Source organism: Neovison vison, chromosome 6 (assembly GCF_020171115.1).
Source record: "Neovison vison isolate M4711 chromosome 6, ASM_NN_V1, whole genome shotgun sequence".
Taxonomy (NCBI): domain Eukaryota; kingdom Metazoa; phylum Chordata; class Mammalia; order Carnivora; family Mustelidae; genus Neogale; species Neogale vison.
This window is the reverse complement of record NC_058096.1, coordinates 94688619-94832797: the sequence shown is the minus strand read 5'-3', so window position 1 is coordinate 94832797 and position 144179 is coordinate 94688619. Positions and strand designations below refer to the sequence as shown.

The 144179-nt window shown below is 41.6% G+C and overlaps 1 protein-coding gene across 1 annotated transcript; it reads left to right on the top strand.

Moving 5' to 3' along the window:
• The first annotated feature begins 24852 nt into the window (after positions 1-24852).
• Positions 24853-141534, top strand: SLC7A14 (solute carrier family 7 member 14). Its single transcript, XM_044251777.1, has 8 exons — positions 24853-25098; positions 84987-85443; positions 106183-106419; positions 108121-108338; positions 116666-116812; positions 119449-119657; positions 121935-122812; positions 134748-141534. Exons 2-8 carry the CDS (start codon positions 85140-85142, stop codon positions 135068-135070), a joined length of 2316 nt encoding a protein of 771 aa, XP_044107712.1. The 5' UTR covers positions 24853-25098; positions 84987-85139; the 3' UTR covers positions 135071-141534.
• Positions 141535-144179: the final 2645 nt, after the last annotated feature.

The following is a 144179-nucleotide window of genomic DNA, read 5'->3' as shown; positions in this document are numbered from 1 at the left end:
AATAAACTTAACAAAAGATGCACAGAACCTCTACCAGAAAACTCTAAAGAATTACTGAGATAAATAAAAGAAACCTGAGTAAGTGAAAACTTCCAGTTGAAATCCTAAGTAGGTTTTTCTATGGAAATGGACAAGATGATTCCAAAATTAATAAAGAAATGCAAAGGGTTATGAATGGGCAAAAATCTTAAGTAATAAGGAAAAATGGAAGTACATGAATAAATTCAAGACATATGAAGATATAACTTTAATAGAGAGCAGAGTTGATTGGGAATAGACAAATAGATCAATGAAATGAACAGTGTAGAAACAGAACAGCAACCACAAGGATCTGTGAAGTGTTTACACAGGTGGTACTGCAGAGTAGTGGGAAAAGGCCATCTTTCAATGCTGACTCGATTGGTTATTTGAATGACATTAATTGATCTCTACTTCACCTTATACAACAATTAATGCCACGTGAATTGAGAACCTATCTGTAGAAGATAAAATATTTCAACTTAACGAAGGTAATAGACTCATGTCTTCATATTAGAGATAGAGAAAGATTAAACAGGTACAAAAACATTAATAACAGAGGAAAAGATTGATAAATTGAAGTAAAGTCAAAAACTTCTGTTCATCAAAAGATGCCATTAAAAGACTGAAAAAGGAAGTATAAAGTAGAAAAAGGTATTTGTAATTCATGAAATGAAATTTATAAAGATTTCCCATAAATCAATAAGAAATAAGAAAACGCAATAGGAAAATGAACAAAATACCTGAAGAGACAATATATAAGAAGAGTAATCCAAATGGTCAATGAAATGAAAAGGAGTTCAATCTCATTAGAAATCAGATAAGTACAAATTAAAATTAAAATGAGATATTGCTATACATTTCTGAGAACAGTTAAAATAAAAAAGACTGATAATACCTAGTGCTAACAAAAATGTAGAGTAACTGGAACTCTCATACACTGCTGGTGAGAATGTAAATTGATAAAACCACTTAAAAAAACTCTGGCATCATTTCCCAAAGTTGCATATATGCATACTCTATGACCCAGCTGTTCACTCCAAGGTACATATCCATCAGGAATGCATGCACATGTGTACCAAAAGTTATGTACAAGAATATTTATGCAATATTATTTGTAATAGTCCCAAACTGAAATCAACCCCTGCCTACAAATATATCAACTGTGAGATATTGGACTGCTATCCAGAAATTAAAATGAATAGCATACTGCTATGCTCAGAAATGAATCCTACAAATGTAATTCTGAGTGAAAGAAGCCAGATACCAAAGAATATACTCTATTTCTTTAAAGTTTTCAAAGATGTTAGAAGTAAAGGTAACTATACTGATGATCTAAAAAGTGTATCTACAAATGTTTTGATATTGCTCGCTTTAGGAAGTGGAGTCTAATTATTTTTCTTGAAGTGTGAGCTGGACTTAGAGTCCAGCCTCCAACAAATAGGTTAAAGTGAAAATGACAGTGTGTGACTTCAGACAGTAGGTCAGAAAAAGGCACTGTAGATCGTCTTCCCACTCTCTCTTCTTCCCTCTACCACCTCCATTCTGGCAAAGGAGGCTAACACATTCTGAGGAGCTTGAAGGGTTCACATGGTGAGAGAATGAGGCCTCTTACAATAGCCAAGAGAACTAAGGACTCCAGTCAAGTCATATGAATGAGTCTTCTTGGAAGAAGATCCTCCAGTTTTAATAAAGCCTTTAGATGACTATAGCCCTTGACCACATCTTGACTTCAATCTCATGACAGTCTGAGTTCAAATCTAGAGTTCTGACATTCAAAACCTGTGGGATAATAAATGTTTATTATTTTAACTCACTAAGTTTGGGGTAATCTGTTCTGCAGAAATAGATGACTAAGACAGAAAGAAAGGGTAGTAAAGAGAAGAGAGCAAAAGGGAGACATATATTCTTAATGTTCTATTTCTTGTCTTGAAAGTGAACAGAGAAGAGTGTTCATTTAGTAGTAAACCATTAAGCTGTACACTTAGGTTGTGCAAAATTTGCATCTGTCTTATTCCAGATAGAGCCCAACCTGAAAATTTTGCTAAATTCAACTACCTCATCCAAAAGGCTTTTGCTCTTTATAAGCTATAAACAAAATTTACAGTTATATAACTATCTAAGAAAAAATGTTTTATAATGTCCATGACTTACAAGATCTAAAATATGCAAAGAATTTTGTAATGCAAAGAAGGTAAGCAAACACTAAAGTGGCCAAATAATAAAACCAATTCACAAGAAACACAATTACTTAACAACCACGTAAAGAAATGTTCAACTTCACCAGTAAAGCAGAGAAATTCAAATAACACAATAGAAACATACCTCTTTGTATGCATCATGTTGGCAAAAAAAACAGATAATTTCAAGTGCTGATGAGGATGTATGAAAACAGAATCTCTCTTACACTGCTGGTGGAAAGGCAAATTAGAATAGCCATTCCATAAAGCAATCGAGCCTACAAAGCCTACTTGACAGCTCTGTAATTCTACTCCTGGATGTATAACCACAGAAACAAATGCACAGAGAAGCATATAAATTAATATTAATTGGAGTGTGGTTTGAAACAGTAAGGAATAAGATTCAACACCAGGGGAGTCCATAAGTAAAATGCAATTGGATATACAAGAAGAAAACCTAGGCAGGTGTCTGACAGAATGAACTAGGTCTGCATATTGAAATGACAACAAAGCTCAAAACATAGTTCTGAATTTTAAATTAAAGAACAAAATGATATTTCTGACAAAATGCCATTTCTGTACACTTAAAACACCAATACTATGTATTTTATTTATACACCTATGTGTGCATAGGCATATGCATAGTAAAATGGGCCATCATAAAATAAGCAAGAATGGGTCCTTTGAGTGAAGGAGGAAAGACAGATGGATTTTACAGGGATATGGGAGTTAATATTGAAATAAAGTATAAATAAAGGAAGGGTTTTCTATGAACCAATGTTGAGAGTGAGGCATGAATTTAGGAGACAGTGAGGCATGAACTTGGGAGTATATATGATAAACTAATTCTGTACTCCAGAGTAAAGAGAAGAAAAGGAAATTCATGAACAGTGGATAATCCATTCGACTCCCCTGGATAGGAAATTGAGCTTCAAAGCTCTCAAAGCCTCATTCTTCACTGCCCTAGCCTGTGCCATACACTTTACCATACAGCTTCTTCCTCAGCGAGAATAAGGGGGAAATGAATGTGCTCTGGGCCTACCTGAAGTGAGACTGCATTGGCTCCTATTGAAAGATAATATCTTCTTCTTCTCTGCCCATACACCCACCTCCAAGAGAAAAAAAATCCTTACTGTAAATAGTAATATTTAAGTTTAATAACCACCATTTATGAGGCACCTACTATCTGTCTTGAACTGTGCTTGTACTTTACATGTAAAGCCTCACCACAATTTTGTAAGTTAAGTTTCTTACCCCATTTTATAGATTAGCAAGCCAATGTTTACAGAATTAATTTCCCCAAGTCATATATCTGACACATTAATAAACTGAGTTTCTGGGCCTCTCTGGCTTTCTACCACACTGTGCTGCCTCCACACTGGTTTTTGAAAAAGAAACAGATACAAACTCTTTGGGACAGAAAAATCTAGACATCATATGACTAAGGTATAGAAAAAAGTCCCATGTTTAAACATGTTTTAAGTGGGTCCCTGGAAGTGGTACATTTGTAAATACAGTCTCAGCCACAACCCTGACAATAACTGCTGGGAAAAGTGGTCCAGGAGCAGCTGTTGAACTATGTGTCCAGACACCCACAGCCTGGCTGCCTACACATACCAATGGCATTTGCTGCATCAGGACATGGGGGCAGAGAGCACCTACACTCACTCTGCTTCCCCCACACTAGTGTACTGAGCCTTTCTTGGAGTCAATGAATCACATAAGGAATTAAACAATGCACGACCCGTGCTGTCCTCAGTGATGACTGCTCATAAACACTTCGTTCTCTTAGTCCAAAAGGAGTCCGCCTACCCTTTGCTCAGCTTTTCCTCTAGATAAAAGTCTTCATTTCTATCTCCCTCCCCCAATTTTAGAAGCCAGTGCCATTTTTACAATCTGTTTTACCCACACAGAAATATCTGTTCCAGCACCAAGGACGGCGACCCTTGGCATCTTGCCTCTGTGAATGGTAGACCCTGCCACTCTAAGAACCCCAGGAAGTTTAAGGCAAAGGTCCTCAGCAGGTGAAAGGGGCTTATAAATACTGTCTGATCATTACTGTCTAGCTGATCAACCCCTACTTTATTTCCAGGCCAGCTCATGAAATGAAAGCCATAACCACTATGATTGTTTTAGGCAATCCCTGATTATCTTAGGGCTTTTCAGTAGCATCCACCAGAGTGTACTGTAATTTTCAGTGTACTTCTCTGCCTCCTCAGTTAGAAAGTAAGCTCCTGGAAGCCTGAGATTTTATCCACTTATTCCTAAAAACTAGCATGTCACAGAGTACATGCAGGCTTTATAAATGATTGCTAAAATAATGAGATAAAGACCCTGATGATGTGTCTAAATAAAAACCTAAAGGATATACAATGTTTTAAAACTAAAACCAAGGGCTAAATTTTACTATCACTTTCTCAGTCCTTCCTTGGCTTCCTCCACAGCCCCAAGCCTTCCCTACCCCATTTACTCAGGTCACCATCTTAAATCAAAAGAAGAATTATTAAACAATTTATTTATCCATTCAAAAATATGGTCTAGGAATTAATTAGGTGTGGCTGGAAGGATGGTGGAAGGGAAATTCAATGGAGCTAAAGGGTGATGATTTCACTTAAGGTAATATCAACTCCCAAAATCAAAAGAGAAATTATAAAAAGAAAACGAAGAATACAAGAGTGCTCAGCCAAAAGTGAAAGGAGATTGTCCAAAGCCAAAGGAACTACAGGCAGGTACTGACATCATTGTATGGAGTACAGATTAAAAGTTGGAAGCAAGAGCAAGCATCAGGGAATGCCATTATCTCTGAACATGGAGACACGAAGGAAAGTATAAGTCATATTCCATTGAGATACTATCTATTTAGATGTTTAAGAAAAGATGTTTTAAGAAAAACTGAATGCAAATATCTCTTAATGTAATTTTTCCAGAAAAAAAAATTCCACAAATAACCCCTGGCATAAACACAGACAACTTCTAATCAAAGCGTTTAGTCATTTCTGCCATCACTGAGTAGTTCCAGACATACTTTCACAGCAGTTCAAATTTAATATGACTTAAGATATTTTAAGAACTGTTCACTTAGTTTTACACTTAGTTCACAGAAGTACTCACAGAAGTATCTCCAAAATGATGCAATTTTCCATGAAAAATTGGTGCTGAAGTATAAATCATGAATTCTGATGCAGATTGTTGCAGACTGAAGCAATATGGAAAAGAAATTCTACTCATTTTTTCTATAAATTCACAGTCTTTTGTGCATGCTCTGATTTTCAACTACTCATCTGTGAAATGAATACAAAGCATGATAATTTAATTTGATTATAAATTTATTCCATTGGAAGAGAACAATTTTTTTTGCACAGACATATGGAAGCTTTGACAGATCATCCATCTGAGTAGCCATGACTTACCAAAGTGATGTCTACAAAAATTATTATACACTGATTATTGGAGATGATCATTTGAGTAATGTATTCTACACCAACAACAAATATTTCAAATAAGAGTGGCTTTAAAATTTTTAAGTGAATTTTTCTCACACATAAAAGAAAACTCCTTTGTAGGAAGTCCAGGACCCAGCATTCTTCTATCTTTCTGCTCTTCTGCCCCTGCACACGGTCTCCATTCTCAAATCCCCTCCTGATCCAAAATAGCTGCCTGGGCTCTAATGATTACAACCTGCTTCAAGGTAGGGAGTGAGATAAAACAGAGAAAGTCAAGAAAGTCACACATCACTTGTCAGTTCAACTTTTAAGATTTCCCAAAAGCCTCAGAGACAGAGTAGACCAAAAAACATAGACATTAGCTGGCAATTTTCCAATCAGAACAGAAAGGCACTATTATTACTAAGGAAAGAGAAAATGGATATCAAGTAGGTGAGCAGCTCCTGTTATTCAGATAAGGAAAATAAAGCTTGAACTGGCTAGCTGGCTTGCCCAATCTCATACAGTTAGTGAAGAAAGATCCTAGACTAGTGTCTGGGCATTCATTCTTCTTTTTCTGCTGCTTCCCTAATGGAACCCTGATTTTACTCAGATATCCACTCCTCACACACACACAGTGCCCTTGTATTGACAGAAGCTGTGCACACATCTAGCCCCAAAGGTGGGCTTAATTCACTTAAGACCATCCCACCTTTCTTGCAATAATTGACTCCAGACAGGTTATCAATTAGATCAATTAGGAAAAAAATGTTTTCTCATGGCTTCTGAAAAAGTTATTCCTTGATCTTCTAGAAGGAAGTCCCTGGAAGCAATACTTTATCAGTCTACCTTTATGCTCCCTCATTGGTAGATAGGAGGTTTAATTCTAGGGCAATACCTCAATACCAGCATGAAGCTACCATGCAGGGGGAGAGAAGAACCAAGAAAAGAGCAGAAAAATAAAGATGGAGTAAATGAATTTAGTTGGCATAGATAGTACCTACCTCTGGGTTATTGATAAATTTCCTTATTCTTTACGATGATTTCAGTTTGGTAGTTCTTGTTGTTGTCAGGTTATCAGACAGTCAGACACACCTGGTTTGACATTGGTCCCTACTTGTTTGCCTGAACCATCTTGAAAGAATGTTTTTCTTTCTATAATGAGAGCCATAGTATTAACATGTTAGTGCCTAAGAGCACTTTTATATTAACATACAAAAGGCCATGTGAGTAATAATAAGTGCTTTCTTCAATTTAGACTAACCCCAAGGATATTTCTGTATTTAGCTATTCACCGCAGTAAGTATAATTAAAGCTTCCCTTTTTTCTGCTTTCACATAAATCCACATTTTCTTTCTCTAACAAAGCCTCATGTTATAGTATGGGTCACAGCATGTCTTCTTTACCTCAACAATCATGTCAGTTTTGTGGCTTGACATAGATTGAGCATCACCTGACTTCCCATTGCTTCCCATTGTTTAATACATTCTTCACTGTGTCTGATCTCTAGCTCCTCTAGCATGTCAGCTGTCTCCTTAAATTGTTATTTGCTGATGCATATACAAGGCAGCAATCTAATCAGCTGAAATTGATGCTGCTACATCTACTCCTGGGGGAGTTTCCATCACAAATACTACTGTAGCTTGAGTGAACATGCCATGACCAAAGTCCACCAACAGGTTAACCTCTATCAACACTGGCTTTTCAGAATTGTACACAAGCTGTCTTTACTGACAGCTGTTTACACATCCAACAATGTTTGTTGATCCCAGTGATTATCATAATTGGACATTTTAAATATTTTTATTGTGCTAAGTATTTTTATGATTAATTGTTAAATAAGGAACAGTCCATTAGAGGATGTAAGCAGATTGTCAACAAATGCACAAATACTGATTAGAGGATTATTAATGAATTTTAGCCAGTTGATGGACATTTGCTGTAATAGCATATAAAATAGATAACAGTGTTTATAACTGAAGTTATTCACTTATATCCAGGTTGAAAAAGATAAGTTATTCACTTATATTGAGATTACATTTTATGTAATATGTATTAATAATGGAAGGTTATTAGCAAATTAGCTCAAAACTGGCCTATTTATATATCGATTGTCAAGTTAGTTTGTTATAGTATACTCAATAGTGTACTTATTGAGTATAAGTACTCAATAATGTACTTCAATCTCAGAAGTAATAATGAATTACACACTTGCAATTTACTCCCTGAGATCGGTCCTTAATCAAGTTTTTAAATAATTTTTATATTTTATTTATTTTTTTAAAGAAAGTTCTATGCCCAGTATGGGGTTTGAACTCATGACCCTGAGATCAAGAGTTATATGCTCTACCAGCTGAGCCAGCCAAGTGCCCCAGTCCTTACTCAAGTTTTAAACAGTGATTCTTTTTACAATGTCTTACTTAAGATTAAAAATAATGACTTTGGGGCAGTAACTGTTAATAAATTTGCTATAGACTACTCCCAGTTTTCCAAATGTAATCTAATTTGGTTCTTTAATAAGTACAGGTGCCTGAGTGGTGCAGTTGGTTAAGTGTCTGACTCTTGGCTTCAGCTCAGGTCACGATCTCTAGGTCATGAGATCAAGCCCTGCACATTGGCCTGTTTTTCTCTCCCTCCTGGTCAAGCTTTCTTGTTCTCTCTCTAAAATAAATAAACCTTTAAAAAAAAAGTACATATTACATATTAGAAGAGAAATATAAAATGGTAAGAGCTAAAGGCATCTCAGCAATCATCTAGTACACCTCACTTATTTTCTAGGTAACAAAGTTGAAGGCAGGGAGGTCAAGTGATTTCCCCAAAGTTATGAAGATGCTTAGTGTTTAGAACCTAGACCTTCTAATTCTTAGTCTGTGATCTTTCTACTAGCCCACAATATTTGGTTATTATTACTATTGATGAATGTTTAATCATTCTTAAACATGAACTTCCATTCATTTGCACAATAGCTACAGCTTTTATTAGAGTACAAAGTCTACTTAGAATTCCCAATTAGATTGCTATTTCTCTATTATTTCCAGTCCAGAAACAAAGTTCTCAAGTTCAACCTATAAATATGTTTAGTGATAAGAAAGAATTTGTGCCATAAATACAGATTTCAAAGAGTTTAAAATGGAACAAATGCATTTACCCCTAAGGCTGTTCTGAATGTTACTCTGCCTATGTTTGATAATTCAGAGATACTAACAATATCTTGAGAGTCACAATTACAAATATTAACCAACACTGAACTATTAATTCACATGTATACTGATCAGCATGAATTTCCAGTATGTAAAGATGAAAATTGATTTTCCAAATTTCAAAAGGTGAGAAGTAGATCTATAAATTGACATATTGATAATTAATGGATGGCTATCTGTATTTTATACCCAAATCCCTCTGGTAAGGGGTTTGGTAAGAAATCAACTTGGAAACATTAAGCCAAGAATGCCAAGACACTTTAAGAAATGTGGAGATTACATTTTTAAATGTCTTAATGTCATCTCCTAATCGTTTTTTAGGATGAAGAATATAAGGAATTTTATCCAAAATACTTATGGACTTCTGAGATTTAACAAAAAAGCTTCAGAGGTAAGGTCCTCCCATTATTACCTACTTGTAAATTTACCAATTACAGACAGCCTGAGGAATTACCACTTAGTAAGCAGCTACTATGTGCGAGGCACCATTTGGCACTATATAGTCACCAACTTACATAACGTCTCTCAAATATAATGAGGCCAGTGTCATTATCTCCTTTGTCATATGAGAAACCTAAGGATCGAAGAGGTTAACGATTGTTCCTGGTTGTATCACAATACTGTGTCTATCTGTTCCAAAATTCATGTTTTTTACCTCTGGATATTCCAAGGGGAATAACTGGTACAGTACTTTACACTGCAGAGCATAATTTCTCCCCACATGACACTGTCCTAGGATACTGAACGTGTTTCTAAAAATAACTCATTTGATCATAGAGGCATCCATCTGGTCTTTCTCCAGCTATTCCAAAGTCATTGTTTCCGTGCTCAGCACCATATATCTAAAAGCCACTGCTGCTGCTTTTTTCGGCAACTGGAGGTTTAGGATAGAACATTTTCCAAAGCAAATATGCTGCTGAGTGATTGCTCTGAAATCTCTATTCCTCATTAAATGATGACAGCCGTAAAAAAAATTAACAACTTTCATTTGCATTGTAAACTAGAAAATGCTACTAAATTTGTAATCTTTTCTTTGATCACAACAACCTTGTGAGGTAAATAGGATAAATATTATTCTCATTTAACCAATGAGAGAGACCGAATTTCAGATATAAGATATGGGACTTGCCCAAGGTCACAGAGGTGGGATGTGTCATCAATGAATTCCAAATCCTATTCTCTCTCTGTTATCTTCAACCCCTTCCTATAGATGACCCACGTCAGCTTGAAATGCTTTGTAGAATGAAGATAAATAGATAATATCTCAAAGGTAAGAAAGATTGGGTAGGGGGAGAGTATACAATAATATAATCCTACCCTAATGGGCTTTGTTTGAAGTTTCATCTCCTATATCTGACTCTCATTCCTTGATAACAACCCAGTTCACTCAGCCCACATATGATTCAGAGTAAGTGAACCCCATGTCTGACTGCAGGGACAGAATATCGATTGGCATAATCCAAATATCTGGTTAGAGCTTTTGATCAGGAAGAGGTATATGATCTATTCCAGGCCAATGAAACTGGAGAGTATATTTTCTAGGGTCTCATCGGATAGAAAGACATGCTCTCCCCTTCTTGATGGCATATGGAGCAGATGTAAAGCCTTTTTGATGCCATGTTAAGCTCTTTTTGATGACTGTGGTAAGCCACTGAGTCAAAGAAATGCTGAACTCTACCCTACATATTATATATCTATCTACCTATACCTCTATCTATCCAGTCATCCATTCTTGTCCTAAGACTTTAAGGCAGACATAAGGTTATATGAGTCAATAAATTCCCTTTATTTTTAAGTCAATTTGAGTTGGACTTTCCTTTACTTACAACCAAATACATCCTCACTCATTCATCCCCACTCATTCAAATACATTTATACATTCTTGGTTAAAAATGAATTGCCCCAAGCTCAGTGACAACTCCAACTAGGCCATGTCAATGCCACTGCTCTTAAACCTAAATACCTTGGGGCCTGGACCATTGCCTTCTGTCACTTTTCAAATTGAAAAGTGGGTGCTATTTGCCAGTCTTCTCCCTCCGAGCAGCCTTTTCTTCTGTTAATTTCTTATGGCACTAAAATGAAAGATATTTTCACTAAGGCAAAGTTAATTAGCATACCTAACATCTTCATTAAGAGTTTTTGAGTCCCGCAAGGTGACAGGTAGAGTTAAAGGGAGCTGGGAATTGGGTGTGATATTTTGACAACTAATAACAAGAAGACTGATGTCTGGTAGCTGTGGTCATTGAGTAATTAATTACATTTAATAACATCTAAGCGTTAATGAGATGGTATGTGGGGGTAAAATTTGATAAAATGTACAGTACTGAACAAATGCAGAGTGTTTCTTTTAAGAAGAAATTTAATCACAACTATCACTGTCAATACGGCCGGCCTCGGGGGTATAAAAACCATGCAATGCATTTGTCACCTTTATTTCCAGACAACTTTAATGGGGTCAGTTAAGAATTTCTAGGCATAAGACCATGATTGTTATGAGACATTTTTTAGGGATCAGATCACTTGAGACTGCATTTACCCAAGTATGTTCTACTGAATAGTATTCTCAAGAAAAAAGGATTCTATAGGCAATAAAGTGTGGAAAATTCTCCAATGTTCTCATCTACCTATAATCTGTTACTTTCTCCTGATAACTGTCTTTTCCCCACTCCAAGCCCAAGTGGTTTATATGGTTCTTTTTTTTAAATTTTATTTATTTGTTTTGATAGATTATAAGTAGGCAGAGAGAGAGAGAGGAGGAAGCAGCTCCCCGCTGAGCAGGGAGCCCGATGCGGGGCTTGATCCCAGGACCCTGGGACCATGACCCGAGCTGAAGGCAGCGGCCTTAACCCACTGAGCCACCCAGGTGCCCCAGTTTATATGGTTCTAATCTCTTCTCCTCGAACTATAGTGGACCCTGGGCATAAATCAGCCAATTAGCACATTCTACTTCCCTGCATTTACTGATTAGTAAAGGAATGAGCAAATGACATCAGTCAGTCCAATGAGAATCAGCCCTGGGACTTGTGCTGGAACTATTAAAAATAGTTACTCTCAGGGCACCTGGGTGTCTCAGTTTCTTGAGCAACTGCCTTCAGCTCAAGTCATGATCTGGAGTCCCTGGATAGAGTTCCGCATCGGGCTCCCTGCTCTGCAGGGGGTCTGCTTCTTCCTCTGACCTTCCCCTCACATGCTCGCTCTCTCTCATTCTCTCTCTCAAATAAATAAATAAATAAAATATTTTTTTAAAAAATAGATACTTTCCTTCCACTGGAGTTGTTAGCCTTTTTGCAAAAAAGAAAAGAAAAGAAAAAAATAAGTGAGCCTGGGGCCAGTGGTGGTCATTTGCCACCTTTGAGGAGAGCTTGGCTGAGGCAGAAGCTAACTCAGAAACAAGCAGACAAACACTTTGTGATGGTCTTTCAGCACCTGAACCTGGCTGTATCTTTAGTCCCAAAATTTTCAGTTACTTGAGCCTTCTATTTAGAAAACCATTTACAAGAAAGATTGCAGAGGCCAAATCACAGCCACCTTCTCCTTACTGCTCACTCTATTTCAGATCACAGCAAGGTGAACTAAATTGCTGGATACCAACTGATCCTCACTTCTACCTACTCTTAATTCACATATGTCATTCTAGGGTCTATATTAAAAAAAAAAATCTCAGTTCTACTAAGCAATTCAATTTTAGGAATTCTGTTTTTCCTCTTTTTCTTTTATCACAAAGGCCCATGTTAGTCCCAAATGACATCTGTCTTTCTCAAATCCCATCAAGTCAGCACCCAATATGTGTTAGCCTTTATAACTTTTTTTAAGGATTTTTATTTAATTATCTGAGAGAGAGAGAGACAGAGAGCGTGAGCATGAGCAGGGGATGGGGGGAAGCAGAGGGAGAAGCGGACTCCATGCTGGGCAGGGAACAGGGTGCCTGACTCAGGGGCTCGATCCTAGGACCCTGGGATCATGACCTGAGCCAAAGACAGACGCTTAAACAACTGAGCCACCCAGGTATCCCTTTCATTTTTAAAAATCTTCTAGTTTTCTCGACAACCTGAATAGACCGATATCTAATAACGAGATTGAATCAGTGATCAAAAACCTCCCAAAAAACAAGAGCCCAGGACCTGACGGATTCCCTGGGGAATTCTACCAAACCTTCAAAGAAGAAATAACACCTATTCTCCTGAAGCTGTTTCAAAAAATTGAAGCAGAAGGAAAACTTCCAGACTCTTTCTATGAAGCCAGCATTACCCTGATCCCCAAACCAAGCAAGGACCCTACCAAAAAGGAGAATTTCAGACCAATATCACTGATGAATATGGACGCTAAGATTCTCAACAAGATCTTAGCCAACAGGATCCAACAGCACATTAAAAAGATTATTCACCATGATCAGGTGGGATTCATCCCTGGGCTACAAGGATGGTTCAACATTCGCAAATCAATCAATGTGATACAACAAATTAATATGAGAAGAGAGAAGAACCACATGGTCCTCTCAATTGATGCAGAAAAAGCATTTGACAAAATCCAGCATCCGTTCCTGATTAAAACGCTTCAAAGTATAGGGATAGAGGGAACATTCCTGAACCTCATCAAATCTATCTATGAAAGACCCACAGCAAATATCATCCTCAATGGGAATAAGCTTGCAGCCTTCCCATTGAGATCAGGAACAAGACAAGGATGCCCACTTTCACCCCTCTTGTTCAACATAGTATTAGAAGTCCTAGCAACAGCAATCAGACAACAGAGAGAAATAAAAGGTATCCAAATTGGTAATGAAGAAGTCAAACTCTCTCTCTTTGCAGATGACATGATTCTTTATATGGAAAACCCAAAAGACTCCATCCCCAAACTACTAGAACTCATACAGCAATTCAGCAACGTGGCAGGATACAAAGTCAATGTGCAGAAATCAGTGGCTTTCTTATACACTAACAATGAAAATACAGAAAGGGAAATTAGAGAATCGATTCCATTTACTATAGCACCAAGAACCATAAGATACCTGGGAATAAACCTAACCAAAGAGGTAAAGGATCTGTACTTGAGGAACTACAGAACACTCATGAAAGAAATTGAAGAAGACACAAAAAGATGGAAGACCATTCCATGCTCTTGGATCGGAAGAAAAAACATTGTTAAAATGTCTATACTGCCTAGAGCAATCTATACTTTTAATGCCATCCTGATCAAAATTCCACCGGCATTCTTCAAAGAGCTGGAGCAAATAATCCTAAAATTTGTATGGAATCAGAAGAGACCCCGAATCGCTAAGGAAATGTTGAAAAACAAAAATAAATCTGGCGGCATCACCTTACCTGATTTCAAGCTTTATTACAAAGCTGTGATCACCAAGACAGCATGGTACTGGCATAAAAACAGACACATAGACCAGTGGAACAGAGTAGAGAGCCCAGATATGGACCCTCGACTCTATGGTCAATTAATCTTTGACAAAACAGGAAAAAATATACAGTGGAAAAAAGACAGTCTCTTCAATAAATGGTGCTGGGAAAACTGGACAGCTATATGTAGAAGAATGAAACTCGACCATTCTCTTACACCGTACACAAAGATCAACTCAAAATGGATAAAAGACCTCAACGTGAGACAGGAATCCATCAGAATCTTAGAGGAGAACATAGGCAGAAATCTCTTTGATATCAGCCACAGCAACTTCTTTCAAGATACATCTCCAAAGGCAAAGGAAACAAAAGCGAAAATAAACTTCTGGGACTTCATCAAAATAAGTGACTCTTAATCTCACGAAACAAACTGTGGGTTGCTGGGGGGAGGGGGGTTGGGAGAAGGGGGGTAGGGTTATGGACATTGGGGAGGGTATGTGCTTTTGGGTAAATTGGAAGGGGTGGTGAACCATGAGAGACTATGGACTCTGAAAAACAATCTGAGGGGTTTGAAGTGGCGGAGGGGTGGGAGGTTGGGGTACCAGGTGGTGGGTATTATAGAGGGCACAGCTTGCATAGAGCACTGGGTGTGGTGAAAAAATAATGAATACTGTTTTTCTGAAAATAAATAAATTGAAAAAAAAATCTTCTAGTTTTCTCAACCAGGCTGAAATCACCCAAAAAGATGCATTTTTACTTGTTTCTTCCCATTTTGCCCCAATAAACATCTCTTCCAATAACTGCGTTAAACCAGCCCAAGTCTTATCAGAGAAGGCTTCAGGTCATAGCAGTCATTTCCATATCTCATATCACTGAAGATTATTTTACTCCCAATATAAACACAATACATAAAATTTAGGATTTCTTTATCTTGTAATTCACTTACCCAACACAGGGAAAGGATATGAGTCTCACAATCCTTAGTGCTATTCCCTTAACTAGACACATACCTGTCTCAAATCCCAGAGGTCATGTGCCTTTCTTGACCTCTCTTTCATGTTGACCATTTTTCTCTTGTTTTATGAGAACTTCACACCAGCCAAAACACTGGCATGTGTGACATTGGCCCATGTTTAATACAGAGCAAAGAATTTGGGATATTAAACTACTTACAGAATTCAGAAGAGATGGGCACTTGCTGGTTAAACCAGCCAATATCAGCAACTTTTCTGGACAAAACAATTACAATCTTTAAGCTTTTATAAGATGGGATTAATTTTGTCTCAGTTCCCACAATAGCTGAAAGAACCTCTTCTGATGATACATTAATTTGTATAAATGTTTTCAAGACTAAACATAGTGAAAAGGACAGCAACTGGTTCAGCCTGGGTAGGGGGCTTGGGGTACTGGCGAGTGGGAGGAAAGGTATCAACACTGTTACTGCACTACCATCATGATCATCTTCATCACCATGTCTTCATAGCAGAAGGTGGAGATTCCGAGAATAAGAAGAAAAGACCAAGACTGGAAACAAACCTCCTGGATGAAAGAAACCTTTGCAATTACTTATCAGGACAAGGTAGGGGTAAAGGGAGCAAACCTTATTTCTCACCATTTCAATAGAGATTCAAGCCTCTATTGAACATGGACATATAAACATAGATCAAAACAAGGAACAATTCAGTATATCTCCTATACAATAATACAAGGCTTGGCTAGATCATTAAAAGGGAGGCCTGTAGGGTCAGAACCTAGAAAGCAGTGAACTTGAGTCTGGTTTAAGACTTGGTCCCAAAAAGAGATGAATAGAGCACAGAAAATTTTTAGAGCTGTAAAAATACTCTGTATGCTATTACAGTGATGGATATATGTCATCATACATTTATCCAAATCCACAGAATGTATACCAGGAGTGAATCCCATGGTAAACTATGGACTTTAGGTGATAATGATATGTAGTGTAGCTTCATCCTTGATTAAAAAAAGAAAAAGTACCACTCTGGTGAGTGAGGAAGGCTATGCATATGTAGGGGCAGAGGTTATAAGGGAAATCTTTGTATTTCCTTCTCAATTTTGTTGTAAATCTAAAATTGTTCTAAAAGAATTCAGTCAAAAAATAAAAATAAAAAAGACTTTGTCCAAGGGCTAAGTCATATTTCAGGATCTGAAAGTTCATCAGTAGTTCCCCCAAGCCACATGGAGAAGGTGTCCCAAATGGATCTGAACACAGAATGAAGGGCCAGTGCCTAGGGGGCTCACCCAGTCTGAAGACAGAGGGCTGCAGTCCTCCAACCACTTGAACATACTGACTCTTGCTTGAATCAACTTATAGGCACCCCTATACCTGATATGATGGACATAGAAAGCCTTAATGCCAGGATAACTGAATACTATAACATTTTATGGAAGGAGAAGGAGTGGGGCAGCCAGGCTACAAATTCTCCCTCCCTGGGGATTCTGAAAACAGGTATCTGTGGTCATTGACTTAGGCCTTCCTCCACTAGGACCTGGAGGAGATGAAGACTGGAGCTTCATTGCCTTTTCTAAATTATCTCATAGCTTTCATCTACTGTGCTTGAATGCTTTACAGAGTCTTTGGTCTTCTTAAGAGCTTTAAGGAATGAGTAAATGGAATAAAATATTCTCATTTTCTAAAAGTCATTGAATTAAACAGGAGAAAGCTCTTACATAGCAGGTGAATACATATCTTTAAAAGGCTGACAATAAAATAATCACTGTTTTACACGATGGATGTTTACTCAGAGCGTAGTGGTCTGCCTGCCCATTTCACGAAGGGAATGTGCTGTGGACATTCTTGACCCACTACCGATAAAATGCATCCTTTGCATGGTGGCAATAGCAAGGTTTGCAGAGACTGGAGCAAGGTTACAAACCCATTAGTGTGAGCTTCATTCTTCTTCCTGTATTTCTCTCTGGTGTTTATTGATTGTTTTGCATTCAAATCTGCTGCTGAGGCTGCTGTCTCTGTTAATAATGTGACTTTCTTACATGCAAAGATGGCTAAAAAGAGCGCCCCTTGCCCCATAATCATTTTTACATTGCCTGTTGTAATGGGTCATTGGTTGATGGCAATAGCAATAAAATCGCAGCAGTTTATTGCTGTCTGGGGCTCAGGAACGCTGACGATGGGCCCAGGGACTCCTTCATTCAGCACAAAATTTTCCCCTTCTCACTGCTGCACTAGGTGTGACTGGTCACCTGGACTATTCCCTAGCTTTCCACAGGAGAACTCCATGACTCCAGGTTCATTGACTTGAGTCTGAAGTCAATGAAGACTCAATGAAGACTGAGATGAAGACTCAGAACAGGAAGCTGCCATAGTTAAACCTACTCAAATAACTGGAGGTTGAGTCTCTTCAGTCTCTTTCACATTCATCTTCTTTTTACTAATAACATTAACGATAGCCATTGATGTTGAGCAACTGTATGCAGTGGGGAGTTTACGTATATTATTTTCATTCTTCATCATAACTCTGAAGTTGGGCATTATGACCCCTTTTTACATATTGGAATACTGAACCTCAGAGAACTTCAATGATTTGCCACATGCCAAATGCCACCTCTGTAACAACGGCTCTGACTCCCATGTCCCTGCTCCTTCCCATGATGACCTCAGCAGCACATGGGACAGTTCTAGACCACATCATTCTCAGGCTCCAGAGAAAGACCCCTCGAGCGGTGCCTTTGGCTCGGGTCATGATTCCAGGGTCTTGGGATGGAGCCCTGCATTGGGATCCTTGCTCTGTGGGAAGCCTGCTTCTCCCTCTCCCACTCCCGCTGCTTCTGTTCCCTCTCTCGCTGTGTCTCTCTCTGTCAAATAAATAAGTAAATAAAATCTTTAAAAAGAAAGAAAGAAAGAGAAAGACTCCCCAATATCCATGCTAGCCCTAACTATTACATCCCCCACCCTGGCCCACTTAGTGGTCTCCCCTCAGAAGAAGCTTGGCCTCCGGGGAGGACTGTATAATCCCACATAGTAACTACAATGACATCAGGATGTTTCAGCTGTATGTCTGCAAATGCCTACTGCAACAGTGTCAAGTCTCAGGAATTCGAATGTCACTGTGACCAAGTAATCTATTCTCCAGGACCAATCTTGCCTTGTTCTGTAAGAGTGACTTTCTTAGACTTCCTGGGAGACATTCTAGGTTTACAGCCTGGCATTGATTCTGATTTACTCTCTGTGTTGACCTTGACAAGTTATATAAACCCTCTGGGCCTCTGTTTCCTTGAGTGTAAAACAGGCTAATAACAGCTTGATGGGAATTTTTTGAGGACAAAATCCGTAAATGTCCTAATAAAGGGTCTAAAATTTTCCAAGCCCTATAGAAATGATCATTTCCTTTCCTTTCCTTTCTCTTTTTCTCTGTCCCTTCCCCCTCTTACACCATAACTTCTCTCCCTGACTGACCTCTTTCTTTTGATGCCCCTGCTATCACTGAAGTTTTCTGGCATCAATACATTCTCTACAATTAAACTTTCTTTTCTTTCTATGTGATACAGAAGGACCCGGGAGAGAAATGGACTAATGGTAGCCCTGTTAGCTTGGGGAGATCATGAGAAGAAGAGATCTCATCACAATCAAAAGATCGACATGAGAGAATCATGGATTGTTAGTGATAGGAAAACTATATTATTTGGTAGAGACTGTGAATGTTCACTGTTTCTGATTCTACTCTCATTCTAGGCAGATGGAAGTGTTATTCCTCTCCAGCCACTCCTTGTAATTGCAGGTGAGTTCTAGCCAATGGGCTGTGGGCAATGAGGATGTGCATCACTTCTGAGCCAGGGCATTCAGTTGCTGGTACAAGATCCTCCAGCTTTGGTCCTGTGAACTCTGAAGTATCACGTCGGTTGGAATGGGGCAACATAAAATGGAATAGAGTGACAACTGGAACAGAGCCCATGGTGACCACAGTGGAAACAGAATGTCAACAATAAGTAAACTAATTTTAGGCTACTGCCAGTTTGGGCATGTTTGCTACCACAGCATCACCTACAGAATACTGCAATTCAAATTGGCTTTCCTGTCACTGCCCATTGAAAAACGTGGGTTTTTTGTCCTGAGTATCAGGTCAGGGACTTTACAAGTCTTTCAGGAAAAAGCACTAGGCTAAAAGACAGGAAGCCCATGAAGTGAGTTTTAGCCCTGCCTTATCTACCAACTATAGGACCTTAGGTTACTCATAAACTCCAAGTCCTCACTTTCTTGTCTGTAAGCTAAGAGTTAGCATATCCCCAAACATGAGACACATAACACCACTGGTACTTTAGGTCCTTGCTACTCAAAGAGTGGTCGAAGAACCAACAAAACTAGCATTCCTAGTTGTATTATTAGTTGTATTACACAACTAGTTGTATTCCTAGTTGAAATTGTATTAGAAATGCAAGTCCTGGGACATCTGGGTGGCTCAATTAGTTAAGCCTCTGTCTTTGGCTCAGGTCATGATCCCAGGATCCTGGGATCAAGTCCCGCATGGGGCTCCCAGCTTAGCAGGGAGTCTGCTTCTTCCATGCTTGCTGCTCCCCTTGCTTGTGCGCTCTCTCTCGCTCTCTCTCTCTCTTTCTTACAAATAAATAAGTCTTTTTAAAAATAAAAGAAAGAAAAGAAAAGAAATGGAAGTCCTTGGGTGGACCCAAGGATAATAAGTCCAATTCTACATTTTTAACAAAATCCCCACATAATTCCTATGCACATCAAAGTTAGGAGAAATATAGGGGCACCTGGGTGGCTCAGTCAGTTAAGCCTCTGACTCTTATTTTGGCTCAGTCCATGATCTCTGGTGGAGAGATCACACACCTCCCTCTCACCCCGGGGACTCTGAGCCCAAGGGGACTCTGCACCCGAAGTGTGGAGTCTGCTTAAGATTTTCTCCCCTCCCCCTCTGCCCCTCCCCATTTTGAGTGCCTGTGTGCTTCGGCTCTCTAAATAAATACATACATAAATAAATAAAGTTAGGAGAAATGCAGATTTAGATGGTACTAGGACTCAACACTAAATGGCGTATAATCACAGAGCGAGAAGTTACTCATGTTCCATTTGTTTTTCAATCTTTCTGATTACTTCATGGAGAAAGTCTCAGTTTGATGTCAATATGTCTTTAATACTTCTCTACAGTTGCTAATTTCCTTCTTTAATAAGGAGAAAACAAGCCTCAGGTTTCTAGCCAGGCAACAGTATTTAGCTTGACTATAATAGCATTGTTTTATTTTCATTGTGTTTATTTAAGTGGTTATCTTGTATTTATGGCAATGGATACCAGCTTTCTATTTAAAGTAGTAATAGAAACCTCTTCAAAATAAATTAATTTAAGTAGAAAAGTGAATGCATTTAAGGAAAACATAACAAATGGAAAGAAGTGTTTGCTCTAATGTTTCCCCCATGTCAGGGAACTCCATTGTTTTGACTCTCCTAACTCCTCTCCACAGCTTCATCATTAGAGGACTTTATTCACTCCACATGGTTGGGAGTGGAAAAAGTGATGTATGTCATTGTAAATTTGGGAAGAATGAAATGAACATGCTTAGGACAGAATCCCCCTTCTTCCTCTTAGAATTTAAATACCCAGAGTATAATTACTCATAGATAATTAACTTACAAACTCCCAGTCCAATTGGTAGAACCCTAGCAGCAGGTTATTTATCCAATATACCTTTATTGTGTGCCTATGACATACTGGGCTCTTCTCTTCTCCTCCGACTACCCAGAAATACCTCTCCCTTTGAAGGGTTTGGACCAGCCTCTGACCAGGCTGTTGTGGTGCTTTTGATTTCTCAGCTTCTAAATATGCTCAGAGGAAAATGTCAGTAGCATTGAGGGACTTGGAACACTTTCAGAAGAAAGAATCAGGTATTCATTATCATAAGTCATGAGACAAAAACCAGGGAATTGTTCTTAAGGCATCTAGCCAATTCCTTCAGAGCCTAACCATAATCTACCGAAGCAGGTCTATCATGAAGGATTTTCATGATTACCCTGCTAATGACACAGAATTTTGGCAAAAAGCCCTTATATAAAAGGGTATTACCCCTTTCTTGCAGAGTAATCACTTTCACGTCTGGACCCCTGCATTTTCCTTTGTCAGTTCCCCACCATTCAATACAGCAGTGCCCCTTTACTCCTGTTTATAACACTCCATTTTGTTTTTATCATGGTACTTATCTCTACTTCTTTGTTTTCTTGCTTAGAGTCTGACTCTCTCCCTTAGATTGTAAGCTAAAGGAGAGCAGGAGTCATCTCTGTATCGTTTGTGGCCATATCTCAAGTGTCTAGAACATGTTGAATAAATGATTCAACCCTCCCATATTCCAACTGGAATAAATAAGCAAGGATGTATATTTTCAAGGTCTAGTTAGCAGTCACTCTGTAGTATCATTACTGAACCCTAGAACTGAGATATGTATCAAGTTCTCCTACTATGTGTGACTCTACACATTTTTATCTACTGCCTTTCTATTCATTGGCTCATTTATGCTCTGTCAACAGCTGAAAAGTATCTCCACTGACTTATAAAGGCAACAGTCAAGAGGCAAAAGATAAGAGCTTATAAGTAAAGGAGTAGGACCCAAGGGAAATTTTATCAAGAAATCATTGTTAAGGTATAACCTTTCTATTGCAACCAATCCAACACCTGTCCCCCAACCTCCTTTTTCTGCCCTTAGCTGGGTAAAGTTGATTTGAGTATTCAAAACTGGTTTAAAAAAATTATTCAGAGTGCCAGAGAAATTTCTGGTGAAACTATGCAAAATTCTCTAAAATTTATACTCATCAGAGTAACTGCTTATAAAAGCACCATTTTTGAGGCAAATTATTTCATACTTATTCTTCCATGTCTCATGTTCTGTCATGACAACACAGAAGTGGGTAGGATCCAGAGGCTGCATTTTACCTAGCCTGGACAATATTTTTTAAATGGTAGGTTTAGAAGCATGAGTAGGCACCTTCCGGTCTTTTGATCTCTCTAAATTTAAAGAGGCCTAGATTGATACTTTATAAGGAATATTAAAAGGAAATAAACCAGATAACTGGACTAAAGTCTGCTTAAAGGTAGGGGAGCTTCCTCAGAGGTTTCTGGTTTGTGTGAGGATTTCATTGGATTTTTTGGCAGTGGATTGGAGATTCATATCACCATTTAGGTGCTGATGAATAACCGGAAATAGCTCCTGGATGCTGAATTTTTTTTAAGATTTTATTTATTTATTTGAGAGAGAGACAGTGAGAGAGAACATGAGCGAGGAGAAGGTCAGAGGGAGAAGCAGACTTCCCATGGAGCTGGGAGCCCGATGTGGGACTCGATCCTGGGACTCCAGGATCATGACCTGAGCCGAAGGCAGTCGTCCAACCAACTGAGCCACTCAGGCGCCCCATGGATTCTGAATATTTTTTATTTTGAAATCAAACCCATTTTGAATTTCTAACTCAAATCAATTTTACCTAGCAAAAACAGAAAAATCTCAACTCTACTGTCCTGAAATACAAGCACTAACTTATCTCAGATATTAAATACTCAAAACCCCTGTGACTGTGGCTGGTGGTGTTTTAAAAATGAAAGGCCGGGGGGGGGGGGAAATGGGATTTAATCCAGCAATCCATCACAGAAGAATGAAAAGGAAAAAACACAATGCTCAAAACACCACAGCCCCTGAGTTGCATACACACACACAGATTTACAGAAATACATTGACATCTTAGTAGGTGCCCATCTTGTGACAGATCCTATCTTCCCATCATGCCTATAATGCATCTAGACAAATTCAGGGTTTTTTCAGTCCATATTCAGTCCATAATATTTTCATATTCAGTCCATAATATTAACAGCTTGCATTTGTTTACCTTTTTTACCTTTCACAGTGTGTCTTCTTACACATTATCCCATTTTAGTATTATAACTATCTCACGGAGAAGGCAGATAAACATTCCATTCCCATTTTTTGGAACGATTTTATTTATTTATTTGAGAGAGAGAAAGAATGAACAGGGATGGACAGTGGGAGAGAAAGAGAAGCAGACTCCCTGCTGAGCAAGGAGCCTTATGCAGGGCTCCACCCCGGGACATGAAGATGGTGACCTGAGCCAAAGGCAGATGTTTAACCAACTGGGTCACCAAGGAACCCCTCTATTCCCATTTTAAAGGTGACACTCTGAAAGCTTGAGTGATTTGCCAAAGACCATGCAATAAGTAACAGGCAGAACATGCACCAAGACTCCAAACTTCTGATTATTTAACTGTATGACTTTCCTGCAATATTTCAGAGCTTCTTGGGTATCCCAGGAGGTCTGACATATCCTGCAGGACTCTCATAATCTTTAATTATGGGGATGTCTCAAGACTTCAGATCTGGATCCAAGATAGTAATGAGCTTGAGCTAGGTGTACTTACCAAGACTGTCCTGGCATCATTCAGTCAGTTTTCTGGGGAGAACCAGAGCCTCTAAACTAAAATCCGCAAACTAAAGGTAGATTTGAACTGCTCTATCCTAGGGAGAGGGTATCAGTCAGCCAGTATTCTTCTGAAACACAAGTGCAGTGAATTTATTTCCAAGGGTAGAGAGTTACATTTCATCAGTATCCATGTATTTTTGAGGGCTTGGACCAAAAATGCAAGAATTCATGTGGGTAGTTTCCATCTATATCAGTCTACTCAGTGCATGTTAAATAATTCTTTCTCTGATGAGACCAAACATGCCTGGATTAGTACAATGTAGTCCTCATCCTTTTGAGTCGTAACATAGTTCTGGGATACTTACTATAATGGAACCAATGAAAAATATAAGTCTGTGTCTCTCCTGCCCCATTTCAGACTGGTTATCTCTCTAGTTAACCTCACAGATGCCCATCCCAATTTCATAGAAAATACTTGCATTCTGCTGGCACAAATCACAGTGTTATTGTTTTCTAAAATTTATTTTAATAGAGGCAAGGGAAGAACTCTCATTTATTGAGTTACAAGTATGTGTCCAGGACTGTGCTAGGCAATTTCAAGAACATCATCGTTTACAATTCTCATAACAGTCCTGTGAGGTGATCATTTCACAGATGAGAGAAGAAAGCATAGGAGTTAAATAACCCAAGCTCACACCGACTAGAATTCCTGGTGGGTCTTCAAATCTCAAACCCACAGTCTTTCCATTCATAAGATGCTGAGAACCCAAAGATGAATTTGACCTACTTGAGTTTTGGAGAAGGAGGAGGGTCTTATCTTTTTTAGGAAGAGAGATGAAATCAATCTCTCCCATCCCTTCTCTCCAGTAATGCTGGGGAAGTGGAATAAATTTAAGAGCAGCAAGGCTCAGCAAAGGAGGAGGGAAGATTTCAGAGGGTAGGAAGCAGGTCTGGAGAACCTGCGTAGTTCAGCGCCAAGTCCAGCAAAGGTGGAGCTGCTGGAGGATGTCTTCTCAATACACACACTGCAGACTTCTGCCTGGCCCTGCTTTCTCAGGGCAGGGAACAGGCAAGGGGCCCCATAAGCCTTAGGACAGCCTGAGATATTGGAAACGGCACCCGGAGGCTCAGTAGACCACAGAGTGGCATAAAGCTGGGGTGTGTGTGTGTGTGTGTGTGTGTGTGTGTGTGTGTGTACGCGCGCTCCCGCGCGCGTGTGCGTGTGTGCGCGCTGGGAGGCGGGGGCGTCTGGAGAGAGGCCTCAGCTCAATAATGTAATGGGCCGCCCACGTGACTCCAGGAAGGCGGAGACAGGCGAGCTGGAAAGAAGACTGACAGGCTGCCTGGAGGGAGGTGAGGAGGGGGTCGAACTGAATAATTGAGGAGCTGTTCAGCAGCAGCGGCTACCTCCTGCCTTCCTTTGCCACCACCACTCCGCATCACAGTGGGAGAGACAGACTCTGGCGCTGTAAGTGCAGACGACTAGCCACCAGTCCCCGCAGCCTGTTAATCGCCTCCAGCCCTCTGGTGAGTTAACGTAACCCTTCGCCGCAGTCTGCTCCCCTCCACAAACCCTGCACCCAAATTAGACCCCCACTAATAGGATGGTCGCTTCTTGTTGAATGAACGAGGGAGCCGGAGCCAGAGGGAGGGGGGAAACAGGAACATGGCGCGGAGGCTGAGGGCGCCCTCCGGGAAGGGGTCCGTTGGAAGAAGGAAGGAACTGGGTTGGGGTCTCTCTGTATCTGGCCAGGAATGGACAGTGTCCGGGGTCTGGGGACGCCAGGTTCCGATTCAGGGGAGGCGGGGTTGGGGCAAATGCAGCCCTGGCGCGACTGGAGTGACACAGAGGAGGGAGCTTCGAGCAGTGTCCGGGTCGCCTGGGTCTCCACAGATGCCGGGCCTGTCCTTTTCTCCCTGCCTTGTCATACACCCAGCTCCCGCAGCTAGATTATGGGCCTCGGACTGAGCCCACGGAAAGGAAGGACGTTTTTCCGGCCGTAGCCCGAGGGGAGAGCGGGGACAACGTCTGTCCTTTTACCTGGGAGCAAAACTCTTCAAAAGGACTCCAGCTGAGCCTGATACCCAGACTAGGCTGGTGCGCTACACAAGGGGTATCTGTCCCCAGAGAGTGGTGATACGTGGCGGGGCAGCGAGAAGGACGTGATGGGAGAAATGTCCAGGGAAGATCTCTGGCCAGAGAGGGCAGCCCTGGGGAGAGGATTCTCGCCCGCACTTATTCACCCCGTCTGAGCTTTCTTTCTTCCCCCATCCCAAATACATTCGTTTCTTACAAATCCAGAGGACCAGAGTAAGGCAGTGCGGCCTCGCGTGATGGAGCCCCAAACCTTCTTCCCTCTCGAGAGTCACCCCCCACACGTGTATTTTAGATTGTGATAGAAAAGTAAGATAGAAGTCGCCAAATGACTAGAAGCAAAGGGAAAACAGAGGAAAGACAGAAGAAAACTAGAACAGCAGGGGTCTCTCCTCTGCTCCTAGCACTCCTCACCGCACTGTCTGTGCGAGACTCCATTCAGAGTCCTGCCTGAACTGAGAGTCTTGAACTGGATGCAAATTCAGAGGAAAAACTTGGGAGGGGGAGCAGATGGAATGTTCGGAGTGATGAGGCCAGCCCCTGGAAGGAGTTGGCCAAGGACCACAGAGTGTAAACTCGCCTATCCCCCCGGGTAAGGGGTCCTGAAGAACATCCTAGGCAGCAAAGCAGCACGAGGGTGGAGCGTGGGCCTGAGAGCGAGCGGACAGCAGTGATGGGCGCTGTCCGCGGTGCTGAAAGTTCGGCGAGGCCGAGAGCTAACAGCGCGGGAGAACTGGCGGCTCACCGCTTCCCAGCACTTCCCGCAGGCAGAAACTGCGTTAGAACCATGTAAGGAGGATCAGATGGAATAAGCCAACTGGAGAGACAGGTATAGGTGTTCTGCGTTCCGCGGTTCTGTGCCTTCCCCCGGACTCCTCTTGGAAGGAGGTACTCCGGACTTGGGTCGAGGAGCAAGGAGTGGGAATCCATATTTGCTAACTTCAGGTGGGAAAAGGATGGGTGGCTCCGCTTTCTATGTCTTCTGTCTGTGCGGTGAATCTTCCTACTGGCAAAGTGTTGGAAAAGCAGGTTGTTATTCTGATGAACATTTTTGTGGCTTTCAGGAACCAGAGAACTGTGAGGCTTCACTTCATTAATGGCGAGCCTGGGCTATCTATTCCTGGCTATGATTTTTTCCTCTCTTTAGTACCCTTCCTTCCCTCCCCTCCCCAGATTATTTACATCCTCTAGATATAGATCTCTAAGCAGCCCTGCATGGCTGTTTCTTTGGTTAGTCTTTTATATTATGGGTAAATGGGAAAGAATTGAACTAATTTGAGGAGGCCAAGTTAAGAAAATATTTACTGAACATCTACTATCTGCTGGGTAATATTATCTCATTTAATCTTCATAATATCTGCTAACTGCAAATATCACAAAGATAAGAAAAATGAAGTTAGATGTTCAGGTCTGCTTAACTCCAAACTCCAAGCAATTCTCTTGCCCTCATTTTGGCATTTGACTTTGGATAGCTGTTATTGGAGAATTAGCAAAAGAATGCTAAAAGAGGAAGGTCTACTTTCTTTTTCACACATGCTACTCTCTTCTAACCTCTTTCTATTCCTCTATAATCTGTTCACCCACCCACTGTCACTCACTCCCACCATACCAACTGCTTTTGTGCATGCTGATTGAGATACCACTCTTCACACAACTTGATATTTAGGATTACAGAAACAAGTTAGAGGACTAAAACAATAGGCTTTCCTGATAGAGCAGCAAAGCTTCCTGGGATCTGGAGGACTAGAACCCACAAGTGGTTTCATATTTAGAATTATGCTTTTGAGTTTTAGGGCTGGAATAACCATAAAGATCATTCAGCATCATGCAGATCATTGTTTTCCAAGAAGGGGAATTTGGGGACCAAAAGATGATGATTAGTCTAAGTCTCATGACTGAGAAGTTAGAATTGGAATCCCAATAACTCAGTTCCAAGGTCAGTGTCCTTTTCACTTGAATATTCACTCGAATATTCTTCCCTGCTTCTTTTCTTGGGTTATTTTTGACAAGAACATTAGCATCAGTAAAGTACATTCAATAAAAGCCACAGATACAAATACCTAAAATACAAACACTTGTGTTACCTACATTTTCTTCCTCTTCTTCTTCCCTCTGATCTCACTGTTTCATTGTTGTCTGACCCAACGTTCTTCATGGTTCTTCATTGTTGTCTGACCCAACGTACCTGACCCACCTTCTTCAGCAACAGTTCTCCCTATGGTAGTAATTTGAAAATGGGGATGTGGCTATGACATTTCTCTACTTGCCTTCGTGTTGCCTGTACTTCCTCTTCTATGGTCTATTCCCAAAAAATAATTTTTCAAATAAATTATCCTAAGCATTTTCCTATGTTCTCACAGGTACTTGGAAGAGGCCTTAAAAAGATCCAGGCAGAATTAAATGATCATTATAAGTGCTAATATAAATCAACTGTGAGGCACTATGCTAGGTCCTTTCATAACTAATTTCATTGAATCTTCACTAGTCTTTCAAGTAGATAATTTCATTAGAGATGGTCCTACAGTTCTAGTCCACTCTAACATGCAGCAAATCTGATGTTCTATGTGTTTCTTCTTGCTTCTCTTAAAGTCCCTAAGAAAATCTCAACTTTATTAATTGGATTCTTGTAACCCTAATAATTGTATTGGCAAGAAGAAAAATTTTATATTGAATTGAATTGTTCTGTTCTGTTCCAATGTGTAAAGTTTAGAAACTCAAATTCAGCTCAAATGGTAATGTTCTGTTCTTTTATCTCAATATTTACCACAACATATTTTCCCTTCATTTGTTATCTTTTAGTTAAAGATCCCTATATACCTTCTTAATTCTAATATTAAAGATTTGCTTCAGACCCCATCTAGAACCAACTAAGGCACAATTCATAACTAAATACATAACTTCTATTATGCCCTCACAGAGTGATCCTGCAAGGATGTTGTTGCTGGGATGCTCTGGGCCCTGTAAACCATAATCTTAAACTGTCTAGAACCATTCTGCCCAATATGGTATCATTAGCCACATGTACCTATTTAGATTTTAATTAATCAACATTAGTGTTTAATTAACTTTAAATCTTTAATTTTTTAATCACACTAGCCATATTTCAAGTGCCCAATAGCCATATGTGGCTAATGGCTACTTAATTGAACAATGTAGATATAGAACATTTCCAGCATTGCACAAAGTTCTATTGGACAATGCTGCTTTGGAAATTGCTGAAAACATCCTCATGGGAAACGAGAACTTGAAGAACCGTGAAGAAGAAATAGGGACCGTGCTTTAAAACTTCTTCCAACAAAGGAGGAAAAGGCACTTGTAGCCTAGGACACCCCCAAAAGCCCAAATAGACTCAAGACAATAAGTCTAGCAAGGACAGTACATGTCTCACTAAAGGAGCTGGCAACCATGGGATTTGCTTCATACAGATTCCATTTTACCATGAAGTGAAACCAGGAATGGGTCTTGCTAGTTTCCTGGGTTCCAGCTTAGAAATAACCTGGAAGTTCTTATTCAAAATTCAGGTTTTATACACACACATACACACACACATATATACACACATGCATATTAAATATACATGTAACAACATGTATATATGTATGTGTTTATGTGTTTATGTCTTTGTAAGTATGGTATGATAAATATAGAAAGAATACAGGACTTAGCAATAGTAGTAAGTGAGCCACTTTCTACTTGGTAACATTATATGGCCCTCTGGAGCTCCACTCCTTCATTTGTAAAATGGTGATGAGAATTGCTATACCCATTTCAAAGGGTTATTGTGAGACTCAAAATATAGGTAAATGAAAGTCCTTTTCAGAGAGCATGATTGATATGTAATGGTTGATAATTCTTATAGATATTGTATAGTATATAAACAAATAGGGTAGTTTAAACTGAATGCATTTCTGAACACTTTTAATCCCAGATAAATATATTTTGTTTTTTCCTCATGTAAGTGAAGTTTATTTTCAGTGAGTTAGATGACTAACACTATCCAGTTATGAGTGGTAGGAAAACTATGATGTGCAGATTTCTAAATATGTTAAAATATGGTGGTATATCAAGGAATAAAATAAATTATACTTCACATTGAATTTGAAAAAATATATTTTGCTTTTGTTGTAATTTTTTTCCCTGAAAAGTAGAATGCTGAAGAAAAAATCTTCTTGGTTAATTCCTATGAACTGAAATACTGTTTATTGCTCATGGTTTACTTTATTTTGCCCTGAATATTTTCCTTTTTCCAGAAAAAAAAAAAAAAAACCTAGAAAGTCTCAGTGGTTCTGAAACAGCTTTTACCCTTTAACTAACAGTTTTTTAAAAACGATTTGCTTATTTATTTGAGAGCAAGAGGGCATGAGCTAGTGCATGAGCAGGGGGAGGGACAGAGGGAGAGGGAGAAGTGGACTCCCTGCTGAGTGGGAAACCTGATGCAGGTTCAATCCTAAAACCCTGAGATCGTGACCTGAGCCAAAATCAAGAGTCAACCTGAGCCACCAGGAGCCCTTCTTTAACTAAAAGCTCTAAGTCAATTGCCAGCCTTAACCAATCATGACAATAGTGGTTCAGATAACAGAAAAAAGTATTATTGACATTCTTCAGCATGGATGGATGAAGGAGATAATTTAATGAGCTTCTACCCATTTCATGAATTGATGAAAACAAAAATAATTCTATTTCATGAATTGATTAACCCAAAATAAAAGTAAAGACTATCAGTTTGACTGAATTCTTAAAGGTACATTAGGAATTCTGACCTTACATAAAGGGTCTCTACACCATCCCTTCTCTAAAGTAAAATCTGTTGGGGGTCATAAGTGGAAGCTTAGCTTACTGACAGGGGAAATTGAGAGGCCAGAAGATCCAGGGCATGATGCAGTTATTCTCTACCCCCTCTGAACCTTTATCCACATCTTTTATAGAACAAAGGGCATTGTGGTGAGGTCAAGGGGTAGTTACCTAAAGTGGCACACATGTGTGCCAGTCCATCTCTATTGTCATCTGAAGTGGAGACCTCTGTGTGCCACTTTAGGGAAGGTCAGAGCAAGCCTTCCCGTATTCTGATCAAGACACACGTTAACTTCTAAGGGGCCTGGAACACGGAGCCCTGAGGAAGTTCACTGCATGGGCACGAATGGGATAAAAGGCCAAAGATGGAGACAATGCTATCAGCACTCCTACAACTTAGCTAACATTTACTGCCAAACCTGGCATCTATTGCCTATTCCTAAACCCTGATCTACAGTGTTTATAACTCAGGTAGGAGTGCTTTCTTATACCCCTGACTAGGTCAGGAAATTGCAGACAAAAACACAATCATGCCTTCTTTAATAGATCGTCATTTTGATACTTAAATATTTTTCTCTCATAACACAAAATTAACACAATGCTCAGGCATTATAGAAAATAAGCCTGCAAAGGAAGCTATTCCATTAGCTGAGTCTTAACTGTATTATGTTTGCTATTAATCCTGAAAACTCAATGAAGTAATAATTTTGTTTATGGGGGGATGGGCAGAAGCACCTGAGAAATCAAGCTGAGTATAGCTAAGGGCTCTAGATTCTATCTCTAGTTCCAGGAGCTCCGGCAAGTTATTTCCTTTTCTGGAACCTAGTTTACCTTTATTCAGACTTTGTTAAGGCACGAGTGGTAATTTATAAGATTCTATGCCAAAGAAATAGCTGAAATAACTCTCAGTCCCAAGTAACAGTCAATTGTGCCATTCTCAGGCCTTTGTTGCATATGAAATTATATTACTAAAGGGAAAATTAGTTAGATTGTCAACTCTGGTCTCTAGTAGCTCATGCTGGCTTTAAAAATAGACACCTTTTGTTGGGAATCATGGTTTATTCATTTCATTGTAATTGTTTGTCTCTCGGAAGGACTTGGATTTTTGAAGGAGGAAAATACACTACCTTGGAGCTGAAAAGAGTTTACTTTTCACTGTCTTTAGCTTGGGAGATTTCAATAATTTTATATCTCAGAAAAGGGAGAGAATTAACAATGTAGCTTTGAAATTTGTGCTGCTAACAAGCAATCATTTGCTTGATAAAGTAACTGAGGCTTGCCCTATACTGGTAATCATGGGTGTTTGGAACTCCTATAGCATGGCACATGAATGCTCAATAAGCATGTTGAATTAAGGCCATGGTTCAGGTCAGTTCATGTCATACACTCATCTAGCCAAGAAATGAGTATATGCTGTGGCATTTTCCTTTAGCAAATAAAACAGGAGATAAGCACAGAACATCAAATCTTACCCTGAAAACCACACTTATAACCCTTTTGGGAGTGTAGGTTGTGGTGGGCCAAGACAGACTGTTCCTGCGAATTGGGTCTTGCTGCCTTCCTCCAGGAAACAAGGGACACATTAGCCGATGGTCTCACATTTCACTGCAATGAGGCAACTCCATAAAGTCAAAGCTTAAATAGAGTTGTATGTTATTTTCCACTTTTACTTTAAAAAGATATTTATTATTTCCTTGAGAAAGTATTTGACTGGTAATTACTATTGTTCCTAAATTCAGAAGGATCTTAGCTTAGAATTAAAGCACATGCATTAATTAGAGAGCTTTGACATCACAGTCTGGAAGATCACAGAATATTATCCTTTTCCGGGAATAATTGGGCCTTCCTCTAAGAGTTTTAACTGGTTGTTACTGACAAAAATGAAAGAAAAATCGATCATTCTATTCTAGCAAATCAATAACCAAATGCCTAGAATTAACTGACTCTCACTTGCTGAAGGCAAAATATTCCAATCCGATAAACTGTCCTACAAATGAGCAAGCTAGCTTCCATGGCCTGTTCTTGTATTAAAATGTTATTTTTCTTTGTTTCTTAAATAATTAGCAAATTTAAAAAAAAAATTGCATTCAGGTGTTGGAACATTCTGATGACAAAATAGTCTTCATAATTATAAAGACTTAATGGTTCATTTGAGACTATATTTGCACAATATATTATCACATCAGTGGTTTGTAATAATCACATAACCCAACTCTCTCATTTGACAGAGAAGAGCCTGAGAACAGTCACCCAAGTTAACAGCAAAGGCAGAAGTAAGATTTGAGCCTCCTCTCTCTTCATCCACTGCTCTTTGCAACTTTCAACCTCAGGCATATTTTCATTAGTCATAAAAACCTATTTGATCAATGAGGTTAGCCACCAAAATTTACCAGGGCGATTAGGAGTAGGAAAGTATATGTATTTGGATTTCATAGTGTCTCCATTTGCCCCTTCAGGTGAAAGAACTTCTGAGTCAAGGATAGTCAAGAAGTAGAAATTTCATGGACAATGAGCCAGAAGAAAAACATCAATACCCCAGATCCTTGTGAGAACCTGGGCTAGGATTTAAGGGGCACATTAGCCCTTAAACCATTATCTTCATCATTTTCATCTCTAAAAGATTTGAATTAAATAATTTCAGATCCTATGAGCCCTAACATTCTATGGTTCTATGAAATGAGGCCAGGATTTGAATTATCCATATTCTGCCTCATTCAGCCTGCATAAAAAAAAACAAATCAAGATTCTTATTTTTATACCATTACTTATTGGAGGCTCTCATTTCATGATAATAATTTACTCAGTAACAACAATAATAACAACAGCTCTAATGATCATAGCTAACAATTATTGACTTACTTACACTTACTATAACCCTATAATGTTGGTAATACTAGTATCCCCATTTTACAGTTAAGAAACCTGGGTCCCAAAGTAGTTAAATAATCTGCCTAAATTGATAAAACTTTGTGCTTTGTGCACACTGCCTCTTTGAAAAGCACTGGTCTCTCAAATAACTGATGGGCATCATTTATAAGCCACTTAACACACAGGTCCCTTTTCTGGGGGAATTAACTGTTTTAGCTATATTTTCTGGCTAGAACAGCAATCAAGAGAGTAAATAGAACTTCAGGTCTCTGGAGCTGATGAAGCTGTAGAGTGATCTGCATTGTCTTTCTGCAAGACAGCTCTTGCCCTTTTGCCATTCATGCCATTGATCAATTTTTTCATAGGTTTCATATTGAATATTGGTGCTTTGCCAGCCGCTATGTGTATTGAAGACCATTCCGCTGTGTTTTTCCCAGAACATGTGGACTGCTTGCATTGCCACAAATGCATGGATGCTGGTGCAGGATTCAGCACCTTCTAAGGCCACAGAAGTCACCCTACCACATCTTCATTATTCAATGGCATCTTCTGGCTTTTGTCTGTAACTTTTTTTTTTTTAAGATTTTTTTTTCCCAATTTATTAATTTTCAGAAAAACAGTATTCATTATTTTTTCACCACACCCAGTGCTCCATGCAAGCTGTGCCCTCTATAATACCCACCACCTGGTACCCCAACCTCCCACCCCCCTCTAACTTTTTTTTTTTAAGATTTTATTTATTTATTTGACACGAAGAGAGAGTTCACAAGTAGGCAGAGAGGCAGGCAGAGAGAGAAGGGGAAGGAGAGCAGAGAGCCTGATGCAGGGCTCGATCCACCCTGAGATCATAACCTGAGCTGAAGGCAGAGGAGGCTTAACCCACTGAGCCACCCGGGCGCCCCTTGTCTCTAACTTTTTGACTCAAAGTAACAATCTAGACAGTTTTTAAGGTAGAGGAAGAGAGAGTTTCCAGAGTGTCACTTCCTGGTGGTGGGATTCAGTCCCCCCAAAAAAGACTAAAGCTTTCAAAATCGTGTGTGAAACTCATTTTCTTCTAAGTAAGCCTACCTTACCAAATTAGTCATAAACACAGTACACCACAGTTCCCATCTATTTCACTGTAGATTTCAACAGGTACTAAATCTGTTCATGGACATCCTGCACTTAAAATATCATATCTAATAAGCCAAGAATGCTCTGACAACAGCCTAGTATGTACATATATTTTATTCCAGAAATACAGGATTACATAATAATTTATAAATATATAAATATTTGTTTATGTATTTTATATGTATTGTTTTATTCTTTATAAATTTAAAAAAAATTTTTGAAGTTTTCATTTAAATTTGAGCTAGTTAACATACAGTGTAATATTAGTCTCAGATGTTCAATATAGTGATTCAACACTTCCATAAAATACCCAATGTTCATCACAACAAGTGCACTCCTTAATCCCCATCACCCATTTCACCCATCCCCTCTCCACCTCCCCTCTGGTAACCATCAGTTGGTTCCCTATAGGTAAGAGTGTATTTCTTGATTTGCCTCTCTCTTTCCCTCTCTCTCTCTTCCCTTTGCTCATTTTTTTAGTTTTTTGAATTTCACATATGAGTAAAATCATATGGGATTTATCTTTCTCTGACTGACTTATTTCACTTGGCATGATATTCTCTATCTGCATCCATGTTGTTGCAAATGGTAAGATTTTGTTCCTTTTTATGGCTGAGTAATATTCCATTGTATTTATATATACCATCTCTTCTTTACCCATTCATCAGTTGATGGACGCTTGAGCTCTTTCCATAATTTGGCTTCTGTAGATAATTCTGCTCTCATTAGGGTGTGTGTATCCCTTTGAATTAGTATTTTTGTATTCTTTGGGTAAATATCTAGTACTGTGATTGCTAGATTATAGGGGAATTGTCTTTTTACCTTTGAGGAAACTTTGTACTGTTTTCTGGAAAAGACTGCACTGGTTTGCATTCCTACCAACAGTGCAAGTGGGGGGTCCCCTTTCTCCACATCCTTGCCAACACCTGTTATTTCTTGTGTCATTGATTTTAGCCATTCTGACAGGTGTGCAATTATATAATAATAATTTATATAATACAGTAATATATATTATGTACTTAATATATGTATTATTTTACATATTTTATATATTCTTTTATTCTTTAGCTCTAGTTCTGACTTGCTAAACTAGCTACATATCCCACCAATACCAAAACCAACTATAGAATGCATAAGTTTACTTCTACCTCTGTTTTTTTCTAGATACTTTATAGAGAGTGGGATGGTTTAGGAGTCAGCTGAGACCTGGTTTCCAGTCTCCACTTTGAAATGGCCGTGAAACTTGAGCCAGCACCATTCACCTTCTTTTTTTTTTTTAATAAGATTTTATTTACTTATTTGTCAGAGAGAAAGAGAGAGAGAGCACACAAGGAGGCAGAGAGGCAGGCAGAGGTTGAGAGAGAAGCAGGCTCCCTGCCGAGCAAGGAGCCCACGCGGTACTCGATCCCAGAACCCTGGGATCATGACCCAAGCCAAAGGCAGCGGCTTAACCCACTAAGCCACCCAGATGTCCCATTCTTTAAGACTCAATTCTATACCTATAAAATTGAAGTAAAAGAATATGCTTCTCATATCACAAGAAGGGCCAATAAGATAGCATTTGTTAAAACTCCTTACAAACTATAAAGTCTATATAAAATAAAGAAATGGGGTTTCCATCCTTTCAGTCTTTCTCAGTCAAAAATAACTCTCAAACAGAACAGAACTCTCAAGTTGCTGATACCCAGTCTTAAAGTTCACAGTTAAACCAAAATCTTATGGGTTAAGAAGACCTTGGATTGAAACATGCATGTCAAGAAAGTGGTATTTATAATGTGGGAGTCCTTCTTCTTCTAAATCAATGGTTCTCAACCTGGAGCAGTGCCACCTCATTAAGGGGTATTTTCTATTGTCCCAATCACAGGGGATCGTAGGATGCTAAATATCTTGCACTAGGCAGGACAATCTTGCAAAATAAAAATAATATGACTCCAAAATTCCAATAGCTCTTCTTGCAATGAGAAAGAGTGCTCAAAGTAATGTGCTGTTTGACGTCCCTAAATCCCTAATTGATATGGAGAGAATTTACTTTTGATAACCTCCCCCAGGTAAAATCCAGCCAGTCACACTCATGTGAAGTCTGCAGTAGCTCAGAAGCAGCACTGAGCTTTCTATAATTTTATTAAGAAGGAAAATATGAGGTCAGAAATCAATAGTTTTCAAACTCACCCTCAGAACCTTCCACAAGAATCCCCCTCTAACATCAGCAGAGGCAAGGTGTCCCAAGAGGTTAACATGCCATATTGCAGGGCTCAGACTAAAGGCTGGCATACAAGGACCCAAGATGGGTGAGTCATGGTTCTGAAAATCTTTGCAGTTCATTGGTGAAACACTGTGACTTACTTTGTGACGGGCGTGGGTCTAGCTGAGCACTGGATACAATCCCTCCCCTCAGCAACAATCTGACAGTCAGACAGATATAATCTCCACTAAACCTGTGTGCAACATATCAATATATGTTATGACATGTTATGAGGAAGTCTCAAGGACAGACCAGGGAACGATTTATGTCCATAGAAGAAGTACAATGGAATTGTACTTTGAATGATATGAAGTATTTCCTCATGCGGGTAAATAAGAGGGAAAGCCATTATAGAAATGGGAACATCATAAGCAAATGCTAGAAATGTGCATGTAAATGACATTATGTGCTGGCTGATGTCTTAGTTAAAGACCTGGCGGGGAATAGTGGAAGGTCATACCGGAAAGACTGACGAAACTTGAATGCAGCTGGGTGGATGTATTAATTCAACCTGAAGTTTATCCTTCGAATAGAGTTTTTTATGAGTATTTTAAAAATACCACTGAATTCAGGGCTGATTCTGGCCAACACCAGAATCATCAAAGTCTAACTTCATGCCTAGAAAGAACCTCAGAAATCATCCTAGCCTTCCCCTTTCTCTATATTTTACAGTTGAAGTAATAAAACCCAGAGGTATCAAGTGACTTGCCCAAGTTCAGCAGCAAATTAGTAACAGGACAAAAACTAGAGTCTTGTCTGTCCTCTTAGTCCATAGCATTTTGTCCTGCTCTGTGCTGCCTTCGGGAATTTTATTCATCATCTGAACATAATCCAATGTAACACATAATGTGATTATTAAGTATTTATGAACTCCAAGTTTTCCGTTGCTCGCTATTAAGATATAGTTCCCTCATTACAGCCAGATGATAGATCAGATCCTGAGCTGCTTCTACATGAGTGCATTCTCTCAGAAACACAGACAAACGTCATACCAAACACACGGGCATGACATTCTTCCCCCGCCTCACACGCCCTCCCCTGCCTCCTCATTTCAAACTGCCAGAGATTACAGAGGCACAGCCTGAACAGAAGCCATCTTAATCTCCGGTGGTTCTGTAAATAATATGCTATTCATGCTTGCATATAAATAATCACAGCCTCTCTATTTTCTACATGAGGGATCCTTCAGAAAAATGAAGTTGCTTGCACGCATAGCACATCAGAGAGGATTTCAGATCCGAGAGCATCAGACCTCTTTGTAACAGGTTTAAATTTTTTACCCATCTGCACACTCCTAATAATTTATCAGGCTTGTTGTCTTAAATTTATTTCATAGTGTACTTAGTCTTAAATTTTATTTCATAGTCTACTTAGTATGTGCATATTTAAGTTCTGAGATTGGTTATTCCCCACTTCTTCTTCTCTGGCCACCTTTCCTCCACCTCTTATTCAATATACATCCAATAGAAATCATCTAAATTAATCCATTCATTTTACACAGTGGAAACTGAGAACCAAAGAAGTGAAGCCACTTCTTCAAGGTTGCACAGTCAAAAGCAACATTGTGGCTAGACTCCCTGACTCCCAGGCTCATGCTATTCCCTCCACACGGCTGATCCTTTCTGATGGTTTATTTCTAATGCTTTCTAATACAGCATTTTCCCACTCTCCACCACCCCGTCCCCCAATTCATTGTAAAATTCCCTAAGGATGGATGGAAATGACTAATTACACTGCCCAGGAGTTCATTCCAAAACCTTATTTAGAATATCCACAACTTACCACCTCCCATACTATACTGGCCCATCTATCATATTAAGAAGCTGGTTATGGAAGAGCTTGGCACAGTTTCTAGTCTAGAGGATATATATACAATCATGGCCATTGCTCAAGTACAGATTATCACAGAGAACAGAGAACAGTGTGCCCCAGAGGAAAGAGGACAGGGTCCATGACTCCCATCATTTGATAATAGACCAAAGTTCATCCAAAATTCATTGTAAGTAGCAGGTTATTAGATTCATAATCCCAGAAACCAGACAATTGGGTGGAGTTAAGAAAAATTGGTAGCACCCAAGAAAATGAAAAAAGACAAATCCCACACCATTTCTTCCTTAGGAGTGAAGTGTTTTGCATGAATTAATCAGCATGGTGTGCTTAGTTTAGTGTACATAAAGTTTACAATGATAGGTTTTTTGTTTTAAGAAAATCAATGGAATTCACACTTTCTGTTTAAATTCCTTCTGGTGAGTCATTTTAAGACAATAAAAAAAAAAAAACAGGTGGTGTTTGAGTAAAGAGCATATTGGAAATAGAAGTAGGGAAGAGGGCAGAGAAATCCAAGAACTGGCTTCTCAGGGAGACTGTCTCACAGTCTGACCAGGCACATTAGGTAAAGAAACCCAATTTTGTCAGTTCTATCAAAAGCTCTCTAGCTCTGCAGAATCAAGCTATGCCCCCCAAACCCCAAAAGGCTGATTTGCAAATAAATGCAATATGGTCAAGTGCGATGGCAGGAAGCTGTAGAGCGTTTCCCAGGTCATTCCCTTCCTGGTATTAGGACAGGAAGAAAACTAAATGTGATCACAGATAAGCTGTATGCATCAAATAAGGATCAACAGCATTAGACAGACAGTCTCCTGAAACGTCCTACCCAGGCTGCAACAGACAAAATTCTTTCAGATTCCACCCAAGAACACCTTTCAGAACACTGGAACAGTTGTGTCCTTCAAGTGGACCCTCACAAGAGGGCCTTGTTTCCACATTTCCTAGTGCGGGAGAAACTTCAGTGAATACTTTCAGAAGGAGACAGAGACCATCTAGTCTCTGTGCAGTCCTCATCCTCTGTTAGGAGATGCCTTCAGACATGTGAGGGCTTGTTAATTCATAGCCTATCTCCTATTAGTTACATGCTAGTCTCCTTTAGGGAGTTACGGTAGATGTCCCAGTTTAACCACCAATCATGAATAAACCGCCCTAGGATTTTTCTGTAAGGTTAGGTTAGGTTATTTCTGTAAGGGGCACATCTCTTGTACTTTGTGCTGGTTCTGTTTATTCTGCTTCAGAGAGTACCATGATCTGACCTTGCTCTGAGAGCATGGGGGTCTGGTTTATCCTTGTCAGTAATCTCCATGTATGGACTCTGACATTTGAAACTCGATCCGTTAGTCACTCTCAATACAGAAAACATTCATAGGTGACTATGACTCATCCACAAAATGCCAAGGAATCAACTTTTAAAGGGTTTAAAAAAAAATCAGACAATTACCGCTGAAAGAGGCCAAATAACCATTTTAACTATTTTTATTCTCCCTTTGACCTGACTGGTTATCCTGGTGCCACGCAGGCACAAACTACACAGACAGTTTGGGATTCATTTTAAATTCATTTCTAGTCACACAGACTTTTGACACACTTTCTATTCCAGTATCAGAATACAGAGGAAAAAAATATCTGAATGAGTATAAACTATTGTGCCAGAAATAAATTCCTAATATAGACAACTAAAATATGCCTCTATAGAACTTCACTGTCAAAATAGAAACAAAACTTCCCTGTTTCAATACTACCTTAGTGACTAGTCTGTGTTCTTCCTTTCTGCCCCCGAGTTATACTTATAAATAAATACTATAGTGCCATTGCACAGTACGTGAAGAAGCTGGTGAGAACTTGTTCATTGAGCATTATGATGTTATCTCTTCACATATGTGATTCCAATACGGCCAATTATTGAGTATTCTTCTTTAAGTCAAGAATAACAAGATAACTACATCATAATACTTCTAAATAGAATAGCTCACATTTACTCATTTAATCTTATGAAGTAGGTGGGATTATCCCAATTCTACATATAATGACTATCACATTTAAATGACTTTCCCAAGGCTTTACAGCTAAAGAGCTTTAGGGTTGAGATTCAAATGCTACGCCTCCTGACACCAAAATCCTCCCCACTCATGCTGTCCAACCACAATTTGAAAATTCTCTCTGAAAGAGACCAACCTCAATGTGTCTCATATGAGCAGATGGTTAATAAGAATGATCTTGCAGGTCTACCTTCATGGTCTTTCAGAGGATTAAACTTGGGGGTCCAAAGATTTAGTATGGGACTTTGGGCAACTCATACCTTTTTTTGGCCTCAGTCATTCTAAGAAATGACAATTTTCTCTTTCTCTAAGAAAGAGAAAAATAGTGGCTCTTTATCTAGTTAATTTTTCATGCATTCAACAAATATGCTTAACACTGAAGCTACAATGGGAAAAAACACAGACCAGGAGCTGTTAGTAAAAATAAGAACCACTGTTTAGAATATTGTTACTAAAATAAAAAACAATACCAAGTTCCCAGTGCTCATGATATGGGAATCCTAGGATTGCATTCAAGACTGATTGTTTAAAAAGGGGGGGGTTGTTTGTTTGTTTGTTTGTTTAAAATTTAATTTATTTATTTGACAGCAAGAAAGAGAACAAGGGGAGTGGCAGAGGGGGAGGGAGAAGCAAGTTCCCCACTGAGTAGGGAGCCTGATGTGCTGCTCAATCCCAAGACCCTGCCATCAGGACTTGAGTGAAGGCAGATGCTTAACCAACTGAGCCACACAGGCACCCAAGAATTGGTTGTTTTGCTTTAGTTTTCACAGTCAGTGAAGTGATTTGAATTCTTCTCATGTAATTGTCAAATAAATAATATTTTGGGCCAAACTAACCAATTAATGCAAGCTATTACTTATAACAACAGAAGCCTGGATCCTGAAGATTCTTGTGGATGGTCTCTGGAAGACAGATTTGCCCTAAAAGTATCAGTAATATAAATTGCATCTAAAGACTTAGTAAATTCGTATTCTAGAAATTCAAAGTTTATTTTCACTGCCCAAGGAACGCATTCCTTTCAGCAACAGCTAAGAGTATTTGATTGTCCCAAAGCAAGAACATAGTATAGGAAGACTAATAAGCTGTAATGGGAGACTGACAGCAGAGAGATATTTTTTAAGCAAAACAAAACAGGGGATTTGAAAGAAAGAAAACTAATTTGAAAGGCAATTTTCAGATTAAGTTTAATATTGTTGATGGACTAGAGTATATTAAGGAAATGTTGAATGAGAGAGGAAAAAAGAAAATGAAGTCAATGAAAAAAGGAGAGGGAAAGAAATTACATTCATTCTAAGGCACATTTCCTTAAAATTAAGTTCTTTTGGGGGCACCTGGGTGGCTCAGTGGATTAAACCTCTGCCTTTGGCTCAGGTCATGATCCCAGGGTCCTGGGATCGAGCCCCACATTGGGCTCTCTGCTCGGCAGGGAGCCTGCTTCCCCTTCTCTCTCTGCCTGCCTCTCTGCCTACTTGTGATCTTTCTCTCTCTGTCAAATAAATAAATAAAATCTTAAAAAAAAATTCCGTTCTTTCTGAGTACTTCCTCTTTAAAAGTCATGTGGGAGATAATTTGCTGGGCAGTGAGAAGGGAAGAGACATTTCATTCCACCTAATCAAAACCTTTGCCAATATCCCAGACTTGAAAGTAAAAGATACACCTCACACATAAACAGATAGTTGGCTCTTTGTCAGTTCTGCATTATTCAATTTGTCACCAATTTTGTGAAAGGCATCATCACAAAGCCATTATCTAATGACCCCAAATGTACCAAGCCGAGAGGCCTAATTTATACACAGGGAACTATTTGGACTTTCAAGGTGATTTTCCCCTTAAAACATGGAACATTAAGTCTTTCCTAGCATAAGAAGAAAAAAAAGTGGTGGGGGGACCAAAAAAAAAAAAAATCAAGGAGAAACCACTGTCAGAAAATGAGGTAAATTTGCCAGCCTAGTGTTACAGCTGAGCTTACGTGCAGGGCCAGTTTCTACCAAGAAGTAGGATAATATCCACTGTAAATGTGGATATTACTACATCACATCTCTCAGGGTTGTCCATTTTAACTCCATTTTTAATATTAAAGCAAAGGTTTCAGTGCTGTTTTGGATTTTCTTTTTTTGAATAAACTATATAGTGATCCTCACCAACATTTGTTTGGGGCTCAGCTTTTTGGGGTTTTTTAGAGAAGCGTTTCATTACAAATTCTGTGGCTCCAAGATGAGTAAAACTCATCTCTCCTGGATCTCGAACACAACACAAAAGAAATTAGGCTCTAAGCCACAATCAGTGGGAGGTTACCATGCAGAGGCATTGTGACCAGAAGAGTGACGGAAGTTTCCAACAACAGTGAGAAGGATAGATTGGGGAAACACAGAGAAAGGGTGGAAACAGAAAAGCAAGTCAGGACATGAAACTGCAAAAAAATGTGCAAGAGAGGGACACCTGGGTGTCTCAGTGGGTGAAAGCCTCTGCCTTCAGCTCGGGTCATGATCTCAGGGTTCTGGAATGGAGCCCCGAGTCAGGCTCTCTGCTTAGTGGGGAGCCTGCTTCCCTTCCTCTCTGTCTGCCTGCCTCTCTGCCTACTTGTGATCTCTGTCTGTCAAATAAATAAATAAAATCTTTAAAAAAAAATGTGCAAAAGGAAAAAAAAAATTCATAGCTACAGAATCAGAGGCCATTGTTGCTGTTTCTAGGCTGGTATTGAACCCTGTAACCCAAATCTTGTTTGAGATGAGCATAGCACTGAGGGGACTAGGGAGAGAGCACTCCTCTCTTCTTGGCTTCTCACCTGACATTAGTGGTCCCACTTTCTCTCCGCAGACAGAGCCACTCTCTGCTGGTGGTGAGAGGGTTGGTAGGGGTGGCAGCAGTGCAGAGAAAGGGGAAACCAGATAAGATTTGCATGCCGAGAACCAAAACAAAGCCAAGTGAAGTGGAGCTGGGGAGTGATTTCGTAGCCTCTCCAGTTGTGGGTGCCTCAGCTCACAGGTCCTTTTGCTTTTGGGGGCCCAGAGATGTCTCATCTATAAGACAGAAAGTCTGCCATAGATGATTGCCATGGTTCTTAACAGCTGGAAAATTTTTAACTTCAGCAGCACATTATTAATTTAAAGATGCATTTCATGGATCATTTTCAATTCAATTCAATTCCAGGGTAGATCATTGCACAGAAGTCCAAAGCCCCTAAGGGCTTGATTTCCTCACTTTATTTTTCTGCCTTCCATTTCTTGTTTTTTTCCATTACTTCTCTAAGGCAGTACTCTTCCCCTCTTCCATTTTTTTTTTCCTTCATTCTCGGGTGACAGCAGGGAAGGGGCTGTTTGAGTAAGACAAGAAGCTGAGGTCATTTGTTTATCCACAGGACAAGGAGGACCCAGTGCTGAGGCAGCCCACCATTCTGCTGCTGAACCTCAGTCCTCCCCAGCAAGAAGAGAAAGTCTTACTCAGCCTCCCTTCTGACTGATTTTTTTTTTTTTTTATCATTGCTTTTTCTGCCAAACTGCAGGCTCGCAGATGTTCTAAGCAACTCTCTCTCACTGCTGGCAGGCCAAGCCAGGTGATTGCTGTCACCCCGTTCTTGTAGGAAAAGTATTTCAGAGGGAGGTGATTTGCACAAGTCTTGGTGTGGTTTTAGCTTGGTATTAACCATGTGAGATGCCATGCACGCAAGCACACCCAGGGCCAGTATCCCTTCTGCAGCTGCCTCTATTTAAACTTGGCCTGCTCAAATCCAGCAAGTCCGTAGAGCCGTGGAGGTCACACTTCCCAAGAAAGAACTGGACCTTGAATTAGTCATCCTCTAGTCTCCCAAGCTACATGTGCATTTCAGAATCATCACCTCCTTGCCTTGCTCATCCCAGTGGAGGCTGAGCTCAGGTAGGTTCTCCTCTACCTTATCACCTTTCTTCATCCCCACCCCCAGCCCAGAGCTTCTGCTTGAGTGACTCATTTCCTGCACTAGCCTGGTTTTCTCTGGAGACAACTGAATATGCCCTTGAAAGATGGGGAAGAACACAGAATTTCTTTCTGCTAGTCCTCAGAACCAGGGGAGGATGGAGATTTCCTCCTAATGACACAAGAACTAGATTATTGATTGCCAGAGTCCTTTAAAAAAAAATTGATTCCCAAGAGAGGCAATAATCCTACAAGGTGGGCGTGATCATCTCCATTTTTTAGATGAAGAAACCAAGACTCGGACAGACTATAAAACCATAATAGGCAGGGTGGGGACTCTAACACATGTTAGATAATTCAGATAATAATTCTGTTCTCCAGAGAGAACCTATCATTTATATGACTTCGGTTACCCATGGGTCAGGGCTGGCTGAGGTCACATTCACAGCTGTTTATTCTGTGGCAGGAACGCCTCATGGCATTCTCTGCTGACGTTGGAGAGAGGATCTGGGCTCAATAGTTGTTATCCCCAGTTTAAAGATTCAAAAGTAATGATTCAAAAGTGAAACGGAGGAAAAAAATATATTACACACTGACTCATACTTTTTTTTTAAAGATTTATTTATTTATTTTTAGAGAGCAAGAGCGTGCACGTGCAACCATGGGGAGGAGGAGAGGGGCAGAGGGAGGGAGAGAATCCCAAGCACACTCTCCACTGAGTGGGGGGTCTGATGGACCCCGTGCTCTGTACCCCAAGATCATGACCTGAGTTGAAACCAAGACTCTGACACTCAACCAACAGCCACCCAGACATCCGCACTCCTACTTCTTATGTGAAAACCTATTACAAGAACGTGGTACAGGTAGGTAGAATTACTTAGCAGCAAAGATTCTTCACTTAAAAAAAGGAATCACCAGGATTCCTCAATAGTGTATATTTAGTCTGAATATTAGAGACTGAATTTGATGGAGAAATATATAATAAATCCAATGCTGACTGAATACAGATCATAATCAAAGGGGGGAAATGTATTGTTTAAAGTGAGAAAATGATATCCTATTTGCAACAGTTTGCTTTACACACAACTATTAGGAACCAGTGTTTGTTAAACTGAGGTGAATGTATCTTTTGTGAGGCAGGAGGTCCGCTGGTGTAAATCTACACAGGGGATGTGGGTGTACACTGGTAAGGGAAAAGAAAAGGAGGTAAAGACCAGATGTGAGTGAACCCCATTTCTGCCTAGAAAAGCATCATGGTGGCAAATGTTCTACTGACTTTAAAAAAAAAAATGGAATGATGTTATTAAAAGGGATGATGATATTGGTGCAATTCTTTCATTAAACAGCTAAAAATGAAGCTTTTTCTAAGCCATCTAGAATAACAGTAAGACTCCTTTGGTCATCATATTAACCATTAAAGAAATTTTGACAAGTGAAAATAGTATTTCTATAGCATAGCCTATAATAATGCCAGAATAAGTAATATTTCCCAGGAGGAATCAGGAAATCTTATTACTGCCTCTGTGGTTTACAATGTCCTGACCCACAAACAATAACACAATATCAACAACACCCATGGATCAACTTTTAATACCAATTTTGCACATGGCATTTCTTATTTAATCTATGTCTCAGTCCTGTGGGGGTAAACAGAGCAGATATACTATCTTCATGTCAGAGACAGAAAACATGAGATCCAGGAAGGTAGAATTATTTGTCTGAAGAAACACAACTTTGCTATAATAGATTAATCTAAAATCCTGGCCTTCTGACTCCTTGTCCAGTGATCTCTTTATAACACCCCAATAGGATCTGAGGCTTAGAACACTCCCAACTTTATCAGCTTAATTGGAAAACAGCTTATATATTTTTTGTGAAGATACACACACAGCAATTACCCAGACTGGTGAATCTGTAGATCAGAGAACAAATATTTGTTGCAGGAATGTTGCTAGGTTTTACATTGCCCTGAAAAAGCCTAAAACATGGATGATATGCTCAGCAAGCTAACAGTTGTGAGGTCTAGACTGTGAAGGGACTTGAAGCCATAAGATGTATTATCAGAAGAAATATTAGTAAAAATTAAGGCTCAGAAAATGAAGAGACAGAAGAGTCAGAGGAAAGAAATGGGAGCATGTTCTTACAGGTAAGGATGAGAAAAGGAAGAGTTATAATACCCAGGAAAGGGTACTGATGCGTAAGGACTTGGATTTGAAGGCCCATGTAGGAAAGACATGGAAGAAGGGAGTTGGAACTGAGACCCCTACATGAAGCTAGGACCGTCAAAGGACTTCATTCTCAGTGAAAAGAGGGGCTAGAGAAACACTCCCTGCATCACTGATCGTCATGGAATCGTGTCCCTGCCCAAGTTCTGAGTAAAGGACATACAATGCCCTGCACGAGAAATAAAAATCTTAAGCCTTTCCATGTAAGGGTTTAGAGTCCAGGTTCATACTACTCACATGATATGAGACTCTCAAGGCTGAGAATTTAACATAAAAATCGAGCATGGGTATTTGTGAAGCACCCAGCAGAGGGAAAACGCAGAACAACCTGGAGGGATGTACTTCCACAAGGATACCCCAGAGAAAACAAACCCTGCTGAAGTTAGCTCACACACAAAAAGTCAAGAAACATAGAAAATTCAGAATGAGTAAAAACAAAGAACTGAAGGTTCGCATTCCAAGAGCCTTATATAAAAGAAAACCTGAAGGGGACTATGAAATAAATGAGTTTGAAGTTATTAAAGAGCTAAAAGAAAGGGGGCAGGGAACCACAAAGTAAAAATAAGATGTCATGAGAAAAGTAAACTGTTTTGAAAAGGAACCAATTGAATATTTAGAAATAAAAAATACGGTCCTGAAATTTAAAGCTTAAGCAGATTATACCTAATTAGAAAGAGACTTGGTGAGCTGAAAGATTTTAAGGCAATTGCACAAGATGCATTAGAGAAAGATTAAAAAGCTAAATATATGAAAATACCATTAAGAGACAAGAAGAATAAAATGAGAAGGCCAAGCATTTATCAAATAGGCATTTCAGAAAAAGGGATCAGAGAAAATTTATAGGCAGCTATGTCTGAAAACATAATGTCTGAGAATTTTCCAGAATTTTCCAGAATGCTTAATGAAAGTACAATTAAAGAGTATTCTTAGGGAAGAAGGAGATTGAACCCAAAGGAATAATGAGCAAAGAAAGAAATTGGGAAACTTGCCACAAATCTAGGAAAGCAGCTACCTGTTAAAAATAAATAAACAAATGAATGAAAAATAAAGGATGATTATCAAGGCAGTGAAGTCTTGAAAACAAGGTGGGAATAAAATAGTAGACAATAATGATACTGAAGGATAGGGGAAATTAGTAACAGTGAAAGGAGTTAAAGCACTTGCTTTATGCAGGAAGTAGGCAAAGACACCGACCAGCTTCAGATTTTTAGTCAGTACTTACTCAAATGTTTAGTCAATATTTACTCAACATACTTATGAATATTTAAGTTAATATTTGTAACTTACAAAAATAATATATTCTGTAGCAATAAAATAAGTAGAAGGGAGAATTTATTCAGTCTATAGAAACATCAAGGGAAGGGGGCAGAGGATGCAGTGAAGAAAAGGCACAATAAATACACAACACAGTACAATGGATATAATTCTAATTATTCCAGCAATCCAATAAATATAAATAGATTAAATGAACAATTTTAAGGTTCTAAGTTATTTTTAATATTTTAGTTATGAGATATACTTGAAAAACATAAAAGCACAATAAGTGGTAGAAGGGGTAGAAGGGGTAGAAGAATATAATCAACATTTTTCAAATTTTGATTAAAAGAAGCTATTGGGGGGCACCTGGGTGGCTCCGTCAGTTAAGCATCTGCCATCAGCTCAGGTCATGATCTCAGGGTCTTGGGACCAAGCCCCATATTGGGCTCCCAGCTCAGTGGGGAGCCTGTTTCTCCTTCTCCCTGTCTCCCACTCCCCCTGCTTGTGCTCTCTTTCTTTCTCCAATCAGATAAATTTTAAAAAATCTTTAAAAAAAAGAGGCTATTGTAGCTCCATTAATATAAGACAAAATAATTATAGGATAAAAACGTGATTATTATAAATAAAAAATGGTAATAACATAATAATAAAATGAAGAACTTACCAGGAATATATATTAATTCTGAAACTCTATGTCACTAACAACACAGACTCAAAATATATAAAGCAAAAATTGTCAAATGAATAAAGTTCCCAAATGTAAAAGAGTAAATTTTAAAACTTCTAGATCAATAGATAAGATAAAATCCTTATGACATCAGAAGAAAAAAGGATTTCTTAAACAAATCACAGACATACATACAAAACAGTAAATCATAAGGTAAAATGGTTAATGACTACATTAAAATCAAAGACTTCTATATAAGATGCTATTTAAAAAAAAGAGAGAGATAAGCCACAGACTCATTATAGCTGTGTATTATGAACCACACATAAAATAATAGAATGCAGAGTAAATGTTAAAGTAGAAAATAAGACTAGCTCCCACAGCTCCTCATATATGTAAGAATTAAAAAAAAAAAAAAATGGAGGCAACTGGCCAGCACTGTTTTTTACAGGTCAACACTGGAGTTAAATGTGTGTGTATATGTGTGTGTGTGATGGTGGTTATATATCTGACTGAGGCAATTTCAATGTATAGGCTAAAATAAAATAAGTCAAACAGATTGGCTGAATATAATTGTTTTTGAAAATTAAAAACAATGTCCAATAATGCTCAGGATTTTCCTGAAAAAACCGTATTGCTATTTTTGAGAAAAAAAAATATTGTTATTGAGAAGAGTTACAAATGCTAAGTGTCTCCCCCCCCCTTTTTTTTTGCTGAGCCACTTTTTGATCATACTATTTTCTTCCATGAACCAAAATCTTGCTCCATTATGTGCAGATTATGTGGGGCTCTGTAGAGAGACAGTGCTTGCTTTGTCTGTCACGGAAGAGACTCATCTCCCAGTTAAATTATTTCTTTTGGCTTTAGAACATAGGTGTCATTTTAACCAAAAACATTTTTGCAGGACTCGAGCTGTTTTGAATAAAGAAAATCCAATCCCCATCCCCATAATTCCTTTTTTTTTTTTTTGTAAAATTTCTCTCAATGGCTTGAAGAAGTATGTGACTAAAGCATTACCTCAACTAAATTCTCTTTTAAAGCAAGCTTTACATTAGCTATCACAAGTGGTAGGAAACTGTACAGGAGGTCTACAAGTCTTAATTAATTTTATCATCTTTTGTTTTAGTTTCTGAAAGAGAAACTTCATCAGAAAGAAAACTCTCTTTAATTTTTAGGATTCTGCCACCAAAATAAGTGCTTTAGTTGTAAGTCTCCTTGACACCATGATAAAAATATACTTTAAAAAAAAAGAAAAAGAAAGAAAAACCACAGACCTGGGGAAGATATATTCAATGTCTATAACTAAGAAAAGATTAGTAGAAATCATATGCATCTTTAAATTCCTACAGATATACAAGAAACAATGTAGAAGAAAATGAACAATGATGTGAACAGGCAGTTCACAGAAAAGGAAACTCAAATGGTCAAAAGTTCGTGAAAAGACCCACTTGACTAAAGGAAGAATTAGAGAAATACAAATGAGACCGTGGAAGCCATTTCAAACCTATCATATAAGCAACAGTTTGAAAGTCCAGTAACAAGAGGTGTTGGTGAAGTTACACATTGCTGGTGAAAGTATAATTTCTGCCCCCACTTTTTTTTAAGACCTTTTTTTTTTTTTTTTTGTCAGAGAAAAAGAAAGAGAGCATAAGCAGGGAGAGCAGGAGGCAGAGGGAGAAGCAAGCTCCCTGCTGAGCAAGGAGCCTGATGTGGGAGTAGGTCCCAGGACCGTGGGATCATGACCTGAGCTGAAGGCAGACACTTAATCAACTGAGCCACCCAGGTGTCCCATTGCCCCATTTTAAAGAACAACTTGGCAAAATCTAGTCAAGTTAAAGTTCCCCCCAGCTTAAAGCCCAGCAGCAACCCCAACCACACATGTCAGGAGACATGTACCACAAAGATATTCACTGCAGCTCTGTGGCTATTCATGGTGAAAAGAGAAGCAACCAAATTCGCAGCACTAAGAGAATGAATCAATAAACTAGTATATTCACACAGTGAGATACTGTACCTGAATTAAGATAGATTATTTAGACCAAGAGACAGGTAAATCTCAAAAATTAAAATTTGAGTGAAAAAGCTAGTATATACTACCTAGTATAAATATTCTGGACATTTGCAAAACAATAATCTATATGGATACAACTTGTGATTTTTTTAAAAAAAAAGTGTTAAATATCCATGGGAATGGTGCATAGGGTCTCTAGGATAGTAGCTCCCTCTATGGAGGGAAGAGATGAAATGGCTGGGCCTTAGTTATTTACTTTTTGCCTTTTCTTTCTTTTCAGAAAGAGTGTTCTAAACCAAGAATGTTAAATAGGACTGGCTATGACATTGCTCGCTATACTTTCATATATGTGTTAAATACTCACCATTTTAATAATTTTATTTTCATGTATTTGGGTTTCAATATTTCTTTTCTCAAGGAGAGGCACCGTGCTTGGTCCCATATCAGAATAGGATGGTGTTGGTGAGCTTGCGGGGATTATAGAAAAGTCTTCCTGACAATTCATGAGAGGGTGGAGTTTTGGAGGGCACAGTCCCATGAAGAGAGACAGGGATGGTCAGATCCTCAGGCACCCCAGGCAGGGCTCTTGCACACTTCAACCAGCCCTATCCTAATCGTGCTTGTTTCTTCGAAGACTTGGGATCCTGGCAGCATCAGCCACAGATGCTTCATACTGAAGTTCTTCCTCCTGGTTACTGCTGATGCGGATGGATGACTTAGCCAGGCTAAAGGGGAAACACAAACTGACCAGTCCTTCTCACCTCTGAAATGCCAGGGGACCAAAAGGGTGCAGTGGACCAATTGGTTGTTAATTACACATTGTGTGAGACTGGAATCTGAGGACAGAATCAACCCCCAGGGAGGCCTCCCAAATTCAGGAAAGAGAGAGCTAAAGAGGAAGGGAGAGGGTGATGGAGAGAGAGAGAGATGTATGATGCCAGTTTAATCTATTTGCTTTTCTAACTCAGGTATTAGAATTTGTAATTTTTTTCAGAATCTGTGACATTTAGTTAGAACATGGAGTAATCAGTGTTAATGAGTGGATTAATCCCTTTCTTGAATAATGCAAACTAGTGAGTATTCAGGGATTTAAAAAAAAAAAAAAAAGATTTGCCAGAGAAAATGAGAGGAACAAAAAATGACTCTGTGAATGCTGCATGTCTTACATAAAAATAATTTAAAAGCTGTTAACAGTAGGCACATTAAAGTGATAGAGAATAGGTTTTTTCCCTACTTTCTAAATTTTCCATAGTGATAGTTAATTATTACTTTTATAGTAACAATTTTTTTTAAGAAAAAGGGGTGACATTGCATTTCTGACACCAATTACTTCTACTGATTAAAAGAAACATCTTTTCAGGGCACCTGGGTGGCTCAGTGGGTTAAAGCCTCTGCCTTTGGTTCAGATCATGATCCCAGGGTCCTGGGATTGAGCCCCGCATCGGGCTCTCTGCTCAGCAGGGAGCCTGCTTCCTCCTCTCTCTCTCTGCCTGCCTCTCTGCCTACTCCTGCCATGATCTCTGTCTGTCAAATAAATAAATGAATAAATCTAAAAACAAAAATTTTTTTTAAAGAAACATCTTTTCTGCTATCCAGAAGACAATTTTATTTTTCCTTTTTTTATTAATTATTTTTATGAACATATAATGTATTATTTGCCCCAGGGTTACAATTTTATAATCTCTTTAGGAGTTGGTTTTAATTTGGCAACAATCTAGTCCAAAAGAGACTAGAATCACATTCTGTATTCTCCCCCTGGACTAATTTAAAATTCAAAACAACCCTTTGAAACTACTAACCTGCTGTTTAAATAGGTCCTTTATCAGTATTAATACTCGCAATTGGTAAGAATGTATTAATTAGTAGTTTTGAGAGGTACAACTTTAGAAAGCCCTGCCTGTCGTTTGTGGGTTGTGTGAACAGACTTGCATGCCGTTGAACTCCTATATAAGCCTCCTAAAACAGTCACTTGGCCTGGCAGCTACTAATGTGAAAATCAACAACTCACATCCTTCAGCTCAGCAGGGCCACACACAGGGAAAACTATTTATAACAGGAAGGAATTGTCACCCCTCTGTTTGAGGTGTAAGGAGAAGCTGAAACCGGCCATTCTCATACTATAACCTTATACTTACAGCCAATGAAAAAGCCCCGTCATGGAAACCCAACTTTGTAATTCTCCATTCAGAATGACACTGTAGGAAAAACATCATGTTTAACTCTGTCATTTGACATTTTTCATATGCAGTGGGTGTGTTTCCTATTTGAATTTCAGCCATGCAGCCTTATTACTGAGCTACTCACATCTACCATAATGATCTGAAAATAAAACTGGCTAGTTGCCCAGATACCTCCATGTACAAAACACAGTAAATTAGAAGTAGCCTGGGGATTTAGAACTTAAGAATTGTAAATCTGAAAGTGAATTTAAGTAGTTAACCCCTCCCACCAGGCTTTTTCCTAAATTGAGAATATTAAGGCTCAGCGAACTCTTGCCTGAATCTGGTTGTCACGGTTTCCCATTGACACTGACCACAGGACAGGGGACACTGAAGTACCCTGGGGGAGCTCCTGTATTCCCAATATGCCCTTCCTAGCCACAGTGTGTTTTAAACCCAGTTTCTCCTTGACAGTCAGGATCAATCAGCCCAACCAAGATAGTAACCCCCTTCTTTCCCTTTTGATTCAGAGGCATGAGTCTTGCCTGAGATTTTACAAGACTATTCAGTGGGAAAGAAGGACTAGAATTCAGGGCTCTTGCCTCTCAATCATTGGTAATAAACAATATTTCTTGATACCCTGCATTTTCTAAGCAAGTTCCATGGAGCATCTAATTTAATACTTACGGTAATACTTTTGGGGAAGATACTATTATTACCTCTATTTTACAAAAGGAAGATATCAAACTCAGATGTGATGAGTTCAGGTTACAAGCGCACACAGCTGGTCATGGACAGAGCTGGGATGTGAATAAAGGTAGTGGGACCCAGATTTCTGCTCTTATCCACCAGGTCATATACTCTTTCGGTCCACGTCTCCCAGTCCAATGGCATTTCCACTACACAGGCTAGAAGAGCAACTGAGTAAGAGAAGCCTGAGGACAGTCCCCTTCATCTCCTGTTCCAGCACTCAACTGACTCAGAATCCGTGCTCATTACACATTTGATAAATGGGATCGAACTCTAGGTAACAATTGAGCAACTCCAGACTCCTGTTCTTAAAATCAATATGGAATGACAGAACTCAGGGAGAGTTACAAATGAAGGCTGAATGCAAACTTCTTGACCTGAAGCCATGAGATTTTAATAATAAACAGGTTGGTTTGTGAGTTTGTTTGGGTTTGTTTCTTTAGCACTTCCAAGAGCTGGGACTGGTGCTAAGCACTTCAGGTAACTTGTTCCACATTAATTGTTCACAACAATTCTGCAAGACAGGTGCTATTATCTCCTCAATTTACAAACAAGAAAACTCAGGTTTGGAGGACTGGAGTAACTTGCCCAAGACCACACAGCTAGTAAATGGCTAAGACAGGCTTTTAACACAGGAATGTCTTATTCCAATATGGGCATTTTACTATCATAAATACAAGATCTGTGTAAATCTAGCCATGTTGACTTTTTTCCCAAAAATCTTTTTATCAGTTGGTGAATATAAAGATTCTTGTTGGGCACTCCCACCGCCACTCTAGTTGTTCAGAGGGGTCTTTGGTGCCCAGTGGCTAGAAAGAAGAAGCCACAAGGACAGTGACAAGCTCCCTCTCCAGACATGATTGGGCCCTTTCCTCTGAGGTACCAATAGTCAAGATGTAGGCAATGCCCAGGCAGCAAGCATTAAAGTTACTTGTAATATGGCCCTGCCCTCCTTAGCCTGGGCCCAGCCCAGCCTACTGCCTCTGTTGATAGAGTGCCCACATCTCTCCACCCTGTTCCTTGTGGACTCAGGCTCAGCTGAGAACTGCCCGCCGCCGCTGCATGACTTCTGTGAAAGTGGGCTCCATGTTCCACAGAATATGCTTACCAGTGAACCCCCATAATACAACACATTAGAAAGTCTGGTGTGGCCTACACTCAGGAAAGGGGAAAAAAAAAAGATTCATCCCTGAAAAAGCAGGGATTTAGTACAGAAATATAGTTAACAGTATTGTGCTCCATAATCTACCTGGAAGCCACAGGAAAGAATAGACAGTGAGAATTCACAGGAAGCCCAACACATCTCCCCAGCTGATTAGGACAAAGAGACAGGTGAAAAAACATGATTCCTTGTGGTACCAGAAAGGCCTCATGAACACTGTTGTTTTGTTTTGTTTTGTTTTGTTTAAATTTATTTATTTTCAGCATAACAGTATTCATTATTTTTTCACCACACCCAGTGCTCCATGCAACCCATGCCCTCTATAATACCCACCACCTGGTACCCCAACCTCCCACCCCGCCGCCACTTCAAACCCCTCAGGTTGTTTTTCAGAGTCCATAGTCTCTCATGATTCACCTCCCCTTCCAATTTACCCCAACTCCCTTCTCCTCTCTAATGCCCCTTGTCCTCCATGCTATTTGTTATGCTCCACAAATAAGTGAAACCATATGATAATTGACTCTCTCTGCTTGACTTATTTCACTCAGCATAATCTCTTCCAGTCCCATCCATGTTGCTACAAAAGTTGGGTATTCATCCTTTCTGATGGAGGCATAATACTCCATAGTGTATATGGACCACATTTTCCTTATCCATTTGTCCGTTGAAGGACATCTTGGTTCTTTCCATAGTGTGGCGACCATGGCCATTGCTGTTATAAACATTGGGGTACAGATGGCCCTTCTTTTCACTACATCTGTATCTTTGGGGTAAATACCCAGGAGTGCAATTGCAGGGTCATAAGGAAGTTCTATTTTTAATTTCTTGAGGAATCTCCACACTGCTCCTCAAAGAGGCTGTTTTTAAGTGAGACTCCCATTTATTCGTGTATTCCTCTGGGCTCTTATAGGACCTTCTTGTTTTTCTCCTCAGTGCCTCAGTGGTTTTAATTTTATGTTTGTGACAGGAGTTGGGGAGAGCCTGATAAGTTATATTTCAGGAAGAATAATGTACTTCTTAAAATTATTTACCTCAAATTTCTATGAACTGGCTTCCTTCGGTGTGTCTATGTCTGTCTATGGTGGGGCAAAATCAAAACCTAGTTCCTCTGCATTTTCTGGGAAGTGCCCAAGTAGGCCCTGTGTCCAGATTCTGCCATTACAAACACACATGTAGAAAACAGGCTTAGACAGTGACTCACCATTTAGTGTGCTGTTACAGAAAAAGAGAATTAATTCTTTCCTTGAATACTAACCCCGATATAGCAAACTTGTGTGTCACCATCTAGAGCACATGGTGCCTACATGGTTTATTAAAGTGTATATTACAGTAATAGCTATGATAATTCAAACCCACTATTACAAGGAGCCCTACATGCATTATCCCATTTAGTTCTCCCATCATCCTTGCAAAGTAGGCCTGATTAATAACATTTACAGAAGAAGACCTGAAATCCAGAGAGGCTAAGGTACTTTCCCGTAGGTCACACAAAGGAGAAATTGAAGCTGGGGCTGATGGAATGCAAATCCATGGCTTTCCCAACTTGTCTTATTGACTCTCAACAGCTAGACCCAGTCGTCATCCAGGCTGTAGGACATCCTGAGCACCATGGAAAATTAGCTAGCCATACCAGAAGAAAGAAAAAGAAAAGAAAAAAGCTATGATCACAACTATTTGTGAATATGGTATCTTAGATAAATGTTATTAGCTCAAGTCTGAAGGTACAAAAACCATAGCATGTCTTTGCTAAAAGGTAACATAATTCAATGCTTCATTTTGCAAACAAAGGGAACTACTGAGGAAAACTGAGACCCAGGGAGGTGAACTGCCTTTTATTTTAACCAACATTTTAGTGCACCTGCTCCGGACAGAACTTGGTGCCACTTTACACAGGATAGGCACACATTTAGAAGGCAAGATAAAACAAATATGTCAATTCTTTAAATAATAGGTAAAAGAGATGTAAGATGTCATCTTTTAGGAATCTATTCTAAGCAAAAAAAATTACATTCATCAAAGATTTATATGTAAGCAAACTTATTTTAGCATTATTTATAACAATGATGATAAAAATGGATAGAAACCTAAATGTCTAACAACACCCAACAATAGATTTATGATTAAATTATGACACAACTAAATAGTGGAACAGTGAACGATGATTCAAATCACATTTTATAAGAATGTTTGAATAATCTGAGCAAATGTCCAGGATATAATAATATGTAAAAACACAAGACCATGATATTGTGTGTACTGTTTGAGCATAATCTTGGACCATTTTGCACCAAAATGTTAACAGTGGCTAATTCTAGGCAGTGGGATATGGGTGATTATTTGCTTCTTTATACTCTGTGCATTTTCCCACTGTCTACAATGAATATTATGAAAGCCTAACTTTCATAATTAGCTAAACAAACAATATATTTTTCAAAGTGCTTGGCAGCCTTTTCAGACGTTACTTTCCATCTAGAGACATCTGAGTGTCACAGAATATAAGACAGGAAAGGCACATTGTGACAAATAACTTGCTAAGGGTGTGAATTTCATTCCTTTTGCATTAAAGGAACTGTTGAAGTTTTCTGAACAAAGAGGTGATAACCAGGGTTGGTCTTTGGGAGCAGTGTCTATGCTGGGGCAGAGGTTGGGGTGGGAGGAACTGAAAGCAGAAACTGATCTAACTTCCTGTTAGAAGTGGTCAGAGTAGCCGTGGCTCCCAAAGGCTGACATGAGTGAGGGCTGTGGCAAGAAAAGACGGGGTCATACCAGGCACTCTGCATGGGCCTAATGGAACTGAAGGAAAAGCCACCCTCCCCGCCCGTGAGGAGAAGAAAATGCTGAATATCAGTTAAGGTGCATTTTCAACATGACACCTTGGATTTCAGACTGAACAAATGAAACATAGACACAGAGAAGAATATGTTGAATTAATAACCCTTACAAAAATCATTTTTCCTCAGCTTAAGGAGCCATGAGCTGCCATCTGACTCAGTTAATTTTGTTCTGGTCATTCTGAATTGCATTACTGACGTCAAGCCTGGGCAATGCAGGATGTAATAGAATCAATATTCTAATCACTCCTAGCCATGCCCAGCAGAGTCCCAGATGGAGAAGAGCTGACAAAGTCTGCAACGGGTTTTGTTCATACTTTTCTTGGTCTTGCTTTTTTTTTTTTCTTTTTCAGCTTTGAAATTCACAGTTTTCCCCAATGACTGACTATCAGAGTCACACCAAGGAGGGGTCAAAAAAACGAAAGAGAAAAAAAAGTTACTGAAAGCATGTACACCAGAATATTCACAGTGCCATCTGTAGGCAGTAGGATTCATGATGGTGGATGTTGCTTCATTTTACTTAACCATATTTTTAAAAGATTTTTCCAATTAAGGTGTATTAATTTTGGAAAGAAAAAATTAATTTTAAAGTGTCAAGTCATGCAAGGAAAAAAATGATTAACAGTGGCTGAGGCATCAGAGCTGACACAGGAGGATTTGTGTCCAAGGTTGACTCCAGGGCCAATGTTTGCAAACAGGTCACTTAAACATAGCAGTTGCCACTTCAGACAAACTTAGTCAAAGAAACCTTTGTAGGGACCTCTGCGCTATAGTTCCTTCTAGATCCCCAGGGCCTCCTCATCTCTCCATTGTCTCTGCTTATCTTCCAAAAGACGTTTCCACTGTCCTTGAATATCTTACATGAGACATTTGGGTTTTAAACTGTCTCTTTACTTTATAAAACGAAAAGGCTTTGCCCTGTTAGAGAATTTCCAGTATTTAAAAGACTTTCTACGGGCACCTGGGATCAAGCCCCACATCGGGCTCTTTGCTCGGCGGGGAGCCTGTTTCCTCCTCTCTCTCTCTCTCTGCCTGCCTCTCTGCCTAATTGTGATCTCTGTCTGTCAAATAAATAAATAAATAATCTTTTTAAAAAATTAAATAAAAGACTTTCTGTTGTTGATGATGATAATGATGGCGGCAGGGGAAGGTGGGGGGGGGAGAATGTTGATGTTTTGAACCAGGAGCTTTCTTCCCTTTTCTGTGAAATTACACATAAAGACCCCTATCTATCTTCTCAAATAAAGGCAGGCACATGATATAAATAAATGGTCATAAATCCTTATAAGCTGCAACACTAATCAATGTCTCAGGAGACCTGGAGCAGTAAGAACTTACAGTAGAACTGCGGATTTATTCTTTCAGTCAAAATTCACTGATCCCAACAGTATGTCAGGCAGTGCACTTGGCATTGAGGTGGAGCCAGGGTTGCCCAGATGAATAAGGCAGGGCACTTACAGCAGTAGCAGAAAGAGAATTCAGCTCTTGCCTTTCAAAATGATAAATGCCAGAATGGAAATCTCCCAAAGGTGTTTTGAGAGTTCAAGGCAGGGAAGCACCAGCTGGAGTGAAGACCCACAGGTCTTCCCAGGGAGCTGATGAAGCTGATTCCAAATGATGAATGTGATTTCCAAAAAGCTGTCAATGTGCCCAATGGAGGGGCATTGTCTACTGGCAAGCCCAGTTCCAGAGGCCAGGTAGCATGCGGCATGAGGATTTGAAGGGTCATGGAGCTGATGGTCCAGGTTGAAAATTTTGAGCTTCACCTCACAGGGCATAAGGAGTCACTGAAACTTTCAAGGAGGGAATAACCTAGAAAGACTCCGATTTTAGCCATGTAGGAGATGGGCTGAAAAGGCAGAGAAAGAAAGATACTGAAGAGTGCAGAAGGTAACTTTAGAGAAGCAGCTCTCAAATGTGGCATTAACTTTTTTTTTTAAGATTTTATTTATTTATATGGCAGAGATCACAAGGAGGCAGAGAAGAAGGCAGAAAGAGAGAGGGGAAACAGGCTCCCCGCTTAGCAGAGAGCCCAATGTGGCTCGATCCCAGGACCCTGAGATCATGACCTGAGCCAAAGGCAGAGGCCTTAACCCACTGAGCCACCCAGGTTGTTCTATATATTTACAAGACCTTTTAAATGTCAAATTGGTTGGGGCACACTGACATTTTGTTAGATTGTAGATATATTGCAATGGGCCACACTATGTGGAACTATGTCTAGTTCCACACTAGGAAGAATTGCCTTCCCTCCCTCATGACTTTCAAATGTCCACAAAACAATAATACAGGTGAAAGCCTATTAATAATTGTCTGAATCCAGAACATAATTCCATTATACTTGTAAATGTTGTATGCAAATTTTATATATGCTATAGATGTACAGATCAATAGAATAGAATTGAGAGTTCAGAAATAAAACCTCACACTTACAGGCAATTGATTTTGTCAAGGACAGCAAGGCAATTCAATGGGATAAAAATAATCTTTTCAACAAATGGTACTGGAGCAACTAGATGTCCACATGCAAAAGAATGAAGCCGGACTCATCTCAGATCACATACAATAATTAATGCAGGATGTATCAAAGGCCTATAGTTTTAAACTATGAAACTCCTAGAAGAAAACATAAGCATAAATCTTTGTGACCTTGAATTAGGAAATAGTTTCTTAGATATGACACCAAAAGTATAAACAATAAAAGGAAAAAAGAGGTAAATTAGACTACATTAAAAACAAAAACTTTTGCAATGCAAATGATGCCATTAACAAGGTGAAAAGATAGCCCATTGAATGGGGAAAATATTTGCAAATCATATAGCTGGTAAGGGTCTAGTATCCAGAATATATAAAGAACTCAATAATAAAAAGACAAATGACACAATTTTAAAAATGAGCAAAGGAGGTGCCTCGTTAGCGCAATAGGTAGCACGTCAGTCTCATAAAAATGAGCAAAGGATTTGAATAGACGTTTCTTTAAAGGAGATATACAGATGGCCAACAAGCATGTGAAAAGAGGCTCATTATTTATCAGGGAAATGAAAATCTAAACCACAATAAGATATCACTTCGCACTAAGACAGTTATGGTAAAAAGATGGTAAAAGGATGGACAATATCCAGTTGATGAAGATGGAGAGAAACTGAAACCTTCAAATATTGCTGATGGGAATGTAAAATACTACTGCTGCCTTGGAACCCAGTCTGTAGTTCCTCAAAATGTTAAACATAGATTGCCGTGGGTCCCAGAAATCCCACTCCTACGATAGAGCCAGCAGACTTGGAACCGTATGTCCAGACAAAAATCTGTGCCCAGATTCTCATTACAATTTATTCATAATAGCCAAAAAATATAGATGACCCACATGGCCTCAACTAATGAATGGATAAAGAAAATGTGTTATATCAATGCCATGGAATTTTATACAGCCATAAAAAGAATTGAATTTCTGATATATGATACAATATGGATGAATTTTTTAAACATTGTAAGTGAGAGAGGCCAGACAAAAAAGGCCACATATTATAATATTGTATGTATATAAAATGTTCAAAATAAGCAAATCCATTGAGACAGAAAGTAGATTAGTGTTTTCCGGGAGTCGGGTGTAGGGGCCATAGGCAGTAACTGCTAATGGATATGGATTTCCTTTGGGAGAGGGGTGGTAAAAATGTTCTGAAATTAGGTCATTGTGATGATCTACAACTCTGTGAATATGCTAAAAATTGGTGAATTATACTCTTTAAAGGACGAATTTTGTGGCTTGGGTATTATACCTCAAATTCAAAAATTTATATGTGTTGAATTTTTCAGAAAAACAACTAACATACAAATCAAGGAAAGACAGTATTAGGTGTAGCCTGGAATTTTACATGAGTTGTTCACCATTTCACAAAATCACTTCATGCCTAAGCACTCATCCATGGCGTTTGAATCACACTTGATCGTGTGTGGCTGTTGAGATCACAGGGACTCGAATGCTCGGATGCAAGTTTGAGGACTTCCTTATAAGGAGCTTGAGCATCTATAATTTGAAGAGCATGTTTCTTATAAATTAATTGTCCTCCAGTTCTTCTTCATATTATGAGTGCACTGTATTGATTTTTCTTAACGAATACCTGTGGATTGGTTACATTTTCTATGAATATCATGTGAGGAGAGGCGTAGGTGTAATGCTCCATCACATTCGTGGTGCGATGTGTGCTGTGGTAAAAGGTGGCAGGGGTGCTAGAAAAATTGAGATCCATTGACCTATTTTCAGATCACCCTCACTAAACACACTGGTCGCAAATACCATTTAATTGTAGCCCCAGGTCTTCCCCTTTTCCCCTCTGCACGTAAAATCGCCAAGAAGCAAAACCACAGCAAGCCCAGCTTTGGCATTTTCCTAGACTGAAGCTTTCACCTATTGGGCCTCTGCCCCTGAAATTATAAGGATTTCCTTGTAAAGAACTTAAATTGCTTTCCGGTCTTCACTCTCATTCAGAGTCCCCCCGCCTCTGTGAGTATGGGAGGAAGCTGATTTTTGCTGATTGGTCTACATAATTTTATTCCCCCACACCCACACACCGCTCACATTTTTAAAATGTAACATGAAAGTAACCAGGGTAACGACTGTTTATTCTCAAAGGATGTGCTCTTCATGTCACTGTTCAAACTAAGTGCCTCTCTCTAGGATGTCAGGTGGGGATAACTATTAGCATTTTCAATTCTGAAACCATAATAAAGGTCACCCTAGGGACACTTAAACAGATGTCTTTCACGTGGGCTGAGTATAGAAGCTGTAGAGGAGGGGCGTGGGCAGGCAGAGAGGGGCTGGCCCGGTATTCAGAAGGCCAGTGGCCAGGTCTACCTCAAGCTGTGTCAACACTGAATGAGTCACTTTCTCTCTACAAACTTTGGTCTTTTCATTTGCAAGATGGGGACATGCCTGCACTTCCTGCCTTACAGACATAGGACAATTGAATGTGAAAATTTTTACAAAGTGTTTTATAAGGTATGTCTACTCATTTATTCTTACCTGTGTCCTGAGTGCCACCGACTTGACAGCAGGCCCTGAGTACCCAAGAGAGACACAGTTGTGCCTTCATGGAACTCAGAGACTAAAAGGGACACAGACTCCAATGAGTAAGGACACAATTCATGTATTACATGGAGTGAGGGCTCCAAAGGAGAAGTGCAGAGTGCTTCGGAAGTTTACAGTTGGGGTAGAATTCAAACCCACGCATAGAACAGAAGCGACATGCAGACTGAGATCTGGGGATCAGTAGGAACAACCTAATCAGTGGTTCCAATAGTCTGGTCTACGGTTTTGTTTAAAATACTGATTCTTCCCAGAGATATAGACTCAACAGCTCCATAGAAAAGGCTGAGGAGCTGTGTTTGTGCTTTTCTTTCTTTAAGGTTCCTACATGATTCTCACAGTCAGGAAGGGGAACAGTTGAGCTAAGCAAAGAAGGGGAAGAACAAAATAGGCAATGGGAACAGCTATTGCAAAGACCCAGATGTAGGATGGAGCCTTGCTGCTAGATGCAGACCAACTGTATAGGCACAAGAACCTTCTGGAAGCTTCTTAGAAATGCAGAATCACAAGGCACCTGGGTGGCTCAGTCCATTAAGTGTCCGACTCTTGGTTTCAGCTCGGGTCGTGATCTCATGGATCATTGGATGGAGCCCTCTGTCAGGCTCCCCCCACAATGGGGAATATGCTTAGGGATTCTCTCTCTCTCTTCCCTTCCTCCCCTCTCCCCAAATAAGTAAATAAATCCTTTTTAAAAAGAAAAAAAGAAATACAGAATTACAGGCCCCATCTCAGACTTACAGAAGCAGAAACTGCATTTTATCAAGATGCTTACATGATATTTATAAACATTAAAGTACCCAGAAGCACTAAGTAGAAGAAGGCAAGAACTCTGGCTTACACGTCATGATGCTTTTAGCACCCAGCACATATTAGGCACTATGTAAATGCAGCTTGAATCAAGTTTTACAGATGCAGATTTTTGTTTTATGGTTTCTACCTATTTCAGAGACTGTTAAGACTGATGGGAAATGGGCACAGGCATCTTATCCTGGGGATCATGTAAACTGATGCAATCTTTTGAAAGGACAGTTTGGCAAAGGCCTCATAACATCAAAGATACGTACCCATTAACTTGGTAACTCCACTTTTAGGAACTTAGAGTAAGGGATTATACAAAAGTGTCTGCAAAATATATGTCCACTGAGGCATTGTTTATTAGAGCAACATAATGAGAAGAGTTTCAATTTCCATTTAAAAAAATTAAACTAATTATTGAACATACATAAAATGAGCAACTCCTACAGTTCTTTAAAGGGGTATTTATCTACATTACTGCCATAGAATGATACCTCTGATACACTAAGTGAAAAAAAGAAAGATCATAAAATAATGTCTCAATTTTGTAAAAGTGTGCGTGTGTGTGTGTGTGTGTGTGTGTGTATGGATAAAAAAAAGAATACTTATGTCTAGAAAACATTCTAGAAAGTCATAGACCAAAATCGAGTTCTTATCTCTAGTGGAAGGTAATGAGTGGTTTTGATTTTGTTTTTTAGACCTCCAAACTGTTTGAAATTATTTACAATAGGTATAGATTGTTCTGTTTCTAAAGGATGGAAAATACTTTCATGTTCATAAAAGAAAAAACTCCCCCACACACTTCAAAAGTAGAAGCTACCTGTTTGGCTCATTGAGTCACTGCAGTAGACACTGAGAAGGGGGAAGGGAAGGAAAGGGGGCTCCTGACAACCTGAGGCTACTGGTTGCTCTGTATGTTGGTCTCAGCTCTGGCTGTGCACTGGGATCACCTGGGGAGCTCTCCAACTTCATCAATGCCAGGTTCCCACCTCAGACCAATTAAATATGAACATAAATATTTTTTTTAAAAAACCAAATATTTTTTAAAAACTTGGAAGTGAGACTGGACATTGTTATTTTTAGAAGCTCCCAGGTGACTCAAATGCTTATAAATGATTTTAAAGAGTTGAGAACCCTTGGTAGTCTAGCTTGAAAGACCAAGGAGTCGTGGGCCTCATTCACTTGCATGTGATATTATTCATGGTGCTATGGCTCTCACCAGCAATACTAGTTCAAGTCCAGCCTTTAAGGTGAAAAAGAAAAATGACTGGACTCATGAAAAACTGATCCAAATCACCTTCTAGAGCCGGCTGCCCATCTGTATGAGGGTCCTTCCATCTGATTGCTTTCTAGGTGGATGCACAAGGGAACAGCACAGTTTGACAGTAGGATTGCTCCAGGAAGTGGCTTGTACGTCTGATTGAGAATAGAAAACTGTTTAAAACTACAGTGCTAGATGTCATGTCTTGAGAAATTATAAAATGGCTTCTTTTCTGTTGCGCTACCATATGAACTCATTCCCTCTAAATGAGTCAGTGGAAGTGAGAAAACTAACTTACGTTAATGTTCTGGGTTTCTAAGTACCATCAGGTTGGCTATACTGGCATTACTCCATCATCATTTGAGATTCCCCAAGTCTGGGATCTGTCACAGGGCAAGTAGAAGAATCAAGGAGGCCCAAATACAGATGTCCTTTCTCTCCATTTTTATAATGTCCTAAAAGAGTCCTGCCTCTGTCTCTTCTCAAGCTGCTTTCCAATGGACCCTGACTTTCCAGGTCATTGGAAATACTGGTGTGCTCCTCCTCCCACCCCCGGAAACATTAGATTCTGCCTCCTTCTGTCTGGGACCTGCGTGAGTCTTTGTCTCCAGATAAGACAGTGATCACATCTTGTGATCAGATGGGCAGACTGCTATCTGACAAGTGACAGCATTTCTTCTCTTTTGAAGCCAGAAAAGATTGCCTGGGTGCTTTAAGCCTGGGTGCAGTATTTGAATTGGGTTTTTTGTTGTTGTTGAACAAAATTCTGTTTTCTCTGTTCATGCCCAGTGGTTAAATTGAGGTTTCCTATTCAGATAACTCCCAAGTCACTAATGGAAGGTAGAAAAAGCCAATCAATGAAATGTTAATCGTTGAGAGATTACTGGGTACAAGACACTATGTCTGGCTCACCATGAGTTAACATAAGGTTGGTTTATTCAAAACCATGCTTAAAAAAAAAAGTGACAGTCTTCTAAACCATTAATTTAAGGTTGTATTTTTTTCTTTAATAATAGTATTAGCCAACATGACCCTAATTGGAAGAAGTTTGTTTTGGGAGTAGGAGAGCAGATAGCAAAGCTTGAAGTAGATAAAACTTTAATACTTTTAATCAAAGGTTGTTTGATTCTGCAGCATATATTTCATTACCAATGATGGGAGAATTGGGGTGGGTTGGAGAAAAGAATAACAGAAGATAAAGACAACAAAAGAATAGCTTGGGATCAGCATTCAAGAATGTTAAGAATGAGTACACCGCTTACCTCTTACTGCTTACTACCAAGTTAAGCTATTACAGTTTGGCCAATTAGACTCTACGGGACCACACCCCCTCCCCCACGCATGTTGCATGATGTTCTGCTGCCATGTGCTACTCTTCTACTGTTACTGCATTCATAATAGAGGAAGGGAAAAAGACTTTGATAAGGGTGAAGGAAGAAAGATATGCTTTCCAATCCTCTTTGGAAAGAGATGCAGAGCCAGAGGGCGGGGTGTGCATCTCTGGTGACCAAAGTATGTGGTGTTAGAGGCTGGCATCTTGGCTTTTCGACATTCTAGCTTCAAAGCATTAGATAAATCCCCTAAATTTTCTAACACTCGGTGTCCTCTTCTATAAAGGATACCATTACCTTTCCGATGTTATTTTGGAAGTTATGAAGTGCAGGTTATATAGCTTCTAGCCACATGTGGCCATTTAAAGTTAAATTGATTAGAAATACAATTGATATAATTGTATAATTGATATAAATACAACTTAAAATTCATTCCTTCAGTGGCACTAGCCACATTTCAATGCCTGATAGACCCATGTGGTTAGTGGCTACCAGCAAAAGCACCCATAGCAGACAGCACAAAGAACATTCCTATCATCACAGAGCTCTACCGAACAGGGCTACTCCAGCTGGTTCACTGTTCTGGAGCTACACTGCTTCCACTGAAAGCTCAGCTCTGCCATTTAGTAGCGGCATTCATTGCTCTGTGCCTCAGTTTCTCCCATTTAATGTGGAGGTGGTTAAAAATATTAGTGAGAGTAGTGTTATTGTAAAAGTAATATAGGGATGCCTGGATGACTTAGTCAGTTAAGCATCCAACTCTTGACTTTGGCTCAGGTCATGATCTCCGTGCCTGTGGGATTGAGCCTCGCATTGGGCTCTGTTCTGGGTGAGGAGCCTGCTTAAGACTCTCTCTCCCTCTGCCCCTACCCCACTTGCACTCGCTCATTCTTACACTCTCTCTTAAATAAATAAATCTTTTGTAAAAAAGAAATGTGTGTGTGTGTTTGTGTGTGTGTGTGTGTGTGTATCATATAAGTGATGGTATTATTTAGGTGAGGATTACCCAAGATAAGGCATGGGCAGTATCTGGCACATAGGTGGAAATGGGCAAATATTTCTACCTCAGGTGTGCAAACAGAAGACACAGAGGGAAGACACTCTTATCTAAGTACTATGATTAAGTACTATGATTTATATTTTAGGTATATCACCACTTAACATATCATTTTTAAGCATTACAATAAGAAACTCTTTTTGTCTAGAAACAGAATAAGACTCAGAATCCAAAACAATAATGGAAGCTGTTTCAAACCTCAATAATGGAAGCTGTTTCAAACCTTTGACATGCCCAAGGGTAGTTCACCCTTTTCTAGTTGGAGATTCCTCACAAACTGAATGGAATGGGGGTTCTGGCCTGACCTAAACCACAGGCAAGAAGGACTTACATGTTCAGCCCTTGCCTGTGGGAGGTAGAACTAATTAAGCATTCTGGATACCAGGCTCTGAGTGCAGAGGCTCATTTGTTGGGATACTCTGCAGCTGCCAAAATATAAATGCAATTTGGCATATCTTTTTCCCCCACCTCGCTTGGTTCTAGAGAGATTGTGCTTCTTACAGATAAAGGACCATGTATTCATGGACCCCACTGATGCAGAACATGGAGCAATGGGCTTTTCCTGTGCTGATTCTAAATAGCAGGCATCATGGCCTTCCACAGAGAAGGCATAAAAGAATAGGTTAGATCTGGGCGGGTGTCTTCTGAGGGAAGGGAAGAGGTCAAAGACACTAGGGCAGCAGGTGTACTAGCCTCGCTTGGCAAGCGGACTGTACATTTTCAACCTGAGCTTCAATCTCAAGGAGGGCAACAGCCTCAGACAGGTCAGCTTCAAGCATGGGTCAGGTGCAGAGATGGCCAGACAGTCCAGGTGGACATGAAAGTTTGTAAACCACTGGATGCTCCTCCTCAAGGATTTTTTGTATTCTTGTTCATATTGTCAAGCAAATTCTCACATTTCTTTTTCATGTCTCTTTACACTTAGGGACCACTCTTTCAGCAAAGACATTCCAGGCATCAAGACACAATGGTTTCTTGATATTGACTCACACCAATACATGGTCACACCGGAACCTCATTGTGTAGACTCCGTATTGAGAACTAAAAGCCTACAAGCTGTAAAGGTCTTCTGGGGGATGTGTTCTTCCTTTTAAAATCTCATTACACTGGGGCGCCTGGGTGGCTCAGTGGGTTAAGCCTCTGCCTTCAGCTCAGGTCATGATCTCAGTGTCCTGGGATTGAGCCCCGCGTCAGGCTCCCTGCCTTCTATCCCCCTCGCTCTGTCTGCCTCTCTGCCTCCTTGTGCTCTTTCTCTCTGTCAAATAAATAAATAAAATCTTTAAAAAACAAACAAACAAAAAAATAAATAAAATCTCATTACACTGAATAAGAAAAAAAAAAAAAAACCACAAGAGCTTATTCTCAAAAAAACGATAGGAGGTCACCATCCAGTTTGCATGTCACACACACACACACACACACACACACACCATAACTCTCACTGCTATAAGATGAAATCCAAATCTCTTAGGGATAAAATGAGAGTGTTTTGAGAAGAGGAACTTAAACAACAGTATTGAATGCCTCTGACAGCTCAGGTGAGAGGGAGGAGGGCTAAAATATGTTCACTGGATTTAGCAACGTGGACGGCATTGATGACCTCTTTTGGTGGCAAGAAAGATGCGGAAGGCAGAATGGAGAGTCTCAATGACTGATAAGATCCAAAGAAGTGGAGATAGCCCCTAGGACAGGAGTTTAAGTGTAGCAATAGTTAAAGAAGGTGTGGTGTTTGGGTGAAGAAGAGTGTTTTTACTTGTTTTATAAGATGAATATAGTAGAAATAATTAGAATTTATACAACAGTTCTTGAAATTATCAGAATTAGTTGCCTTTGAGGGATGATCAATATGGAAAGAAAGAAAACGAAGCTATGAGAAAGCAAAGTGATAGGACTAAGGTATTTGGTTTAGGGACTGATACTATCTTTCCAGCGGGGAGGCTGTTCTGAGCTTCATGTAGCAACTGAGAAAATCCCACCTCCAGGATTCTGGTAATCCAAACTTGCTGTGTGAAGCTGATTCTGTAACCAAGCCCAAGCTTTCCCTGGGCCTGAAAATTCTTTCTCCAAAGTGAAAATAATGGTAGTGATAACAGCTAATCTCATTTTATGGGAGAACAGATCCTAAAACAGTTTTCCGTAATAAAGATGCATAGACACGACATGTAACTACAGAAATCAAGGATATCTCTCCATGGCCAGAAATAAAATCAGGCTCATCATTCTGGGAACGTCTGTGTTCTGTTTTGGTTTTTAATTAAATATTTCTTTTTTTTTTTAATTTTAAAGGGATTCATGCTGCCCACAGAAAAAAAAAATGAAATAGAAATCATTCCTACCGCCACACTTCGGTCCATATTTTTAACATTTTGGCACATTGTCCTCAGAAGGACAGAATGAAATTGGATCACACTCAATACTCAATGATTTAGCAACTTTAGTTGATTTTTGTGTCATTAAATATTATTTTAGAATCACACTTTAATGTTTGCTTAGTATTTTATTCTTTGAATAGCTCATAATTGAAATCCATCCTTAGTTTTGGGCACTTAGATTGTCTCCAGTTTTTACTACTATAAATAATATTGCAGTAGATGCTCTTGAAAAAAAATTTGCCTCTGAATATTTCCACATGATATATTTACTTTCCGAAAACATTTATGACAGTTTATACTCCCATCATCAGTGTATGGCGATATCCCCACCATCAGGAATGAGTGTTTTTTTTAAACCTTTGCTATGTTAATAAGTGAAAATGTCTCCCTTTTTTGGCATTTCTTTGAATACTTGTGATAATGGACATATTGTCTCATACTGTTGAACATTTGTATTTGTGTTAACAGTTGCTTTTTACTGTGCTCTATGAGGAATACATTCAAACGCAAGAATTTGCAGTCTGGAAAAATTTGAACTCAACAGTTTGGTAGCAAGCACTTTTCAGTTGAATAGCTTGTAGGTTGGAAATTCATTTCAAAGTCTCCAACTGAAACCTGGCATTTTTCTGTGAATCAGTGGTGTTGGCATTGAAAGATGCATCCCCAGCTTTCAGAATCCCTAAGGAAATGACTGATAACAGTCAGGAAAAGAATCTACCCCGAAGAAGAATTTTCTGGGCTGTGGATCCAGAAAATACTGAGGGCCTCCAGACTAACCAATCCTGCACAGACACCATTCTCAAAAGAGGCTCAGAAGTTAGACATGAATAGTACACCCACAGGGCAAAGCACATCTCTATTTTTCAAAAACATGTTAAATTCAAAAGTTTTCCTCCCAGATGGAGAAAAAAAAAAAGCAATAAACCAAACTAAAAAATATACTTCTATGGTGCATACTCTATAATTTAAGAGGTTTTTGCTGCTCTGGTTGGGAAAAAGACGGAGGTCTACCAGTTGCTGCATGGAACATCCGTATCAAAAAGTACAACTGTGGGCGCCTGGGTGGCTCAGTGGGTTGGGCCGCTGCCTTCGGCTCAGGTCATGATCTCAGGGTCCTGGGATCGAGTCCCGCATCGGGCTCTCTGCTCAGCAGGGAGCCTGCTTCCCTCACTCTCTCTCTGCCTGCCTCTCCATCTACTTGTGATTTCTCTCTGTCAAATAAATAAATAAAATCTTTAAAAAAAAAAAAAAGTACAACTGTAACCTTAAGTGGATTTTAATATTTTAATATTGTGTATTTCTCATTCAGTCTTCTCTTGATTTAATGAATATAAAAGAATCAAAAAAAGAGATAATTTATTTATAATTAGATATATTTCCTTATATAAATAATTTAGTTTCCCAAAGGGATTTGTGAAAGCATTCAACAAAAAGAGAATTTTCTCATTCGTAAAATCTGATACTTGGACCAGTTGATTTCTCAAGTTCTGTGTTCTGTGATTTTATGAACAAAGAGTAATTAACAAAGAATATCATCTTACATTGCACTGATATCTCAAGATCGCAAGGATTATTACATACTGCTATTATAGGGTGCCTGGGTGGCTCAGTCATTAGACCTCTGCCTTCAGCTTGGTTCATGATCCCAGGGTCCTGGGACTGAGCGCCACATCAGGCTCCCTGCTCAACGGGAAGCCTGCTTCTTCCTCTCCCACTCCCCCTGCTTGTGTTCCCTTTCCTGCTGTCTCTCTGTCACATAAATAAAATAAAATAAAATAAAATCTTTTTTTTTAAGAACTGCTATTATAAAATATACCTTTTATAAAGAAATACTTCATGCCCAACTGTCTTTTAACCACTGTGGAGGAATTGTTACTTTACAAGTACTTATTGATTAACTCCTATGTGCCAGTTCCTGCTGTGGTCACTAGGGATTCAGCAAAATACAAGATGGACAAAATCCCTATCTTCAAGGAGTTTACAGTCTAAAGGGAGAATACAGATAATGAAGACAGAAACAAATAAATACCAAATAGGGATAAATTACTCAAAAGTAGGTAGATAAATGGACAGATGGATGGACAGATAGAACACGAGGGAAAGAGTACAAAAGACAGGGCTACTTCTAGCTTGGGTAGCTCAGGAGGGCCTCTTCTTGCAGGGCAACACCCCAGCTGAGATGGAATCACGAGAAGGACAGAGCCACGCAAAGACCAGGAGCAGGAGAGCAGGTCGAGAAAGAAGTGCAACCACTGAAATAACAATTTGCTGTGTTTGAAGAACAGAAAGGAGGACAGCATGGCTGCACCAAAGAGAAGGCTAGCAGAGATGAATTCAGGGGTGAAGTAGACACCAGACTGTGTAGGAGTTTGGATTTCATTTTCTTTCAAAAATCGGAGGGTTTTAAGGAGTCCTCAAGTGTATAACAATCTATGCAAGGCAATTGAAAAATACATGTGGACTTGGGGGCTCCGTAGGAAATCAGAGAAGAGGAGGCCCAAATGGTTAACACACATTTAATGGCAGATGGAGAAAGAGTTGGGTTCCAAAAGAACAGGAAAATGTGGAGGGCTGCGGGGGAAAGGTGAAAAAAATTAGCAAAAAGAAAGGCTAAGAAGTGAAGTCATTGTAATCAGCGGGGAGACAAACTGTATCCCACTCGCTGGTCACTTCCTTGGCAGGCCCACGTTCCTGGGCCACTCAGGAGCTCCTGGAGGAACAGGGCCATCTTCTTCCTCCTTCTGTCCCTGCGTCTTGCCCACGTGCTGCCAGACATTTACTTACATGCTCCAAGCCCATTGAAGCAGATGGTGCGTATTGAGAACAGTACAAACGAAAAGGAGAGTGGGGCCGGGTATGTGGAGTCAGGCTTTGCTCAGAGCTGGAAGTTCATGGAGCATGGAAAATGACCTACATCGATTAAAATTAAGATTCTGTGCACTTGTCTGTTTATTGCTGTATTACATAAAAATGGCCATTACCAAAACTTGAACGGTCCACTTGAAATGATCTGATTTAAAATGCAGACTCTTGGGGCGCCTGGGTGGCTCAGTGGGTTAAGCCGCTGCCTTCGGCTCAGGTCATGATCTCAGGGTCCTGGGATCGAGTCCCGCATCGGGCTCTCTGCTCAGCAGGGAGCCTGCTTCCCTCTCTCTCTGCCTGCCTCTCCATCTACTTGTGATTTCTCTCTGTCAAATAAATAAATAAAATCTTTTAAAAAAATAAAATAAAATAAAATAAAATGCAGACTCTTTAGAAGAGTAAAAATTTCCTTTGGGGACAGTGGATGGAAACTCAGAGAAACAGGTGACTGGTCTCTGGAATACTGAATCCACAGTACAAAAGAGTCCTGGGTATCAGTTAAGACACAGTGAATGAAGAAAACAAAACAGTTTCAAATATGAGCTCCACCCCCAAAGGCACAAAGTTGGTTGTGCAGTTGTGGATTTGTGTTTAGCCTCTCTGGGGAGAGCAGCTGCAGGGATACACCTACTGAAGGATTTTCCTGAGCAACCCTGGGGAAGCTAGCTGGTTTTCTTGTGAATAACAGCATTTAGAAGACTCCTATAAGAGCCATGCTTCTCCAAACTGGGGGGAGGAAATGCCCAGTGAAGCCAAGTCACCAGGTAGAGTTCTGCTTATTTTCCTTTGGGGATCATGCCAAGCCTGGCATGGGAGTGATATCATACAAAGAAAATACAGGTAGCTCCATTCACCTTATTTTTTTTTAATTTAACTTAATTTTATTTAAATTCAATTAATTAACATATGGTGTATTATTAGCTTCTTAAATGCGGAGCAGTAGGGAAGGCCCGGGGTGGAGGAAGGGAAACCCACATCACCACATTACCTGGTGCGTGGCCTTGGGTATGTCCCTTCAGTGCTCAGTCACCAGAACTGCCCATCGAAAAGTAGCTGAAAGTAACTGAGTAAATTACTCTACTGAGGGTATTCTTTTTTTTTTTTAATTAAATTTATTTATTTTCAGCATAACAGTATTCATTATTTTTTCACCACACCCAGTGCTCCATGCAATTCATGCCCTCTATAATACCCACCACCTGGTACCCCGACCTCCCAACCCCCGCCACTTCAAACCCCTCAGATTGTTTTTCAGAGTCCATAGTCTCTCATGATTCACCTCCCCTTCCAATTTACCCCAACTCCCTTCTCCTCTCTAACTACCCATGTCCTCCATGCTATTTCTTATGCTCCACAAATAAGTGAAACCATATGATAACTGACTCTCTCTGCTTGACTTATTTCACTCAGCATAATCTCTTCCAGTCCCGTCCATGTTGCTACAAAAGTTGGGTATTCATCCTTTCTGATGGAGGCATAATACTCCATAATGTATATGGACCACATCTTCCTTATCCATTCGTCCGTTGAAGGGCATCTTGGTTCTTTCCACAGTTTGGCGACCGTGGCCATTGCTGCTATAAACATTGGGGTACAGATGGCCCTTCTTTTCACGACATCTGTATCTTTGGAGTAAATACCCAGGAGTGCAATTGCAGGGTCATAAGGAAGTTCTATTTTTAATTTCTTGAGGAATCTCCACACTGTTCTCCAAAGAGGCTGCACCAACCTGCATTTCTACCAACAGTGTAAGAGGGTTCCCCTTTCTCCACATCCCCTCCAACACATGTTGTTTCCTGTCTTGTAAATTTTGGCCATTCTAACTGGTGTAAGGGGATATCTCAATGTGGTTTTAATTTGAATCTCCCTGAGGGCTAGTGATGATGAACATTTTTTCATGTGTCTGGTCGCCATTTGTATGTCTTGACTGGAGAAGTGTCTGTTCATATCTTCTGCCCATTTTTTTTATATGATTGCCTGTTTTGTGTGTGTTGAGTTTGAGGAGTTCATTATAGATCCTGGATATCAACCTTGAAAAAAACAAAAATAAAACTGGGGGCATCACGTTACCTGATTTCAAGCTTTATTACAAAGCTGTGGTCACCAAGACAGCAAGGTACTGGCATAAAAACAGACACATAGACCAGTGGAACAGAGTAGAGAGCCCAGATATGGACCCTCAACTCTATGGTCAATTAATCTTCGACAAAACAGGAAAAAATATACAGTGGAAAAAAGACAGTCTCTTCAATAAATGGTGCTGGGAAAACTGGACAGCTATAAGTAGAAGAATGAAACTCTACCATTCTCTTACACCATACACAAAGATAAACTCAAAATGGATAAAAGACCTCAACGTGAGACAGGAATCCATCAGAATCCTAGAGGAGAACATAGGCAGTAATCTCTTTGATATCAGCCACAGCAACTTCTTTCAAGATACGTCTCCAAAGGCAAAGGAAACAAAAGCGAAAATAAACTTTTGGGACTTTATCAAAATCAAAAGCTTCTGCACAGCAAAGGAAACAGTCAAAAAAACAAAGAGGCAACCCATGGAATGGGAGAAGATATTTGCGAATGACAGTACAGACAAAAGGTTAATATCCAGGATCTACCGAGGGTATTCTTAAAGAAACAGTGGGCAAACGTAGTTTGGGTTAAGTTTTAGTTGGTAATTAGGGATGGAACCCTGGAGAGAGAGTACAGAGAAAGCCTGAGCCAGGTATTTTCAGAAAAAGAAGAAAGAGGTGAAAGTATGCCACAGTGTGGGCCTATGAAGAGATATGTGTAAAGAGTATGAAAAATGCGTGTGGGCTAAAGAATGACCCCTCCAGGGATGTCCACACCTAATCTCTAAAACCTGTGACTAAGTTCCTTTACATGATAAAGGGGATCCTGTGGGGGTGATCAAATTAAGGATCTTGAGGTGGAGATATTACCCCTATTAATTGAATGGGCTGATGTAATCACATGGATCCTTATTAGAGGGGTCAGGAGGAGAGGAGAGAAGATGCTATGCAGCTGCCTTTGAAGACAGAGGCTCAAGCCCCATTCCTGATATTCTGTGCCTTGTAGAAGTTTTTTCTATGGCCACGACAGCTACCATGGAGCTAAGAGCATAGTAGAAACTCATTAAATACTTTTGGCAATGATTAATTTAATGCAATTTCTTAAATCTTTTCTAATGGCATGGAGAAATTAGCTGATTTTCTTGTGTGATTTGTCCCTTCTGAAAGAAGTGTTCACCCAACAGAATTTGAATAGTACAGAGTTTTGCATTTTCCTGGGCTCTGGTTTTGTTCATATTGCCATATGTACAATAAGTAACACAGGATCCTGCCCAGAGACCAGAGCCCCTGGACCTGGGATCGGTAGGAGGGAAGAGTGGAAGGTGACATGAGGCTGTGAGATCCTCTCTGACTGGGGTTTTGGAGGAAAAATGTGGTATCTTAGTGCTTCTCCTCAGTTTTTCCACTAAGTAGATGCCAGTCATTCCCCTTAGAGTGTTTTCACAACAGTTTCTGCCAAATATGTACATAGATAATATTCTCTGTTGACAAACAAAGAAGAAGAATGGGAAATTTTAAAATCAGAAATGTTGTCCTAGACTAGGTAAAAATAAATTATCTTCATAAGGTTAAATATATAATTATATATATATGTGTGTGTATATATATATATATATACATATATATGTATCTAGCATTCAAGGTTAGAATGACTTCCCATTGTTTTGTTGTGCTTGGTGTCTCTCAAAAGCTGATGAATTTTGGATTTGTACTGGTCATTAAAGGAAATCAATATTCATACCTTTACAGAATTAATTGTGGAAGTACAGAAATGAGCAAATCAGAGTCCCTAAGTTTATATACCAGACAGATGGACTTCTACGCATTCCAGAAAAACTAGCCTCAAAAAAAAATTTTAATGCAGTTGCTTTGCCTAGTACATAGTGAGAGAAGTTATATTACTGTCACAGCTTTTCATATCTTCCTTTATAAGAAAAGTATACAGGGCGCCTGGGTGGCTCAGTGGGTTAAGCCGCTGCCTTCGGCTCAGGTCATGATCTCAGGGTCCTGGGATCGAGGCCCACATCGGGCTCTCTGCTCAGCAGGGAGCCTGCTTCCTCCTCTCTCTCTGCCTGCCTCTCTGCCTGCTTGTGATCTCGCTCTGTCAAATAAATAAATAAAAATCTAAAAAAAAAAAAGAAAAGAAAAGAAAAGTATACAACCTCACACTTTGCCATTTGACTTAACCTGTCTTTAATGACAGCACTCTACATCCCCACCCCATTAACTCTGAGCTTGGTCAGGTGCCTCACCTTAACCCATAGGAAATCCATGGAGTTCCCGCTCCAGCCAAAAGCAGAATAAGCATCATACATTTCCACCAGAACCTCTTCTTGGCCTGTGCCACAAATCAACAGCTTGTGTCAGCTAGGGATTTCTCCTTTAGCCTGAATCTCATGTCTGAGAAGACATGCAGAGACTCGCCGTCCACCGTGAGGAAAAACCTTGAAGTCAATTCACAGCCTGGAGTAGAGTCATAGAAGAGATAAATGTCGTTGTTGTAACGTATTGAAATTTGATGTCATTTGCTATGGCAGCAAAAGCTGATTAGTGCACTCAATAACATTTTAGAAACAGAAAAAGAAACAACAGTATTTGAAAAGGAAGCTGAATGGAAACAACATTTTTGCTTAGCTACTCAACTGTCATAGATCCAGACTCCTCTTTAGAAACATTCTAAGCAAAAAAAGCCAGCTGGCCTCAGGCTCCACATACAGTATAAATGGGGTAGCATGTTTTTAAGTTATACGGTAGGTGACCACAAGATTTGAAGTGGGTTCGATCAATCCAGCATTTCACAAAGACTAACTGGGAAGATTAGTAATCTAAAGTCAGGAACCCTACTTTTGAGGTCGACAGTATCTCTGAGTTGATTTGTCAGGGACCAGCATTGTGTAACTTAAGACACACACAGCGCTAGACTGATCAAAAACATCTTCCTTACTGCTTTGCCATGGTCCCAAAATGTCAGCAATGATACACTGCAGCCTGCCCAAGAAGTATAAATCAAAATGTGACTGATTGGGCGCCTGGGTGGCTCAGTGGGTTAAGCCGCTGCCTTCGGCTCAGGTCATGATCTCAGGGTCCTGGGATCGAGTCCCGCATCGGGCTCTCTGCTCAGCAGGGAGCCTGCTTCCCTCTCTCTCTCTCTCTCTGCCTGCCTCTCCATCTACTTGTGATTTCTCTCTGTCAAATAAATAAATAAAATCTTTTTAAAAAAAAATAAATAAATAAAAAACAAAATGTGACTGATTTAGAAGCTGTACCATGTGAGACACTGCTGATCACTAAAGAAATTGAAGATGTTTAGTCTGGAGAGGCTAAAAGTCCCAAGAGATATGTTAGTTGTCTTCGAAACCCTGAAGACTTTTCCTGTAAGCAGATTAACCCTAATCTGTATAGATACAGAGAGCAAAACTGGGGACGACAGGAGAAAGCTACCCGGACACAGATGTCAATTCCATTTACTAGGATGTTCTGTTAGGGCAGACCCTGGGATCAGACACCCAGCATACCATTACAGTGACTGACAGGCAAGTGTATCCACAGTCAGGGTGCAAACAGAGAGCCATATCTGGTAAGCTTGGAAGGAACAGAAGAGCAACAGAAAAGAGGACCTCAGCAGAAGTTCCACCATCAGAGACTCTGGCTACAGTAAGGGATGGGGAGAAAGGTCAGAAGTGGAGCATGTTTTCAGGGACAGAGTGATGACTGCAGGTGAACACATCATGACCTAGCCACCTCATGGTGTGTGTGTATCTTTCAGAGAAAAGTCAAGGGCATAAAAGAATGAGAAGAGATGTAACACCCAAAGGCCCAAGCAAATCTGCTAGGAAGCCCATTTCGATAGTGAAACATAGGAAAGGAGAAAACCATTCTTTACAAGCATGAGAAAGGGAAGCACAAATCCTTGGTGGGAAGGTTAGCAGCCAGAGAAAACCCAAGGGAGTTTCGGTAGAGAAAAGCTCTGGGTGAGGTCTGGGCAGCAGGCCAAAAGTCCTCCGAAAACTCCCTAGGGAAGTGAAAGCAGTGGGAGGGGGTGTCAGCAGTAGGCGACAGAAAGACCTGGTCAGGGAGCAGGGTGATGCCAGCTAGGGCTCTCAGGCCCTCACACTGTATGAGGCACTGTGCTAAAATCTTCACACTCGTGAACTCCTCTGCTCCTTGCCACAGCCGATGAGCTAGTGCCATTATTATCCCATTTTACAGATGGCAAAACTGAAGCACAGAAAGGCTCCATGCAAAACCACTTAGCTAGTAAGGGCAGAGCTAGCACTCGAACCCAGAGAACCCAGAGAACTCAACTCCTGAATTATGTTCTAACTAAGAGCCAGAAGCTCAGCCCAGAGGAGAAGTAGGAGGCTATTGGGGAGGAGGGTTAGCTCCAGATCCCAGGATACAGGAGTGGGGCAGGCCTCAGAGGGCTCCTCCAGATCCTCCAGGTGGGGCTCATCAAACCAGGCACCTTTTAGTCGAACAGTAATCTTGTTTTGCCAGGGGACACTGATTAAAAGAATTTTGCAGCAATCCTGACCCCCCACGTCAGGGTGGGGTGAAGGGGCTGCCTCCATCAGCCCATGTTCCCTGCTGCTCCAGATGTTCCAGCAAAGGCTGGATAGCTATTCTCAGGGGATGTCACGGAGGGATTTTTGTAATCCCTTGGTGTATTTACAAAATCAAGCCAGAACGACGTTTGGCTGTTGACTGTTTAGTTAGCCTTCATTTCCTTCCTCTCCTCACTTCCAAAGTCAGGGTCCAACCTAATTCGATAATCCTACCTATTCAGTGAACTTTTTTTTTTTTTAAGATTTTATTAATTTATTTGACACAGAGAGAGACAGATCACAAGCAGGCAGAGAGGCAGGCAGAGAAAGGGGGAAAGCAGCGCTGAGCAGAGAGCCCAATGTGTGGCCCAATCCCAGGACCCTGAGATCATAACCTGAGCCAAAGGCAAAGGCTTAACCCACTGAGCCACTCAGGTGCCCCATTCAGTGAACTTCTAAGCCATGATTATTTTCATCCCGACACAAACCTGCTTTTACCATCATTAGACTTGGGAGTCTGCTGAACCCTCAAGCACACCAGCAAACACCACAATGATGACTCTCCCCTCCCAGAGGCCCTGTAAGCCTTTCTTAGTTATTGCTGTGAAGTATTTTGAGAAACCTGAATAAAAGTGCTAGAGAAAGCACAACACACATTTGTTGCTCATCTTGGAAAGACAACAGCGGAGAGCTTCCAAAACTATCTTTGATTAACATAATCTAAGAGTAATGAATATGGAAATTGTCAATAGTCACTTAGAAGCATGTTTTCTCGTACATTTTGTTCTCTCCAGTAAATTTCCAACCGAGAAAGAAAATGCCCCAAGTCCCTGTTTGCATCAATAAAGCGAACACTCAGAGGAATTACACAGAGGAAAGAGAGCCAGGAAGGAACGCTCACTACCCCCAACCTGAGTTCCCGTTGCTTCTCTGTGTTTTCACCATGCTTATGATTACCTATCAGATAAAAGTGGTCACCTCCCTAACAAGCCTGGTTCATTTCTCAGTGTCCATGCGACAGTTTCTGAGGAAGGCTGCTCAGACAAGTATCCCAAAGGGTGTCTCCAGACCGACAGCATCCGTAGTCACTACTTGCAGGAGACAGCTGCCAAGAGACCCAGCTACCCGCCCGAAGAGAGAAACAGGAGGTACCTGTCTGACTTGTGGCCCCATGTGGGAAATGACAATGTATTAGGGTTCTCCAGAGAAACAGAACTAGGACATCTACAGATACATATGAAAATTTGGATTTATTACAGGAACTGGTTCCCATGTTACAGAGGCCGAGAAGTCCCATAGTCTGCTGTCGTCAAGCTGGAGACCCAGAAAAGCCAGAGGTGTAATTAAATCTGAGTCTGAAGGCCCAAGAATCAGGGTGGAGGGGCCAATCATATAAACCCCACTCTGCATCCAAAAGCTCAAGGACCAGGAGCACCAATGCACGAGAATCGAAACTGGGTGTCAGCTCCTGCAAAGACAGTGAGCTCACCCTTCCTCTGCCTATCTGTTCTAGTCTGGCCCTCAGGGGATAGAGAGATGCCCACCCACATGAGGAAGGAGAACCTTCTTTCCTTGGTCTACGGAGTCAAAGGCTGATCTCCTCCAGAAACCCTCACACAGATACATCCAGAAATGTTTCACCAGCTATCTGGGCATCCCGTAGCATATAAAATCAGTCATCACAGGAAATACCTGGTTTTCCACACCCACCACTTTAGTCTTCCCTGGTAGCATGTGGACCCAACTGGGCCTTGCTAGAACCAACCAGGGGAGCCTTACAGAATGCCCATCTCCAGACCACACCTCAGGCCAGCTGAACGAATTTCTGGGGTGGGAGCCAGGTAGCAGTGTTTCTGGAAGAACCCTGGGCAATTCTAGACTTCAGGGAACCACTGCAAAGGGATCAGGAGATCAGAAAACTCTGTAATGATCCTTCAGAAAGCCAACATTAAGGCTTCTGCCCTGCCCTGACATGGGCCCACTCTCCTCATTTCTGACACAGGTGACCCGTGAGGCTGTACCTGGCCTCCAGATGGTTGTCCCCATCCCCCCATGTCCCTTGTCCTTGTGCACAGGCTGCTGTGTAACTAACTGCTCTGGTGATGGTTCTCTGTTGGCTGGTCTGTCTCCTCAGAGGCCAGGCCATTCCTCATGCACCTTTTTACTCCATCTTGGAACTAACTTATCATTAGTACATGATTCTTCGGTTAACCTCACAGACACTAAGAGGAGACTTTTTTTTTTTAAATTTTTATTTATTGTGTTACGTAAGTCACCATGAAACGCATCATTAGTTTTTGATGTAGTGTTCCAAAATTCATTGCTTATGTACCACACCCAGTGCTCCATGCAATACGTGCCCTCCTTAATACCCACCACCAGGCTCATCCAACCCCCCAACTCCCCCGCCCCCGGAAAATCCTCAGTTTGTTTCACAGTCTCTTTAGGTTCGTCTCCCCCTCCAACTTCTCCTCTCCATCTCCCAATGTCCTCCGTGTTACTCCTTATGCTCCACAAATAAGTGAAACCATATGATACTTGACTCTATCTGCTTGGCTTATTTCACTCAGCATAGTCTCCTCCAGTCCTGTCCATGTTGCTACAAAAGTTGGGTATTCATCCTTTCTGATGGAGTCATAATACTCCACTATGTATATGGACCACATCTTCTTTATCCATTCGTCTGTTGAAAGGTATCTTGGCTCTTTCCGCAGTTTGGCTATTGTGGACATTGCTGCTATGAACATTGGGTACATATGGCCCTTATTTTCACTACAGGAGGCTTTTAAAACGTAAATCATATCATGTCACTCACTTGAATAAAATCTCCAGCACTTCTCGCTGTGCTCAGAGTGACACAAGCCCTGTCTTAGCGCCGAAGCCCTCTGCAGGCTGACGCTGTAACTCAGGTGAGAGGGCCAGGAGGAAGGACATGAGCTCTCAAGCAGGTGTCCCAGGGCCAAGGGCTGGCACTATGGGCTCCTCGACTCTGGAGCTGTTACTGGACCTCTCCCAGCCTCCTCTCTAAAGGCAGATTTGTCATGAGGATTAAATTAGCTGGCACACGTAAAGCTCTGACAAGACACTGGAGTCCTCCTCCTCACCACGTCCCAGCTTCATTCAGTCCCAGGAACGGGTCACACCCGCTCTCGCACTGGGACCGCGGCGCAGGACCGCTCTCCCCTGACAGCTGGCACGACTGACTCCCATCACTCAGGGGCCTATGCCAATCCATGGCCTCCTAGACCCTCTCTCACCCCTTCAGCACCCCGTTCTGTATCCTTCACGACTGCGGTTAGCTTGTGAGGGCCGCTATAACCAAGCACCCCAAACTGCGCATCTGAAAACCGGATATGTATTGTCTCCCTGTTCCGGAGATTGGAAGTCTGTGATGACGGTGCAGCGGGGTGAGGAAGACGCGCGCTCCGCGGCACTCTCCCAGCCTCTGAGGGTTTGCTGGCAGCCCTTGGTGTTCCTTGGCCTTTAGGTGCAACAGCCTGGCCTCTGCTTTCATCTTCTCACCTCATTCTGTGTCCAAATGTCCTCTTTTCACAAGGACACCTGTCAGATTAAGTGTCCACCCTATTCCAGAAGACCTCATCTTAACTAATTACATCTGTAACAACTATTTCCAAATGAGGGCACATTCTGAGACCCTGGGGGTTAAGACTTCAACATACGAATTTGGGGGGTACACAATTCAACATCTGATATGCCCATCATGTCTCCCTAGAATGATCAGATTTTATTTATCATCCTGCATATTGTGTTCTATTCTTTCCTCTCTGAACAGCACTGTTTATGTTGTCTGGTTTTTCAGCGGTAGACATCCTATGGCTTTATAATAAGAAAAACAATAAAACATAAGCTTCTTAAAATATTTTATTTATTTATTTGACAGAGAGAGGGAAAGAGCACAAGCAGGGGGAGTAGCAGGAACAGGGAGAGGGAGAAGCAGACTCCCTGCTGAGCTGAGACACCCCCGCCACAACATGAGGCTTGATCCCAGGACCCTGGGATCATGACCTGAGCCAAAAGCAGATGCTTAACTGACTAAGTCACCTAGGCACCCCTAAAAAATAACCTTTTCGGGAAAAAGCAAAAACAAACCTTAGTCCTTGCCTTGTGATTTAGGTGTTCATCACCTCGCATTCTAGATTGAAAGCTCCATGTGAGCAAGAACCATGTCTTTGTACCCCAAGTCTAAGACCATGCCTGGCACATAACAGATACTTGGTATATGCTGGCTGAGTTGAAATTAAATAGATATATACATTAATTTCTCACAAGAGCTCAAGCAAAACAATTGTTCTTACAGACTCTCTGGTATATATGTGATACATTTTCTGACAAATCTCAAAATCTTAGAAGGAAAGGAAGGAAGGAAAGAAAGAAGGAAAGATGGAAGTGAGGGAGGGAGAAGAAAAGGAAAGGAAAGGAAAGGAAAGAAGAGAGAAAAGAGACTGCTGACACTCTAGACTGCTAACTCTGCCCTTTACAATGGCACTATCCACATGTACTGATATTTAAGGTGTTGTTAAGAATTAAAACACAGCATGAAACAACACTATCAAAACTAGGAGGAAATCAAACCAGTAGGTCCGTTGCCCAACCCCTGTAAACCAAACTGCCTCATGTTGTCTGATTATTCTAATTAGGTTGTGTTTGTAAAGCCTTTAAAAGCTGACAAATGTTACATTAAGCATTAAGTAGTATTAATTAATAATATTGGTAGATTACATGGGCTGGTACTTCTTGTAAATGTAAATATCCTAGGCTTGTCAGCACCATAGGTGGAATTAGTGTTCAGCTGTACCTGAGCAGGTCTTTATAGAACTGTATAAAACTTCTGGCTTCCAAAGAAAGTAGCTTCATATCATCTCGGCATTCTCTAACTTGTCAAAACTTGGGAAATCATCTAATATAATAGTTCTCAGCTGTATGAAGACCAGCACCTCTTTTCTGTAATAAAGGCTTTGTTAGACCACCCCCTTTTAATACCCTGAAGCAGAATGCATGAATAACCTACCTGTATAGAACATACTTGAGTATGGAAAGACTCAGGCGGGCACCCAGGGAGCTGTCAGATGCTTTCGCTATGTACAGAGTCACTATCCGTGTGCTGCTTCCAAAGGGCAGGCAGTCACATGTGTGCTGCATGGGAGATCCATGGGGGATGTTGAGAGGGGGCCTTGAGTTCCTGAAGCAGTGAAGAATTCCTTTTTGATTCCAAACCAAAGAATTTACAATCATCCTTCCATTTACTCTATAGTTGGATTCCTGGAAAAGTCAATGTATATTAAAACCATCCCTGAAAACCCCATGTGTTTATACATAAAACTATTAGCATTTGGGTTCAAATTATCACGAGCAGAATTTTCATTTACAAGAATGTCTGCGAGATCATGGAAAACTGGATGACACCTTCCCACCCGGTTAGCATCTCTGGGGCTCACCCACCAAAGCCAAGAACACGTCCTCTTCTTCAATCTTTGAGAGCAAAAAAAGGCTCAAGACACTTTTTATTTTATTTGAGAGCAAAGTTCCAAAACAACACCATGGGGTGGGATTGTCCCCCTTAGAAGTCATAAATCTAATTTTACATCTTTGTATTTAAAAAATGAGGTTGTTGCTTCCCCCAAAGAGTATGTCCAAAAATCACAGACTGGGTCTACCAAGGAGAAGCAGCAAGGTAAGTCTTGGCAGAGCCAGGCCAGGTGAGCATTTTCCATGTTCCAGGCATTGTCTTAAGCTCTTTTTAGATACTAATCTAATCTTCATATCAACACTAGGTGGAAGGTTTTATTAACCCCATTATACAGTTGAAACTGAAACACAGAGAAGGAGGGTAACTTCTCCAAGGTCCCTCAGCAGTAAGTGGCAGAGCCCTGACTCAGACCATCTTCTTCAGAATGACTCAGGGACAGAGTGCAAATGACAGACTATTATTTAGGACCTGAGGTAACACACAGGAGAATACAACCCTCCCGCATTGTGAGTACACAAGACAGACCTATTTAAACGGTTCAGTATATCGACCTCCAACCATGTCTCCAAGTGATCGTTTGTCCCTGCTTAGTCTCATCTTCTTCTTTCCTGTGTTTTTCCTGCAGACATTCATGCCCAGGAGAAGGCTGCTTTGGGTCCCTCTGGACCTTTCCTAAAAAGGAGATCCCTACTCACTAGATGAGTTCCAGAAGCACCCACTAAGGCTCCCACAGACCCTCTTTCATCAGTTGACCTTCACCGAAACCCTATCACGCAGGATGAGTGGCTTCCTTGCCTCCCTGGACCCCCGGCGGGTGCAGTGGGGAGCCGCCTGGTATGCCATGCACTCCAGGATCTTGCGCACCAAACCAGTGGAGTCCATGCTGGAGGGAACTGGGGCCACCACAGCCCATGGCACCAAGCTAGCTCAGGTGCTCACCACCATGGACCTCATCTCACTTGGAGTTGGCAGCTGCGTGGGCACGGGGATGTACGTGGTGTCTGGTCTGGTGGCTAAGGAAATGGCAGGACCCGGTGTCATTGTGTCCTTCATCATTGCAGCCGTTGCATCCATATTATCAGGTAAGTGTCTCAGTACAGTGGAAGGCCTGTGGAAAGTGCACTGGCCAGTCTGTTACTTCTCATCCCACTCCTCTAGAATATTCAGTGCTGAGAAGTATGAAGTGTCAGCAAAGGGGTCATCAGGCTCCTTTCTTGCCTTCACTGCCAGAGAGCTCAAGATTCAACTGTAGTAGCTTCTTTTTTCTTCGGTTTTTTGTTACAGATAATTACAGATTATTACAGATAATTATTCTGGTGTCTGACCACCTCCTAACTTCTCATTCCCTGTAATGTCTTAATGGCTCCGTTTTTATCATAACTCTCTCTTTCAATGGAAGATAGGTCAATCCCTTTGTGGGGAGGTGGATATAGCTGGATTATAAATAATACATAAAGGCTAGGCAGAGTAGCAAAATGACAAGTCCTAAATCTGATATGATTGGGATTTGATGAGCCAAAAACGGGCATTGTGACCCCCAAGCAGGAGGAAACCAAGCTAGGAAATATAAAGCCATCGTGAGAATCACAAAGCACCATCTGCCACAATCACTTCAACAGATTGTTTTCTACAGGGGTAGTTCAGCCATAGCCGCCTCTCTCCTTGGGAAAGAATCATAAAATTCATTTTTTACATAAGGCACCAGGACTTATATATTGATAATTTGTGAAAAGTCTCCTCTATTTTCCTTTTCCTCTTCCCTCCTTTTCTCTTGATCTGTGATCTACAGTATCCTCCCAGGAGTAGGTCAATAGATAATGATTTGAAAAAGAAGGACAAAGAACACATCCTGCTTCTTGAGAGTTGTAAATGCAAAAGCATTTCGCTGGGGTTTTGGTGGCAGATCGTGTAGGTCAGCTCCTGTCCTGGCAGGGAACACCATGGCCTCGCCCATTGCCTCAGCAGCAAGAAAATATATCAGTATTCCTGATACAAAAGCACACCATCACAAGGAAAGTTCTACATGAATACTGTCTGTCTAGACTAGCCTTCATCCACAGGGGATGCATAGCCCAGGAACACACAATCAGAAAGTTTATATCATTTTAACTTAATGAGGGAAGTAATTCCAAACTGATTTTATTTATCTCTTGTCAAGGCTTACTTCCCTATTGGTTGTACAAGTATCCGTTTTCCTGAAGTCATCTCTAAGATGCATGAATAGCCTAATAATTGAGGTTCCTTCAGAACCTTTGTTTCCCATAGATGAAAATAAATTATTCACATGGATGAATTCTGTGGATACTTCAAATGCTATTAGCCCAATGGCAATCGTTTTCAAGCTTATTGGCAAAGAAACTATTTGGAGGAAAGTGCCAGATTCTTACTCACTATAAATTTATAGATCTAAAAGTATTAGCATATAGAACAAATTAACAATAGTAGGACAAAAAGCAGACATATAACCAGGGGTCCCACTGAAGGCATAGGCCAGACGGCTGAGTTCTGCCCAGTTAATGCAGATTGCCCACTCTCCTCTAGTTCCATTCTGTTATGGCCCTATCTCCCATTCCACAATGAGTCCTACAAATAAGTCACCCACATCTTATCCTTTTAGTGTTACATTATATTTAGAAACAAGAACAAGGCTCAGTTGCATTCTGGAAGGCTGGCCCCTGCCAAGATGCTTGTGGCACTACATAGCTCAGACTTTTCTGCTGCTCATATGGAGGACCAAAGACTGACCCAGCCAGTGCTGTGCTGGGACCAGCTTGTGCCAGCTGCCAAGAGCCATAACTGTGCACACCTCTCCCCAATTTTCCATTGTTACCTTGAAATTGGCTATAGTAGGAGTATTTACACCACAAAAATTGGCAAGTGAGTCCCAACAGAGTCTGGTGGTTTCAGAGAATCCATGGTTGAGAATTTGCCAGCACACCACTGGCCCAGCTCTACTAAAGGTCTTGGAACTGCCCGGTAGCTGCTGCCTTCACCACCGCACCAGACACCAAAACAAAACCCTACCTCTTTCCAAATCAAGGACCCCCCTGCCTTTCAACATGTGGCTGTATCCGTATGTTTCTCTACACTAACTGAGGCCAGCCAGAATTCTCCGATAGCTCCCAGGCAGAACCCGGGCCAAAATAATTTGTGACAAATTTGTGCATATTTATAACACATGCCTCCAACCAGGCCTCTCATTCCATAATCCCTTGTCACTAAACTGAGGGAAGTCCCCCTCTGCTATCTTCTTTCCACTCCTGTATCATCATCGCTATATTTCATCTCCCCTGACCAAAATTCCCATCACTTCTCCATATCACAATATTCAAACTCCCCTCTACCTTCAGACTTTTAAATACATGACCCTTTCTCCTTCTGGCATTACAAAACCTGGCCCAACCATGAGGACACCAGTGAAAATACTGAGAAAGTGCACTAGAACAGTAGACATGAAGCCAAAAAGCAGGATGTTGAAATTGAGATTTCAGAAGTGGTATAGTAGTCAGCAAAGTTAAGATTAGACTTGAGGGGCGCCTGGGTGGCTCAGTGGGTTAAAGCCTGTGCCTTCCGCTCAGGTCATGATCTCAGGGTCCTGGGATTGAGCCCCGCATCGGGCTCTCTGCTCAGCAGGGAGCCAGCTTCTCCCTCTCTCTCTGCCTGCCTCTCTGCCTACTTGTGATCACAGTCAAATAAATAAATAAATAAATAAATAATAAAATAAATAATAAAAATAAAATAAAATAATAAATAAAATCTTTAAAAAAAGAAAAAAAGATTATACTTGGATACGGGCTGGGCCGCTGGCTGGCTGTAAGACCTTGAGCAAGTTCCATAATTTCTATAAGCCTCAGCTTCTCCACCTTGAAAATGGTCATAATAATATCTCCTTCACAGAGTTGCTGTAAAGATTAGAGATGCCTGGGAGTGCCGTGGCAATGCCTGGCACATAGTGCTACATAAGCAGTTGTTATTATTGTGTGCCAAATCCTGTATTTGGAGCTTGTTGTACATTATCACATTTAATACTCGCAACATCTCTGCACCACACCTGGGTGGTGGGTTGAGCATCAAACTCTCGATTTTGGCTCAGGTCATGATCTCAGGTTCACGGGATCAAGCCCTGCATCACATTGGTCTTCACACTCAATAAGGAGTCTGCTTGAGTCTTTCTCCCTCTCCCTCTGCCCCTCCCACAGGTCTGCTCTCTATCTCTCTCTAAAATAAATAAATCTTTAAAATTAAAAAAATTCATATATCCCTTCAAGGTGGGTTTTATTATCTTCATTTAAATTTAAATACCAGAACCTAGATTCAAATTTATTATACCAACAACATCTTTCGATGTTGGCTATGAATTTAAATCACTTGGGGAGGTTTTTTTTCCTAAAGAATCATTTGAGGGAGAGAAGTCAGCTTTACTGATATAATTACATACAATAAAATGTATCCTTTTAAATATACAACTTTATGAGCTTGACTGACACAATTACATAACTGCCACCACAATCAAGATATAGAAGAGTTCCATCATCCCCAAATAATTCCTTCTTGTTATCTCTTTGCAATTCTCCTCTCTTCCACCCCCACCCCTGACAACGACTAACCTGTTTTCTGTCCCTATACTTTTGTCTTTTCCAGAATGTTATACACATAGAATTATTCAGTATATACTCTTCTAATTTGATTTCTTTCACTTAGTATGATGCATCTAATGTTCATTCATATTGTATATATCGTTGGGTCATTTCATTGTATTTTTTAGTAGGGTCCCATTGCATGGATATACTACAGTATATTTATCCATTTACTAGTTGAATGTTGAATTGAGTTGGTTCCAGTCTGAGATCATTATAAATAAAACCATTACAAATATTTATGTACAGGTTTTTGTGTGAACACAAGTTGTCAGTTCTCTTGAGCAAATACCTAGGAGTGGAATTATCAGATTGTGTGGTAAGTGTAGGTTTAACTTCATAATAAACTGCTAAACTCTTTTCCAAAATGACTGTATTATTTTTCATTCCCACCAGCTCTACCTGAGAATTCTAGTTGTTCTGCTCCTTGCTAACACTCAGAATTGTCAGGTGTTGCTTTTTCTTGCAGCTTTGTTTGCCATTTTAAAAGGTGTATAATGATATTTCAATGTGGTTTTCATTTGCATTTCCCCAGTTGCTAATATTTTGAATAACTTTTTATGTGTTTATTTGCCATCCATCTTCTTTGGTGAAGTGTTCAAATCTTTTGCCCATTCTTTAATTGGGTTCTTCATTTTCTTATTATTAACTTTTAAGATTTCCTTATATATTCTGGATACAATTCCTTTATTACATATGTGATTTTGTAAATATTTTCTCCCACTTTGTGACTCATCTTTTAGTTTTCTATTAATTCCTGTATATTTCCTTTTTAAAATGCACATTTTAAAATGCACCTACCCCCGATTCTAGCCCTGGGGTGAAACCAGGGGAATGGTCTCTTTTTAAGAGCCTCAGAGGATTTCAGTGTGCAGCCAGGGTTAAGATCTACTCTGTCATTGGCACCAAAACCTAACTCCTGCTTCAGCTATGGCCTACAAAAAGAGAAAGCATATGTTAGAATATAAATTATTTGGCCAGCAGATTCTTAAGAGATTTTCTTGGTCCTATGGCATCATCTCCTGCGCCCTGCAAACTAGCTTATACCATGAAACAAATCTAAGACAGAGAGCCACTTCCTCTATAATTTGACAAGAGCCAAAGTTACAGGAACCTCCCAAGCTCCTCCTACTAATCAACATCATTACTGCCCACAGCCCTATTGCAGGTGGAGGGAAACTTATCAGAGGAAGCAGCTTGTGGTGCAACATTTACCCTCTGTCCATAAGGTCTTATCCACTCTTTAATAGTTCAGCAGGTCACAACCAGACCCCATGCTCATACCAAACCTTAAAAACTCTTTGAATGCACCAGCTTAAATAAACGAGATGGGGGAAATTGTTTTTCTTCCTGGTTCCCACCTACAACCATGTTGAGAGACTGAGGGACGAAAGCGGGATGGCTGCCAGAGATTCTCTAATTCTGTTGACTCAGGATGAAACACAGAGCAAAGCCACCATGCTGGTGACATCTGGCCACTCAAAGCCCTAAGAGCCTCCTACGACTTGAGTAAGGTTGCCTGCTTTGATTCTTTTTCCGAAGTTTATTTCCAGTTCTCTTTTAAGATTATCAAATTTGAACCTTAAATAGAATGTAGTTCTTTATGACTCCTAAGCTCATGCACATCCTACAATAACCCTTTAGTCCTGTATCTCAGATTGTTTTAGGAGGGATGAAGGGCATCAGTCCCCAGTCTGATCCACAAACCAGTGAGTTTCATCATTACTCATAAGAAATAGTTGACAAAAATCTAAGAAGATGTGGTTCAGTAAAACTGTATTGTGTGCTCACCATCTACCAGTTCTGAGGCAGTCCCAAAAGCAAATAAGAAATTTTTTCTACTCTAAAGGACCCATTGCTTATGGATGAAGATGAACACCCAATCTGATGGGTAAGTATGACAACTGTAGTAGTAATAATAGTAATAACAACAGCAGCAACTAACATTTACTGAGCACTTACTATGTACCGAGAGTCCTAAGTGTTCAACACATTATGTTACTTAATCCTTCTATCAACTCTATGTGATAAGTGGTGTCATTGTCTTCACATTACACATGAGAAAATGGAGGCTCATAAAAAGTTTGGTAACTTGCTTAAGGCACCTGATTAAGAGGTGACAGAGCAAGGAATGGAGTGAAAGCAGACTGATTCCAGAGCCCACAAAATCACTGTGCTCATCTGCCACTGTATTAGCAGATTAGGGTCAGATCAATCACACACAACAGAAAAGCAAAAATGAGAAATAATATCACTTCTTTCCTGTGTAGAAAGAATCTGGAAGGAGGCTGCTATTGTGGCTCTGCAGTCATGGGGACTCAGACCCTTCCATCTTTGTGTTCTACCATAAAGGATGCTCGGCTTCCCTCCTTAAGGTGACTTCAAGATCCAAGAAGGCTGCTGGAGCTCCAGTCAGTGTATCTGAGTTCCAGAAGACAGGAAGGAGAACAGGTTGAGGCGGGTCTTTTCCCATATTTCTGTGTCCTTTTTAAGAAACTTTTTCATAAATCCTTCTCTGTAACTTACATTGGCTGAAACTGGAACACTTGGCCACAGCAGGGGAGGGTATGAAGTGTAGTCTTCTGACTGCATATATTGTCAACTCCAGTATTAGAGGAGCTCTGCTGATGGGAAAGAAAGGAACTGTCTGTCACTCCCACATCTAGAGTGGATGCCCAACCCTTAAGCCCTCCAGCCTGCTGAGGTCGAGTTGTCCTAAAATGTTTAAGTAGAATTGTCCCTGATTCCCTGTAATGTAGAATTGGAAAATCTAGAGTCCCCTTCAATACCTCAATAGGGAGTTGTGAGGCTTACCCTTTCCTAGTTGTGCCAACTCTGAGTCTCTGCTCCCATGGAGTCTCTGTCTCTATCTCTCTACAATTTCATCCCTGCCATTCTCTACAGACTATTGTCCCCTAACTAAAATGGCCCATCAGGATCATTCATTAAACAAAGTGGGTTCTTGGAGGAGGGACTTGGGGGCCACGCAGGAAGGCCTGCCCCTCAGGACAGACCAAGAGATCATTCTGTCAGTGGAGAAGTTCAGCGACACAGCCAGAACCAGGCTGTAGTAACACAGTGGGGAGAGAGTAGAGGTGGAGACATGGGTTATGCACGTATTGTGCAGAACAGGCAAGAGATCACGAGCAAGAGTGGAAGGAAGCTGAGGATGGAGAGGGTGTGGGCATGGGTGGGCGACGGAGGGTGTGGCAGAGGGATAAATGCTCTCTCTAGCTGAGAAGACAAAACCAATGAAAGTGTTTTTGAAATAATGTCATGAGAATAACAGACTCACAACACAGCTCTGGTGACAGAAAGTGAAAGTAGAAGCAGGAAAGGGGACACCACAGAACGCCACAATAAACAAATCTACGCGTCCAAAACACCACAGGGGAGCTACCACATAACAGCTCCTTCCCATCCTCACCAACACGGTGGAGGGAAGAGTGATTTTATTTCTTTCCTCAACTGAGGAGGCAGACAGTCAGCGGTTAAAGTAACTTCCTGAGGGGCAGGCTGATAGTGGCAGGGCCAAGAACTCTCACCTCAGAATGCAGGATTCCAAAACTCATGCTCTTCCGTTTCAGCAAACTGCCTCTGGGATCCTTGAACCCAAGCATCTAAAAGGCAATTCAGGCCATCAGGCTGAGTAGCATTTTTCTTGACATTCTTAGTTTATGCTTTGGCACTACAATTTCTAATCTGTGCTTCCTGCCTTCTTCATTTGCTATTTGGCATCTTCTAATCCATCATGAGGTGAGACCATGGGAACTGAATCCCTGGGGAGGTGGTGAGGGGAGCAGTGCTCCGTCAAGCAGATGCCTTTCCCACAGGCAGAGCTCCCCAGCTTCCTCCCTGGCTGGGTCTTCACAAAGCCTAAGCAGAATCTCCCCATTGCAGTATTCATCTCACATTGGATTCTCATGACCAAAGAAGATTTCTAAAGATTCTAAGTCTATTTAGATAATCTGCTAAGTTCCCTTGTTTTGCTTTTTGCAGAACAGACCATTCTCCCCTCCTCAAATTGACTAGAGAGATGAACACAGGACAGTTGGCCCTTTTGCATGGCTAGTCATTCTCAGGGATCAAGGATCACACATTCACTCCACAAGCTTGTGTCTCATTGGTCACCCAAATATATCTGAGCACTGCTCTTAACCACACTGGCTGTGGGAGAGGCAGGAACACTGAAAGGGTAGAGAGGAAGTGCAAAGACAAACAGATGTGTGCCAGTGTTCAAGCCTCTAGAAAAATAGCTCTCCAAAATACTGTCCAAACTCATAGCTCTATGTCGCAATATTGATAATGATAGCAACTACCCTCAACATTTATAAAGTCTCTAAGGTATAATTTAATAAGCACTTGGTAAATGTAAGTCGTTATTACTGGTATTGTTTTTATTATTATTAATCCAATACTGTGCTCTAGGCACCATGCACTTAATGCTTTCAGTCTCCCTACTGGGTGACTATTAGTGTCCACATTTTATTAATCATAACAGCTAAACCCCTGGGGACTTCTGACGTGTCTGGCACTAGCTGCACACAGCGGCGTAACCCTTCCACCGAATCCTGAAAACTGGCACTGTATATTTATTTTGCAGATGACAAAACTGAGGGTTAGAGAGGTAAGGTGACTTGCCCAGTTCCTTAAGGTAGTCAGTGGCCAAGGTTGAATCTAACTTTGATTCTGCTGGCTCCAGAGGCTGTAACCCCCAAGCTGCCTCATGCAGACCTGTGCCCCCAAATTTAAGAGCTCACCAAAGGGAATCAGGCATATCAAGAAACCCTTCCCTCTCACTGGGGTTTCAAAAGATCTTGTAGCCCACCTTATTCTATTGATGAGTTGAGCGGTTTTCTAGATCATAACTTTTATAACCCAGGTCATGAACGTGCATTCTAAGCTCAGTGTTTTCCTGCCACTTGTCAGCAGTGAGAAGGATGTTGTTAAGTTCCTGTAAGCCTTCTACACAGAGCTGGATTGACAGCCCTGTAGGAAGGATGTCAATTACCAGTTCAGAGAAGGTGAGCTCATTTTAATGAAACTTTACAAGTCTCTTAAATTGGTGATTCTGAAATGAGCTTTTCTCCAACAAACCAAGGGGAACCTGGGCTCCTTTCACATCTTCTACGGCACCTGGGAGAGTGGACAGCGCATGTCAAGAGCAGCTAGTGTGTTGTGGGAGAGACTGGTCCCCTGCTTAGGGCTCAGCATCAGGGCGGATGTGCTGCAGAACGCAGGAAAGAACCCTGCGACATCCATACAAAGAAACCATACAGGCACACGTGAAATCATCTTGAGCACTAATGGAGACCACAGGGCCCGAGACAGAAGTCAGGACACCCGAGCCCTCATTCCAGCTCTGTTCTTTGGCAGCTCAGGACATTTAGGCAAGTCCCTCACCTCTTGAATTCACTTTCCTTCTCCACAAAATGAACAGTTCAGATTCAATTGCCTGTAGGAGGGTAAAAAAAGAACCCAGGGAGGGGAAAGATTTGTATAGAAACATCCAGTGTCTCAACACACACACACACACACGCACGCACGCACGCACTTTCCAATCCCAGGTAGCACCAAGGTGCCAGTTGGGGGTCAGCCTCCAGAATGGATCCAGCACACTTCAAGCCTTGCTCTGCCATTTACTACTTGTATGACTTGGGAAATGTACTTAACCTAGACCCTCCCAAACGAGTTTGCCAAAAGTTACAGTTGTGCCTCGGTACTGATCCCTCACTCGGCCCTCGGCACAGCTGGAAGGTGGCAGAGGCCCCAGGCTATCACCGCTGCTCGTGACTGGCCTCATCCCTGTGCATACTGACCTCTTCATCAGAGCCATCCAAAGGTGGCCATTCTCTGGGTGAGTGCTGTCAGGTGGGAAAGATAGGGAAGTCCCAAAAGCCTGTCTAGATCTTGGATTTGTCAACTGTAACTGGAAATAATAACAGCTTTGCATCAGAAGCATCTCGTGAAGAGTGCATATGTAATGTGCTTAGGATAGCCAGTGTGCGTGACAAATCTCAGTACCTTTTGCTCATGTTCTTATCACCACTCCCACACTATTTGCCGGCTCTCCAACCTAACAAGGCTCCATGTGTTCTTAATGCAAATGAGCATCCGTGTTTCAGATTCTGACGCCCCTCGGTGCATGCCTAGCAAAAGACCCAGCAGGCCTGCCTCCTATCCACACTTTTGCCAGATGAACTTTGTACAAAGAGCATTTTTTGGATCCTAAGGTATTTTCCCAAGAGGAATTCTCATCTCTACCAGGACAGCGCCCTTCAAGATGATTGTGCTTCAAAACATGCAAGGAGGCTATGCCTCAGAAAACAAGTAAATGAATACATATAGCTACAAATTGTGGTTAAGGGCTGTAAGGAAGTTAAACAGACCCCCACGACAAAGTATACCTTCTGAAGAAGAGATATTTAAGCAGCCTTAACTCTGTGCACTGAAAAAGGTGCTCAAAATGAGTGAGGCATGACCACCATGAGATAAAAGAGGAGTGACACCAAGCCTCGGCCCTCGCCCTAGGTGGGCCTGGTACGAAGCCGACTCAGTGCGCGGCGGCTCAGGAGATTTGCACATGCCCAGCGTCCGCTCTGAACACCAGAGCCCATCTTCACATTGCCCTCCCAGCATATTAGCCCTGTCTGGGAAGAAGCTGAGATGGCACCCCTCTTTTATAGGGGGTGGCTCATGTCTCTAGGAATGTCCTCCACAGGGAACATATCCAGGCCCATGAGAGATCCGCTGTGTCTCACACTCCCGGGCATCTGCTGGGAAGGCAGCCCATCCCAGGGGAACCCGGACCCCCCTGCTCATCAGATGGGCTGAGGAGTCACACGGGGGCTGGGGCATGCTGTCTTTGGCACTCAGCTTTAAGCCCAACCACAAAATCCTCAGGGCAGGAAGGGATGGCTTCGTCCCTTCACAGAAAATGCTTCAGTCTTTCCTTGCTGACACCCTTTTCAACAGCTTCAGAAATGGGGGTACTGCCCACTCCTGGAGTGTGGTGAGCTGAAAAATATCTGGGTGCTTGAGAATCGCCAGCTGGCACTTTAGTCCTGTTCTGTCCTCTCTGCACAAAGCCTTTCTAGCCCAGTTGTCAGAATCCTCGGAGAAGGGGCTGGAGGCCTCCTGCAGAAAGGCTGAGCAAGTCAATGGGAAATTTCTCTCCACCCTCACAGTCTCTAACTGGACCTGGAGAAGAGAACATATGCTTCCAGATTAAATATTTAGAACCTAAGAAGGAACTTTCCCTGGTTCTGATTTAGAAGTGAATTGGGCACACAGAGGGCTTGGTCTAGACTTCAGGTGATTTCTGATATCCCTGCCAAGGCTGAGCCTCTAAAACCGTCTGCCAACAATTCTTGCTTCAACCCCTTTGATCCCACCCACAAGGCAGAGGGTCGTGCATGAACAGTCAGGAGGCTACTGCTAAGAAAGTCTGTGCGGTTCCCTTTCCTCCTCTGTAATGATTGCTACGGCTCCCACTGGAGGAGGGCACACTGCATGACAGAACAGTGCATGTGTTCCTTTACAGACCGTAACAAAGCCCTAGCAGGGATCACCATTGCCGCTTTCCAGATGGGGAAAGTAACACTCCGTGAATTGGATGCCTTACTCAAGGCCACAGTTAGTACTAATTATAGTTGTCATTTAGTAAACACTTGCTCTGTGCCAAGCACTGGGCAAAGGGATCTGCATGCAGTATCTCATTTAGTTGTCACAAGCACTCTCCAGACCTCTCTCCAGAGACTGGGCGGTTCCTATGACACTCACTGCTTCTCCTAAAGCAGAGACGGGCTGCTGATGGTGGCCTCAGCATTTGCGAACAGCTGACCAGAGCATGAGATGAGAAACCATGTACAATGGGCCTAGCACAGGTAGATGCAAAAAAAAAAAAAGGTGCTTTTCTCTTTTGTAACATCTTTTTCCCTCCAAGGCTGCCTCTGACGTTGACCTAAGGTCACCTACATAAAAATGTTAGGAGCAGAGAAAAAGGCAACCCCAGCCCACCTGCCGCCACAGCAATGAAGAGGGACCAATCCAGGTCAAATGGGTTCCAGGAACAGCTAACCCTGTGGGTCATTTAGTTGAAAGCAACCACATGAGCATTATTTTCATCATCATTTGATAAAGCAATAAAATAAACTAGTGTACACTAATGATATTAAAGATAGCATGACCAAATGATACAATATTCTAATTCATCATGCTGTAGAAATTGTACCTCCAACGAGCTCTAAAATATTTTCACGGAAGGAGATCTAGAGAAGAAAATCAACAGATAGTCTGGTCACATTTAATCAGTAAATTACTAAACTTCCTTGACCTGCCTTCTCTGCCTTGACCTGTCACTTCTCTGACTATGAGAACAGCTTCCTTCCTTCCCATGTACGTGTTGATACATCAGTGCTCTGGTTTGGGGACCCTGCACACCCTCTGTTCCCTACCCAACTTAATGGAAGTCCTGTCAGGTTCTGTAAAGAACAGTGTCACACACACACCATGATTGTTGATGCTGCCCTTCCCCTAAATACAGGCTCTTCCTGTCCACCTAGGGCCTGCTTTGACAGAAAAATTACAAGTGTCTTCTTAGACGCAAAGAAAGAGGCGTTGCCAGACAAATTGCTTTTCTTCCAGACACATTTGTTAAAATTGCCTGGGCTTCCCTGACAGGTGACAGAGTGAGCAAGATTAGTAAGGTAGATGAGACAGAAGCAGAGAAGGGAGAGGGAGAGAGAGCCTGGGGAAAGAAATAGACAATTTTCTCCGCTAATCAAGAGTGTTGGGAAGAGGAATCGGGTGCAAGATGGCAAGCTCCCACATGCCAGGGGGTTGAAGAGAGGTTTCTGAGAACCCAGCAACCTGCTTCTCAAGGGGAACAGCAGTGACGGGGGATACTTCACTGCTTACCATCTGGAATTCGGTGTCACAAACAAAACAAATGTTTCCAAGAGAATTCACACTCTATTTCTCTCTGAGGTCCTGTGATTTCTCCTTACAGCCCACTCCCAATCCACATTTAAGCAGTGCTACCAACCACAGCAGTATAGAAAACGTGTCTTACCCTACTGTGAATTTATAAACAGAACAAAGATGTTTTAAGAAAACTAACAAAATGAGAAGGAAATGAGTAACAACCATCATGTTAAATGCTGTTTGGTGAGGACATTCTTAAAGACAGGTTTGGGCCTAATTGGTGGGGTGCACTGGTTCAGTCCAACGGCTGATTCCATCCTGTGTCTGGGAGATGGCAGCTAACTGGTATTCAGAAGTAACTGACTTCATGACTGAGAACACTAATAGATAATGTGTTCAAAGTAACTGCTCAGGCCTGCTATCTGTGACCTATGGCCAGTCACCCAAGACAGCCCAACTGACCCTCTGAGCAACACTACCAATGTTACGGATCCCAGACGTCTAAATAAAGATGCAGTGTTGGCAAATTTTCTTCTTGGAGACCCCTCTCCACCCCTTTACTCATCTCCAGGTACCCTCATTCCCAAGGGAAAGTCCTTCTGGCTATCCCAAGACCTTACTTCAGAACTCAACTTTGCAGCTCTTTAAAGCAACGCCTGCATTTTCCCCCAACCCCTGCAGTGAATATCTCCTCTGTTATTTTATTATAATTGTTGGTTTTCTTGTCTGTCTTGTCCACTAGAGCGTAAGGCCCACAACAAAGGAACTGTGTTCTTCCTCCTCACCTCTAAATGTCGGAAAACTAACATGGATGCGTAGAGATGGAACCTTATAAGTGTTTTGACTGGATGAATGAGTTGGAAAGTCCTAGGACTGCATATCAGTAGACTTTGATTCTAGCCACTAATCTCTGTCATTATTCAAAGGGACAGCTTCAGGTCTGGGGCTCAGGCACATCAACCATCAAAAGAACAACCCCAATAAACAGTTGACACCCATCCCCCCCCATCCCCGCACGTGCTCAGTGCAGCCCTGTGAGTCCACGGAAGAAGGTCAGAGCTTCGGGAAAATATGGGATGAGGGGGATCCTGGATCCTGAGCGGACCAGCCTCAGGCCTCCCACCCCCTACTCAAACAGAGCCACTGGTTTTACTTAATTTCATATGAGACTATCAAAAAGCACTATGTGTGCAAAGAGGGTTTTACAACCAAGACAAAGCTTTAAAACTACAGAAGTAGATGAACTGGGTGGATATTTTCAGCTAGATTCCCCCAATTTATTAAAAAGGTCTCACTCCCTCAATCACTTGAACCCAGTTCACCTCTGTAGACTCATCCTCCTCAATCTCTAGAGCAGCCCCCGCATGTGCCGTTCCAGCTACCCCCTTCCATCTGCCTGAGACCACCCTTGCCCATCTGGTTTTGCTTGGAAAAGCCCAACTGGTCCTTTGATAACTGATCAGAAGCTTACCCCTTCATCCCGACTTCCCCGGCAATGAAGGACTGTGTTATCTAAAAACTGTTCACACCCCCCCTCTGGGAAGAGCACCTCATAAATACTATATGGTATTAAATACTGGTATGTGGAATCATCTGTTTATCAAACTCTTTCCTAATTGGAATATAGATGCTTTAAGGTCAGGAGATCTCTGTCTCTGGTATTCATTTCAGGGCCTAACATCGTAGGTACTTAACCACATGTGTCACTTCAGGGTGTCTGGATGGCTCTGTTGGTTAAGCATCTGACTCTAGTTTTGGCTCAGGTCATGATCTCAGGGTCATATGATTGAGCCCTGCATCAGGCTCTGCACTCAGTGTGATGTCTACTTGAGATTCTCTCTCCCTCTCCCTTTGCCCCTTACCATACTTGCTTTCTCTCTCTAAAATAGGATAGGGGCACCTGGGTGGCTCAGTGGGTTAAAGCCTCTGCCTTTGGCTCAGGTCATGATCTCAGGGTCCTGGGATTGAGCCCCACATCAGGTTCTGCTCAGCAGGGAGCCTACTTCCCTTTCTCTGCCTGCCTCTCTGCCTACTTGTGACACCTCTCTCTCTCTCTCTCTCTCTGTCAAATAAATAAATAAATAATCTTTTAAAAAATAAAATAAGAATAATATAAAATATTTTTAAAAAACAACAATGGGTGTCACTTAAAAGAAACTAAGAAGTCAGAAGTTATTGTAGGAATTTGGTATGTTAGTTGATAGATAGGTTAGGGAATTAGTCAATAAGTTAAACTACCTGTTAGTGGGAAAGCGTCTATTTAAGTAGAGTAATTGGAATTCAAGTGTGAATAACCTGTAGATGTAATCTCTCCAGGTGAAAGTACACTTTAAAAGTGCACTTTTAGGGGCGTCTGGGTGGCTCAGTGGGTTAAGCCGCTGCCTTCGGCTCAGGTCATGATCTCAGGGTCCTGGGATCAAGTTCCGCATCGGAACTTGAGGGAACTTGCTTCCCTCTCTCTCTCTCTCTGCCTGCCTCTCTGTCTACTTGTGATTTCTCTCTGTCAAATAAATAAATAAATAATCTTTAAAAAAAAAAAAAAAGAAGTACACTTTTAAAAAGTACTGGTATAGCTAATGACTTTCTTTAGTGGAATGTGAAGGGAAATAGAGTTCTTGAATGGAGAAATCCTTGTCTTTCACCTACTCCCAGGGGGATCTTTCTCTTTTACACCTTCCTAGGATGGAGGAGATGGTTCTAAGAGAGTAAAGGAGAGGCAGAACAGGCTATGAGTGGTGGGAGGCACAAACAGTAATTATTTTGACTACTGGAGGGATCATACTGAGCACAGTTTGGAAAGGTCAACATCATACGTGGGCTCTCTGGGAGTACTTAGTGTAAGGCACGTTGATTATACCTGTATGTGACAGAAGCACAGACTCTCTGAGTTGGAAAGACATTCACACTGAAAAGGACCAAATTTCTTATAACTCCAAATTATACATCACTTATGGCACACAAGAGGAGATCAATAGAGAATATTTCAAATACGGAATCCCCTTGCTATCTTATCTCAAGTCTCTTTTCAATGCGTAATTCCTAAGTTTGACTTCTCTTTAGGCTGGCAGTTTGTCAATTTAACCAAAAACAGTCCTGGGTATAGAAATAAAACAAAACAATAGGGAAGTGACAAAATATATATTATAAACATAATATACTTAAAGAGCGGATCATTTGAAAAGGATATCTGAGTTGCAGGCCATGAGAAATCACTCTATTCCCTCTTGTTCTGCTCAAATGAATCCTCTGTATTTGTCAGTGATCAGGACTTGCCATCTCTGAACAGCTCCATTGGGAAACTTCCACCCAATGGTCTGCAGCAGGCAGTCACTCATGATGGCCATCTGTACCCCGACATTGCACTTCATGTTGATTTTCTCCAGGTATGCAATTACACTTTTGGAATCAATATGTCTCTCCCTCTCCAATCACTTGATGGTTAGCCAAGAGATACAGAATCACTTTGATAATAGCATAAGGCAAATATGACTCAGAAGATAACCCCAGGGGAAGAAAATTTTTAATGCGTTATAAATTGAATAGGGAATAGTTATAAATTTTTCTCTCATTTAGAATAATGATTCGCCACCCTAGTATACCAAATTGACTTCAGATAATTAATACTTTGAAATTCTTCCTTTGCTACCTTAAAATGCAAACTAGAGATAATGCTATCTTCCTACACAATTTTTAATAGACAGTAATATTAAATTTCATTTTTTAAGTTTTTATTTAAATTCCAGTTTGTTAACATACAGTATAGGGACACCTGGGTGGCTCAGTCAGTTAAGCATCTGCCTTCAGCTCAGGTCATGATCCCAGGGTCCTGGGATCAAGCCTCACATGGGGTTCTCAGCTCAGCAGGGAGTCTGCTTCTCCTTCTCCCTCTGCCTGCCACTCCTCCTGCTTGTGCTCTGTGCATGTGTGTGTGTCAGAAAAATAAATAAAATTTTCATTAAAAAAACATAGAGTGTAATATTAGTTTCAGGTATACAACACAATCAGGTATGCAGTAAGACTTCCATAAAACACCCAGTGCTCATCACAACAGGTGCACTTCTTAATCCCCATCACCTATTTAACCCATCCCTCCACTCAACTCCCCTCTGTAACCCTCAGTTTGTTCTCTACAGGTAAGAGTCTGTTTCTTGGTTTGCCTCTCTCTCTCTTTCTCTTTTTCTCTTTGCTCATTTGTTTCTTGAATTCCACATATGACTGAAATCATATGGTCTTTGTCTTTCTCTAAAGACAGACACTGGGACTGTTTCCATAATGTGGCTATTGTAGATAATGCTGCTATAAACATTGAGGTGCATGTCTCCCTTTGAATTAGTATTTTTGTATTCTTTGGGTAAATGCCTAGCAGTGTTGGATCACAGGGTAGTTCTATTTCTAACTTTTTGAGGAAACCTCCACTGTCTTCCAGAACTACAAACTTAATTTTTTAAAAAATCAATATGCCATGAGTATGGAAGTTAGATGAAAGAAAAGTCACTTCTAGTAAAAATAACATTTCATTGTACTTAACTTGAGGCATAAGCACATTAAGAGACATAATGCACTTATCAGAAGTCTGCTGTATTTACACAACTGCTGTTGTGTAAATGTGTAAATTTACGCAACACACAAGTGTGCTGTTTGATGTCCAGAGACCATGAGTCATGTTGCTCTTGATGATATGGTTTTCCAAAATAATGGCCAACAATTGGGAAATTCCAAACAAAACAAATCACAAATGTCCCTCAATTTACCCAATTGTTGTAGCCCTGGAAAATTCAATGTATATAATATCATTTCTATAAATATGTGTTAATATATAAAATGGAGATAGATTCAGGCTCAGAAATTATGCACAGGTTTTTATACTTTATAAACCTGTTTTTATAAACAGGTCCATTGGGACCCTCAGGAGTTACGGAAGACACAGGACAATGCTTCATTCTGTGGGAATGTCTAACACTCTGTTAGAATGTCTAACCACACAGGCTCCTCCCTACTCAATGCCTCAGGTGTCCACAATCATCATGAGAATGATGGGCACCCCCACAGATTTCCAAAATGTCCCTAGGCAGCAATATCACTTTTGCTGAGAACTACTGGTTTGCTGTTTTTTCTCCAAGGCTGTCCCCACTGACTCAAATGACTGAAAGTTGATTCTAACTGTGAAACCAAAGAATGATAGCACTAGAAGGGACCCTAAAGTTTATTTATCTGGCCCCCTCCCTTTACCCATGTTAGGTAAGTAACTTGCCCTTAGACACTCAGTTATTATACAATCTAGGATAAAAACCATGGTTTCCCTTCGGTTTTTCTTTTTTATTGAAAATAGAAAGATACCTTTGAATATGTCTCTCTGACACACCAGATATTTTTTAAAAGTTGAGTGATTGACAATATTTTCTGGTTTTTTTTCAGGACATTTGAGGTTGAAATCATTCCTCACCACTGGGCTTCAGTGTCAGGCTGGATACTCTCTAGTGCCCACTAAAATCCTGGATTCTTGCATGCAAATAAATCAGAAAGATGCAAAAATAAAATCCTTTACAAAATGTCCAAAAGACTGGCCTCTAGGAGCAGAATTGTCTTACCCAGTTAGTGTCCAATTGGTTTTCCCACTATTCTTCCCAAACTCCAGCTATCAGAATTTAAGCAGGACCTTGGGAACTAAATAACTGACTTCATACGCTCGTGCCCTGCGCAGGGCCTCTGGCTCTGCCATAGGACAGCAATGCACTGGTTCCTTCACATGACCTAAGGAAGACTTGGCTATTTGCCAACTATCCTTGGCGAGTGGGTTCTGATGGTGAATTGGGTATTTTTACATCTAATTTGGCAGATCAAATTAAGGAGAGAAACACTGAGAGAAACACTAAGCATCAGAAACACTGATTGCCCAACCTTCATAATAATGGCTCTCCAAATTAAATTTAATGCCAATTTCGAAAGCACTGGCTGAGAAACTTCAATTTACAAGACTTGTGCACTATCAGGAGTAAAGAGGGTGAAGAGAAGAAACTCATAGGATATCAAACTTATTGGGTAAAGCTGTGGATCCTACACCAAAGAGTAGAATTCGGATTGCCTCCTAATCCTTTCCTCACGTCACACTAAAAGGGCAACCTAATGTATATCTGCAAACCCAACTCTCTTCAGGAGATGAAAACACAAAAGTTCCTTCAAGCATTCAAGACAACACATCAGGTCCTCATACTCAGCACTTATACACTCTCTACTTTCCTCACAGAAAAATTCTCCAGCCCTTCCTTCAGAGAATAACTCCTCTTAATTTTAGACTCATTCTAACAATTTAAAGAACAGGTGTTGAAAACAGCAATTTAGAAAAGGAGGTGGTCTGCCTGCTCAAGGTAATCCCTGAGACAGCAACAAAAAGAAACAACTGACAGACCTCCAGGAAGGAGGTGGAGAACTGTTTTACAAAGGGGCAAGGGGATCGACATAGGAATTCAAAATGAGGGGCCTAGAATGGCCTAGGTTATTCAGTGCAGAGACTGGTGGCTTTGCTAGCCCTGAGAATGTCTCCATATATAGAAAAATATAGTAAATGATGTAAGGGGAAAATATGCCTAATATATTTAGCAGCAAAATCTATAAAATTCAATGAAACAAGTAGAATCCTTGAGTGTCAGAGTTGGAATACCCTTAAGAGGACATCCTTATCCAATTCCTTTATTTTACAAAAAAGGAAATAGAATATAAAGGAATGAGCAGGGTCAAGGCAGAGTTGAGACAAGAGCACAGCCACGCTGGTCCAGTGCTCCTTCCACACAGACATCCTGAGAGCTGACAGCTCTAAGGGGTAGGAAAAGAGATGTTGCATCAACTTTAATCATTCATTTGTGTCCTGGCTTCTGACATCTCTGCTTTTGCTTCCTTGCACTGATTTTACTCCCTGATTTGTGATGAGAGAACCTCAGTATTGGCCCTGAAAATTAGGACCAAAGGTCAAATTTACCATGAAGTCCTTCCTACATCTCATTCCTGGTGTGTTTTCTTCAAGCCGTCCTAGTTTGTCATCTGGCTTGGCACCCCACCTGCTGGCCTCACACCCAGACTTCCAGGATGATGTCGGAAATGCTCCCAAGTCCCAGATGTTTAGCATATTCCCAGTCTCTTCCTAATTTGATCTATAACTCCATCAAAGAAAGAGGGAATATGGTAGTGTTTTTCAATAGTAAGTGGAGAGCTTGAGAAAACATAGATTCCTGATCCTCATCCCTAAAATTATGATTGAATAGATGATTCTAGTGGAAGTGGGTCTTGACCCACTTTGGAAAACACATGGCTTCTACTTACCTCTCCAGGCTCCTCTGCCCTTAGTCCCCTCCTGCACACTCCCCTCCACCCAAGTTCTTCAGACTGCCCACCCACCCATGTCTTCACTTCATGTTCCACCTTCTTTGCCCAGTTAATTTTTCCCTATACCTCAAAACCAGCTGATACACATGTCTCTCCTCTCTGCTTTCTGTATTCCCATATGCCTCTGTATTATTAAGTTTATACAGCCTATCATGGACACTGACTTTTTGGTATATCTCCCCTTGAGGGGCGCCTGGGTGGCTCAGTGGTTTAAGCCTCTGCTGAGGTCAGGTTCACATCTCCCTTGCGTTTTTTATTCCCAGCATTTAGCACCCTGCCAAGCACATAATGCACCCCCTATAAATGTTCATTAAATTATCTTTTCCACTTGCTAAATTTCCTTGTTAAAAACTAGTCACTTACTTAGATTTGCATTTTTTGTCAACCCCACCCCCCACATACAGTACAAAATTGTCACAGATAGCTTGAACCCAGGGTCCTGGGATTCTCCTCATTCTCAAATGAGGATCACCTTCCGTCATATGGAAAAATGAAAGAGAAGAATGTTAACATAATGTAACCATGAAGTGCAGAGGTCATAATGACCTAGGCCTTCATTCAGGATCTCTGACACCTACGGACCATCACAGAGACATATACAACAAATAGGAATTTTTCTAAATAAAGAGCAGTTACCAATAGTTCATTAGAATTATTTCTGATTGCCTTCCCAGACATTCAGGTTAAAAGTTTTTCTGAGCTGACATTGAAAGACGTTAGAATTGGCCTTGAATTTTGTGCCTATACATATGTAAATTTCACGTGTTTGTTCTAAGATCGCAGAGGCTCCCAGTATTTCGTACCCAAGATGGTTAAACCTCTTGGTGAAGAGGTTAGCTCCTCTCCTGAAGTCCACCACCCATGTGTGCTTGTCCCATGCAGGCGTCTGCTATGCAGAGTTCGGAGTCCGCGTTCCCAAGACCACGGGGTCAGCCTATACCTACAGCTACGTCACTGTCGGGGAATTTGTGGCGTTTTTCATTGGCTGGAACCTGATCCTGGAGTACCTCATTGGCACTGCGGCTGGCGCCAGCGCTCTGAGCAGCATGTTCGACTCGTTAGCAAACCACACCATCAGCCGCTGGATGGTGGACAGCGTGGGAGCTCTCAATGGCCTGGGTGAGACTGCCATGTCCTCTTACCCCAACCAGCAGACTCACCCCAACAAATAAATGGGTTCCCCTTTCAGGATTCCATTTGGCGAAATGTACCAAGAGCCTTAAATATGTCTTTTTTTTTTTTTTTCCCCAAAGTAGTTCTCCTGTGAATCTATCCTAAGGAAATCATCCTAATTTCCATAAAAGCTTTATATGAAAAGATACTTATCGCAGCCTTATTTGTAATGTAAAAAATTTAGAAACAGCATAAGGATTCTTCAGTGGAGGAAATGATTAAGTAAATTGTGGAAGCATATTGTGTAGCGATTAAAAGGATTATTAGGAAGACTGTTGTAATAACATGGAATCCATTTTTGATATGATGTCAAGTGACAAAGGATACATATTATATATACATCATGCTTATAACTATATAAAAATAAAACCAATGCAGAAAAAATAATTGTAATAATTGTAATGAACTTCTCCAGTGGTTTCACCAGATTTTTAAGATTTTCATAAATAAGCATGTGTTAAATTTTAAGTGACAAAATATACTTTTAAAAGGGACAAAATGGATTCAAGTCTAGCAGAAGTTAAGGAGGGGCAATATGACTGGGTAAATACTAAATCATCAGAACTTCACAAAACAAAGACCAGGAGTTCCATCCATCACTTGCTCCCACTTTCCATCCTGATATCTAACTTTACCTCTCTGATATTCATGGGAAGCCAAACAATAGTTGAGGAAGATTGGGGGTCTTGCCCCCAGAACTTCCAAGTACAGTTTCGGTGGCTATGTGACACTCGTGTGACTTTGATGTCCCTATCTCAGACGAACTGATAAAAATGCTGAGCATCCAGATACCATGAGAAGATAAAAAGTATGAAGACCACACGTCTGCACAGTATGATGATTTCATGGAGTTTTTAGGTCTGGAAGGGTCTCCAAAATCAGGCAGTGCACACCCTTCACTTTACAGATGAGGTCCGGGGAACTGAAGCATTTGCCCAAGACCACACAGCTGGTGGTGAGGAAAAGTGCAACTAAAATTCAGGAGCCTCACAGCTGAGGCAATGCCTTTTCCCCTCTATAGAGGGCAGGAGTCCACTGGCCAACAGACCAAACCAACCAGGTGGGGGTGTGTCCACGGCTTCTTTTCTCTGCAACCACATACACATAAATGCAAAGAACACCCTTCTTCCAACAGTTTTCAAAGATACACATTTTAAAACTTTCTAAAAATGAAAAGATTCCTGGAATGGAGTGGAAAATTTATGGACTATAAAGTGAACAACAGTGAAGATAAACCACTTTTCAAATAACATGTGAAACCCCTATATACAGCATGAATGTCTCAGGACAATTCTGACTTCAGGTGTTCTATGCCATGGTTCCATAGACAGTGTTGTCATTGTCATGTCGTATAGCCCAATTTTGGGTCCGGGATATCAGGTCATCTTACCTACATACCAAAACCTTCCCATTTGCAAATAGACACTTGTGGGCCACAATGTAGACACATATGCACACACATATATACTTGCACACAAACACACAAGTGGACACACATGCATGTCTGCACACACTTGCTTCTCCTCCCTCCATGATAAAGTGATCACCCTTGCCAGAGCTGAGAGCAAGTGCCCTGACGGGGTGCTGTGAGTTTGCATGGCCCTTTTTTCCCTCTGGACAATGTTAACTCATGTCTTTGCCCCCTAGGGAAAGGTGAAGAATCGTACCCTGACCTTCTGGCTCTAGTGATTGCAATCATCGTCACCATCATTGTTGCACTGGGGGTGAAGAATTCCGTGGGCTTCAACAACGTCCTCAATGTGCTGAACCTGGCAGTGTGGGTGTTCATCATGATCGCAGGCCTCTTCTTCATCAATGGGAAGTACTGGGCTGAGGGCCAGTTCTTGCCCCATGGCTGGTCAGGGGTGAGTGCATCTCTAAAGCTTCGTAAGGCTACTGCACATTCTGCCTTCCGCCCTGTGACTGAAACATATTTTCAAAAAATGCTGCTCTGTCCCATAATCTTCATGTCATCTTTTTCATCATTTTTTATCTGAATTTAATGGGAATGCTCTGAAGCGGTTCCCATATCATTTTTTTTACTTGTTTCACAAACATTTATTGAGACCCTATTTTATGCAAATAACCATAATAGATTTGATGTTTTGGCCATCTGAAATATGCCTAATCCTATGTGAAGTGCTCTGCATGTAGTATTTAAGTGTCCTAATAACTTTGGAAGGAAGATACTTGTATTCTGGTCTTACCGATGAAAAACTCATGCTCAGAGAGGGCAGGGGGCTCGCTATTAAGCACACAATGTAAGTGGCAGAGTCAAAACCCAAAGCCAGGACTGTCTGACTCCAAAGCCTGTATATGAACAGCTTGGTCCTAGAGAATCCCCCTAGAGTATTTTCAGAGAGACAGATAGCCCGAAATAGGCAAGGCAGTAAAGGAGCCAGAAGAACGGGTAGGTAGGTAAGGGATGAATGTTGCCTGGGTATAGAACTAGGGAAAAAGTAGTTTTTAAATTTAATCCCTAAGTTTGACCCAATGTGGAGAGCCCCGTTAAGGTCTAGGTGCAGATGAGTGGGCACAGTGCAGGCTGGTCATAAATCCCACTCTAGTGGCATGGCTCATGGCAGAGAAGTCCACCTAGTGTGGTCAGAGAGTTGGCCAGAGAGTGGGCTGGACCAAAGGGACATTTTCAGATCTCAACCCCCTGATCTGGGTGGTGAGGTTTACACTAAAGAAAAATGGGAAGGTCAGGGGGCAAAATCTTAATACTGACAAGGAGTTCTAAATTGTGCCTGGATCCTTTTTCCTTTTTCTGGTATGACAAAAAATGCTTACTTTATTAAATTCACTGGTAAAATTCAACCACCTATTCCTTTCTTGAAAAAAGTAGAACATAAATCAGAGAATTTTGAGCTGGAAGAGATCTAAAGAATCACCTGCTGCTACTCCTCTTCTAGCAGGAGAAGAAACTGAGCCAAAGGGAGGCACGTCTGCCTAGCCCTGGCAGAGAGCAAGTCTGGGACTCCACCAGACTTGCTTTTGTAAAAACCTCTGGCTTAGACTGGTTTCCCTCCAAGATGTCCAGGGACCAGAAATCTCTCTTGGAGAGTGCTCAAAATAACTCCTATTTATTCTGAACCGTGCCACACTGTTCAATGCAGAGAAATAAGCAAGAGAGCAATTCAAGCCAAGATTTCTAGTCTTCTGCTTATCTGTAAGAATTCCACAGTACCACAAATTTCATCCCTCCTCCTTGAAATGCATAAATCCTGAAACTGGTCAAAACCAGAAGAGACAAAGACGCTGTTGACCCCATTCTTGATCCCCAAGTCAACAATTTCTTCCAATACAAATCGTTCCTTTCCTATCAAATAAAAGAAACAACAAATTACAAGAGTGGCAAAGAAAAAGTGTTTTTCCGGAACTCAACTGCATTTTTATCCTAGCACACAAAAACGTTCTCACCATTTTTTTTTTTCATAATCTAAGAAATTTTGAGGTCATGGACTTATTGTTAAGACTTTGGCCAACAGCTAACTTCTGTGCTTTCGGATTTTCTCATTCATCACCTGGGAAAACTAATTGTACCAAAAGTTTGCCAAAACGAATAACATCCTGAAAGGTTTCTTGGTACACCTTGTGAGGTTAATAATAGTGATGCTTATTATCACTATTTACAGTTTAGAGTTTATCAGTTATATATTAGGTGCCCAGCATTGTGCTCTAACAAAACTTTAAAGCAGGTACTGCTGTGCCCAACTTAACAGATAGAGAATCCACGGTTCAGAGAGGCAGAACGCATTTAACCAGGGTCACTTAGCCAGTCAGCACCAGGGCTGAAATTCCTACTTGGGTCTACGTGACTCCAAATTGCTTCCTATTACATGGTCGTTCCTTGCTTCTGAGTCTTCTTTAAAAATGTAATAAGATAACTAATCCAACATGTTATGTTCTCCCTTCCTTTAAACTTTCAGAAAGCCATAGAGTCTTAGAGCTAGAAGAAGCATTAGGACATGGTGTAGCCTCTTTTCTTACCTTCACATGGGAGTGTAAACCAGCCCAGACCAAAGTACATTGTTTACTAAGACATCATAGCAAAACAATTTGAAAACATTTTGTAATTACTCAGTTCATGTCTAATTTTCAAAAATCTAAGAGCTCACCCAAATGGCACACATTATAGTCTAGGCCCCATGTAAAGACTGGAAGCAGTTAATCTCTTCTGTCCAAATACTCTTTGTTCATGCTGAAGAAGATGAACCGGTCTTTGAACTGTCCCTCTGTCTTTGTTCTGGGGTCTTTTTCTCTCTGGGGGTCTCCTCTTCACACTCAAGGGACCCATATCCCTCTTTGGGATAGTCGGGAATCCACCTCATCGAGGAAGGAATTAATCAAGGCAGACTTAGGGGCTCCCATTTATACACCCAGGTTTTCACTAGTTTTTGTAGCAAGAAAAGAGGATCAGAAGTCAGGCATAAAAGAAAAAAAAGGAAGGATGCCATTCTTAACTTCCCATTATTTTTGTGACACATGCTTTCATATACACTTTTCAGGTAATCTTCACTACAACCCTGATCTCTACTTTTACATCAAAATACCTTAAGTTGAGGAAAGTTAAGGTTACAGATCTAGATCGTAATAGAGCTGAAATTCAATCCCAGTCCTGGCTGAGTCAAAGTCCTTATTTACTCCACTACTCCCCTGACCTGGGTTTGGACACATGAAACCAATTGTCTCTTTTTTGCACCTTCGACCTCACTAACCTCATTCCAACCCAACCTTACTGTCTTGAGTAGGTTTGTCACTGGCCACTAAAAAAGTTTGCTGGGATTTTGCATTTTTCACTGCAAATTCATTATCCCTGTAGGAAATTCAAATATGTGTTCTAGTGGCTGTGACTAAAAGCATCAGCTGAGCACAAAGGATGGCCCAGTTTGAGGATGGTGCTGACTCATCCTCTTTCCTATCCGCCTGGCCTTGGGTTCCTCCGCGGTACATTTCCTCCCTAGCAAACTGGCCTGGACCTGTTCTTTCTCAACTTTGTTTTCTGGTCACCCTTCCAGTCCAGTGAGGCCACTTTGGTTTTGGTTTGATTTGGTTTTATTTTTAAGTAAGCTCTATGCCCAACATGGGGCTTGAATTCATGACCCCAAGTTCGAGTTTCATGTTCTACTGACTGAGCCACCCAGGCAACCCTAGCAAGGACACTTTGAATATGGATCCTAATTTTTAAGGTGTGACACCCTCTCATGAACATGTCATCTACCACGTTAACAAACACACTTGCTACTCTCTTACCTAACAATTGTCAACAACAAGGTGAGTTGCCTACTTGGCAGCTGTATGGTCTTCTCCTTAGGGATAACCTGTCCTCAACCCCTGACAAGGGGCCTAGTTCAGAGTTCTAATCCACTTCAGGTAGGAAGGGGGTGGAGAAGATCATTGTGTTGGAGATGGTTTTATAAGGATACCATTACATGACTTGAAACACAATTCTCACGTACTTTGAAAGGGTTAATAATGAACAGTCTATCCTCTGGCCATGGACCCCTCATAAGCTTACTCTTTCCCTGCTCCAACCACATCCTTCCAAAGAAAATAGCTTAAGGAATGGTTTACTCACTTACAGGTTCTGGGTCAAATGCTTCTTTGGTCTTAAAGAGCTTAAGAACAACAAACATTTTTCTCTAGATCAAGTAACTGCTGGCCCTCAGCTGAACCCCTGCTTCCCTCTACAGTTCCTCAGCCCCTGAACATTGCTGTGTATTCCCTGTATGTTATTTGTTCTCGATGATATCTTATGGTTTTTCTTGAACCAAATGAGACACTCTACCCGCACAAATAGCTCCCAGGAAAATGGTCCATAACAAGTATTTGTGGGGAATGCTGACCGCCTCCAAACAAAGGGAAAGTTGTTTTTCATGTTCTCCACATTTTAATTCACTTGCTGGAACCTATTAGCACATTCCACTGTCACTGTGGACAGGGTGCTAATAGATCTGGAGCATGAGGGTGGTAGAAAACGCTATTAAAGTCAGAGTTTTGTCTTGTTACCTTGGGAGTGAATTATATAAAGGTACCTAATTAGCTCCTAGGCATCTGGCAGAATGGCCAACGCAGAGTATGGAGAGCTGCCTCACGAATATCAGTTCCACATAGGAGGCCAGCTTTTAGGGACTCCACACCCTGAATAGCACACCACTAACGACATTGCTTGACAACTAAATAAACAGCAGCCAGCCCTCCAGCAACTGAGGCACATGCTGCTTTCCCCACTAAAGCTCTCTAAGGGAATGGGCTGATTTGCGTCACCCAGCTGAGAAGCTACACCAGCTTGACTTTGGAAAACCATTTCTGCTTATGTCATCAAATTAAAAAGTTAATTTTAAAAGTTGGGATAAAGCGCCAATGAACCTAGAGACACACACTTCACCCACCAATTTCATTCACAGATGCTCACTCCTAAGTGCACACACATTCTTCCATACTTGGAAGGAAATCCTAATCACAGATCCCAGTGGCCAGATCTGCGGTCTGGATAGAGCGAAGTGGAAAGTAGTTTTAGTAGTGGTCTTTAGGATAGAGACACACCCATACACAGTTTCATTTCCTGGCTCTCTTGTATTCATCAATCAGGGATCATTTGTTTACAAGCAAGAAAAAATCATTCAAACTAACTTAAGTAAAATAGGTGAATTTATTTGCTTATTTTATGCTCTTTTCTTCGATAATCTGTTTATTTGATCTATGTCTTGTTAGATCAGAATCTGTTTGATCTTGCAGGTTTGCCCCCACACACACACCAGATCCATTATTCACCCTTCATACTCTGTTTTATGCTCCAGAAGGAGAATAAATGGGGCCTTCACTGAAATCGTTTCATTCAAACCATCCGAGTTAAATTCTGATTCCTACCTAATGCAGTGGAACCTCTAAACATCCTACCTTTGATCTGCCAGTCGTCCTTCAGTCATAATGGCTTTCCAGTTCTACATAGCAAATTCAGGCTGGCAGACGTTCTCTTCGCAAACTTTCCGCCTCCATTCCCAACTTGATCAGAGTTAGTCAATATTCTGATAACCCATGATTATCAGTAATTGCCATCTATTCTTTAAATTGTTTGGAAAATAGTAACATTTGTATCTTACAAAGAATATAAACACCTAGTGGTCTTGTTTAGTTTATTACCACAGTCAAGGTCGCACTTGGGGTCTTGCAGTGTCCTCTAGACTCCAAGCCCCAGGGGGTTAAGCTCACGGCTGTATCCATATCACAAAGTGCCTGTCAAAATGGAGCAGTTAATAAAATATATGTCCAGTTCTAAAAAAAAGAAACAAGGAGGAGGAAGAATTTGTTTATGCCTTTGGTTTCATCTGTTCTAGAAAACTTACTCTAGGAATAAAAAATGCTGTTAGCAAGAGCTAATATTTATTAAGCACCTACTGTGGTCTATGACTGAAGTTCACTATATTATCTCATTTAATCCTCATAACCACACTATGAACTAAATACTATTTTCATCTCCATTTAAGAAAATGAGGCTCCAAGATTAGGAGCTTGTTCTAGGTCACCAAGTCTGTGTATGACAGAACCACCCTCAGTTTGATAGTCCACAAAATCTGCTCTCTTAACCAAATCCAATGCCCACCCCCAACACCCCCACCCTCTGTATGGCTTTGGAATTCCCTCTGGAGCCCACAGTATACTTCTCCTCCAACTGTTACATGGTCAGTACGTCAAAATTGTAAGGTGTCTTCAATGTCTTTCACGGAGTTTTCTTTTCATGTTACATATCTCTAGGTCCCCAGTGATTCCTCACACAGCATGGCTTACAGACCTCTCATCTCGTTCTAGTGTAGACGTGCCCCAAAGTTCTTATTTAACACACTTCCACCCTCCCCCTTCCTCAGCAGTGAGGGCTGGTAATATCTATTAACTTTCCATCCAGAACCGACCACACCAAAGAGGCATCGCACTGTCTCCCTGCGACCCCCTAACTGGGAGCAATACATCATCCGAGTGATGGGCGTAACAGATCCGTATGATTTACAGGAGTCGTGTGTACACGCATGTGCATAAATGTGTAAGGGAAGAAGGATGTTAAAGGAAGAGAAAGCAGAGCCTGTTTTCTGGAAGCTGTCTTGAAGCAACACTTTCCTTGATGGGGGCAGTTTAAGGAGTCTGCAATCCCAGCATCTGTTCATCCTTAAAAACCAAAAACATTTCCTAGACAACTGAAAACAAGCACGTTTCCAAACCTGTGAACCTCCATGCACAATGAAGTGAGATCTGTTTTCTGTCCTTGACTGGAGATCCAAACACTTTTCATTCCCTGAAATGAAAGACTTGACTGAAGTGAAATGAGAGTTATCTCCTCTCCCAGAAAGTAGCCCCTATACCCTGACAACAACTACTTGTTTGAGAAGTTCTTTCTACCTGACTTATTAGAATAGACCAGGAGCTCTTTGATTGTTCTGTGCCACGTGCTCCTTGGCAGTCTGGTGAAGACTCTGAGCCCCTTCTAAGAACCGTGTTTATAAATGAAGAACCTAATTACATAGGAATTCAAAAGAAATCAAATACATTTAAATATATTAAAATATAGTTATAAAAATATTTTTTAATTGTGATATAATAACAATGTGCTTCTTTGGTGTTTTAAATATTGATATCTATGTCTAATAACTATCATAATTTGGAAGTAGCAACAAGCACAAATGATACTTCAACATCTCCACAACAATCTATTATGGAAAAAAGATCTGATCGCTATTGGTGACACAGTCACAGGTACTGTCTGTTACCTACATTCGTTATTAAAAGAAATGCTGATGTTCAGTCAGAGGTTAGTAAAGATAAAAAGGTAATCTCTTCCCAGCAAAATTCATAGACCCCCTGAGTTGAATGGACCCCAGGATAAGAACCCCCAGTTAGGAAACTGAAACTTTAGAAACCTGGAAGGGGGGAGACTTGTGACCAAAACTTGCTTCTGAGGTTTGAGAAGATCTTCAGTTTGTAATGTACCAGTAGGTTCCAGTACTTAGTATTTTATCTTTTACTTATTGAGAAACCAGTAGGATAGTTTAAGAGTGAAAATTTGGACACAGTTTTTCCGCTTGGCACATGTATTGAATTTCAGCATTTATAAGCTGTATGTGGAGAAAAGGGGGGAAATGGTCTATTCTGTAATGAATCTCATTTCTGAACCCCTGGCTAGAGCTTGCATACTGCCAAGGCCCCTCACCCTCTACACACAAGCCTGGAAAAAGCTCTCTCACCTTCCCCTAAAAGGACATTCCCCAAGCATTCAAAGAGGCATACTTTTTCCTTTCAGCTGACATTGCAAATGGTTAGGTGGGGAAATATTAGTTGATTCCTTGGAAGAAAGTAACACTCTCATTAAAGGAAGATTTTTCACTGACATCTTGACTTATCAAGTCCCAACCACCCTTGGAGCCAGGCAGGCTGCTGTCAGACAGACGTCCAGCAGATGTCACTGGATACGACCTCCACAGCCTACAGGGCCTCTTACCACACATCCTCTCTGGCCTTGTAGCCCAACTAGGTCACTCAAGCCTCCAAAAGAGCAAAAAATCCAACTGTCTCTACCTATGTTCCCATGAAAGACAATAAGATATCTGAAGATCTGAACATCTTTTATAGCGTTTCAGATCTAGAAGTTACCACAGAGATGATCTATCGGGGCACTAATGGTAATTTGGGCAGGACAACTTCTTGTGCATTAGCATTTGAGCCCCATCCACTAAATGCTGGAAGTGCATGCCCCATGTCTCTGTGACCCTCACAAGTAGCTCCTTGCATTTCCAAACATCCCCTAAGGGAGGTCACACAGCCCCTGGTTGTGGGTCAGAACCACTGAATGAAAACGAAGCACAGAGAGCTTTCATGAGGTCCCCCAAGACCTAGGGATAGCCAACTTCTTGATTTGCTTATAAACCCACTTATTTCCCAAAATGATCTGAATGTGTTGAACAACCCAGTTTTCATTTAGCCAAAATTCTCCTTATCTCCATTTTACGCATGAAGGAATTGCCCAGGGTCGCACAGCTAGAAAGTACAGGAGATCAGAACTCAAGCTTTGAGCACAAGTTCCACTATGTTACTCCCTCTGCTTCTCAGGAATGTCACCAGACAGGGCAGTTGCTGGTACCGTGTGTTAGGCCCTTGTGCTGCCCTGACACTCTGAGTCTGAGAAATGCCGTTATCCCACCAGGTGCTGCAAGGAGCAGCCACGTGTTTCTATGCTTTCATCGGCTTTGACATCATCGCCACCACTGGAGAGGAAGCCAAGAATCCAAACACGTCCATCCCTTATGCTATCACCGCCTCCCTGGTCATCTGCCTGACAGCATATGTTTCTGTAAGTACTATATCCTTTCAGGACCATCCTGATGGCCTTTTCATATCTGACTTTAAAATGGAGCTCTGGGACTGGGTTACCTTCTGTCCGGAAGTGGTCCTTCCTTGTGCAATCTTGGTAACCGTATGCATGTGTCCACACATCTATCTCTATCCCCATCCACACATGGCAAGAAGAAGATCAGGACTGCAAAGTGGACACGTGAGCAGCCCTGAGCCCTCAGGCTATCTATGCATGTGTCCACACATCATCTCTATCCCCATCCACACATGGCAAGAAGAAGATCAGGACTGCAAAGTGGACACGTGAGCAGCCCTGAGCCCTCACTTCACCCTTGGTCTCTGAGTCTCCATCCCCATTCCTCCCCACACACACAGGCTCTGGGTGTCTGCTGCTGCCCAGGGATGGTGTACAGGGAGTGGGCTGCTGTCCAAGGAGCTCAGATCATAGGCTGGCAGTAACGGGTGGGTGTGCAAGCAGAGGCATTGTGGACCTCTGTGCACCCTCCTCAATGCTCTTCTGTCTTCTGGGAACTTCCTGGCAGCGAGAGGCGAGGCTCTCCCAGAGTGGGGAGAGAGAACACATCATCCTCTAGAGACACTCTTCCCCTTAAATCTCAGAGGAAACTTCTTGTTGCTGTTGCTCCCTCTTTTTACACTGGCCCAAGCTTCTTTTTAAGGTTTTCTGACTAAAAGAAATCTTCATAAGGAAGCCTTCAGCCTTGTCTTCTCAGGGTCACTTCCCTGAGACGATCTTCACACTCCTCACGTGTCATTTGTCAGCTCCCATCCCAGAATTTCTATCACAGAAATAGTTCACTCACAACCAACCTACCCCCCACCCAACCCCTGGCAATGGAAAGAACCAGTTGAGAAGCCAATAGGTGTTATTACACCAATGCCCCAGGCCCTGAGGGTCCCACTCACTTCAGTTACCAGAACTAGGAAAGAGCCAGCAGCTGGGGACATATGCTATCAACACTGCTACACCAGCTGCATAGCATAGGAAAAGTCACTTTCTCCCAGAAACTAAAGCAAAACAATAACATCTTTAGCAACTAAGGAGGCCAGACCAGTGGCTGGCTTGATCATGATGGCAAGCTGCAAAATAATATTGTCCTGGACACCAAAGGAAAACACAAGAGTAGCTTTCAGTGTGGTTTATAAGGAATTCACCTGCTTCTCACAATTGTTTTATGGGTAGGTCAATTATCACCTCGCCCTATGCACACACAGGCAAGTGGCTTCATTTTATCCATACCCTAGTTATCCCTGCAGACAACATGTTTAGGGAGTGATGTGGGAAGAGCAGCAGAGACACTCAGCTCTGCCTTTCCCCTCTTATTCCTCCCTCATATCCGTCTGCCTCCTCCTGGGGTCAACCCCTGTGGCACACACAATAAAGTTAATAATCACAATTCCTTTCATAGAACAGCACTTTATAGACTACAGAGTACTTCTATGCATCTATCAACTTTTTGCCCATCCTGATCTAATGTGAGCAGCAGGCACAATGCAAATTGCTGTAGGGATCCGTCCTAATCTCCTCTAGCCCACCCCCGAAGAGGATGTTGCAAGTGGTGAAGTTGCTGGGAAACATTCTCTTTTACAACACATGGCCCTTACCCATGACTCAGGGGCTGTTTGGTGTTGTGCTGGTCAGCAGGCTGTCATCCCACCATCAGAAGAGCCAAACCGTGGGGCTGTGGTATTCCATCCTCCTGTCCTCCCTAGCAGCCCATGGCTTCGCCGGAGGATTTTGGCTCCTCAGAAATATGCAAAGACGTGGTCTAGAAATGCACTGCCCTCTCCCTTTCAGGCTCTGAACTCCCTACCTGATGCCAGTATTGGCCTCTGCAGGCCAGGGAAGGCCTGGCCTTATGACCGGTGGCTTCGGGGCCCAGGGCCATGAGGAAGGGATGTTATGGCAGATTTATCACATACAAAGGAAGATAGGTCCTGGGAGCCAAGTGACTCCTGGCTAAGCAAAGCCACGATAGCCTTACAAAACCAGAGTAGAACTGGGTTCCATCCCAGTGCCATAATTTGTTTGTTGGTCTGCTTGGCTCCTGGCACTGAGCTGCAGAGAAGAAATGGAAATATGAGCCCTTATCTGGGTCACATCTGTTAACTGGCTATGGATTTCCAATCACTTATCTTTGGAGTTTCTATCTCTGGTGTTCAGGGTAAAAGGGAGTATATAGTTAAGACTGTATAGGACCCTGAAAGTATAAAATAAATGAGAGTCTGGGCTATGTGGGCAGTGTGCCCATGGTCACTGCTAGGCCCTGGCTCCAGTGCCTTTGGCTGCCATTCCTTCCATCTGGTAATATCTGCCCTTCATTGGACTGTCAATGTAGTTCTGCTGTTGTGGGGCTTACATACCTGCATACTTACTCCTCAGTTATGAAAGGGCCCGAGAGATACTGAGGATCATCTCTCCAAGACCACTAAATTCTAATGCGAGGAGAAAATACTGAGACCAAGAACTCTGGAACCCAAGTGACTTGTCTAAATTAAGGGCATATGCCAGGAAGTGGCAAATCCAACATCCAGATCTCTTTACTCTCCTGTGGAACATCCATCCATGCTGACCATCCTCTCTACCTCCAGCCATGCTTTCTCTTGTTTTAACAGGTGAGCATGATCTTAACTCTGATGGTGCCATACAGTGCCATCGACACGGAATCCCCGCTCATGGAGATGTTTGTGGCCCATGGGTTCTACGCTGCAAAATTCGTAGTGGCCATTGGGTCAGTTGCAGGACTGACAGTCAGCTTGCTGGGCTCCCTCTTCCCAATGCCAAGGGTCATTTATGCCATGGCTGGTGATGGGCTCCTTTTCAGGTAAGGGCTATGCTCCATGAAATGTATTCTATTTTGCCATACCTGTCCAGGGATAATGTCACTCACAGTCAGCCTGACTATAATTTTTTAAAAGATTTTATTTATTTATTTATTTATTTGGCAGAGAGAGAAATCACAAATGGGCAGAGAGGCAGGCAGAGAGAGGGGGAGAAGCAGGCTCTCCACTGAGTAGAGAGCCCGACTCGGGACTCAAACCCAGGGCCCTGAGATCATGACCTGAGCCGAAGGCAGAGACTTAACCCACTGAGCCACCCAGGTGCCCCAGACTGGCTATAATTTTGATGTGAATGTTAGTCGCATAGACTATGGAATTTGTCACATACCCTAACAAAGAGTTTGAGCAAAAGGAATATAAGCCCTGAAAGGGTCCCTCAGTTTGACTCTGGGTCCCTCAATCTAGCACAAACTAGTATGTTTCCTTAACTGCCCCATCCCTCTTGTTCAGCATTGTGTGTTGCTTTGTGAAGATTCTGGGTGTCCAACTGTCACTCTGGGGCGGCTTCCAGAGGGAAGGATCCCAGGAACATCTCAGGCCTGCCCTCAAATTGAGGCCTGGTATTGCCCATCTCTCCACAGCCCCTCTGAAGCCACAAACATTCCAATCTACCATCACAGGGAGGATAAGACCATTCCGAACAGAGCCTAATATCAGTAGCAACAATAGCTACCATTTATTGAATATTTGTGTATCCTAGGTGCTTTGTATACAGTATTTCAGTTAGTTGTCATAACAACTCTGTTTTGCAAATGAATATAGAAGATGAGTATACACAAGTGAAAATAACTTGCCCCAACACCCAGTTACTGAGTGGGGGGCCAGGATTTAAACTCATGACAGTCTGACTCCAAAGACCAGATTTTTAACTACATTAACATTGGCCATGAAGTGGCCAATCTGTCCATGGACACAAAGGGAATGTGCCCCACCTCTTGGTTCCCAGTGCCCACCATATGAGGACATGCAGTGAAGGCGTTCTTCAACTGCACCAAGCAAGGAATAAAGCATAGAGATCAAGAAGCTCTCAGGGGTATGGAGGGATCTCCTCAGGGACATTCTGCCATCAGCTGTCATCTTCTGCTTCATTTCTTCTGCATACCCTCAAAGTCATCACAAGGTCCGAGCTGCCATGTTTGGGAGCTGGACTGATCCAGAAGAGGCCAATTATCATGGAGATGTAACAACTTCACATATCCAAAAGGTTTTTCTTCTCTCAAAGAAAATTAAGTGGAAAAATCCCAAGCTCAGCCAACAGTCATGTGTAAAACACAAAAATAAGGGAAGGGAACCTGGATGGCTTAGTCAGTTAAGTGACCAACTCTCAATTTTGGTTCAGGTCATGATCTCAGGGTTGTGGGATCAAGCCCCATGCCATGCTGGGCATGAAGTCTGCCAAGATTCTCTCTCTCCCTCTCCCTTTGCCCCTACCCTCATTCACACTCACTCTCTCTTTCTCTCAGAAGGAAGGAAGGAAGGAAGGAAGGGGAAAAAGGAAAAAGAAAAGAAGGGAGAAATGGAAGAGAGGAGAGGAGGGAGGATTAGGAGGAGAGTGAGGAGGAGAGCAGGAAGCAACTTAAGGCCCACAGGAACTACTAAAATAGTACCTGCCATTCATTCACCTTTGTTGGTCTTCTCCAGTTGGTAACTGGCTGGATTTAGCTGCATCTATGAGCACATGTTCTGAATTGTGCTGTTTTGCCAGCTAAACCCCTGCACTTTCATTATAGAGCAGTGCTTCTCAAGTTTTGGCATAAATCAGAATCCTCAGGAGGTTTTCTAAAGTATAATTTGCTAGGCTCCATGCCCAGAGATTCTGATGTAGTAGGTCTCTGGTAAAACCTGAAAATACACATTTCTAATAAGCTCCAAGGTGATACTGATGTTGCTGATCCGTGGACTGACCACACTGGGTAACACAGGGAACCCCAAGCAGGGAACCCCCATCCATCACTTCTTCCTAGGAAAGCTTGCACTTCAATTCAGGTTTCTGACATACTTCCTAAACTCAATCAACCCTTCACATCACATAATGAAGTAGGAACTTTAATAAAGAAGTTTGCCTCAAAACCAAGGCATTCAAGTAAATTCTTTTTAAATTATACTTCGAAAACCAAATCCTACGGTAGGAATAGGAGCTGAATTGAAACCAGTGAATCCAGAAGTAAATTGGAGGAGCAGGACCAGGAGGAGTTAAACCACGTTAGAGTCTGTCACCCTCTGTAACTCACTGCTAACCCTCTGCTTGCCCCTCCCTCCAGGTTCCTGGCTCACGTGAGCTCCTACACAGAGACGCCAATGGTGGCCTGCATTGTGTCAGGGTTCCTGGCAGCTCTCCTCTCACTATTAGTCAGCCTGAGAGACCTAATAGAGATGATGTCCATCGGCACACTCCTTGCCTACACCTTGGTTTCTGTCTGTGTCTTGCTCCTTCGATACCAACCGGAGAGTGACATTGACGGTTTTGTCAAGTTCTTGTCCCAGGAGCACACAAAGAAGAAGGAAGGCATCCTGGCTGACTGTGACAAGGAAGTTTGTTCTCCTGTGAGTGAAGGGGAAGAGTTTTCTGGCCCAGCCACCAACACATGTGGGGCCAAGAACCTACCATCTCTGGGAGACAATGAGATGCTCATAGGCAAATCTGATAAGTCAACCTATAATGTGAACCACCCCAACTATGGCACTGTGGACATGACCACAGGCATAGAAGCTGACGAATCCGAAAACATTTATCTCATCAAACTAAAGAAGCTGATTGGGCCCCGTTACTATACCATGAGGATCCGGCTGGGTCTTCCAGGCAAGATGGATCGGCCCACGGCAGCTACAGGGCACACGGTGACCATCTGCGTGCTGCTGCTCTTCATCCTCATGTTCATCTTCTGCTCCTTCATCATCTTTGGTTCCGACTACATCTCAGAGCAGAGCTGGTGGGCCATCCTTCTGGTTGTTCTGATGGTGCTGCTGATCAGCGCCCTGGTGTTCGTGATCCTGCAGCAGCCAGAGAACCCCAAAAAGCTGCCCTATATGGCCCCCTGCCTCCCCTTCGTGCCTGCCTTTGCCATGCTGGTGAACATTTATCTCATGCTAAAGCTCTCTACCATCACATGGATCCGGTTTGCAGTCTGGTGCTTTGTGGGTAAGCAACTTCCTTTGGAGCCTTGAGCATTCCCTCTCAAGGCCTTGAACAGGCTTATCCCAAAATTACCTCCTAGCTGGACTAGGTTTCTCCATTGCAAGAGAAATCTGGCTGGTTGTACGGACACTTGCTTTCTGCATTAGAGTCAGTAAAGCCAGTTATGCCCTATCTGCCTGTTAGGGTCTTGGTCTTTGGTTCTGAAGAATGATGCTGATCAATCCATCACTTTCCATCACTTCACCGAATACCATTACCGGACATTCTTTTTATGGATAATTAATTCCATAAAAAGTCCACTTAAAACGAATCCACATAATAAAGGGACAAAAAATAGCACAGTAAGAGTGAGAGTAGAAATGTTCAACTGGAATTCTACCTTGGAAACTAAAAATTATGAAACTGAAGTTTAAAAAAGCATTTTTCTTACATTGGGCAAAATTAAATTAAAATACCAATCATGCCCTAATTTCTTTAACAAGCAAAGTATGAATTAAGTGTGGATTTTTTGGCATAATATTTCTGACTAAATTATACCATTTCATATCCCCACTTCATATTGACTTTTATAAAATATCAAAGACTTTTTCATTTTTTCCCAAGATTCTTTCTTCATCCTTCAGATATTCTAGTCATTCTCTTGGGAAGCCCCTATCATGCCATCGGTCTTACTGATTTTCTCTTCTCCTGTTGGTAACTGATGTAACTCTGCCAGCTCCTCGACCGTCCACAACTTTGGGTGTAAATCAGAAATGCTCTCTCCAAATTCACATTTATTGCCTTCGAAAGGTCCTGCGGCTTTCCCAAGATTTTTAATCTCCCTTTGTGGCTGATTTATATTATCACATGTTTCTCACACCTAACAAGCACTGATGTTCGGGAGATGGCTGGAGATTGGTGCTCATAATAAGTTGAGAGGGAGGTTTAAATGAGTCTAACTTTAAAGTTCCTTAGTCACCCTCTTAAACTCCCTACACAGATTGTAGCCCTGAAGCCCCGTCCTCTCCTTGAAGTCAGGAATATGGGTGTTGAGCACTGCGTCCTCTGCTAGAACACAGCATGTGCTTAATAAATACTCCTCTCTGACTACTGTTTCGATGAGAAAAAAAAACAGAATAACTGGAAAGAAGCATGAGGAGGCGGAATTTAAACTGTAAGCCTGGAAGATAAGATTTACATAGAGGGAAGAAGGGGAGAAACAGTGCTCAGAGGACAGGGCTTTGGTCTTCCAGCAGATTCCTCACTGCTGAAGACCAGACTGTGTCTTCTTGTAAGCATCCTGGCCCAATTTTTCACGACTCTAGGTCTCATCCTTTGTTGGGCTTTCAGAGGAGTTCTTGAGAGAACCTCACTAACTCGTCAGGGTTTTAACTACTTACATGATTTATTCACAGTTTCTCTTCTCCATTTAAACCTACTTCTGTTGGAACATGTAGCTAACCAATGGAAAGATTTGACTGAAGAAGGGAGAAATGTTTCACTCATGTATTTGTCAAATGACTGAGGCATAGACATGAAGACACAGGCATTCATTCCTAGAGTGTTAAAGCTGGAAAGGATCTTCACTATCTAGTACAGTGTTACCCACAGGGTGGTGACCAGTCTATTGGTAATATTTGGGCTGATTTTAGAGAGTCTAGGAATGAATTTTTTGAGTTTTTAAAAATATTACATAGTTATTATACATTTTCACACATACTAGAAAAAATATATTTGCTCACATCAATCTGGTAATTATTTTTAAATTTAAAATGAGTCAAATTAAAGAAAAAAACATCAGTATTAGTACAGGTGTCATGATTCATAGTAATAATTAACACTTAATATAGCCCTTAGCACATACCAGCCATTATGCAAGGACTTTCCTCACATTAACGTACGTAACCCTCAAAATGACCTTCATTTTACAGATGAGGAAGCTGAAACATTTGACTGAGGTCACATAGCTAGAATTTGGTAAAGCCAAAATAAGCAGTCAGGTGGTGTGGGTCCAGGGATCGTGAGCACAGCCACTATACTAAGTACGTGGTATAGAAATAATGGAAGTTGGAGAAACACCAACATCATCTATCCCTCCCCACTTCTCCATCTCTCGGTTTTCCAGATGACAAAACTAAACTTCCAAAAAGTTAAATAACATTCTCAAGGTCAACAGGAATAATGGGAAGCTCTTGACAGGGCTATTACTAAAACCCAGTGTCTCCATGCTCAGCTCTGCACCTGGTACCGCCCCACCACAGTGCCCCTGAGCATCCTCCTTATTGGAGCAGAAAGTTTGATAAGTAGTTCCTGCAGATTGACGTCTAATGTCAGGGCTGACTCCGCAGGTGCACAACCTCTGCACACAGGGCCCCACATTTGGTCTAATGCTCTGCTGCTGCTGCTTCCTTGAATTCTTACCAAAATTTTTTCTTCTTAACAACTTTTTCACAAGAGGCTCTATGATTTCATTTTGCACTGGGGCCCACAATTTACATTACCAGTTCTGCATTGTATCTGTTTTCTGGAGCACCAGAGGCATTTAGCAAAAGTGGTAAGGTGGTGGGGATCCTTGCCTTTGGAATCAAACCACCCAGGTTCAAATCACCGCTCTGCCACCTCTGTGTCTTGTGACCTTGGGTAGTTCACTTAGCTACTCTGCGTTTCAGTTTACTCATCTGTAAAAAATGCAAATAATTCACTAGTCTTGATCTGGTTGCTCTTTGAGGCTTAGATAAGAAAAGGGATGCCTGGGTGGCTCAGTTGGTTAAGCATCTGACACTTGATTGCAGCTAGTCTCAGGTTTGTGATCTCAGAGTTGTGAGGTCAAGCCCAGGACCGGGCCCCATGCTGGGTGTGGAATCTGCTTGGGAGTCTCTCTCTCCCACTCCCTCTGCCCCTCCCTGCCTCTCCCCTTCAAAAAAATAATAAATAAATAAAATTTTAAAAGAATATATTGGGGAAAGTGATACGGATTATTTCTCTCCTGCCCTTCTTTTTAAAATCTAAAAGGATTCATTGTCCTCCAGACTAGCTATCACATGCCAAAATACAGCATGAACCTGTTCTGACTCAGGTTGCCCTCCCAGTTATCAGGCAGAAGAAAACTCCCAGAGAGCCTTTTGCAATCTTGCTGATAGCATAAACTTCAAACCTGTTCCAGAAACGGATACTCCCTGACATGGGAGGAAATCACCCTACAGCCTGGGGCTGCCCAGAGGGCACAGGAGCTCACAGCTCAATAAGCACCCAGCTGCTAGCCACCAATTTCCTTAGCATCATGGTCTTTGAAGACTGGTACATAAGTAAGCTTTGCCTAAAACAAAAATTCTCAATCTCAACTACACAGCAGAATTGCCTGACTGCTGAAATATTCTGTGCCCAGGATCCCCCCCTCAGAGATTGTCTCAAGTACTGGGCATTTTTTAAGGCTCGCCAGGTAATCATGAGGAGTCAGGTTTAAAATGATCTAGAACAGTGCTTCTCAGAGTTGGGTCCCCGACCAACAGCATCAGTATTACCTGGGAACTAGTTAGAAATGAGATTTTGAACTCCACCCCAGACCTACCAAGTCAGAATCTTGAGAGCAATTTAGGTTTTAACAAACCCTACAGAGTATTCTGATGTATGCTCAAATGTGAGAACCACTGACCTAGAGAGAAAAATAAGAAGATAATTAGTAAGCAGGGTAGATAATTTAATTACAAAAACTCCCTGTTTTCCAAAAACAAATTTTTGCCCATATAAAATATATCTATCCCACAACCCCATATTGGCTTATAAAATTTTCAGTGCTCTCATAGAACAAAGATTCCACCTCTAAACTTCTGAGTCTCTAAAATGTCAGATTTTTCTTCCTAATTTCTCTATTCATAGTATAACTTTCCTGGGGAGAACAGAAGAGATATTTTTAAATGGAACTTCTTATGAAACAGCAGCTACTTTTTTAAAAAGATTTACATGGTTGAGCTGAGTCATAACTTGATAATCTTCTTGGGCACATTTTTTTTTTTTAAACCAGGCTTCTCTAAATGAATCTTAATTACAACATTTTTCTAACAATGTTTTGCTAAGCTTTTGACCTTCAGATGAGCACGACTCATAGAGTAAAATAAGGCACAAGTCCCAACAAGATTACTCAGCACTTGTTTCTTTTCCTTCAGACAAGAGGAATAACACAAATAGCAAATGTTTGATAATCCCAACAAAATGAGCACAGAGGAGCCTGAGTTTTCCTTTCCTCTGCTGATGTGTTTGTAAAAGAACACCTCAAGGGGTTGGGCAGAGTCTCAGGGAGTCTGAAGCTAGCAGTGACCAATGATGACACTACTCCGTGGCACTTTCCAGCCCTACGGTTCCCTGTGGGACTTTGTTAGAAAGTAGCCATCTGGTAGACCAGCTCATGGGCCCCCTCACCCCAAGGGCTGCCAAGTTCTTGCCTGCATTTTTTCGGCCCCTCTGAGAAAGCAAATTCCTGTCTATAGATTTAGAGAACAGACAGTGATTTGGCAATGAACCTCATAAATCCTGTACTAAGACATAATTTCCAAAGAGAGGACATACCTATGGTCTTTACCTTTGCTATCATTTGAAAATCCTTTTGGAAATGGACTCAAAGCAGCGGTTGTCAAGAAGGGAAGAGGAGGAAGGAAGGGGGCTGTGAACTGGGGGCAGAGGGCATCAAGACAAATCAACTCCCGAGGATATGTCCCATAAATAGGCTTGAAACTCTCCCTGTAGGCAGAGGAGAAAACAATTGGCAACTTCACCAAATAAATGATGCTCAAAGGGGGAAAAAAAATCATGAAGGCCGGGATGAGGACGGTAACATAGCCAGCGCAACTGGGAGTGTGGAGGGGATCCCGCTGCAGTCCAGGCTGCCTGCTGGACGGGGCTGCGCACGGAGGAGGGGGCCTGGGCATCCCATGGCTCTATGCCCAGCGGCAGTTGCAGGGATGGCTCTCCTCTGAGACGAAGGAATGAAGGGAGAGGGGGCCTTGGCAGAGACAAAGGTCCTGGGGCAGGTGTGTGCAGCGTGCCTGGGACACAGAGCCATGACACAGTGAGCCCTAGGCACCTTTCCCTCAACATCGTATTTGTAAGATTCATCCACGCTGTTGCTTGTGGTTAAGTTGTTGGTTCTCCTTGCCCGGCAAGCCTTCCCCCGTGAGAATAACACACTGTTCTCATGCTCATGGACATTTAGCTGGCTTCCAGTCTGGGGCTCTTACAAATGGAGCTGCTGTGAACATTCTTGTACATGATGTTTGGTGGACACGTGGGGTTTCTGTGGAGTTAGAAGCGGAATTGCTGGCTTGGATTACTGGGTTTTTAAAAATATTCCTTTACAAGCTTGTATTCTGTCTCCTGGCCATTCTAGCCCCTAAAAAAGAAAAAAAAAAAAAAAAGGGTCCCCAGTTCCATTTTGCGGATGGGAGACTGAGGCATAAAGTCATGTGACTTTATATTTGATCTGTGGCAGAGCCAGGGAGAGAATCTCCAGCACCCCCCAAACCCCCATTCAATCCGAGCCTGCTCCTCCTGGCCACACCAAACTAAACAAACCTTATTGTTATTCTAATCAGCAGGGCTTGTGGCAGTATTTTAAAAACTAACCAGCGAAATGGGAGTTGGTAGGGATTGCAGCGGGTGGAGAGGACACCTTCTCATTACCATCCCGTCTTCCTTTCCGCACTGGCAAATGTCTGTTTTGGAAAGCTGATCCCGGGGTAGTAAAAATAAAAAACGCTCTGCGCATAACAAAGTGCCTCAGTTATCTGCAGCGGGCAGGGCTTCCTGCTGGAAAGTGAGCCCCAGGAAGAGGCCGCTCCACCCAGCCTGAGGCCGAGGTCGGGTGGCCCTCCTCCTCTGGCCGCCGAGCCTGTGACTGTGTACAGAGGACAGGAAGCTCCCAGGGGACTCTGGAGATCAGGCAGTGGCTCCTTAGCCAGAGTTCAGGCCAGTGGGGCCAGAAATCTGCTGTTACTGTCCATCTCCAGGTCCCCCCGGGCTCTGTGCAGAGCTGAGCTTTTGTTCAAGGTGTTCCGCCTTGACCACCTTGATCCCCAGAGATACCTCCCCCCTCCCCCCTCCTCCTACCTCTCACTTGTAGGTTTGGGGTCACTTACTTAATTTGCCCAGGTGGATCCACACAAGCAGAGTAAATGGGTGTGTTGCCCACCCCCCCACCTCACCCCCACCCACCCCCCATGCTCAGGGATCCCAGCATTTGAAAGCAAACCTGGCATTTCTAACCCTTCCTGGCGGTGCCTGGGTGGGTTGGGAAGAGCCATCAGTTTCGACTCAGGAGATAGAAGTTCCAGCACCATTTCAGTCACTGATTTATTAAACAGGTCTTAACCTCTCTGGGATGATCAATGAGGAAGGACTTTTCTACAAAGGGTTTTATGATCACAGAGTGTTCTACCACATAAAGAAAGCCCATTAAATTGCCAAAGGCATGATTCTTCATCTTGTCTAGCCTGAGTCTCTCTTGGGCACATTCTCCATCAGAGAATATCTGTCTGGAAGAAAAGCCAAGGCCTCCTTTCAGATATTTTCCTTCACTGCAAACAGCCTTTCACTAGACTCATTGCCATTACCTCGGAGAAGGCCTGGCATTCGGCCCGTGTGCCTAGAGAACAACCATGTCTGTTTTTCAAATACTGAAACCCTTCTGTGCCTACTGCTAACTAGTGGGTGCCCTACGTCTCTGCTCTCCCTAACTCAACAACTCAAAAAAATAACTCCAGCCCAGCCAGAGGGTCTGCAAGACCCCCTGCAACACAAAAGCTAATTCCCTTCTGATTTTTAACACCACACATGCCTTTTGCGTATTAGAGCTAAAGGATGTATAACTACAAAGCAATGGAGCTGAGTTTTTAAGGAACAGCAGGATTAAATATGCAAATATCAATTAGCCTTCGCATTCTTGAGGCATGGTTCCAAATGACTTCTGCTTATGCGGAAAGCAAATCCTCTCTGAAAAGTAAAACTTTGCCATCTGTAAGAGTTTATGAAAGAACATGATGCCTGTCCCAGTGACAAATAACAGTGCCCGAAAACTATATGAGGCAGTAATAGTGTCATTGGAGTGAATCTATAGTCTCTTAAAGTGAAGAATTAGAATTTTTCCCCACGTGCTTAATAATTCAGGGAAATTTCAATAATTCTGGATATCAGAAGATACTAAGGAATTATTATCAGTGTTTAGATGTGATAATGATACTAAGTTTTTAAGTCTATTTTTAAGATATGTACTTAATTATTTACAGATGAAGCATAGGATGGAAAGGATTTGTTTCCAAATGATCTAAAAACAAGGACTCAGGGGGGTGGGTGTCTGGAGGAAGCAAGTGATGAGTATTTGGGCTTCTTTATACTACTCTTTCCACTTTGGTACACGTTTGGAATTCTTCAAACTAAAAAGCCAAGCAAAATTGTTTTCAATCAGTCTATCCCCCCTGGCCAGCCCTGGGAGGTGAGATACACCTTGGATGGGGACCCGGGGAGCCCCTAAGAACTCACAGTCCCAACACCATCCGTGTTGCAGTGGAAAATCTTACTTTGTCCTATACCCCCATTTCCTGTTTCTGAGACGTATGTAATCCTAACCTCCCCACTCCCTGCCCCCCACCCCCACACTCACACACTCTCACACTCACATGCACATTCCCAAACAGGCTGGGAGGAATCTAAACAAGATAACACATATAATGTTTTGAACTCCTTGGGAGAAAGATACAACATAAATCACGCATCATGAGGACCTCAGCACCCAGAAGTGTTGTGTGAAGTTCGGTTTAGATGATTCAGAATTCCCAGAATCCCCACAGATTTTTCAGAAACTACCTCATGCTTAGTTTTCTAAGCCAACTGAAGAAAGGAAAAAAAAAAAGGAGCAGAAACAAAACACCCTGCTGCTACACAGGAGGCTTTTAGCAGCTCTGTTTACTCCTGCGACACAAAGCCTTTGTTTATGTGTGACAGATGGTCGTCCATGCTTGTCTCCTCGCTCTCTCTACCTCCCTTCCACCCTCCCTCCCTCACTTGATCCCCTCTGCTGTTTTGTGTCCCTCCATTTTTTCCTTTCCTCCAATCCTTGGTGCCTTACACCATTTTCCTTGAACTTACTCAAAGGCCAACAAGAAGCGTCAGGCAGAATGCCAGTCCTTTGCCCGGGCTGACCGTTGGCTGTGTGGCTTCCACCAGGCTGCATGCACACAGTCACTTCTTGGTTCAGACCACTCGTGTTTTAAATATATATATATATATATATATATATATATATATATTTTTTTTTTTTTTTTTTTTTTTTTTTTTTTATTTACTTGAGATCGAGAGAAAGAGAGCATGGTGGAGAGAGGCAGAGGGAGAGAGAGTCTGGGGCAGGCTCCCCACTAAGCACAGAGCCTGACGCCAGGCTAGCTCCATCCACCCCCCCAACCCTGAGATCATCACCTGAGCAGAAACCAAAGAGTCAGATGCTCAGCCAACTGCGCCCCACCCTGGGCACCCCGAAATATATATATATATATATATTTTTTTTAAGATTTTATTTATTTTTATTTGACAGAGAGAGATCACAAGCAGGCAGAGAGGCAGGCAGAGAGAGAGAGGAGGAAGCAGGCTCCCTGCTGAGCAGAGAGCCCGATGCGGGACTCGATCCCAGGACCCTGAGATCATGACCTGAGCCGAAGGCAGCGGCTTAACCCACTGAGCCACCCAGGCGCCCCCCGAAATATATTTTTAAAGACAAAATAACACCTTTGAAATTATAGGAGGCTCAGAGCAAACATTAAAAGGCCCATAAATACTTACATGACAGATTTCCATGGGTTGCTTTTTCAAAGTAATCATAGTCAGTGCATTCAGGAGCACACATGTTCCTCTGGACACCGTCATTCCCAAAGAACAAAGAAGGAATATAGCCATAACCCCTTACTCAGTGCATACTGTGATAAGCACAGTCTGTAGGCCGGCCTGCGGAGCGAAGGTGTGAAGGACCGGGTTTACAAGACTCCTCTCTCTCCATGCGAATGCTGCTTCAGCCCTCAGCCTGCTTCTTTTTTTGTAAAATGAAGGTACTCGAACAGATCTAGAGACTCTGTCCAGCTCTAAATATCTAGGATTCTATGAGGCTCTTAGAGAATTTCCGTAAATCAGTCTACCTGACACCACCACACCTGTGGGGGCAGGGGAAGATCTGTCAGAATAGATGTCAGACCATCTGGAATGATGACCTGTGTGATGGCAGAGCAGAGAGCTTAGAGGCAAAGGCAAAAGAAAAGAAAGGGTATTAAGTTCAATAGGGAAATAACTCACTTATAAATAGGGTCTGAGAAGGGGATCAGATGGAAAGAATTGATATAATAGAGACAAAGCAGGAATCGGAGGCAGGATTCGACCCCTACCTCAATGCCTACGGGGAAAGATAGCAAAAACGGGCAAAAAGAGCTGTGTGCCTGTTGATCCCACCTGGTCTCCTGATATTTATTCTCAGGTCTCAGACATGCTTCCAACAGAGGCATTCTCCAACCAGGAACATACTTTCCCTTTTAGAAGGGACCTTAACTTGATGCCTTGTCCTACACAAGGGTAATAACTATCCCCCATGGCTACTCCCCCCCCCCCGACACACACACACAAGAAAGAGTCAAGATCCGTGTTCAGAAAAATGAAGTCGCTATTTGAGAGTAGCTACATCTGCAAATGATTAACTCTAGGATTTATTACCAATTAGGACTATAAATCTCTGCTTACTTTGGCTCCTAGAAAGTTGATTTCACTGGGGAATGGGGCAGGGGGTAAGGAGAAAGTCATTTGAAACAGAAAGGGAGAAATCCAAGTTGAAAAAGACCCACTTCAAATTCAAAAGGAGCAGGATTTCTCAGGCACCAAAGAGGGAAACAGAACATAACGTGACCTTGTGGTTCTGAGCAAACAGCTGTGCAGATGCCTGCAGGGTTAGCAAAGTCAAAGGGATGAGTGCCACTCAGAAGAAGGATTCTGGGGTTTGGAAGGGAGTTGTGTAACTGAGTGGCATCCAGTGGCCAAGTCTCTGTTGGCCAGTGTGGACAACAGAGTACAGGTCTCAGGAGCTTTATGTTCCTGGTCTGAAGGAGTCCCAGTATTGGCTGCCCATTGGACTCACCTGTGAAGCTTTAAAACATACACATGCTAAGCGAAATAAGTCAATCAGAGAAAGACAATTATGTCTCTCTGATATGATCTCTCTGATACGAGGAATTTGGGGAGTGGGTGATGGGGGTTAGGGAGGGAAAAAGTGAAACAAGATGGGATCCGGAGGGAAACAAACTATAAGAGACTCCTAATCCCAGGAAACAAACTGAGGGCTGCTGAGGGGTCAGGGGGTAGGGATAGGGTGGCTGGGTGATGGACGTTGGGGAGGGTCTGTGCTATGGTGAGTGCTGTGAACTGTGTAAGACTGATGATTCACAGACCTGTACCCCTGGGGCAAATAATACATTATATGTTAATTTAAAAAATAAAAGATATAATGAAGAGGGGGAAAAAAAAATAACCATACCTATGCTTCGATCACACTGCAGACCCATTAAATTAGAATCTCTAGGGGTGGAGCTTAGGTGTAAGGGTGGTTCAAAAACTCCCCAGGTGGCCCTCCAGCTGAAGTCAGAGTTGAAAGCCACTGCTTACCCATTTCATCCTCATGGCAACCCCATGTCATAGGTGCAGTGACTATCATGAAGAGAAAATGAGGCACAAAGAAGCTAAGTAACTGGTCCGGGGTTACATGGCTAATAGTGATGGAGGCAGGATTTGAACCCAGGGCTCACGCTCTTAATCATCATGCCCTATGACCCCCCAAGGCTATGATTCTCAGCTATTTTAAACTCTGAGCCTCCCTGAGCTTTTCAAGATAGAAAATGGGGGTTGTTGAACAATTTTTAAATTTTATTTATTTATTTATTTATTTAGAGAGAAACAAAGAGAGCATGAGCAGGGGGGCAGAGGGAGAAGCAGAGAGAATCCCAAGCAGACTCCGAGCTGAGTGGACCCTGAGATCACCATCCAAGTGAAAACCAAGAGCTGGATGCTTAAGGGACTGCCCCACCCAAGGGCCCCTCAAACTATTTTTATACTTAATCACAGAAAAATTATAATAGAAATGAAACATTAGCCCTAATTAATGTTCCATATTGCCTAGGAAAACAAGTTTCTTCCCTTGGCTTGGAATGACATCAGCTAAGGAGGTTGTACTGGAAATTTCATGCCCATCAGAAGTTCTCACTCATTCATTCCTTCAACAAAGATTAAGTGCCAGTTTTCCGCAGAGTCTCAAAATAGAAGCACGCTGGGCAGATAATCACACCATAAGCGTTCCAAGGGCCCTAACAGTGGCAGGCAGCAGACCCTTTGAGAGCGAACAGCTCTGAACGGCAGTAATACAATACTCCTTTGGTGAGTGAAAAATGGCGAAGTAAACCATGGGGCAGTATAGGTGCACTGCTGGGTGGGGAGATGAAAGATGGCATCCCTAACGGGGGCGCGGGGTAATAAAACGCTACAAGAAGGTTGGGGAGATTCACAAATATTTAAGTCGGGGCGGAAAATGCAAATTCCTAGTTGGCACCTGCTTGAGTGTAGTGATACAGGGAGGTGGGGACAGAGGTGACTAGAGAGTCCACATTCTGTCTAAAGAGGCAGCTAGCGCTCCCGTCACACCTGCCATATAGGAATGTGGGAGTAGGGTCGTGAGACCCTCTGGCGTTTTTAGGGGAAGCTGTAAATACGGGTCGCTTCACGCCAGACAGCCCAGTTTTTAAATGACACTTAGCTGGAGTCTCTTCCAGACACGATGTAGACCAAAGATAACACATCCACCGCGGACTCCGCTTTCACCACTGAGCACCCCCGCGCTGGTCCCGTGGATCCCCGGAGCAACTGCTTACAGGCCTGTGCCTCTCCCTCCCTGCAGGTATGCTCATTTACTTCGGGTACGGCATCTGGAACAGCACCCTGGAAATCAGCGCGCGCGAAGAAGCCCTGCACCAGAGCACGTACCAGCGCTACGACGTGGACGACCCCTTCTCGGTGGAGGAGGGCTTCTCCTACGCCACAGAAGGCGAGAGCCAGGAGAACTGGGGCGGGCCGGCTGAAGACAAAGGCTTCTATTACCAGCAGATGTCAGATGCCAAGGCCAATACCCGGACAAGTAGCAAAGCGAAGAGCAAAAGCAAACACAAACAGAACTCAGAGGCCCTGATTGCAAATGATGAGTTAGATTACTCTCCAGAGTAGGAGTAAACACACAAGAAACGTGTAGAAACGGTGGTGATTCCTTTTCAGTAACTTAAACCGTGGGCTAGAGGATGAAAACATTTTTGGCTCTCATTTCAAAAATCCAGCCTTCCCCAGAGTCAGTCCCCAGTCATAGCCTGTCATTTGCTAGTTTTGCTCTTCCGGATAGTTCTGTCGAAGAGTTTAACCTGGGTTTCATCATTGATCCCCTTGTTTAAAAAAGAAAAAACAAAAAACAAACAAAAAAAAAAAAAATGAAGAAGAAGAAGAAGCTAAACCAGAGGCTGCAAGAAATTCTGTCTTAGGTGTGACCATCAGAGCTGATGGCGGCAAGTGTTTCCTAGGCCTTTGCTTTGCTGGTTGAAGCTTTTTGCTTCTTATGGAGACCCCAGAAGCAGGGGCTCATTTTGGGGGCCACCCTGAGGCTGCAGCTCCTCCTGGAGATGTGCCAAAGCAGGCAGGTGTGGGTGTGGGTGTGGGCAGGTGGACGTGGGCACTTTCTCAGCAAGAAACGTTTGGTCTGAAATCTCACAAAAACGAATCCATGGAGAAGACACAGGCTTCTTTTTATTCACCAAGGTTCTCCCAATCTCCAAACTCTCACTTTAGGATCCAGCAAAGGTTAGGGACTCTGAGACCGTTTCCCCCAGAGGTCTGAGAGCTACCCTAAGGCAGCCTTGCAGATCCAACAATGTGGTAAGAAGCACCATCAAAGCACTACTTGAATGCCCAGGAAAAAAAAAATAAAATAAAAAATCAGCTAACTATCTCTTGCGGTGAAGGCCAGAAGGGCACTGGCAGAAATTAACTCTCTGTCATACCTTTTCTTTTACCAGCCTCTTGGCTCCTGCTGATATAATGAAAGGGGGCAAAGTCGGAGCATGATTTCATGGCATTAATATGCCTTGAAGAAGTAGGCCGTTTGTTTTCTAATCGGATAAAAATCTTTACAAGGAGAAGTGACCCAGCCGCTGAGATCACATTGCAAATTCTATTTCAGATTTCCAAAATTATAAATTGCGTAGTTTGTTGAGATTTGCCACCGCATGAGCTGCGGGGGCTTCTCTGAAAACAGAACTGTTGAAGCTCGGCTTGTGAGGTAATGGCATTCCAAGAGATCACATTTCACTTCTGAACCTTACTCTCAGATACGAGTAGCTTGCTTTTAGATATATATTTTGTCTGTTCTTCCCAGAGCAGGTTCACTGAAGCCCAGAAAAATGCCTACCTGGTAAGGTCTGCATCAGGCCCTAAGAGGGGCTCTTAAAGGAATTTTCTTCTAAATAACCTAGGTGAGAGAATGTGTGGCAGGAAAAAAACACACGGCTTATCAGTTCTACTCCTGGGTCCCCGGGATTCCCACGGCGGCCTGCAGTCTTGCACGCATCAACACGAAGGCGCGGTGGCAATCAAGCTACAGTCTTTATGGGGGTTTCCTGAAAGGGGCGCAAAATAGCAGATTTCTTGCCCTCCCTCTCAGATCTAGTACTATGCCAAAAGTTTTCTAGACTACATCGACTAACGTGAAGTCTATTCTTTGTTGAAAGGTTGAGGTTCGTGCCATCTTGGCATACCTTAGGATTACAGACAGGAGGCAGAAGTCCATTTTTTCACTCAGTGAACAGTGACTGAGACTGTATCAAGTGCGAAGCAATGGGAATAGAACAAAGTGTAATATTCTGCCCTTGGGGGCTCCCAGGGCAGGGAATGAGCAGCACTGGCATCTGACAAACACAGATAAAACCACCAAGCCTGACAAGCCTTCCTGGCTGATGCCCTGGGCTTTAATATAGAATAAAATAGAAGGTCAATTGAACCTAGTTTTTTTTTTTTTTTTTTAAACATGCTTTTAAGTAAATTGCATATTGCACCTATGGCCAACGAATGCCAGTAAATTCAAGTAACGCCTATTTTCTAGAACTTCTTTTCCATTCTTCTGTATGAATTGTTTAGAATTCTGGTTTCCTGGGGTCATTTTGTCAATGTAACGCGTGACAACACCATGTTTTTTTCTTCCCTAAACTTACCCCTAAAGATACAGTGCCTGGTCTGTGAAACACACCCTTGGGGATGAACTATGGACGAATTATCAGTAGTTTTTTGTGAATACAAAGTTTTGAACTAGTTTCGAGACTCAACAAGTCTGCCTAAACTAAATACAATGTGTGAAGCCTGAAATATCCAGATAGATGGCGGGGTGGGGGGGCTATATTCATTAAAAATGTTCAAAAAGAAATATGGGTGTAAAACAACAAAATCTTAACGTGGCTGAAAGAGCTCCCTTTCAGTAGTGAGTGTTAAGTATTAAGGTCACGATAGTTTGCTGGCAGATGTATGGAATTTCTGTAGCATGAGGAGAGAGAATACAGAGTGAACCCCGTTGGTATTGATTTTGCAAAGACTCTATGAACTCTTCTGGTTCTGGAGACATTTCTCCAAGATTGTATCTCCTTTCTATAATCTTGGTCTCTTTATTTCTCTAAAGTAAGTCAACTCCCTAGCAATCTTAGTTTTTAAAAAAAAAATTAGTATGATAGAGAAAGACTTTTTTAAGTAAATTGACATGTTTTTGTTCATGTTTCCCAGCTTCTATGAAATGGTCCCAGGTTTCACAATGCAGTTTCAAATACTGTCAGTTACTAGAATGATTATATTAGTGTTTCCTAGCAATTTTCTCAAGACCGCATTAGTGGAATCACGTTAAAAGTAAGATCACCTTATAATTACTGTAGAAACTTAGCCTTCTTAAATGGGTCCAAGGAAGACCTACATTTTATTGAATTCTTCTCTCCTGCAGGAGCTTTTCCAGGAAGGTTTCATTGTGTGAATTAGTAATGTGAAACCAATTATGAACTTTTTTGTAATTGTATTCAATTTATTGGTACCCTGCTTCCTTTCAGAAAGATTTCAAGGTGGCTATTAAAAAACATATAATGCAAAAATAAGCAAGGAGCTTGGGTAAATAAAAACAGAAATAGAAAGGATAAGACGAGGCTAGAGTGTGTATGTTCAGTGCACAAATGCAAAATCTTGATATGCATTGCTAAATTTGCCAATGAGGTAGCAACTTGAAAAACACTGAAATTGTTGGGAAGGACAAGATAAAATACTCCTGCATGATAAGAACAAATCTTTCCCCATGAGGGCAGAGAACAGCATAGATCATTGAAACCCACATACAAGCTCCAGGCTTAGATTTTGCCAGCTCCCCGTGCCTGGCATAGAGTGGGTGTTCAGTAAAGTACCTGATGATCAGATGGAAGGCTGAATGGACAAATGAAAGGAAAAGGAAATATCACCTATTCAAGAATGTTTTGTGGAGTCCTTATCTGTGCTATGGTCTAAGACATGGGGGAACCAGGACATATAATATATATCAATAAAAACCATAGAGAAGGTTACATGTAAGATGAGGGAGTTACAATGTTCAACAAGAGTTCAAATACAGAAAAGACCTCCTTCCATTGGGAAAAACGATAGCGAATGTAGTCCTTGCGTGGAGCCCTGCGGAATGGGCAGAACCTTTCCCCCAGATAGAAATGGGGGAAAGGTTTGCCAAGTGGAGAATCAGCACGAGTAAGGCAGAGATGGGCTGACAGCGGTCTCTGACTAATAATGTGTACTGTGCACCTCCTGCATGGGAAAGCAAGAAGCTAGTTTGAAAGGAGCTTATGATATACACATGGTTGAGCTATGGAACAGTAAGAAATAATGCTGAGAGGGTGGCGATGGCTTATTCACAGACAGACTTGAACAACGAACTAAGCTGGCTGGCTCTCCTTGGGTGGGGAGGCACCAGGGAAATGATGAATGTATGAATCAGGGAGGACTGGGCTTTAGGAACCCAGGGCAGTGGCTTCCTCCACTTGTGTAAGGACCTAACAGATCACACACTCACTTCGAATAGATTTAATATGTTAAAGGGGAAAAAATATCCAAATTTTAGCAATGTATGATTGATTCCTCTTTTGAATCCTGTCTGATTTCATCCTTAACCTAGGAAAAGCATAGTCATTTAACATGTAGACAGGCAATACCAAAGTTGTTCCCAGCCATTTTAAAGTTTTCAACAGTAACTTTAAACAACCTTACCTATTTTTTCTAGCTAACTATACTAAAAAGTAAAATTTCAGCTCCAGATTTTACTTGAGCACAAGGCCACTTTGAACTGGTGAAAGGAATCAGATGATAGAATTCAGTGAAGAATCCAGTTCTAGGGCTTAGTCACTAATGGCTAATCAAATGTCTACATCATGATCATGATGTTAGATATATGGGGGGAAGGGAAGCTGTTGAGATTAACAACACATTTCTGTACATACAAACCCAGAAATTACTGGGAAACAAAACACAAGCTCCTCCAAAGAAATGTCTTTCCCCTATTCTCCTGAAAAAGACTGATAGACTTGACTTCCTTCACATCACATTTGTTGGAAGTTTACAAGAGCATACCTTTTCTCTGCATTATAAATAGAAGCTACAGGAGTATGAGAATCAGCCCACAAGACTAGGAGAAATGCTTGTCCCCTCTCCCTTGCTTTTACCAGGCACTGAGATGACCGTGGAAGCTCATGGGTGGTCAGCTACAGGTTCACCTAAGTTTGTATCTCAGAACAGAGAAGTCAGAAGTCAGGGAGCATGTCCCAATCCTGGGCTGGAACCAACTCACTGAATCCAGGCAGAGTGAATGGCCTGCTCTTGGATGTAAGCTTTCAGGCTAGCAAACAATCCAGAGATGGCCTTAATTTCTGATGCTGGTGGGGAGCAGAGGAGCGAAGGAAACACACACTTAGGGGTGCATGATAGCACTCCATTTCTATGCCATGTGGAACAAGACTAGTCAAAGAAGGTGTTTCTAACCAACATTTTCTCAGAGTCTCGGTTTCTTTTGCATGCTTGTATCTCACTGACACCAAGGACCCATTTGTCTTCAAGGGTCCTTTCGAGTCCCTAAGAGAGAGAGAGGCACCCGCTGCTAACCACGGATGGGCTGGCCGTGAAAGAGCCAGTGCTTGTCATTAAAGAGCAGGCAAAGCCAGGAACCACATCCCAAACTACAGGAACCCGGATGTTGTTCATTGAAGGGTGGACTTCGTATTTCCCAGTTCCGTGGTGATGGGGAGCAAAAAGGCCCCTTTCCTGTACATAACTGTTAGTGCTGTGTCCATTTTTCTCTCTAAGACTCCAGGAGGAGAAGCTATTGTAATTCCTTTTTCTCCTCAGGAGCTACCGCTTTCGAAAATGCTTTCCTCCTCTTGCTCGGCTTGACTAATACACGCATCATTCTGAAAGACCTAGGCAGTTGCATTTTGTCAAAATTATCTCTCTTAGAAAATGTCCTTTTTTTCTTTTAGGACTTAAAGCCCAAAAGGGATTAGTGGAAGTTTTGCAGCCCACCAAAAGTGAACGTAATTCTGCAATATCAACTAAAATAGTGTTAGAAACCATTAAACAGTATTCTACATGCGTGGAATTACGAAATTCGCAGAGAACGTTCACAAAATCAGCTTTGGGCTTGAAGCCTTCCGAAAGCAGGGAGCTGTAATTCCTTACCCTCCGAGAACTTATTAGTACATTCTGGTACAATATGGAGAGAAAATGCCTTTGTGTGAGAATGAAGAAACAAGGCAGCCTAGATTTTTTTCATCAGGGACCCCCTCTATGCTTTCTTTCTATGACGCTTTCCTAACAAGGACACTGGTGACTTTGGCTTTTAAAGAGAACGTGGGTCATGTAAATTTCCCTTGAAGCACAGACTTTGAAGGACTGTGTTCCTTCGGAGAGTGAGATGAGGTGAGTTCTTCTTGCACATCTCCTGGTGGGTATCGGCAATTGCCAGTTCACGGGTCTCACTCATTCATGCTCCTGGAAGCAAGAATCTACACCAGAAATCATGGACTCCCCAAAGCAAAGACATGCTATGTTAATGCTACAATAGCGCATAAATACCTCAACTGTCTGGGCTGATAGAGGGGCTGCAGGTTTTAAGAGAGCAGATACTATCCTCCTCCATGTAGTCACACCATCTAACGACAGGACTCAACATTCTAGTTTTCTTCACTGTGGAAAAGAAACGTCACTGTTTAATCCGTATCCAAAGTTCTAAATACAGCTTGTAAATTTTACTGACTTGTTTCCTTTTGTTGGGTCCTTGAGAAGTACAACTTGCTTTTGCAGATGGTAATTTCTAGTGTCTTTCTCTGCTGTATTTTTTGTTTTTGGTATGAAATTGCTGTATTTGTTAAAGTTTGTTCGTTCTGTGGTTTTTAATTCCCATTGGTGCACTGTACAATGGGGTGTTATAGTGTATCATCAAGAAAGAAATAATATGCTGATATGTTATGGAGTGTGTTTTATTTTCAAATGACTCTGTGGTGTTGATGATATATTGATTTACCAAGATACTAAGGGAAAATTCTAAATTTACCAAAATGTGTATATTTTAATAAATGTGTAAAGCTTTATTGTGTGCCTTTAAATTTAAAAATGGGTTATAAAGAAAGTCAGAAACAAAAGTGTCTTACTATAAATCCATAGCAATGTAAAGCTTTTACACAGAAGACTACCAAAAGAAAAAAAAGAAAAGAAAAAGGAGCTTTCCCATATTTTGTTGACCTTAACCAGTATCTGAAGTCTGATATTTTCTTTCCATTCTAAAATGGAGAAGAATAAGTGAATCTTGCCTTAAATGTTTCAATTGTCCTTTGTAGAAAAGCCAGATAAATGAGCTCATTTCTTTTGGAACTAAGTGCATTACTGTGGAAAATTCATTTTCAGAATAAAAATATTTTAAAAACTACAGCTAATTGACTATTAAAATTAAAATTTGAAGAAAGTCAGTGCTATCCTACCGTTTTAAATTCACTTCATTTCCATGAAGAGAACAGAAGTTCTTCTTTAGTGGACTCTTGAGAGAACAGCAAGTGATCTGATCTCCTTTTGACCATTTTCTTCTAACATGGTCCCGGACTCTGTCAGGGACCCCCTCTACACTGCCTCCTGAATGACCCCATTTCCAGTGCCTGCTCCTAGGCACAGCCACACCCCTGCCCTACACCCTTAGCACCAACCACCATTCCAATTCCTTGCCCCCATTCATTTTAAGGACAAATCAGAGGAACATTATCTGCCTCCAGATAGCATTTGTGGTGGTTTCTTTTGACATTTTGACCATATAGTGGTGACATCTGGAGAAAAGGTAGAGGTGTAGGGTCACATAATGTCATACCCCATGAGCTACAAAGAATCCGCCATGTTTTTATTTTCTCCAACACATTGCTCTCCTTTGCAAAGGGCTACCCGCCTGAGCAGCAAGGAGAGAAAAACAAACTTTAAACGCGTTAATTTGCAGAATCACAGTTGTCTTCCAGTTTACACTCCTTTTAGACGATCGAGTCTCTTTGGGATAAATGCTCAGTTTTCTGGATTTCCTGCCCTCGCTCCCTCTTGTTTCGCTCCAAAATGGCATCTGGGAACAGAGCCTATTGACTCTCAAAGAAGCGAGGTTGTGGGGTGGAGACTGGGTTGTGGGGTGGAGACTGGAAGAGTGATGAGAACTGGGGTGCTCTGGACCCTTGCTGCTGCAGAGTGGCTATGTGGACAGCTCCCTGCATGAGGACCGCTGAAGGAAAAGTGACTCATCTAGCCATATGGGTTTCATATGACATTCACTTCCAAAATCCACAAGTCTGGCTGGCCCTTAACCCCAGTTGTGAAGTTCCCTGCACACACATGCTCTTTTGTATGGTTCCAAGCCTCTGCTGGTCCACCAAGCCCTCAACACTTTGATTTCAGAATCCACTGCATGCACTCTGGGACCCGGGGAACCAGGAGCATCACCTCGGGTAAAAGTATCCAGCTACTTCCCTCACTAATGATATGTGATCATTTCCGGACTCTGCTCATTGATGCTTACAGCCCATGACTGAGGCGTATAGCCTGTGATGTGCAGCAGCCGGCTCCCAAGAACAATCGTTAACTTTCATATCTCTGGCCCTGTTATATGCCCTGTAATTCATTCTTACTGGTGGAGGAGTTGCCCATTTGCCTATTTACAAATAGTCTCCAAGAAGAGCCACAGGACAACCTGGAACTGGGGATTACCAGGGTCAAAAATAATTGGATTCATATTCCAAAATACAACCTCATTACATGGGTCTTAATGTTGAAAGGTTACTTAACGACAAGTGTTATTGAAGATGGAGAAACTGGAATACTTACGCACTCATAGCAGGAACGTAAAATGATGCAGCAGGCCCTGTGGGAAACAGTGTGGCTATTCCTCAAAAAAAAAAAGAATTGCCCTATGAGCCAACAACACCACTTCTGGGTATATAACCAAAAGAATTGCAAGAGGGGTCTCAAAGGCATTTGCTTTCACAGCATTACTCACAGTGGCTTAAACTTAAACGCAGCCTAAGTGTCCATCAATGAATGAATAGATAAGCAAAATGTGTTCTTATATATGTTTGTATATATGTAATAGAATATTATTCAACCTTAAAAAAGAAGGAAATCCTGGGCTCCTGGGTGGCTCAGTGGGTTAAGCGTCTGACTTCAGCTCAGGTCATGATCTCAGGGTCCTGGGATCAAGCCTCACGTGAGCTCCGTGCTCAGCAGGGAGTCTGCTCATCCTTCTGTCCCACCCCTCCTCTGTCTCACACACCCCCCACCTTCTCTCTCACGAATAAATAAAAATCTTTATTTAAAAAAGAAAGGAAGGAAATCCTGACATATGCTACATCATGGATAAACTCTGAGGACTTTATGCTAAGTAAGCCAATGTCAAAAGGCAAAGACTATATGACTCCACTTATGTGGGGTACCTAGAGTAATCAAAATCAGGGAAGCAGTAAGAAGAGCAGTAGTTGTCAGGGGCTGGGGTGGAGGGGAGAGCAGGGAGTTATTGCTTATGGGCTTACAGTTTTAGTTTTGCAAAATATAAGAGTTCACGAGATAGGGCACCTGGGTGGCTCAGACAGTTAAGTATCCCACTCTTTTTAATTTTTTTTTTAGATTTTATTTATTTATGTGACAGAGAGAGAGATCACAAGCAGGCAGAGAGGCAGGCAGAGACAGAGAAGGAAGCAGGCTCCCCACTGAGCAGAGA

Excerpts from the sequence above, each read along its gene's own strand:
- SLC7A14 (XM_044251777.1), top strand. The coding sequence starts at position 85,140 with ATGAGTGGCTTCCTTGCCTCCCTGGACCCCCGGCGGGTGCAGTGGGGA. Across the intron at positions 85,444-106,182 it reads CGTTGCATCCATATTATCAG|GCGTCTGCTATGCAGAGTTC; the intron begins GTAAGTGTCTCA and ends TGTCCCATGCAG. Across the intron at positions 108,339-116,665 it reads TGCCCCATGGCTGGTCAGGG|GTGCTGCAAGGAGCAGCCAC; the intron begins GTGAGTGCATCT and ends TTATCCCACCAG.